Source organism: Orbicella franksi, chromosome 10, assembly GCF_964199315.1.
Source record: "Orbicella franksi chromosome 10, jaOrbFran1.1, whole genome shotgun sequence".
In the NCBI taxonomy this organism is placed as follows: Eukaryota; Metazoa; Cnidaria; class Anthozoa; order Scleractinia; family Merulinidae; genus Orbicella; species Orbicella franksi.
Window position 1 is genome coordinate 19,219,951 of NC_138154.1, and position 139,631 is coordinate 19,359,581.

Here is a 139,631-nt window from a genome sequence, read left to right on the forward strand (position 1 = left end):
AGTATGAATGGCTGACCCGGCGTCTCTTGCTCGATCGATTTCGGAGGCTGTTTCTCGCGCTATAAGTGAGACAGTTAATGCTACCCCTGCTCAAGTAGGTAACGGCGGCGGTATGTAGCCTGAAATTTACACACATGGTTAAATTCATTATTTCTAAATAATAAATTTACAGTCGGCGAAATGAAACTTCATTATTTCTAAATAATGAATTTACACACTCAATGAAGTTCATTATTTATAAATAATAAATTAACACTTGGCGAGGAGAAATTCATTATTTCTAAATAATGAATTTACACACTCAGTGAAGTTCATTATTTCTAAATAATGAATTTACACTCCCGGTGAAGTAATTTATTTATAAATAATGGCATTTACAAACTTTATGATATGTAAATAACTATTTTAGAGATGACCTGATTTATAAATAATTGAAGTTGTTTAGTTTATTATTTATATATAATAACTCTATGGTAAAAGATTATTTATAAATCAGAACGTACCTAAAATAATTATTTACATATCAACGGACAAGTTCTTGTGTCTTATTTATAAACAAATTTTGTGGCACTTCCAATTATTTATAAATAAGGGGAAAATGGCATAAATTCGGTCTAAATAATAAATTTACAAACGGCGCCCCATAGTTTTCAGCGTTCTTTGTGACGCTGCGCGTTTCTAACTCCCCCGATGGGTTGAACGCGTGAAAACAACCAAGAAGACTAACAAATACAAATATAATTTGTACTAGTTACATTACATTGCAAGAAGTCATAGTAATTGTTATCTTTAATATTCATTCATTATTTATTTAACTATTTATAAATGACTGATACCCGATCCCCGAACCTCGACTCGATTCTCCATCTTTGATCCTGAATCGAGCAGACAACATCAATTATCTTTCTCCCTGTAGCAAAGACGTTTGTGACATGAACTGATGTGCAATCATGTTAGCTGATATTTAACCAAATCGGAGAGGAACATGTAGACCGGACTCGACTGAGCGGAGTAAATCGAGCCTACCGTCCCATTAATAAAAAATATTACCCTCGACCCTCGACCATTGACCCTTGGCAAAAAGATAGACTCCTCATACCCCCCTACTTTTCCGACATATGTCTCACTTCCAGAAGGCCAGTCTGGATTTCGGTTTTGTGTAACTTAAGTCATTTCTCTCTTTTCCTTTCAGTCACTGGACGCTAGGATTATAATTGGCGAGTTCGGTTACGTTGGAGCCACAAACGTGTTCTGTGAGGTAAATAACCATTAGTTTACGAGAATACTCGAGTAGAGGCAATGGACTTTTTTACCGATGTCTAGATTTTTTCATTCAAACAAAAAATAAGCCTCACCGCCCGATTTATCACGACAGATGTGGTAAATATGGGAAGCTTCATAAGAATCCTTTCCAAACTCTTGAAAATATGATAAAATATGTGACCCAAACTTGACAATTTGACAAAAAAATGTATGCCAGGGTTGCTCCTGACATACATTTCTTTGTCAAATTTGGCAAGTTAGGGTCCCATATTTTCACGAGTTTGAAAAGGACTCTTGTGCCACTTCCTGTATCTACCAAATTCGGCTTTATAAATTGATTTCTGAGGTGATTTTTTTTGTTGATATCGCGTGGCATTGGTTAAAAGGTGCATCGCTCATGTCGAGTTGTATGTGCAGCTTAAGACGATGACTGCCAGTAGACCTTCAGTTTTTAACACTAGTAACCTTTTATGTCGTTTAATTTCTTTGAATTGTGAAAAAAACAGTGAGTGTGTGAGCAACGTAAGGAAACAATTGTTGATAACTTATCGGTGGTCTAGAGGCTTCAAGTTCGAAAGGTGTTGGAAATAACCAGATCACTAGTCTCGTCTCAAATCTTTTATTCGTCACAAAGCTCACCAAAAATCTCAACCGTCACCGAACACGTTGTTTTTCTACGTTGAATTACAGATCATTCCTTATTGTAAACGTATTCTATGTTCACGTGATCAACTTGTCGCTCAAGCTTAGTTACATTAATCTGTTTGGTTGTTGATTACTGTCACGGTCCTTGTCACGATATGAATTTCCCTTTTTGTCACGCACCTATGAGTAGCGCAGCCATGCATCGTTAACAAAGTACTGTTTCAGTGATCTTCAGGACGGTCTTCCAGTTTATCAATTTTACTTTTAAAGTCATTCCTTAGTAAAGAACCCGCCATAGATTTCCGATGAAACTTGGTATGCTGTTGTTACAGGACAAGGAGTTATTAAAAACGTAATACAAAGAGTGGATCACCGTGCTTGTTTTCATGCCACAATGCTAACAAATGTGGTTATTTTGGAGACTTTTGGTAATCTCCGTGCAAAACAAATAAGCTCGATTATTTTTCAATGCAGCGCGTTATATCACACAGAGTTTTTTTTCTTTTCTTTCTTTCATTGTTTATTCATCTACGTCCCAGAAAAAATGTCTTCAAATACCCTGCATTTTTTTATCATTTAAAGGAAACATAATTTGGACGCTGTTGGGCCCCTTATGTCTCCCTCTGTAGAATTTATTTCATTTGCCAAAAGGGTAGCCACAGATTTCTGCTAATTTTTTTCTCAGTTATTGAGGATACTGTTCTCATTGAAAATATGCAATAAAAAACATAGGTCACCATGCTCGTTAAAGAAAAAATGAGCATTTATTTCGCTGTCGAGCTTGGTTTGAGGGAAATCTCTTTCGTTGTGTAAGTGCAAGCGCTCATTTGCGCGCGCTAATGACGAAAAAATCGTCCATAGTAGGGATGCGGAATGCAATATTGAGAAATCACCTTAATGCCCTGGCCAAACGGAGCCGCAAGTAGACGCAAGTTCTGAACTTGCGTCTACTTACGACTCCGTTTGGCCAGGCCTCGCGTGCACTTGCGTTGACTTGCGAAGACTTGCGCTCACTTTGGTCGAGATCAAATTTGCACGCAAGTCGACGCAAATTTTTCACCGTTTGGCCACTCAACCCAAGTCAACGCAAGTTGAGAGGCGTCCATTAACCTATTATTAGCCAATGAAATATGGGATATGTCTGCCTTGAAATGGGTTTTATTGCGACTTGCAGATACTTGCGAGGAAACTTGCGAGTCCGTTTAGCCACCCAACGCAACTCTCTACGCAAGATTAATTTGCGGCTGCTTGCGATTACTTGCGAGTCCGTTTGGCCAGGGCTTAAGGTGGCTCCCTAGAGTATTTACGAACACCCTCCCTGTAGAGCACGACTTAGAAAAGGAAACTTAGTTAATTTCTCTTAAAGTTTTCCCCGTAGAGATTTACCAGTGTGGATATTGTTAAAATAAGGCTTATTTTATGGTTGTCAATTTTTGGTTTAAGGCCGTTACCATGGCAACATCCCATCTAATGACGGGTAGATATATTCCTCATTTCCGCCTGAACTCCTTAATATTTATTTATTTCTTCCTTCGGTGAAAGTTTTTCATACTTTGCCACATTATGGAAATGATATTGCCTGACATTTTGAATTCGTAAAAAGTAAAGGTTGTTCAGACGGTTTTTCCAATATTCTGTAATTTGTCAGTCTTCTAGATTTATCTTTTTCTCAGCTCGTGAGCGGGCGCAATTCAACAAATCCTGCAATTTGATTGGTTCCGGGAGCGGGCGGAATTTTCTCATCCGGACCGCCACAGCGGGCGGAATCCGTCGACTTGATCGATTTTCGTGAGCGAATAAGCGGTAATCGTCAATTTTTCGCCCTTTTTACACTTCCATCGACGATTAATCAACGCAATTTTATTTCTATTCACCTTTAAATGGCAAGGAAAGTCACTGTAAGTAAATTCAATTGAGTTTTTTGAAGTTGTGAGAGTTTGTTTGGCTGTTTGTAGCTCGGCGCTGTAATGGCGAGTAATCCTGTGTGTCTCTCTCTATACAATTTTAATTAAAAAAATGACTCAATTTCAGTCGAGTTTACCTCTCTGATCGTTGCTGTATTTGAGAGAATTTCTGTGGAATACACTTAACGAATTTCCTTGCTGTTTGCTACTCAATTTATGGTAGGAAACTCTGATTTCGAGTTATTCGCAACGACTGACAGAAATTGTTTCTGTAGTACGACTTCAATCTTTGCACGCAATTTCACACCGGAAAAACACTTTCCGAGAACTTAATTGGTGAACTAAATGCCACTAACATAAAGTAGTTCGAAATAAATCTGTTCTTTAATACATCTTACCTTGTCTAGTATCCGAGTTACTCGTTCGTTCGCTAGTTAGACTTTTTTAGGATTGGTTTGTGCACGGCGCGTAAGCCAATTCAATGACAAAGTTGCATAAACAAACCCACTTGTAAGCCATTTTACCGCAAGAAAAAAAGATAAAGATGTTATTGTCCGGCTTAGGGTCGGTCCGTATTGGGAAAAACTGTGACCTCGGGCTTGAAAATGCTGCCCTCGGCCTGCGGCCTCGGGCAGCATTTTCAAGACCTCGGTCACAGTTTTTCCCTATACGGACCTCCCAGCCGGCCAATAGCATATATCAGAAGCATATCACTTAGAAGCGTTTAACTCTGGTTCAATGCTGCCGATTATCCCGAACCAATCAAATTTAACTTCCTAATATGGAGCAAGGGCTCTCGCGTGGATATGTCATATACGCGCAGACTACACGCGGACAGCAATGGCGGACACATTTCGTTGCGAGTTGAGAGAAGGTTGCTGTTTCTGGACCGATTTCTGCACTCATCATGAGAATCAAACGAACCTTTTCTAGGAGCTGCCAGTGTAATACCTAGGCCAGTTATCTGCCAAGTCTCAATTGCAGGTAAGCTTTTTTTGCATCAAAACTAGTCAATGGAAATCATGCTATGCTGAAAACGTTTGTTTAGCACACGAGCTTTCGTTTGCTGGATAACAATGATCAGTATTGTTGATTATTTTCGCGTGATAGTTGAACTTTAAGAAAATCGGACTTGAAATTGTGGCTTTTCCCTTGATTTGTCATATGTTCGCGCCATGATTGTGTGATTTATACCCTTGTTTTATCACGATAAGTGAATAATTTTGTGGCTCGGCTTGTTCCCTTTATATCTTAATGAATGTTTTCTTGTTAATTTCTTGTTGTAGTACCTATGCCATCCGTTTGTTTGGCCGATGTTCAAGGGTTTTGGATCCTGCTTTGGATACTAACTGGTCTACCAAACTGAGACATCATCTCATTTACCGTGCATTTACATGTTCATTACCATGTTACTGCCTGTCTTGAATTGTTATCTCAATCAAAAATTTACTACTCTTGGATGTTATTCTTCAGCCATTTTTGATCTCCCACTTCTGTACACTTGTTTTCCTTTGAATGTTGGCCGTAATGGGAGACTATACATAAGTTTAAATCAATAAATAATAAGTGTTTTATGTGAATTTATATTACACATGACTGTCAACTCACCTGGTGCTGAGTTTAAAAAACATACTTTATAATTAAATTATTATTTTCAAGTAGATGCAAGTCAGTGTTTTTTCATCTCCCATCTGCAATTTAAGTTACAACCACTGTAAAAAGTATGAAGTCTATTATTTGTCCAAACCATTCTTTTCATGTAATTCAACCAGACCTTTCCATTGAGCCCAATTTCCCTTTACATGGCCTCACGAGGGCCCCTCCCATGTACCGAGAACCCAGGAATGGACACACCGAGCAAATACAAGTTACATACAACAACTAAACACTAGGTGAAGAGAAATCTCTAACTCTCATCACTTTTAACATTGATATTGTCAATGACAATGACTGAGGCAAACGCATTAGTAGGCCTTTTACATTGAACACATTCAAGCAAGTTGAGCAAGACCAAAATCATCTTTATCACACTTGTCTACAAACCAGATACATATTGCACATTAATCTTGGATTTGTAATGTTATTTTTTGCCATTTACATTGGTTGCCCTTAACTTAGTGATTGTTGAAGCAAACCATACCCTACTTCCACAATATTATTATCAATTTGCCATTATTTATTTATTTATTCATGTATTCATTTATTTATTTATTCCAGTTACTGCAATTTATTTTTGTTATTTTGAAAGAAACATCGCTCATTAGGGACTGTTCATTTTCTATGGCGTGGGGAGGGGGACAGCTGGTGGGATTTGATAAAAAGTACCTCTTCATCAGAAATTTTTTTTCCTACCCCCCTTGTACCCCTAAATGTCCGTGATAACTCATTGCAGTCTGAAAAGCATAGATGATTTTAAGGCAGGATAAGCAGTTTTGACACTGCACCAGTTAAGGTGGCCGAACACAGTTTTTGCGCGTGCTTTTGCTAATGCAATTCAGCGCGCGCACAAGGATAGCAAAAAACAAACATGCGGTCAATAGAGCGATCATTTTATTTACTCAACACCTGCAGTATCTGTACTATTTTTCTCTACAATTGAACACAATGTATTGATGGCTTTAGTCTTTTGTCACAAAGATATGTGAGAAAAGGTAACGATGCAAAGAACCCAGGAATTCTCAGCTTTTTCTTTGTTACCGAAAGAACCCAGTTAAATGCAGCGCATGCATAGTAAGTAAAAAAATTGCTATTGAATGAAAATTTGCACTCTCGGAAATACGCCTATTTCTCGAGAACCACTCGTTAGAATTTCACGAAATCTGGCAGGAAAATACTTTACGAAATAAGTAACTGGAGTATTGAAAATAATTGAACTTTAACAGAGGAAATTCTAGATATTCCAGTGAACCTTCAACAAGGGATAATTAAAGATCTCTCTGTTAAATTATTAGCAAAATGGTGTTAACTTGTGAGAATCGTTACAAGCTTGTTGCATGCAAATTATAAAGAAAATCTAATGACTAGATTTTCTACAAATAAACAAAACCGATTTTAAAGGCCTAACCATCAAAAAACCAAAGTTTGTGTTGTTAACTTGCTTGCTGCCATTTGTGGTGACCAAGAGATGAAGGGTGTTAGAGAAAAAGGTGAATGAAACACAGGTATCAAAAACTGTGTTCAGCCACCTTGTCATAAAAATAGACAAGGATCAGAGCCCCTAAATCATACTGAATTGCTTTGACTGTTTGATGAAAAGGAGTTGTATGGTCATTATTGAAGGTTTGAGCGTATTTACAGGGTTCAAAGAAGGGGGATCTGAGGGTATACTCCCACATGAAAAATTGAATATTCAGGACTTCAGGAATTTTATTTCAGGCATTATAGCAGGCCTTTTGCACTTGAAGATGCTGTCATCACAACACCCACATTCAAATAGAAATACACAAAGCCTGTGTAAGTTACTCAAGGGGGTTCAGCTATATTTAGCAACCAAATTCTTACAAGGAGTTTAATTCCTGCTGCAGGGTACCTAGCATAGCATGGGGGGGGGGGGGGGGGTGGTGTCTGGGAAGATTTTAAAGCTTCAGACAGGGTTCGTACCCTTTCCAGAAAAAAATTTCCAGGACTTTTCCAGGACTCAGATTGATTTTTCCAGGACTCTAAAATTCACATTATCCCTTTCACTCCCGAGATCTCAATGTTAATTCTCCTTACTGTCTGCCATACATTTCTTTTTTTTTACTTGAGTTTAACAGATTTCCAGAACTTTCCAGGACCAGTAGCCTTTTTCCAGGACTTTCCAGATTTTCCAGGACCCGTACAAACCCTGTTCAGAACCCGAGGAATGCTATTTAGGTATTCTGGCATAAACTTTGCACTATATAGATGCTATCATGAAATACCTGTAAAAAAAAAACGATCGGAACAAAATTAAATACAGTCGAACCTCCCATAAGCAACCACCCAAAATGTCAAGCCTAAGTGGTTGCTTACAGGAGGTGGTTGCTTACGAGAGCTTCGACCATATTGGGTCAAAATTTCGGATCATTAGCATATGTAACTGCAGAGACTTACCCCATGTTTTAAATGTTTTATTCATGTCATTTTAGGAAAGAATCCGGTACTTTCAAATGAGAAATTTCAGTCTCTTGTACTACACAGGCATACGATAATGATACAGCATCAGATTATCGAATTTAGGCTCTATTATTTGTGAAGTGGTCGCGGTCGCTTAAGAGGTGGTTGCTTACAAGAGGTTCCAAATATAGTGCTTTGACTTTGAAACTTTTTGTAATCTGGAGAACTGGTTGCCGAGGAGAGTAGGTCACGCCCGAAGGTTCAACTAGACCTGTATTCAAGTTAAAAGAGACAAAAGCTGACATTTCTCTGTTTTATCAAAAAGAAGTTATTTGTGTAAGTTGAGCTATATTTAGCAACCAACACTATAATCTTTCTGGTTACCACTTCTCTGGGTTCCCCTTTTTGATGTTTCTGTTCTCCACTCCCACTGTTTGAGCAAAAGCAGGATATAATTTCCATCCCCACAAGAAGGTGCATAAATTATAAAAATACTTACAAATGAATTAAAATCTCAGTCATTTCCAAAACTTGTGTTATTTTTGGAGTCACAACACAAAGTTCAAGTTGCTATTCAGATTGGCAATTATTCTCAGCACCTTGAATTCTAAGTTTTGCATTTAATTTACACAAGTCACACAATGTAAATTACGCACACACACCAAAAAAGCTTTTCATTCAGTTTGATTGGCTTATATCTTTCCTTAACACAATCGTGATCATCTCTTTGCCACACTAGTAGACACTTAACAGAATAACCATAATTTGTAAGATGGAAAAAAAAAAAAATCTGGCATTTTCCCTGAAGCATGGATCTGCTGTTGCCCTGGAGACAATAATTTGCCAACTTGAAACATAAAGGAACAACTCTGAACAAGTAAGTACATCAAGTAAACCGTACGACTATAAAGCTAGAAAATGACGTAAATGTGATAAACGAAAGGTTTTAAACTGACCTTGACGACATGAAGGCTTGTTACCAAACAAGTTGTAGCCCACTTGGTTTACCACCTAGCTCTGAAAAACTTTCGAGAATGAATCGGCGAGAAAGGGAATTAAATCTTACTTTAACACGAACAAGTTCTCTTCCTTCAAACACATTTATTTTTACTACTTATAACCAGGCATACTTTTTTTTTCTTGTCCTCCGCAACATCAACCGCTGTGATCTGCTTCGCAATCCAACAGGTGGCTGGACGTTCGACTACATATGGAGATCTAGAACTTTACGAAGCCGTTTTCGAAGACTAAGAGCCGCAGCAGACCCAAACTTTAACAAAGAAAACCTTATCCTCTGGCGTATATGGATGATACTTAACCTCCGACATTTTGCTTTGCATTTCTCTGAACTTCCATGACATACTTCAAACTGTAGCGCTTATTAAATTCCAGATAACACGAAACGATCGACCGTACAATATCACCACCTTTGCAACTGTCCTGAACAATCTTCCTAACTTCCTCACTTTTTCATACGTCCCTTACATATTCATACCACCTAACCTAAGTACCGCGTATTTGTCGCGAAAGAACTTCGCCTGTTTTCTAAATAAATCAAAAACTCTCTCACTTGATCTCTTTATTTATATTACGGACAGACTGCTACAATGTTTTACCGATCCGAACTCGCTGGCACAAGAGTCCAGTTAAACCTTGAATGTTTCTGCCAACTCACCAGAAACTCTTTCAAGTACAACCTCCTCTCTTAATGCTTTTCCCTTGACGCAAATCTTCTTTTTCATCTTGCCCGAGAACTTCTTCCCTCTAGACGCCATTTTGAACAGGTTTGTTTTGCAAGAGATTCACGCGAGGAGTTCGCGAAGAGCGCGCTATGCAGAATTTCCTTATATGGGCAAAAATTAGAAGAGTGACTTTCATTGGTCGGGAATAATCGGCAGCATAGTTTAAAACAGATAAGGGAAGTTAAACGCTTCTAGGTGATATGCTTCTGCATATATATATTAGATTAGCTCTGAGAGATTTTAACAAAAATAGGGTATTTTATAGGATTTGTAAGTGGTTACAACTGAGCCGAATTTAAAAAAAAATTCCCCGAAGGAAACGCGGGAAAATTTATTGTCAGTTTTGCTTTTTGTCCTCATGTTGACGTCATAAAGTTCGACAAACACTGATGTTTTCCTTTGAGCGCGCGCATATTACTTGAGCTTTCGTCCCATTCGCGCGTGCAATCGTAACACTACAGGGAGCCGCCTTAAGGACGTTCGCGCGAAAATTTTCCAGCATTGATTTTTTTCTGAGACTTTTACCACTGTAAGATGATGAGTTAGTTATGTCAGAAATTTTAAAAAAATGGGGGGTCACCGACTTCCTTTTGGAGAGAACATGCTCAGAAGAACACCCTAAATCTCAAAAAATCGGGCTTCGTTAGCGAATAAGGCCACAGTGTCTGAAAGCCCCAAAATATTGCAATTAGATCTTTGAAGTGAAATGTTCTCTGCCAAATATTGTTTAAGTGGACCTATTAAGTGAATTTAGTCAACTGGTGAGGTTCCTGAAAGAACAAGTTCGCATTTAGCGACCATAGTCTCACGCGCCTTGCAGCCACACGATGGCAAGATTCGATGTCCCGTGGACAGAAATCTTGAGAATTTTTTTAACTTCCCACATTGATTTTTTGTTCATTTTTGGACAATGTGGAGATGATTGTAAATAAAATCTGTTTCTGGAAAGAAAAGTAGGGGTCACGTCAAGATCGCTAAATCCAGGCAAAGCTATAGCTATGGCCATCTGCCCTATCATTGTTCATTTTATTACTTAGCGTGCGCTCTCATGCCCGACGTGGCGTGTGAATTTGCGTGTGCAGTAAGGATGCGCAGAAACAATTAGCGCGAACGTCCTTAAGGACCCGTAAACTGATCTTTTCCAGCCGTCGCTAAGAAAAATTTATTCTCATATGACCTCATCATTTTTAGTTAGTTCAGGGTTATTTCATGTGTTTTAACTTTTTCATTATCGGTAACACTAGTGATGACGTCATCAAGCCACGCGCATGGTCACGTAACTAATACTGGAATAAACGCAAAAGCTCCCAGGCAAATTACTTTATCGGGATTTTTTTCATTAATTTAATATTTTAATTTAAATCCTCATTACCCAATGCAAAGGTTTTGTTTCACTTCTAAAAGGTCAGATTTTGAGAGAATTTTAAAATACTGAAAAATTGGTAATTTTCTAAAAAAAAAAAAAAAAAAGCATGATTACGAAAAAGGAATGCATAGCTATGTTGCCAACGTTGACTGTAATTGAATTCCGTCAAAAAAGGTTGGATTTAATGAAATACCGGGTTTTCTTTAGCATTCAATGAGACCGGAAGTGCGCCCGATATATATTGGAAGTTACCCCAGAAGCGCGTGCGCAATTTACACTACCAGCACACTTCGGTAAGATCAAACAAAGCCACACGGAGTTAGTTTTTCTGTTTCTATTGCTCTTGTTTTTCTGTCTTTCTCTTATTTTGTCTTTGCTTGTACTTTTTTTACTTTGAATTTTGTGAAACACAAAGAAAAACATCTAAAATGTAAGCGAATTTTTGAAGTTATTGAGTTCTTTTTATTTTCCGCGCTCAGGCTGACGTAAGTAACCGGAAGTGAAATTTCACCTCCTTAGCAACGCGCGCGAGCGCGCGCAAAAATCGGTTAATGGGCCCTTAGGAACACCGCGGCAAAACGTATGCGCATGCGTCAAGTTCAGCATTTCCGGTTTGCCCGTGTTGTTCGGTGGTTCAGATTAATTTTGCTGTTCGCCTCGCGGTGTTTAAGCTTGTTATTGTGAATCAGCAGCCACACATGAAAGAAGAAAGGACCATAAATACAAAAAAGGTATGTAGACAATAACTTGTTGCAATTACTGGTCCTGGAAATGTTCGTTGGACCCTTTAAGAAATGCTCCGCAGTGGCCGTCATTACTGATTAGTAAGCCTTTTGTCAGTTCGTGTTGTACATACGTACATTTATTTGATAAGTAGGTTTTAAAAGTATGCAACTGTACAGCTGATGTGGAACTACTACTACTAAGTCTGGATAAGGAATACAGAAATTTACAATGCAATCGTCATAATACTAAAAATAGTGTACAATAATGGTTAAAAAGAGGGATCAAATAATTTAAAAATATCCAAAGTTAGGGTTCTTCTTCTTATTTATGCCTGTTTTTTTTTTTTTTTTTTTTTTTCAATTTGTTGCTTGGACTGCTACAAGATTATATCCGTTGAAAATTTTTTTCATGGTGACAGAGAAGGTTCGTAAGTCTATTCGTTGTTTATCTATTTTATTTAGCCTATTATACTACGAATTTCATAATGGAAGTGATCTCACGATTTCAACTTGTTGAGCTGATTATGAGAAGCTCACTTAAAACTCAAGCTACATGTGATAGTCAAGCACCTGCATGAAAATACAAATTTTCGGTTTGGAAATAAATTTCAATTTTACTTTCAGAATTTCATGATTACAACAGCAGCAAGATTGCCTTCTTTGGTGAGCCATTCTAAATAAAATGCCAGAGAACTTTGAGGTACCACTGGATTTTCATTCAGGATGGATAGGTCAAATGAGTCTTCAAGTTGTACATTGCCAGTAATAAGAGGCAGGACACCATTACAGAACTATGTAGTAACTCACTCATTTGAAACAATAAATTTATTAAAATTTAAAATCATTTCAGTGACTTATATGATTTTCTATGTTACAATAACATGTTTCCTTTATGCGCCACTGTTTTGCTAGCCTATTCATAGGTACACAAAAAGACTGTTCAACTAACCGGACAAGTTTTTAATTCACAGTATTTTAAAGTTATAGCTTTCAGATTTTAAACTACCGTACTTTAAACTCACTTGAAGTACATTTGAAATCTGAAAGTTTACAAACATTGGCTGCTCCCTGAGGAGCCTGCTTTTTGACCATCCACATCCCTTTGGCTTGTGCTGAAACCTCAAATTCTTCCAGAATTGATAACATCTCAGAATGCCCCATGTTGCTGGATAAATAATCCCTCTTCTCTTTGAAGTGTATTTGTTTTCTGAGATCTATAAAAAGAATGGCATTGTTGCAAGTTAGTTCACTGGAACTACTTTTATGTCCTTACCTTTCAAGGGGTTAAATGTGAAGCAAGGTAAAACATCTAGTAATTTTACTTCATTATATAATAGAACTGACATTTATATTGGGGTGAAGCTGTGTCTGCTGTTCTAGTTAAGAAACATGCAATAGTTAATTAAACAGACTTTTTAAACTGAGCGGCCTTATGGTCTTCCAAGGAGACCTATATTTTAAATACAAATAAGAATAAAACAGGGCAAAGTACGTGAAATATGCTATTGTGCACAACAAAACAAGAGTTCTTTTTTCCTCTAATACACGGTGCTCTTCACTCAATCTTGGATCTTCCCAGAGAATAGACTGCAAAATGACATTAAAAAGACCAGGTGCAGTTTTGTCAGCAAACTCTTTCATCTGTCCAGGAGCATACAGTGGCACAGCATCACTGCTTTCATAATGATGTTGCAATGATATTTAAAATTTTCCAATCAGCTGGTCAAATGAATTTTCTGAAATTAATAGAAAAGGTAAATATCTATTTTACTAATTTAAATTAATTATTGAAATAATTTTATTTATTGAATTTAAATATTTAATTCTCTGCTTGTGTCAATCACTGTCATGTGTTGGTCTTAACACATCCTCTCACTTATTGGATTGCACAAATGCAATACCTGGATCAGAAATGTAATCTTGAAATGGTGTCTGTTACCCTTACCGGTCACCTAAACAACATGTTATTTTGATTGTTACCTAAGTCACTAGTCAATATTCAAACAAAAATAATTATCAGTTTTCCAAATCATTGAAAGGATGAGACTTGAATAGTTTGTGGCAACTCTGACGCAGCATTTTTTTCTTGGCCAAGAGACCCTCAGATAACTCTTCCAAATCATTGCCATAATAAGTCCTCTAAATCCTTCTCATTAGTGCTTATGACTTCAACTGAATGATAAAATTTATGATATTGTCATTGACCATGTGCAATACATGTAAATAATGATAATCTGTTTGAATGAGTTTTGGTCAGATGGTGTTATTATAGTGTGCCATGGATTATCATGATGTCAAACAATTATCCTTCAACATACTTGTATCTTGTATGTCTTGTATCTTTACATTTCAGGTAAGTGATACTAACCTGATAGCTGAGTTAAGTCATGGATTTCTGTTGTCATCCTGTTACAAACTATTTTATCCATTGTAAATTCACAATAGCAATTTATTTTTACCACCCCAAATGATGTTTGTATTTCTGCCATGGACGTTTGCTGGTTTTTTGGGTACTGCAGGTCTATTCCACAAGCCTCTTCTAGAAATTTAAGTCTTTAGAACAGCAATTGGAAATGGTTCTAAACTTTTTGGAGGCCTTAACTACTGCTGTGTTGCTGCTTTAAGTTCTTGTGTAGTCCTAAAATTGGTAAATTGCAAGATCTAAATAAAAAATTAAAAAAAAAAATAAGAAATAAACATATTAGTGATGAGTTTGTTTGTATCCAGATACTGAAAATGGATGTCCAAAAAGCATATCCCCCCACTAATGAAAAATGGAGTCGGCAAATTTTAAGTGAAATTTTTCATGAAGTGGGTGCTCATAGGGTTCCTGGACACCCCTCTAACTGAATCCTCGGTGTGGAGACAACATTGCAGTACTACTGAATTTCAATAAGTATATGTGAAACTGACATTAATTTTAGACGATATTATTGGTGCAATTTTATGGGTTTGGTCTTAGGAAAAATAAGTTTGTCAAGTGGCATAAAGTTCTTGTTTTGCTGTCTTTAAAATTATTATTTTTCTTTAAATTCGTTTAGCAATTAATTTTTCAAAATAATATTTCCCAGCTTCTGTGCTACCTTTTTCTTTCCACAATATACCAATTTTAGACTGAACTGCCTGAGGTGGCTTTTTGCTACCTGCACCCCAACAATTAATTTTAGTGAAGCAATTGACAGTACTGTACTGTAGTCAAGAAGAGTAAAATAAAAATGTGGGGTACATTAATGCAAATAACACTCCAACATCAGTAGTGCGAGATAATTTTATAGGTACCTTTTGAAGTTTGTCATCTGAGGTCTGTTTATTTCCATCTTAGTGGAGAACCATACATGCGTAAGACTTGGATCATTTAACACGAAATATAATTAAATTTATAATGAATTTTTTGGTATCATGTCTATTTTGCCCCAAATTTTACAAAATTTGATACAAACAACTTGTTTATTGTTGCAACAAAAACCTTTGAAAGCGTATGCTTTCCTTTTCCTTAATTTCATTTAATTTGCTGGTAAGGAGATTCCGAAAATCCTTGCAGTAATCCAAGGCAGTGCGAACCTGCGTGTCAATTATAAATAACCGATGTCTAATTAACTGACCTGCCAGTAGTTCGTAACACCGGCGGCTTCTAGTCAGGATGCGAGGTAAACCTTGCTTCTTCGTCCACTCTAGTACAGCATTTGTAGCACCACCTTGCACCTGGCTTGTACCCATGACATGTTGCTCCTATGACATCCAGGACTGCAAAAAGTCTCGCAGGAATCCGCTGTTTCCTGACGCCTCGCGAATGGCTTTCTCTAGGAACCGAACATTTGTTGTTGCTCGTCCGTATTTCGTCCCAGTGAACACGGCAAACTGTTGAGCCCACTTGAGGTCGGCAGCTCTGGTTAAATCTTCAGACAGAAAATATTTTTTGCCGGCACATTTACGGCTGCTTTTGTTGGCTTTCCCACATTTTTCTACGAAGGAACCGCACAACCAAACCAACGCAACAAGGAGAACTACGTAAAAAAAAATGCTCTTGTCGAGCACGAACGCGCCCGAAATTCTCTCATATTTTGTTGTTGGTGCAAACACCAAACCCCTGGGTGCAAGCGCTTGAAAGTTAAATGAAAAATAAACTTTTCAACGAGACAAACCTTTCCCCTACTTTCTTTTGCTAACTCTTACTTTTTGTTTTCAAACTGCGCGGTACGAGATTTTATCTTTTTCACATTGGATTTTAATACGTAACCGGAAATGCGTAATTTACCGGAAGCTCAAATTTGTACTCATGCGCAGTGCGTTTTACCGCGGTGTTGCCCTTAGGGGACTTACTACGGTTTTTTGGAGACTAGTATCAAGCGCTATGATTGCTTGCCAGACGTCAGTATCAATTGCGCGTGCACAAATGACGCAAGCAACCCTAAGAAGAAACGAAAGCCACTTCAGCACTTGAAAGGCGTTAAATCACTTCGGCATACGTAGCAATAGTTTCAAACTCCGTTCAAACATGTGTTTAAGCCTAGGGCGAAAGCATTATGACATAAAAGTTCGATAAATAACCGGTAAAAGAGCTCTAAATTACTATTGCTTTCTCGCGCGCGATACATCCCGTCACATGAGCGCGCGCTTAAATAAAGGGCATGCGCAATTAAATTCTCGTCCAAGGTTGTAAAAGCCAGGTTTTGATCGAGGGTTGCTCGAAAACCTACCATACAACCCATGATGAAATTTCCACAGTTGATTTGTAGGAGTAAATAACATTGAGAGCCAAAATTTTTAAAAAATCTGTAAGACAGATTTTGAGCTATTTTTGATTTCACATTTTCTTAGTTTGCGAAAAATCTGTCGTACAGATTTTTATTTTACTCTGCATGAATGTTAAATCAGAGCCAATTTCTTATTCCTGAAATGTTGAGGTGGAGTCATGCGAGTAGATTTTGAGAAAAACGTGATTTAACCTACTAGTGCCCAGTCTCTCTACAAGTACTCGGTCGATTATTTTGGCCATTTGTTGACGTTTAATTGTTCAAGTTTTTTAATTGTTCAAGTTTTTTTTACCATAGAATGGTAAAAGACTTAAGTAAACAGTAAATAGAGAAAGGAAATACATCTTGGGACATTTTTCAAAAGAGTTAGAAGTTGGGCTTTATAATCCATCAAAACTGTAGTAAGCAACATTAGAGCGGCTCCCTATTTTACGATGTCATTTCCATAATGTGGCAAAGTATGAAAAAATTTCACCGAAGGAAGAAATAAGCAGATATTAAGGAATTTAGGCGGAAATGAGGAATATATCTACCTGTCATTAGATGGAATGTTGCCATGGTAACGGCCTTAAACCAAAAATTGACAGCCAAAAAATAAGCCTTATTTTAACAATATCCATACTGGGAAATCTCTACGGGGAAACTTTCAGAGAAATTAACTAAGTTTCCTTTTCTAACTCACCCTCTATAGGAAGGGTGTTCGTAAATACTCTAGGGAGCCACCTTAAGCAGTATTTGATTGATGTTGTATTGATAGGCCTTTAAAAAGAAGATGTATGGATCGCGCTATGCTTGGATAATATTTGGCGGGGTTAGGCCAGGTCAAATTTTTCCCGGAGATTCCAAGCTTAATGGTTCTGTAGAGTGTACAAGTAACGAACTGAAAGAAGCATCCGACCGTTACATATCAACGTTTAAGCTAGACATCCGTCAGGATAATCAAAAGACACTGTCTGGAATGGTAAGTTATTAATATTTATAAAATAACTGAAATACTACGCACGCTCTGATTGGTCAATGTTGTTGCTAAACCTATGTTCTAAAGTTCGTAAAATGGCCTTTTCCAACCTTTTCCATGTTCACGACAGAGGAACAGCGGACAACGGGCGGGTTGGCTTCTGACGTCATTTCGGGAATGACAGTGTTTTGCTTCTGAGAAGAATACCTGCGAAGATGCGATAGTGTGTGTCAAAATTGTTGCAGAATGCAAGGAGGATGTGTTGCTAGAGGCTGTAGCAATGCAGGAAGCTTAGGACAGAGTATTCTTCCCTGGAGGGTAGTCCCAGATAAGTTGGGTGGGGGTGTGCGGTTCACTTCCCAAAACCCGTACCCTATTTACGACCAAAACCTGCGTTTTTTCGCTACCCTATTGCCGCTTTTCATGTGACGTCATCATTTTCCAAAATAAGAAATTACCAATCCTTCTGAAGTTTTAGTTTCATCAGATGTAAGACCCTCTAATAACTTGATGTTTTGCGGCGTTTAAGCTCCACAGGGTTCCTCATTTTGAAATAAGGCACGTTTGAATTTCCAAGTTTATGCGTTGCGTGACATTAAAATGGCGGCCCGATAAGGCTTTCGAGTAGTCAAAAAGATGAGTTATTGCTCAAGTTTTTGCTAACTAAACAGTTTTTGCTCTATAAAAGTGTTAATTTCAATGTTTCGGAGATCTAGAGTAATAACTTTTCGTTTCAATGGCAAAACTCGATGATAGATGTTTCTGTTACTTTACGGTCGCAATGTTTGTGTCCCTCCGAGTGGCACAAACATGGCGACTTCAAATTCATACAAAGCTCCATAAATTTGAGTGCAACACTTCTCCGAATAACGGGAGAATGAAAAACTGCACAGACCTAAATCTTGGCAAGGTTATTTATATATCAATCATCTTTCATATCCCAGCTTCTTGACTTAATTTATTTAATAGTTATGATTTTTATTTTTGATGGGGGGACACTGCAAACCGTTGCGGCTGGCACAGTTACCCTAAACATGAGTTATGAGGGGCGTAGCCGGCCATTGTTTCCATTTAAACCCAAGTTGTACAGCGTAAGTCGTATATCAAATTTTGCACACGTCAAAAACAACAACAACAACAACAGTCAACTAAATTTTCGTGCGCAAAAAACTATTTCAAAGTTCTGCTTTGTTAATAACCTTTCAGCACTTTTTCTTGTGTATAAAATTGAAAGCATTACTTAGTTTTTCAACCAACAACCGAGCCGAATGTTATTTTCACTTGTGAAAATATCATGTTCTCGCGCGAAAGCTCACCTGGTATTTCATGGTGGTTGGAAAAGAAAATGGTTTCTTGACCTTTCTTGATTTCCAGCCCCAACAGAAGAAGAAATGTTGGCAGTCTACAAAGCGGCTGTCACTACTAGGACAAAAAGAACTTCAAAACTCGCCTAAAAGTATTTCTTGTTTTAGACGCAAGGTTATCAGTGAAAAACTGACAGAAAACTATTTATTTACAATATGCATGCAGCCAACAACAACTTCGACAAAGCAACTTAAGTGTTATTGTTTTTAGAGATAAGCCAAATTAAAACAAGAAAATTCATAAAATGTCTCACCGCGGCATGGTTTCAAATCAGGGAAACGTTACAACTCGTATTGAAGATATCTCGCCGAAGCAACTTTAAAACAAATTTTATAGAAAACGCGACGACAGTTTCTACAACAAAGAATCGCTTACCGCAATTTGGTAATTCATTTCTGTATGAATCTTCCTGGCAGAAACTTCCAGCACAAGTTGTTAAGAGTCCCTGTCCTTAAATATGATAATAACTCGGCGAGGGTCGAAAATTCGATTTCGCTCGTATTTTTATGGTAGATAGGCTAGGGCATGACAAAAGCTACTGGTAGCTTTTTTGGCAAAATAGCCTTTTACTTCAAAGAAAAATGTAAATTACCAAATTCCGTTAAAATCTTCATTTGACGTGCCATTTTATAAAACATGTTCGAGAGTGTCGTATGCAAAACCACATTAATCTTTCGTCTTTAAAACACTCAAATAGTTTTGTGCAATGCTTAAATGTGTACTGGGTTGATCTAGGGGAATGTTGCGTTGTCTTTCTGGGTGCAAAATAATTGAATTTCGAAGACATGTATTTCATTTACTTAAAAGTACTTCGTAAATATAATTAATTTTCACCATGTGCGAAACGTTCAAATGAATCAAGCTTCTGGTGGTTGAATCGTGGAAGGATGGTCTACAGATTTCTGTAAAAATTTCTTCGGGCAAATGATTGTGAGCGACGCAAGAGCTTTTCAAAATACGTTAAAAATGCAAATATTTGACCTACCGTCGTCAAATTTCAATTTACGGGTTAGACATATATTTTAGTATGCGACACATTTCTTGACCTACATTAAGCTGAAATAGACACAGACCTAATAATTTCGAAATGCTCTAACCTTGTTTGCTAAAAAAAAGGCAGGTCCAAAAGCCGATTTAACGTGTTTCTCTCACCATTCGTCGCAGTTGTTTTCTGATGTGAAGTATATATGAAATAATTCATACTTGAACTGCGGTTTTAGATGAAAGTGAAGAATGATCATCGCAGTAAATTTTCCAATTTAAGCAATTGGAAAGAAGAAGCCTGAAAAAAATCAGGGCTTCAACGAGATTCGAACCCGTGACCTCCGCGATACCGGTGCGATGCTCTACCAACTGAACTATGAAGCCACACATTGGGAGCGAGGTCAATTAATTGAGTTCATATCTTCCCGTAAGGAGTGAAATGATGTGAAGTATATATGAAATAATTCATACTTGAACTGCAGTTGTAGATGAAAGTGAAGAATGATTATCGCAGTAAATTTTCCAATTTAAGCAATTGGAAAGAAGAAGTTGGTAGAGCATCGCACCGGTATCGCGGAGGTCACGGGTTCGAATCCCGTTGAAGCCCTGATTTTTTTTTTTTTTTTTCAGGCTTCGTCTTTCCAATTGCTTAAATTGTAAAATTTACTGCGATGATCATTCTTCCCTTTTTGCAGTTGTTTTCTGTTCGGCAGGCATATTTTGCAGGTTGCAGGTTGTAGGTTACAGGTTGCAGGTTGAAATTTAATTATAACTGGAAAACCGCTGGCACTTAAAGAAACGTACAGGTGGTAGACCTACCGTGACTGTTACATGACGCTGTTTACAATCACTCAGAAAGGTGGCTTCCGCCTAAGTGCCAAACCGGCCGAAGCGATGGGAGGAGAGTATATTCCCCTGATTTTGAGCCTGCAATGAATCATTGTTTTTGAAGAAACATCTGAAATATCATCTGAAATATCTGCTGAATTTGGTTTCTTCGCTTTGAGTACCAAAATGAAAGCATACTGAGCTTGTGCTATTATATTCCGTCGGTTAAAATCTTATATTGTTTTATTTCTTTATTTATTTGCTTCATTTGTGATGGCAATCTTCTGTTGTTGAGGGAAGACCCGAGCCAAATCTGGAATCGATGGAAACATCTGTGGAGCGGCCATCCAAATGGCTTTGAAGAGATTTCACTGGTCTCGGCATGTCGATCGATAAATACTTACATGTATAGCGGATCGATCGTGTTTTCACTATGTGAAAGAGACGAACTACCTCACGTAAGAACCCCTGACGAGTATATAGGTTATTAATTCTTTTTCGTGCCAGCGGTTTTCCAGTTATAATTAAATTTCAACCCGCAAACTGTAACCTGCAACCTGCAAAATATACCTGCCGTTTTCTGTTTAAACTACGTTCGATGTACATCGCCAACTGTCAACGTATTTAATGCTCGAATACCATGGATCTGTGATCATCTTTCGGCGCATATGATTACCACTACATCCAAGTCAAAAACGGCTAAGTCAGACAGTTGCTTGCTTAGCACTGCACCAAAATATTACTTTTGATCGATTGCTGACCATTGCATGCTGCTATGAAGCGTGTCGGCGCACAATCTTTGCAGCCGTTCGATATCTTATTGTCACGCAATGCTGTCACTAGGGTACTGATTCTTACATAACACGTAATCTCCTGTCATATTTTTTTCGCTTAGCAACCTAAAAGATCTCTCCCGCTGTAGACATTTTGCCGCTGAACACCCTAAGAGGTACTAAAACCGCGTTTTTAAACCCTACGACGAGCATCCCCGTCATTTTTATATGGGAGCTAACCCTCCACCCCCGCGGGGGGTCTAGCAGCAGGTGCAAGGAGATATTTCCGCCCATGGTAAAGGCAAATGACCGTTACTAAAAGGTGAAAGAGGGTTGGGAAAGAAGGAGTCAGAAGTAATCTTACGCAAAATTGGTTCGTTCGCACAAGTTGGGTCAGGTACCATACGCGTCATCCAGCGCGCGCGCGCGCTCTCCCCTCTCTCCGACACATGTTTTCTGACATGGCAAGTCTTTAAAAAATCCTTTCTCAGCTCCCAATTGTTATCACGAAATCTCTTTAAAACGCTTCAGGTGTTAAGTTTGTTTCCGTGCGGAGATCGGGCGTCATCGGACACTACGAAAAACTGCAAACCAGGGGAGGGTTTTGTGAAGATTTGTCGTGTCAAAAAAGCATGTGTGGGAGAGGGAGGGGAGTGCAAGCGCGCTGGATGACGCGTTTGGTATTAGGTAGCCTGCAGAACAGGCGTCATTTTTTTGCGTATTTTAGGCGAACAGAGGCGAAAGCGAGGCGAGCGCGAAGCGCGAGTCACGCCCGAGGGGATGAGAGAGGAGGAGAAGAGGGGAAGAGGGGTAGAGGGGAAGAGAGGAAGAGCGCTTTTCCCCTCGCGCGCGCCTCGCTTTAGCCCCTTCCCCTAAAATACACACAAAAAAATACGCCTGTTCTGCAGGCTAGGGAGTAGGGTACGATCATGCTGAGAAAAGCGACTTCAGAAAAAAAAAATTTACAAAAGAGGCTAAAATTCTCTGACTGTGGTAAAAGTATTCGAAAACAAACTCGGCCAAGTTGTAAAAACATCTTACGACTTCGTTTTGTGTTGGTTTGGTTTCGTGGACACAGTGAAATTTTATTTTTACCGGCCATCTCTATTAAGCGGCCGCGGTCACCTTCTGGTCGTCCCGATGTGGGTTTTTTTTTTTATTGTCTTTACCCCTATTAAACGGCCGCGGCCACCCAAAATTTCAAAACTTTAGTTTGGAAAGGGCGGTTGCAGATAACAGTCCAAAATTGAAGGTGACGAGTGATAATTCAAACACATGTTTCTTGATATCATGATTGTCTTGACGTGACTCCATGTTCACTAAGAAATTAACCCGATGGTGAAAAATATTCAAGGTACACTAATCTTTATTTAGCGGCCAACTTATATTAAGCGGGCACCTCCTCTTTCCCCGAGGGTGGCCGCTTTACAGGGGTTCCACTGTATTATATGTGAACCAAAAAAGTTGCACTATTCATTCTTTTCATTCCTTTATTTAATCTCTTTCTACTCAACAAGATTGCGTGCTCGCTCCCCATGGCTCAAAGCCTTAGGATAGAAACCTGTCCTACCCCTACCCCCCAAAATGGGATGACAGCATTACGTGGCGAACAAATAAGGAAACCGCTGAAAGGATTCAAGCAGCAATCGATTAACAGCTGTATCGGAGGGTGTAATTTGCAGGTTGCAGGTTGCAAGTTGCAGGTCCAATAATAATAATAATAACAATAATAATGATAATAACAATAATAATAATAACAATAATAATAATAATAATAATAATTGCAGAAATCACAGCAAACTTGAGGGAGTATAAACACTTAAACACTTATGCACTTATGAATGTACATACAGGCTATGAATGTTCTTCACCCAAAGATAGTTCCACAGATAGTTCCGAAATAGTGCTGAGCTTATAGTTAAGCAAGCAGAGTTATCTTGTCCCATTTGATTGGTTCATGGACAATACACAATAAATTTGATTGGTCCGCATAAAGGCTTGCATATACACTGAACCGCGAAGATAAGATAAGACTTAACCATAAACGTGAACTTTAGTATCAAGGTTTATTGCATTCTAGACATTCTAATTACTTTTAAAACAAATTCTGCACTACTTTGATTACCTTAGAACTTAGACTTCTTACAAGCTTAACCTTGCAATGTTCGGCAACTGAAAATTCAAGTTCACGATAATAATTGTTGCTGTTGTAGCCCTAATGATCTCAAAAATAATTAGCATAAAGTTAATTAAATTACCCGGATACTCGTGTAAATTAAGATTACTTTGCTGATGAACGTCACAACACCAATATAAACTCCAGTGGAGAGTTGATCATTAACTACTACAAGACAGTCTTGCCAATAAAACACCTCTGGGAATTTTAAGTTTTAACATCCGGTTTTTATTTATTTATTTATTTATTTACACTCATTATTATTATCTTTATTCAACCTTGAACCTGCGACCTGCGACCTGCAAATTACACCCTCCGCAGCTGTATCAAACGTATTTGTATTTTAGTGTAGTGCAAAGTAAGCAACTATCTACAAATGACTCAGCCGCTTTTGACTTAGATGTAGTGGCGATCAAATGCGCCGAAAGATGATCACAGATTCATGGTGTTCGACCATCAAATACGTTTACAGTTGGAGATGTACACCGGACGTAGTTTAAACAGAAAACAACTTTACTGCTGGCTGACAAAGTCACTTACATCAAACATAGTCCTTTCCTCCAAAAGCGTTGTACATCTCTTGATCACTCAACTCCATATTCCCCCATATGTTTTCCGTTTCTTTCACGATCTTAACGATCAAACAAATCACCAAAGATAAAAATAATGCATTAACTGCCTTAATTCATTTGAAGTAAAGATTCTATTGTCTTTACACGTGACGAGTCCCTGAACATAACGGCACGATAAGAGCATGTTTCGTTCAGAAGATGAGGGATATGGAGTTGAGTGATCAAAAGATGTACAACGCTTTTGGAGGAAAGGACTATGTTTGATGTAAGTGATTTTGTTTGCGTCGAAAACTGCTTTTAATTCGAGCGGCTGTTTTATTTGAAGCGATTAGTCTGTAGTGTCTGTAAATGAGGTTAGACCTTTACTTCAAGCAAAAAGATACGAATCCTTCCCAGTCTCACCAAAACACTTTAAGGGATGGTAGGTACAGCCCATTCATTAATACATCAAAGCGTGCGGTATTCTGAATGACAATAGGGATAACAAAGCACACGGCAATTTGATTAAGCGCTGCGTAAAATGTTCAGATAACATTTACAGGCCTAAAACAGTTCAATAAGTAAAAAATCGATTCCTTGCCTCTTAAACTCCTACGAATCAACTAAAAACAAGAACAAAAACCATACGAATCCTTCCCAGTCTCACCGAAACACTTTAAGGGATGGTAGGTACAGCCCATTCATTAATGCATCAAAGCGCGTGGTGTTCTGAATAAGCATAGGGACAACAAAGCACATGGTAATTTGATCAAGCGCTGAGCGCCAAAGGGTGTAAATACTTCAGTATTTTTACTCCAAGTATGACAATTCAAATTGACGATAGAGTGTGACAAAGAGCTCGATGCTTTAATTTCACAAGCGCTTTTGGAAAATGAGAGAGATCCCTCTCTTCCCAACAACTCTTTAGTTGATGGTACACCAACGCCAATGGTGGATTCCGCAATGGTAATTACAATTGTGGAGAGAAGAAGAAGAAATAATGAGAATGGAATCAAAAGGAAGATAAAGAGAATGTTGAAAGAAGAGAGAATGCATAAAATAATTACAGAACTTAGCAAGGAAATGGCTGCGAGGATGAGACAATGGCTCGATTTAGCTCGCAGGAACGAACAATACAGACGAGAAGACACGGTGGTGGAGTTGACGGGAGACTATCAACGTGCTATTGAACAAACTGAGGATATGATAATGGAACTTGACAATTTTTATTTGGAGGTTCTTTTGATTGACGTTTTTCTAAAGAGTAAGATTCAGTCTGACACAAATTTAGCTTAAATTCTAAAAATTGTGAAATTCTTAATTCTGAAATTATGTGAAGACGATAGGAACCAGTCGTTTTTACTCGATCAACATTGCAACGAGGTTAATGACGTCATATCTTGTAACGTTAACACAAACGTTTTGATATTAAAGTTCGTTACATTTGACATTGTGTGAAGTTTGGTTTAACGCTCTCCTTAAGAGAGGGAGACTCGGGAAGCCCAACTCTAAGTACTTTAATTCATTCTGATTTCTTTCCTCTGGTTGGATACCGATGAGGTCATTGCCCCATGATGCTTTGAGACAGCCTCCCTATAGCTAGATATCGAGCCCACGTCACTCAGTCTACAAGATGGTGGCAGACCGGGTGGACTTATGTTGTTTTTGGGCAAGACACTGTAAGTATCTGTTTATTGATTTATTCTTGATTTGCCTTAAAAGAGGGAGACCGGGGAAGCCCAACTGTAAGTACTTTAATCCATTCTGATTTCTTTCTTCTGGTTGGATACCGATGAGGTGGTTGCCCCATGATGCTTTGGGACAGCCTCCCTATAGTCAGACTTCGAACCCAAGTCAGTCAGTCTTCAAGATGGTGGCAGACTGGGTGGACGTATGTTGTGTGTGGGCAGGACACTGTAAGTTTTGTTTATTGATTTTTTAACGATTGTGTCACCATGGAAATCCGTGAGACCGATAACAGTCCTCCGTCGAGGCTATTGAGCTGTTTCCCATCATGGCCGCCATCTTGAATTTTCAATTTGGCTCCTGATTGGTTGAAATTTGTTCTCTAAACAATAGCCTATTGTCTTTCTCGGCTCCTGATTGGTTACGGCCCATATAAGCGTGCATCACTACTTACTTTAAAGTGAATGAAATACATGTCTTCGAAATTGAATTATTTGCACCCAAAAAGACACCGCAACATTCCCCTACATCAACCAAGTACACCTTTAAGCATTGCACAAAACTATTTGAGTGTTTTAAAGACGCTCTCTAACTTATTTAATAAAATGGTACGTCAAATGACGATTTTAACGGAATTTGGTAATTTGCATTTTTCTTTGAAAAAAAAAGGATATTTTGCCAAAAAAACTACCCAGTAGCTTTTGTCATGCCCTAGGCTATCTACCGTAAAAATATCAGCGAAATCGAATTTTCGACCCTTGCAGCGAAATTATGAATTTGTCTGATTTTTACAGGCAGGCTCTCTTAATACTAAAATGAACTAATTCTCTTGATAGATCAACGAATTAACCACTTTTTCCACTGTGCTTAATGTTCTTTTAATTTCTCTAATCACACGAAACACGTTTGACTTTTCCTGTTGATCACCTGATGAATCATGAAATTTTTCTTGCACGGCTGCGCATTTTGCGTGGCAATTTACTTGGGAAGTCTTGCAGTCTTCTGACTTAATGAAGTCTGTGGCTAGTGATTGATATAATATCTACCACTAGCCAACTCCACCGCAGGGATCTAGGAAGTAATTGTTAATTGTTCACGCTAAAACGTTAATGAAGTAACGTTTGGATGGGATGCTAGTCCATCGCAGGGTTACCCCCAGCATTAAATTCACCGGTACCCATTTGTACACCTGGGTTGAGGGAGGCACTGTGAGAGTAAAGTGTCTTGCCCAGGAACACAAAGCAATGCCCCCGGCCAGGACTCGAACCCGAAACGTTCGATCCGGAGTCGAGCGCACTAACCGACGGCTTTACAGTCATGATGTGACGTAGCTTTGCCAGTCCCTTATAAAATCTAATCCAACTTCGAAGTAATACTTACATTATCATTTTGTTTTTTGAAATCCTGAAAGCTATCTTAAATCGTCCGTCTGTAATCAAAACACGGTTGAAAGCGCATTTTTCATTATGTCTTTGAGGCCATCGAAGGAAAGAAAAATTATCCAGGTATTCTTTACCAGCAAGGTTTCTATGTCTCCCTACCCAGTATATTTCTTATTTGGTGCCTCTAAACATTGTTTAAAGTTTCTTTTTTCCATTTTAAGTCAAAAAGAGGTAATTTTCTGAGTTATGAACGAAACTAAAACTTTGAAAGTTTGTAAATTCGTCCAAGTGACGAACGGACGGACGGACAGTCGCACGTACGTGTACGGACAATCACGTGACAACCATAATTTCCAGTTCGATGGGTTACCAAGTATAGAGGTGCATTTAGTTACGTTTTACAGGTTGTTGCTGTCCATTTATGCTCCTGGGTGGTGAGGGACACTGTACATGTCGGTAAAGAATGTTATCCTATTACACAATGAACCCTGGGAGTGTTCGAACCCAGTCCGCTGTTTTCAGAGTGCAGTTACAGTCATCCCGGCGTTTAGCCTCCCTTCTACCGAAATTACCAACCCTCATTGATCCCACCACTTTTCCAGCAGTATAATTTGGTGCTGGTCGAGTACAGAGTACAGAGCTACAGAGGAGTGCATGCTTGGAACTCATTGCCGGCGGCCGTAGATTTCAGGAGCTGTAGCCGAGAAAAATTTAGTTTGAACATTCTTAGTTTCTTTGTTATTTTGGTTGTGTTTGTAAATTTGTATATTTTAAATATTTTAGCCATTCTTTTAAATTTTTTACCCTTTTATTCATGTAAATCGGTGTATTCTAAATATTTTAGCCTTTTATTAATTTTTTAATCCATTTGTAAAGAGTAGTTAACGAGGGCCACCCTAATTAACTTTTTGTTTTTACCCTCTTAAATATTGCTATTACCACCTGTTATTGCTATTACCACTTGTTATCATGAACGCGGAAAGAACTAAATCTCCCCAAAGACGCAAACCCCTTGTCGAGCAGTTTCGTACACCAGCAGGCCGAATGGACATTGTCACATTTTCATTGTGTTTACTGTACGACCGTTGGACCTAACCAACCAGTCTTCGTTTTCGCTGATTTTCCAGACTGCAGAAAGCTTCTGGAGTGAGATGGTCAAATCAATTAGCAGCCCAAAACTCAGAAAGGACTCTTCATACGCCTTTGATGTGGCATGGGTAATTGCACTGGCACTGAATGCTACCATGGCCGATGGATTGACGTATGAGAGACTTAACAATCGGACATACGAGGGGGTTCTCCTGATCACAAAGTGGATAAGGAACACAAACTTTGAAGGAATCACGGTAGGCATGCAAGAGAAAAAAAGAGATAAAGCAAAGTTTCACCTTTTCCTGGGTCGATACGTCAATATCAACTCTTAATATTTTGAACAGAAGTTCTCTCCAATACACGCAGCAAGCTTCGCGCGCCACCAACAACAGGGGGGATACGGAATATTTATAGGTAAAACAGTTAACGGGATCCAGGATATTATGGGGGAAAATTAATAGGATACGGGATATTTGGATCAGATAAAATGGGATATTGAATAGAAAATCGTTGATTTTTGTCATTCGAATAACAGCGGGTAGCAGTCTGGGATCAGACCCCTAATGGGTCCTCGCTTTTGCAATAAATGTTTAAGTCCTAATTCATATTTTATCTGAAAACACACAAATAGGGTCGTAATTATCTTCTAAAAAAATACAATATGCCCTGCAAAAAAAATCGGCGATGAAAAGATTTAGACTGAGAGACGAGTAAACAAATAAATTAATTAGTGAAAGGCAGATATCGCGTCTTTATATCTTTGTCTTAACAGGGCCCTGTTCGGTTTAACAAAAATAGAGAACGCATAGGAACAACCATCATCAAACAAAATAGAAGAGGTAGGCTCGATAACTTTCTTACCAAACAACAAACAGACAGGCAAGCAAACTTTATTAATGGTTCACATCATGATTAGGAATTGGGAAGTAGGCTGGCCCTCAGGTATCACTTGTTAATCTAGCTGGGCCCGACTTAGAACGATGAATAGGCCTTATCAAGGTTAGAAGCCACCTAGACGGTTGTGCAAAACACTTGCAACTTCCAAAAACGCAAGCCATTACTCTTTAATGTTGCTTTTATATATAGACAGAATTTAAAGCTCGTTACGTTCCTAGTTTGCATAGTTTTGGTCACACAATAAAACTAATAAACAGCCCTGCAGTAAGAATTCATTTTCCATTGGTCTTTACGTTTCAGGAAATGACACCAGAATTGGTCAACATCTCACCTTCTCTAACGAACTCCGCCTGTTTGAGTCTCAGCGACAAAGTATATGGCAAGGTAATAAATACTGCCATTCTTATAGATGGTGAACAAATTGCAGCGGAAACTATAACTAAAACTTTCAGCCATAACGTACTAAAAGCGAAAGTGCATTCCGCCAAAAATTCTCATTTGCTATTATTTTTCAGACAATAAACCGCCCAGGGATCACACAGTCGAAAATCTGGAATTCATGATGATCCCGTTACCTCTTATAATAATCATGTGGTTTATGGCAGCTGTCGGAATCCTCTGTTCTTTGGGTTTCCTGCATTTTAACATCAGCAATGGAAAGAGTAGGTAAGACATTTACCGCGGAGACATTCTGATATATGCACAATAAGAGAAACTGATTTGTTCAGAAGAGATTTCCAAATATTGAAAACCAGTGACATAAAACGCCTGCTCATGGAACATTTCGAAGAAAATACGTGGCAAAATCACTATCGATATTTTCTGCTAGAAGCTAGAGACAAAGTAAACTCTCAATTCATTGTTTAGCTATTGTCTGTCCAATACATCGGAAACCAGCTAATAGCAGAACAATTTCAGTCTTCGTCCACGAAAAAATCTGTTTTTTTTTTCCTCTTTGCAGAATCATTAAGATGTCATCACCAAATCTCAATAATATTATTATTCTGGGATGTGTGCTTTGTTACACCTCAGTCGTTTTGCTTGGTTTAGATGCGAGGATGCTTTCTTCAGATGAATACGGAAGCAATTGCAATGTAAGATTTAACTTTTTGTCGTTTGTTTTAAAGAAGCTTCCAAATGACTATCGGCGAACTAAAGCCAAAAAGCACCTGGCCAATCATAGAAAACTCAACAATTTGTGTCTTAACACGTACCCGCCACTGCGTTTTGCTCAGCGAAACTTGCGTGTAAGACGAAGAAAGGCCTGATTTTGCACACGTATGAAATGCGGGACGGAGAACTCCTAAGCTATCTTACATAACGTTAACACATAATTTCGTCAACAGGCTCGAGCTGCAGTGCTTTCTATTGGATTTTCCTTATCATTTGGTGCCATGTTCAGCAAAACCTGGCGAGTGCACAAGATATTCACAGCTACCACGACCAACACAAAACTGGTGAGATTGTGAACTATAGGGACACACTCACTTGGTAAAGGCTATATAGTTTAATTTCATTAACACACACGGCAACAACTTAAGCGGGAGAGGACACCAAAACATATGCATACGCATGTTCTTGCTTGATTTCTATCCGAAATCAGCCTTATAAATAGTGTGTCGAGTTTATTAGCGTAGTTAATTAACATTCGGTGCGTGCGAATACCCTGCGTGGTGTGATTGTACATATAAATTTAAGTCGTCCGTAATTTATACGTGTGTCAGTTGCATCCGATCTTGGCTGCTATCAAGATGTCTTCGAGGAGTTCAATTAAAGTTATTTAACGTTACAAATAGCTTGGTCGCAGACAATCTGAACATGTCTGTTTACAGTTGGATTAAGCTGAAGCAGGATCATGTAGCGTACTATATAACAACTCTCTATACAGTTTGAATGAGCGACCTGAGTACACCGCGGTAGCATCTTAAACCTCTAGACAGGAGCACATGTCGCTCCTGTCAATAAGTCCTGTCTCATAAACAGTAAAGATCTGTTTGAAAAATTCCGATTTAAAATGTATGTTTGTTCTCAAGTAAATGCTTCGTATCTGGAACCGTGAACGCCGGAGATCACTGTTTTCATCTAACCTCGACCAGGTGTTAAAGAGGGATGGTGTATATTCGAAGCCAACCTTTCACTCAAGAGCATACGGTATCAAAATTTCGGCAGTAGAAGGTGTGGAAGTGTCCATGACATCTTGCCTTTTATGTTTATCTCAGGCCATCAAGGATCTTCACCTGCTTGGTATTGTGGCAGGTTTGCTAGCTGTTGATGTGGTGTTCTTGTCATACTGGATTGCCACTGATCCGCTCCAAGCCGATATACTGACATTTAAACATATGGTGAGACATTTACAATCCTCTTTACTTACTTTAATATCTGCAAAATCGCCTTTTGAATCATTGAATGTTCCAAATTAAAGAGACTCCATCAAAACAACTTCTCTTTTCTCGACACACGCGTTTTATGCTTCTCGTATTTACACGGCGCACTAAATGTTACACATATTGTGTGTCTTAAACGTAATATATATTCGTCTTAAACAAATACGAGCGGAGCCATTCTAGTTTCTATGAGGGCTAGAATATCTTACGTTTTCAAATATTTTCGCTTGCGCACGATTGGTTTAAACACGTCACATGACTTAATAGCTAAAACTGTGGAATATCCGAGAAAAATTCAACAAATTTCTAAACCGCGCGTGTTGCGAAAAAAATATTTGAAGGATAATACATACAATAGCCTCCATTTGGCACAGAAATATGCTCGGATATTTGTCCTTGGACATTATCTCTTCCTGAAAGCTCACAGTTTTCCTCGAGTGCTATCTACGCTCTCGGAAAAATGTTTGCCTCTCGGAACAGATACTGTCCGCGGACAAATATCCGAGCATATTTCCGCGCTAAAGGGAGATTATTGTTTATCTAAGTCAATGTCATAAAGGAAGAGAACGCATTAAAAACGTTTCCGATAGTTTTAGATCGCGCTTGTTACGACACTCAAAATATCTTTAAAGCCGCTCTATGCAAAATAGCTATAATCTTGGATTATCTATCTGCAGATCCGAAAGAGCGAGGACATTATTATCATCCCTGTGTTATACCAGTGCACGTGTCAATACAAAACGTACTTCCTAGCCGTTTTATTCGCCTACAAAGGCATCCTTCTGCTATTTGGTCTGTTCTTGGCTTGGGAGACACGTAATGTTAGCATTCCTGCTCTGAATGACTCCAGGTACATCGGGATGTCGGTTTATAATGTGGCCGTGTTGTCCATCATTGGTGCTATTGTAGCTTTTGCTATGGATGGCTCCGTGAATTATGAAGCTCTATATGCCATTACGTCATTGTGTCTGATCGTGTGCACCAGCGTTACTCTCTTACTCGTGTTTGTGCCAAAGGTAAGAATTTAGTTCAGTTCTGGCCCTCTCTCTTTCACGCAACGCTGAAGCATATTTTTGCGTGACAGAGAGAGAGATCCAAAACTGGACTAGCAAGGATTAAATCTGAAAGTTAGCCACAAAATAAGAACAACACCTCGGGTAAATTAAATGTTCCATCTTTTGGTACAACAGAAGAATCGCTGTTTATTTTTTTGTGATTGTCTGTGAAAAGAGCACGATTAAAAGATGAAAGATTACTTAGCTAACAAAATATAAAACTTCATTCGATGTTCTGTTTTTTTTTTCTTTTTTTTTTTTACTTTTAGATTTACCAGTTTAACAAGAGGGACGAGGCAGTGAATGCCTGTGTTAACCTCGACCTAATAGAGGGGCAGATTTCATCCTGTAAAGCAACACAAACTGATTGGGATATCCCAGAAAGTGCAGGTAAAAAAACAAAACTCTGACCAGCAATGAGATTTTGCCTTAATTTACTCTCTTCTTAGCGTAGGCTCACCGCAAACCCCCATGATACAAATATTGCCCCAAAATATCGATTACTTCTAGCAATGAGCGAGGATGAGTGGAAATTGGTGGTGGTATAAATGAAGGTTGGTGGAGATAAAGATGCCTGAGAGACTTCCGAAATTTCTAATCGAATCGAAATATTTTTGTTTCTTCGCTAGGAGCCGAGCCTATGACTTTCCAGGCAACAGTGCATTGTTCTACCACTGAGTTACAGCATATTCACGGAGAGTAGGCCTTTGAACAATAAAATAAAAAATAGTGATAGCGTAGGGGTAATGAACGTAACGTCTTATCATATAAAAAAGATCTGACTGTAAGCTTAACCGGCCATTCTATTTTACATCTGCCAACCCAACTTGGCATCCTCACCCTCCCTTTTAGGGATTCCTGGAAACCCCTTTCGTAGAAAGAATAGCAAAAATCCCATTTCCGCATGAAAAACCAGGCCATTGCATTGGAAAACCCTCGAGAACGCCAAAGTTCTAAGAAGAAAACCATCATCAGCTTCTAAATTAAGCAATACCCCCGCGGACTTGCAATAATACATTACATCACATTTCGTCATGAGGGATTTCCAGGGTGCAGTGCAGATTTAAACTGAAATGACCATAGCTTGAAGCGACTAGAGCCATATTGTTACTCCATCAGGATGCTAGTACCACATTGGCCGAGGTAAACCCGCAGTATGTCTGTCAAATATAACCATGAAAACTTGTCGGTACCCATTTCCCATTTATGCTTTTTGAGATTTTGAGGCGATTTTAGAGGTTAGAATGCCTTCTTTCCCTCTAACTTGTAGTAATTCATGAATTACTCTAGTTACCCAAGTTAGCAATTAGCCAATCAGAAGCCATGACTACTGTCCTGGTTTCCTGCGATATCCAGTCATTCAGTTGACCTAATATCAACAGGCGTCTGGCCGTATTTGGTCTGTTGAATTCATGATCGAACTTCTATGGCACGCTTTGCTAGCACATCAGGTTCCTTTGGCCTCGCCATTTTATAATTAAATCTTACCTACCCCAATTTGGAATCACTCCCCCAGACGATATCAAGTCACTGACCTGATATGATCGGATAGGTATTTACAAGTATCGCCAAATTCTAGTACGGTGAATACCTAGTCGTTTCTTTCCAGTACGCGTCGGCGGCATACATCAGTATCGATTACATTAGTATTGAATTGTATGGAGAAGCAACCATTGGGGCCTATGTCGATGACCGTTGAATAGTGGCAAGGGTTTTTCCAAAATCAGCAAGTGACACTTTCCATTTGTAATTCAATATCCCGCAATTGTTTTCGGCTGATGAGAGACTGAAAACTGGTAAATTTGGCAAATGGTGAGGAAATTTCCGCCGTTCCGTTCCGAACGGAAAAAGAGAACTACCTCTAGAGGTAGTCTATAATTTTAGAATGGATTTTCCGTAAAATTACTGTTCCATTTGACTGTCGACCAAAAATTTCAGGCTTTTTTGGCGAAATGGTAAGCACCCTGTATTTCGATAAGTGTGAGAACGAGTAATGAAAATAAATAATGTGATATCAGTTGTTGATGAGAGTCAACGCGTCAAGTGACTGAATATGGCCCAGCCAAAAACCGGAAATATCCGATCGAGTGATATTCTCCAATTTGGAAAAGATCCCACGTGTTGCGAAAAATATTTGAAGGATAATAATCACAACAGCTTCTATTTGACTTTAAATATATTCTCGGATATTTGTGCTTGAACATTATCTGTTCCTGAAAGCTCACAGTTTTCCTTGACTGAGCTTCGCTCTCGGAAACTGTTAGACTGTTCGCAGCCCTCTGTTTTCTCGTATTTTTATTCTATCGTTGATAGCGAGGCTGTGAACAGTCTGTAATGAACACCATATCGAGGCTTCTCTAATTAAGTGAGTAATCTTAACTCTTTCTAATTCGGCCTTTCAACAGTCGCTGTGAACCTGACGTTACAGTAAAACATCGTGGCTTGTTCTAAATTCGTCATCGGTATTTCGTGACAAACAATGAGCATCGCATCCGCACCTGAAGATCTGGCGTCGTTTCTTGACGAAGACACTGATGAAGACCGAGAAAATGTCGTGCCCATTGCCCAGTCAGAACTCAATGTCAAAATTTCAAAGCGAAAACAGAAGTTCTCAGAGAAGGGAAAGAGCTTTCTAAAGGAATTGAGAGCAAAAAGAAAAGAAACAGCTTTCCGAAATCTTAAAAGAAAATTAGATCACATTAAGAAACTACGTGAGGATCCCCAAACGGAATTAGAAGTATTGGAAGTCGAACGCAATGAATTAGATTCTCTAAAAGATGTCTTTAATCAAGCGTGCTACACATACGAAAGTCTGCTGGATAGTCCCGCAGAAAAGGAAGAATCCTATCAGTGGTATGACGTTAGAGATCGAGAATTTACTGAACAAAGAATGAAGCTTTGTGAACAAATCCAGCGCCTTGAAAAAGGATCGCTTTTCACCAAATCTAGCGCCTCGTCGAGCCATAGATCAAAAGTAAGATCCAAGTCATCTAAAGGGTCGACTAGGTCCTCTTCGCGTTCCGTTTCACAAGCTAGAGCGGACGCCGCAGCAAAGGCAGCTAAAGTCAAAATAGAAATGGAATTTCTGGAAAAGGAAAATGAACTCAGGCGCATTCAACTAGAAAAGGAGTATGCGCTCGCAAAGGCAGAAGAAAGTGCGTTCAAAGAAATTCTAGATGAAGAATATAAATTAAACACGCAAACAAAACAGGAAATTAAACTCGAGGACAAGGAGATAAGCCCCCAACAACCAACAGCCGTCACGACAAGAATTGCAAAACAGGAAATGAACACCAACAACCCTCCTTTTGTGCCTAACACGATTCCAGACAACTTTGGCCAGCAACCAGCAAACAATATACAGAACTTTGAACCATCATCTAGTATAAGTTTCGCCCTTAACCAACTGGTCAACCTTCAAGCCCAACAAACGCAATTAAGCTCAGCGCTAATCAATCAACAAAGGACCTTTCACCTCCCCGTTAAGGAGCCTCCGACATTTTCCGGCAACTCATTCGAATATCTGGCTTTCGTGACCGCATTTGATAGTATTATCGCCGCCAACGTCCCCGCTGATAAGGACAAATTGTTCTTCTTAGAAAAATACACGATCGGCAAGGCCAACGAGGTGGTTAAAGGTTTCCTAGCGACAAACTCTGAAACCGCATACAGCGAAGCCCGGAAACTGCTCGATCAGCGTTTTGGAAACCCTGTGGTGGTAGCCGAAGACTACAAAAAGAAACTTAGAGGTTGGCGACAGATCAGTGATGGTGATAGTAAAGGACTGGAGGAATTCTCTGACTTTTTGGTACGCTGTGAAGAGGCTATGAAGACTATGAAATCTATGTCGGAGCTGGATTCCACTCAGATCCTACAGTCGATCTCCGCCAAGTTGCCGTCGTACTCGGGCGTCAAGTGGTGTAGGTCCGCTCATGAAACTCAGGTAAAGGGAAAGAGACTCGTGGGTTTTACGGACTTTGTCAAGTTTGTCAAACAAGAAGCCGAAGTAGCAAACGACCCGATCTTTTCTCCAGACGTACTTAAGAGAGAAAGGAAAAGGAACGGCCCGGCTAGAGACAACACCCGTGGCACAAGGTCGAGGTATCAAGGTGGAATCAATCCAAGTCAATCATTGGTCACTTCTACCACTCCAGTAGGCCATTCTGAACAGACACAATCAGCAGCCACATCGGAGCGCGAACAGTCCTGCCCAGCCTGCAATGGCAAACATACAATAGTGAAGTGCAGCAATTTCACCAAGGCTACTGCAGACAAGAGGTTGGATCTCATCATCGAGAAACGCCTATGCTTCAGATGCTTCAGAGCGGGTCACGTTTCCACTGACTGCACATCCAAGCAAACCTGTGGTGAGTGCGGAAAGCATCACAACGCCTTGCTACACGGAGCGACTCTAAAGTCAAAGACACACAGCGAGCAAACTCCGCCAAGCGCTCAGTCGTCACGCAATCCACCCCAACCCTTGCAACCAGACCACGCTGCCGAGTCCGCTCACTCAAACGCTGCCAGCGTCTCCCACAGTTCTGTCGGTACATTGAACGCCATCATCATGTGTCGAATCGTGCCTGTAGTCCTGTACCATAAGGATAATCCCAGTAAAGAAATTAAAACGTACGCACTCTTGGATGACGCTAGTGACACGACGTTCGTGACAAATAAGGTAAAGAGCGAGCTTGGAGTTGGGGGAGTCGACACAAGTCTCAATTTAAGCATAATGCACAGCCGCAAAGTAATCCCTGTATCCCGTATCGACGGATTGATAGTGGAGCGCCCCGACAGACGCGCGCAGGTCGAACTCCCTAAGGCGTATGCAAGAGACATAATCCCATCCAGAAAGGAACAAATCCCAACCCCAGCAGCAGCAGACAAGTGGCAACACCTGAAGAAAATAAGGGACAAAATACCTCCGCTAGACGAAAACCTCGACGTTGGAATACTGATCGGATCCAACTGCCCGAAGGCGATTAAACCAAAGGAAGTGATAACTGGTAAAAGCGAAGATCCATACGCAGTCCGAACACTCATTGGTTGGTGCATAGTCGGACCGGCCAGTCTTTCAGAGACCCCCCTAGACGAAGACGGTGTAGCAACGTGCAACAGGATTATAGCACATGAGAACACGCCTGAAACAAGCCACGTTAGTTTCATCCTGGAAGACAAGACAAAGGAGGTTCTAAAGCCCTGCTATGTAAATCAAATGTTTGAGATGGACTTTGCGGAAAATAAGCACATGGCTCAACAAAGTCTCTCCAAGGAAGACAAGAGGTTTCTAAACATCGCAGAGACGCGCATACACAGACGTGACGACGGCCACTACGAACTTCCACTCCCGTTGAAGGAAAGCTTCAAAGGTCTCCCTAACAACAGAGATGACGCTGTCCGACGCATGTACCACCTCAAGAAACGGTTTACGTCACCGAGTAACAAAGAATACAAAGAAGAGTACATGAAGTTCATGGGAGACATGATTGAAAACGGCTACGCCGAAAGGGTTCCGAGTGATGCTGAGGCGAAGTCCGGCATGACCTTTTACATTAATCATCACGGTACAAGACATCCGAAGAAAAAGAAGTTAAGAATAGTCTTTAATTGCAGCCAAGAATACAATGGGGAATCCCTGAACAAGAATCTGTTGCAAGGTCCTCTACTGACCAACAACCTTACTGGTGTCTTGTTGAGATTCCGACAAGAGCCCGTTGCCGTGACATGTGACATTGAGGGCATGTTCCATCAAGTCCACGTCAATCCCGAGCACCGTGACCTGCTTCGCTTCCTCTGGTGGGAGGAGAATGATCTTTCTAAAGATCCTGTAGACTATCGCATGACAGTCCACCTGTTCGGCGCGACGTCATCACCAAGCTGCGCCAACTTTGCACTCAAGCAAACCGCGAATGACTTTGAGGGAGAATACGGTGAACAAGCAGCCAACTTCGTGCGAAACGATTTCTATGTGGATGACGGCTTGAAGTCAGTCGCTACAGCAGCGTCAGCAGTAGAATTGGTGAAAAATGTAAAAGCCATGTGCCACCAAGGAGGATTCAATCTTCACAAGTTCTTGTCCAACAGCAAAGAGGTAATCAAGAACATCCCCGAGCGTGACAGGGCAGAGGGAGTTAAAGAGATAGACCTAGACCTGGACGCACTTCCCTTAGAACGCACACTAGGAGTTCAATGGCGCGTCGAATCTGACAGCTTCGAATTCAGCGTCGTCCTGCAAGACAAACCATGCACGAGACGAGGTATCCTGTCGACCCCGTAGGCTCTATATATGACCCTATAGGTTTTGTAGCCCCCCTGATGCTTCAAGGAAAGTCAATACTGCAAGAGTTATGCAGTCTCCATTTGGACTGGGACGATCCAATACCAGAAGACACGAAGATGAGATGGGAGAAATGGAGAATGGAACTGATGAAACTACAGAGCGTCACGATTCCTCGGTGTTACAAGCCTAAAGATTTCGGTCAAGTCGTCAGAGCAGAGCTGCACCATTTCAGTGACGCAAGCGTCCGGGGCTATGGCCAGTGTAGCTATTTACGTCTCGTAGATGATGCAAACAAGGTCCACTGCGCTTTCGTGATGGGAAAATCGCGAGTAGCTCCTCTGAAACCTGTAACCATCCCGAGACTCGAGCTAACCGCCGCTGTTTGTTCCGTACGGATAAGTCAACAGATTCATCGTGAGCTAGAATACCGGATCGATGAGGACTTCTTCTGGACGGACAGCAAAGTTGTACTTGGGTACATAAGCAATGAAAACAGACGTTTTCATGTATTCGTCTTTAACAGAGTACAAGAGATACAAGACAGTACCCATAGAAGCCAATGGCGGTATGTTAACACTAAACAGAACCCAGCAGATGAAGCGTCACGTGGAATGAAGACCGATGAGCTCCGAGATTCGCGGTGGATTCTGGGACCAGAGATGTTATGGAAGGAAGAAGGCGAATGGCTGAACGATGACGAACAAGAACGTAACTTGAAGTACGACGACCCAGAGGTCAAGAAATCCGTCGCCATGGCATCATCCTCAGTCGACCAAAGAAAGGCCACCCTAGAAGAGAGAATCGAGCGTTTTTCTGATTGGTACCGAGCCCGGCGAGCAGTAGCACTCTGTTCGAAGGACATCCAGAAACTAAGGAAACGCGTGAACAAAGAACCAAGCGAAGCGGTCCAAGTGTCAGCTGAAGATTTGGAGGAGGCCGGAAGGTCAATCATTCACGCCGCGCAGTCTAAGGCCTTTCAAGGCGAGTTTAAGTTACCTGCAAGGGAAGCAGAAGAACAGGGATCCTTCCCGAAGCAGAAAACTGCGAAGTTACGCTGTTCAATCAACAAGTTAGATCCGTTCATCGATGAATACGGAGTCCTACGCGTTGGCGGCCGCCTCAAGCATGCAGATCTCTCAGACAAGGTGAAGCAACGAGATTCGATCCCGCGGTTTTTGGATCATTGGAGGCTCGTCCGCTGTGAGCAACGTCATTGCTTCCTGTGTGACATGTAGGAAGCTGCGAGGTGCCGTTATTGAGCAGAAGATGTCTGACCTTCCCGAGGACCGACTAGAAAGCTGCCCACCCTTCACATATTGCGGCGTAGACTACTTTGGCCCATTCACGATTAAAGAAGGGCGCAAGGAGCTAAAACGCTATGGAGTCCTATTCACTTGTATGTCGTCAAGAGCTATCCATCTGGAGACTGCAGCCTCGCTGGACACAGACTCCTTCATAAACGCGTTGAGACGCTACCTAAGTCGTAGAGGCCCAGTGAGACAGCTAAGAAGCGACAATGGAACAAATTTCGTAGGAGCTCGTCGAGAACTCAAAGAAGCTTTAGAAGAAATGAATGATAGCCGTATTAAGGAAGAACTCCTTAAGTCACAGTGTGACTGGATCAAATTCGAGATGAACGTTCCAGCCGCAAGCCACATGGGCGGAGTATGGGAGAGGCAAATAAGGACGGTGCGCTCAATCCTATCCTCACTTCTCTCTAACAATGGTACACAGCTGGATGATGAGTCCCTGAGGACGCTAATGTGCGAGGCGGAAGCGATAGTCAACAGCCGCCCCCTCACCACCAATCACCTTTCAGACCCAGATTCGCCAGAACCGCTAACCCCTAATCACTTGCTGACAATGAAATCTAAGGTTCTACTCTCACCACCCGGAAAATTCGAGCCAGCTGACATGTACACCCGCAAACGCTGGAGACGTGTGCAACACCTCGTCAACGAATTCTGGACCCGCTGGCGAAAAGAGTATTTACTAAGTCTTCAGGAACGACAGAAGTGGACGCGGCCTCGTCGAAATCTACGTGTCGGCGATGTTGTGATGGTTAAGGACACCAACCTTCCACGGAATGCATGGCAACCCGCCCGCGTCGCCACGGTCTACCCAAGCCAGGATGGTCAAGTCCGCAAAGTTCAAGTGGCTCTACCAGATGCCTGCCTGGACAAGAAAGGAAGGAGGTCAGGACCCATACGGTATCTGGAGAGACCGGTACAGAAACTGGTACTTCTTGTGCCATCCCCTGAGTAAAGACCGGAGTAGTCCCGGCCGAGGAGCCTGCTGCCAACCATGAACTGTGACATTAATTTTCATGATAAATATAGCTTATGAACATTGTAGACATTGAACATTAGTTAGTTACATAAACAGCGATTAGTGAAATATCTGGATATTTCAGGGGAGCCATGTAATGAACACCATATCGAGGCTTCTCTAATTAAGTGAGTAATCTTAACTCTTTCTAATTCGGCCTTTCAACAGTCGCTGTGAACCTGACGTTACACAGTCTATAGAAAACTGTTTGTTTCTCGAAACAGATAATGTCCACAGACGAATATCATCCGTGAATATTTTCGCGCCAAATGATCATGATGTTTTATAAATATCAGGGATGTTTCCTTTACCGTCTTTATCTACATTTCTAATTTAACTTTATACGCAAGTTAAATTGGTGATTCTTGGTAAATTTGACTGATGAAGACTTCGAGATCAGTAGTCTCACGGGCGGCTAGATTTAATTTAGAGAATAGTCTTGCCGTTCTTGATAATTAAATTTTGAATAAAGGATTAGGTGTGGTTCATCTCTGGCCCGATAGGTCAATTCTTATGAGAAAATTCTTTGTTTTATCCGTTGATGTTTTAAGTTAATTTAACTGTAACTTACTTTTAACATGACACCATAACGTCCCATACCTAAATGTTAATTAAGTAAAAGTGAGTTTCTTTAGAGCGGTTTTCGTTTGAGCGTCGAAAAGTAATTGGTTTTGCGTCAGCTACGCTGTGCAATTGGCTGTAAAAACTCGCGCCACTTTTTCATCCAATCAGATGAAATCAAAACCAATCGTGACTCGTTCGCACGCGTTTTCCCGCGCTTTGCGTCAGCTACATGTAATTACTTTGGGCTTTGATTGGTTCACTGGATTGTCTGCGTATTTTGTGATTGGCCAGAGTGATTACTTTGGTTTTGATTAACGAAAACCGCTTCGATGAAATAATATTTTCATCAAAATATCTTCTCTAGTAGGCCAGTTTACTTTTATTAAGTTGAAATTAATGTAAGTAAATGGTTGTAAGACTGTCGCGAGGTTGAAGCATACATATATGAATACCGCTTGTAACGCTGTGATTGTTTAGAAGAAAGAAACTTAATTATAAGATAGGAGGTGTGAAAGAAGGGAAGCAGATAAAAAGAGTGGAAGGGGCATTAGAGAGCTTTTCAAGTAAGTGTCCATACAGAGAAAAAACTGAACACAAAGTAAACCTGTTATAGTAGAAGTCACCTTTAGTTTTCGACTTAATTCTGACTAGAAAATAGCCTCAGTTTTTTCTAAACCAATCAGTATTAACATTGTAAAGCTAGACCAAAGCCATAACGGATTACTGTCGGCACTCAAGTGAAAACCACTCTGGCCCAGAACTAACATGCAGGAGATGTCTAAGGGCTGTAAAGTAAAAGAACGATATTAAATAAGTCTTAAAGTTCAACTGAGTTGTGTTTTGACAACTGGAAAGCCTCCACCGAGTGAGTGGAGATCCCTATCCTCCAAACGCAGTAACCCTGGCAAGCGCCTGAAACATGCATTATCGCTCAATTAACAGGCCATTACAGTTTCAGGAGCGGGGTGCATGGAGCGGGAGGGGGAATGTAGATATTTTTGGTAAAGTGTGGTAATGGTGATACATTCGGCAATTTATAAGAGCTGGAAAATAAAGTGAGAGCTCAGCAGGATGTTTTCTCTGGCTAAAAGAAAATACCAGGACATATATCCCAAGTTTATTTGCAAGATTTTTTTTTCTGGTTCATCAACTACTTGCATGGTATTTAGGGGGATCGCTTTGCTTTGCAGCGAAAATTTGGAATTATAACGAATGCACACACAATCTTTATTTGTGTAAACCATCAGAATATTACATATATTACTCTAGACGAAAGCACGACCTAAGAATTGTGCCCTATTGAACTTATGGGATTTAGAGTACATATGAGAACAAAATAAATGTAGTCAAAGGGTTGCTGATGATACAGCAGAGGTTGCCTGATAAATTCAAAGTACAAATGCGGCTTGATGGCATAGCCGCAACTGTACTAAAAAGGTCAAATGAATTCGCCCCCAAACTCACAAGCTTTCACTTCACAACTATCTAAGTTAATCTGATCGGAAAACGGCAGTTGTAGCATTTGAGAAATTCACTGCGTCGAGTCAAAAAAACATTGAATTTTTTTTCAAAAGCTCTAAAACAATGAACTGTACAAGTATGGAGACAAGGGACCTAAAGGACATGAATGAAGCAAAATAGTTTTTAGATTACGATTAAGAGCCAGAAGCGCAAAACATTGTGTCACAGACTTCTTATTATTCTTGGGTTCAACTTTTAAACGCGCTGCTTCATCTACAATAGAGGCATTACGTTTTTCTTTTTTTTTCAAAATTGACTGAAATCTAAAAAAACACCAAAGTCATGACCATTCAACACAGGTGAAATTATTATACATAATTTACAACTTCTTTGAATGTACAATCCCGTCAACCATGTTACGTGTTCATCTGCATCTGTGATAGCAGGACTGCCGCATACCATAGATAATTTACTCTGTAAGTGCACGCACTCGGAATTATATTAATTCACTAGGAACGGTACACTGAAATACACTCATAACTAGCTACATGTATATAAATTAGATTTTGCGCACAAGTTTTTGATTCCTTGTCGAATCTTAACTCTAACATAATAGCTTACTTGACATTTGAGGACGGACGCGGATCAAGATCTATTTCTTGGTAAAATCTGTCGGCTCTGATTCGATCCAATGTGACAAAACCAATTCAAGAAGGGGCATTACAATGTTTATGACTGACTTCATGTATGCATCACGCCGAGCTTTATAGCGCTTCCTTCCATTTGCTCTTTATGCGTCTACGAAACGGCGAGGCTAAGAATCAAATTCAACAAAACACAAGACAACAAAGATCTACCTAAACGTTACTATTTAACAATTAGACCCGTAGCCCTTGAGGGCTACGGGTCAATGGCCCATGAGGCGAAGCCGAATGGGCTATTGACCCGTGGCCCTTGAGGGCGAAGGGTCTAATTGTTTTAGTATCACCCAACTAGTCGGACAGAAAAGGCAATAATAAAGTTAGCAAATGCAAGTTGAAGAAACATTTATTTGGGAATAAAACGAAAGAAAGCGTCACGCTCGATTGCGCCAATTTCGCTACTCGAGGACTATTACTAATAGTCCTCTAGTAGCGTAGCCAATCAAAATGCAGGATTTGCATTAGTCCACCAGTTGGGTAATACTAAAAGTAATTATCACCCACGACGCGCGCGATTATTTTCAAACCTCCTAACCATTACTTAGCATTGTTTTATGACCAGACGTCTCTCTTTCTTTCGCCTAAATTCTTGTGCTTCTTTTTCTTCTTTTCCCTTTCCCCCGGCATGTGTAGTGATCCCAATCTAACCGGTCTTCCCATAGCGGGCATCCCGCCAATACCACCTCCGTTCCCCGGGGGAACATTGTTGTTCAACGTTCCGCTCGATCCCCCGGTAACCGGAAATCCGAGCTGTGGACGCGTTTAACCCGAGGGAGATGACTCTCGCTTGTCGCATCGTTCAAATTTGGCGTTCTCAGCTAATAACCGGTCAGCTCTTTTAGGTTTAAAATGACTTGACGCGTAATCTTCATGAGAGCTCCGCGACAAATGCTGAAGAAAACGATCCTCGCTTGGCTCCTCAGGATACCCCCCTAAGGGTCCATTGACAACTTGTCCCTGGTTATTGACCTAGGGTCTGTTAACAGGCGATTTCAAGCCCCGGGGTGGGGTGCTTCCACCCGGCATAATCCCAGGGGTAGGAAGCGTTGTATTTGTAATGACTAGCTCAGGGATGTTCCACTTGCCGGCTTCTTCATCCCACGTGCTCTCCGATCGAACCTTATCGATGTTGTAATAATTACAGTCGCTTCGTATACATGGCTGGATCTTGTCCAAAAGCTGTTGTTGAAGCTTGATAATTTGCTCCTGCTTTCGAATCGTTTCTAAGTAATCTTCGCGATCGCGTTCAAATTCAGTCTGCAGATCGTCTATCTCGGATTGTGCGGATTTCAATTTTTCTTCCATCTGGTTAATAACATAATCCTTCACTCTGATCTCATCTTGCAAATTGTCCTAAACTTTGACCATTATACCATCATCGTCCATCTTCTTCGCCGTCTTCGCCAGTTTTTCTCTTTCCGACAAAGCATAGGTCTTCCTCGCCTTTCTTTTCTTTATCAATTTCTGATCATTTTTCTTCTCACCGCCAACAAACTTTTCCTGAAGTTCCCGCAGCCTTTTTATCGACGCATCATTGGGAAGACTTTGACTTAGGAAGTGTACATCTTCCAACCCTGGTATAAAGTTTTTGACCTTTTGAACACCCTTGATAGCCTTGTCTTGTACAGTTTGCAACATGCTCTGATCTTTGCTCGAGATTTACAATTCGCCCTTAAATCCAGGCAATGTTTTGATGCCAAAAATATTTTTGTGGCGTCCATTACAACACTATCAGATAGAATTACTTTGTCCCAGTCATAACTGTCCTTTGGTATTTCACTCTTGGACCACACAACTGACTAAGTCCGCGTCACCCAAGACTGATGTATGACCTCAATGGAAATATAATTCTGGTTCAGTTAATCTACAGATGTCCTTACAATCTGGCAGACCATACATCCTCTGGCCATGAATCCTACTCTGCCTCAACGGATATCCTTGAAAACGTTTCACAAGTACTCAAGGACGAGTTTCCTGTTAAGGCATTTTATAGAACTACACGCTCTAAAGATCTGCTTGACTTCGTTGTCACACATATTGGGCGAGGACAAAACTTTTTAGAACTGGCTGCAGACATCGCTTCGATGAACTTTAAGGCATTTGTACGTAACAACAAAGGAAGGATAGATTCGAACACTTTCTATGAACGTGTAATGTATTCTTTTCTAAGCAATGAACAGCTAATGCACATGGCTCTTTCCTTTTTTTAACAATATCGAATATCGTGGTTTTCAACTCGTTTTTCATTGGGTTTCTAAACCCACCCACCTGACCAGGATAAGATGCTGTGGTTAGGTAAGAGCTGCATGAATAATTAATGAGTTTGGGAATCTAATATTAAAATCCCCTTTCCACTTTTATCACATGTTTTCAGCTGGTTTATCCGCATTTATGCTAACAAAAACTGTAAAGCTTGACGTAAACATAAACCTAGCTGCTGCTACACGCTTCGTTGACAAAAGACATCTTCTAGATCAGCTAAGGTTAGTCAAATATTGGGATTAAACGATGGTATAGGGCCTACTCTGCGACCTAAAGTCGCCGTAACTTTAAGCCACTTTGGGCAATTTAAGGCGATTTTAGGCGACTTAAGGCGATTTTAGGCGACTTAACGCGACTTTAGGCGACTTAAGACGACTTTTAAAGGCGACTTAAGGCGACTTTTAAAGGCGACTTAAGGCGACTTTAGGTGACTTTAGGCGACTTAAGGCGACTTTAGGTCCCAGAGTAGGCCTGGTATAAATTGTAGTAATCAACCGCTTTACTATCGTAGGTCTTGCCGCTAAGTTTTATGGGCGCAAAATTCCAGGACTGACTTTATCTAAAAATGTCTAATGTAAACTTGCTTTAAAATCTCCTTAAAGGAGGCGGCCGAAAAGCAACATACCATATGGAGTATTTTCTTTTTAAATATGCATTTTTGGCTTTAATGGATGTTTTGCAGTTGTAACTAGAAGAATAAATTGAGGCATGTAGAGAAGAAAGAATTGAATTTCTCCTTTGGTGGTATAGTAGACAATGCAAAACCCGAAATGAAATTTTCCTTTTTCCTTTGGTGTAGAAGTTTAGTCGAAGGCATTTCTGAGGTGAGGAAAACTTTCGCCGTTCTTACAAAACATTTTATTTGCCGAAATTTACAGATCCACACGACAGAAAACTTTAATGGATAACTACAAGCCACGACCATAATGAGGATAATAGAATTGGTTTTTCACAATCTTTTAGTGTGGAGGTTGTATGATAGTTTTGGGAAAACTAAATTACTGTTTGGAAAACAGCTCAAAAGGAGTTGTTAGGAAAAAAGCAATTTCCGACTGCTGCGTTTTTTGTCTCAAAGTTCATGAACAGCTGGTTTCAGCGGACCCTAACTTTGAAGATAAAAAGCCAAACTTGTACTTTGCTGAAATAAGTAAGCTGAAACAGCGAACCGACGTTGGCGTAGTTAACGGTCTGCATAAGTACGATACTTTGAGTCGAAGAAAGAAGATAATTTGGCAACGTTTTGTATTATTTTTGAGTAAAGAAGCATGCTACAATTTTGTTAATATTTGATCAAACACCGGTTTAATTTAGGAACAGGAATAAATTATCGAGCTCCTTTTTCTTGTTGTCAAGAAATGATGAGCCGGTCTTTATGAAAAGGAGGGACTGCAACGAGGTTTTCAATGTAGAGGCCTCGGAAATTAGGGTTTTACTTCCTTCGCTATGTCAAAAAGTAAAAATCGATAAAACGGGTGTCTCAGTTTTTTTAAGCTTGTGTTACAGCCGCCCACCCCGAAAAAAGAAATTGGAGAGAGCGGCTCCCTACTTATTTTGCTTTCGCGGTGTTTGTGCGATTAATTGGACAGCTGAAAAGTTTATAACGTCCGGTCCTTTCGCGCTACGGCGTTTTAATTTCAAACTCTTGCCTCTTGCAGTATAAATTTGTTTTCAAATGATTTAGTTTGACAAGAGTACAAACACGGAGTATTTGAGAGGTAGTCAGTTGACATAACGGTCTAATTAAACAGAAATATGGTTAGCATTTAATTGCACCAAGAAAAACGTTGTCAACGTTTTGAACACTATTTTCAGATGGATAAGGAAATTCTTTTCGGCATTTCAAATTATTTGCATAAGTTTGCTAAGTTAATCGTGTTATTGTATATCATATTTGCTGATCTAGGTCTGGTGACAATTTTTTCTGAAGACACTTCGACAGAAGTAACCTATAGTGAATGGAAATTCAAACTTACACTAAAAAGATATTCAGCAGCAACTTCGTATGTTCTATCTTTCTCATATCATCTGTTTTTAAAACATTTGACAATAAAAATAAACGGTAAAAGTTTACGACGTTTCGACCGCTCTTCGGTCATTATCAAGCAAGATGTAAGAAGTAAAATTTGCACAGATGCATATAGCTACAAAGAGGCAAGAATGTCTGAAAATTATTAATGAAGTAAAAATATGTAAAAAGTATGTAAAAGAATTTACAAAGTAGTGCTTAGAACAATAAAAAACATGTAAAACTAATTGATAATAAAAAAAAAAAGATTATTTAAAAGCTTTTGCACGAATAGAGTCAGATTGTACATTGAGACTTGGTCTCAGTTCATGAATAAAAAACATTTCAAAAATAAGACAGTCAAACTTGGTTGTACATTTCTTTAAAATCGAAAAGTTATTAGTAAGATCTTTAGGGGCCAAAGAATGTTCCTCGCGAAAATGTTTTCCAATTGATGACGATGGGTTTTTGTGCTCATCGACGCGTTGGTGCAAGTGCGGGCGCGTAAAACCAACATAACCTGCATCGCACAGGTCACATTTAAAATGGTACACAAGGGGCTGTTGGTTAACGACTGGCGGCTTGACTTCACGTGATTTCAGGTCTCGCTCAATCTTGTGGCTGATAAAAACAGGTTGGATGGTGGTGTTTGTTTTCGTGCTAAGATCTTTCAGTTGCGTGCGAAGAAAATCAGCTGAAGCTTGGCCTTTGAATGGTGGGACAATCCGAACGGGCTCTGAACTGTTGTTGTCAGTCGGTGAAGGAACAGGTTGCTCAGAAACGTTGATGGCAATAAAACGTGTTATGGTTGAATTAATTAAGTCATCTGGGTATTCAAGACGGGAGAACAACAACTTGAGACGATCGCATTCTTCGGAGAAGTAGGTCCAGTTAGAAGAAAGTCGAAACGCACGATCCAGCATAGTTTTCAGTAGGCCGTGTTTATGACGATCGTCAACATGACTCTTGTAGTGTAACAAGAGACCAGAGTTTGTGGGCTTCACATAAACCTTTGTCTCAACGTGGTTGGATTTGTCGAGCAATTGCGTTCCAAGGAAAGGAAGCATGCGGTCATTTTCTATCTCCATTGTGAACTTAATAGAGGAGTGGCAATCGTTCAGAGTCTCCAGAAAGTTGTTGGCTGATGCTTGGTTAGGCATGATGGTCAGTGTGTCGTCGACATACCTTCTGTAGTAGCTGGGCATCTTTCCTTCACGGTCCAGGGTTTCCTCAGTGCTACACATAAAGACATTGGCGAGCAGGGGTCCAAGCGGGGAGCCCATGGCGACACCGTCGGTCTGTTCATAAAGTTGACCGTTAAATAGGAAAAGTTGATCTTTTGTTGCCCCTTCTAGGAGATGGATTAGGTCCTGTTTGCTGAGATTAAGGTGGTGCGTTTGATTAAACCAGTCATTAGCACTGAGGAAACCCTGGATCGAGAAGGAAAGATGCCCAGCTACTACAGAAGGTATGTCGACGACACACTGACCATCATGCCTAACCAAGCATCAGCCAACAACTTTCTGGAGACTCTGAACGATTGCCACTCCTCTATTAAGTTCACAATGGAGATAGAAAATGACCGCATGCTTCCTTTCCTTAGAACGCAATTGCTCGACAAATCCAACCACGTTGAGACAAAGGTTTATGTGAAGCCCACAAACTCTGGTCTCTTGTTACACTACAAGAGTCATGTTGACGATCGTTATAAACGCGGCCTACTAAAAACTATGCTGGATCGTGCGTTTCGACTTTCTTCTAACTGGACCTACTTCTCCGAAGAATGCGATCGTCTCAAGTTGTTGTTCTCCCGTCTTGAATACCCAGATGACTTAATTAATTCAACCATAACACGTTTTATTGCCATCAAAGTTTCTGAGCAACCTGTTCCTTCACCGACTGACAACAACAGTTCAGAGCCCGTTCGCATTGTCCCACCATTCAAAGGCCAAGCTTCAGCTGATTTTCTTCGCACGCAACTGAAAGATCTTAGCACGAAAACAAACACCACCATCCAACCTGTTTTCATCAGCCACAAGATTGAGCGAGACCTGAAATCACGTGAAGTCAAGCCGCCAGTCGTTAACCAACAGTCCCTTGTGTACCATTTTAAATGTGACCTGTGCGATGCAGGTTATGTTGGTTTTACGCGCCCGCACTTGCACCAACGCGTCGATGAGCACAAAAACCCATCGTCATCAATTGGAAAACATTTTCGCGAGGAACATTCTTTGGCCCCTAAAGATCTTACTAATAACTTTTCGATTTTAAAGAAATGTACAACCAAGTTTGACTGTCTTATTTTTGAAATGTTTTTTATTCGTGACCTGAGAAGTCTCAATGTACAATCTGACTCTATTCGTGCAAAAGCTTTTAAATAATCTTTTTTTTTTATATTAATTAGTTTTACATGTTTTTTATTGTTCTAAGCACTACTTTGTAAATTCTTTTACATACTTTTTACATATTTTTACTTCATTAATAATTTTCACACATTCTAACCTCTTTGTAGCTATATATATCTATGCAAATTTTACTTCTTACATCTTGCTTGATAATGACCGAAGAGCGGTCGAAACGTCGTAAACTTTTACCGTTTATTTTTATTGTCAAATGTTTTAAAAAAACCCTTAGTGATAAGCATCTGTTTTTAGAGGTATATACTTTGGGGAAAATGCATTCTCGTTTAAACATTATAAATAATTAAACGAGAAAAAAAAGGCAACAGCGGACTTTTTCCGTGCTTACATAGCCCCAACTAAACACTCGAGGAGTTGTGAGAATTCGAGACAGTTATGCTTCTCGGTTTTCCTCGGCTCTACATTATTCCAACCCTAAGCCCCCACCCCCTCGTGTTCAGACGAGACTGTGTAAACAAGGAAACGGTCCTCTGTTGCTTAAGGTAAAGGTAAGGTAAAGGTAAAATCTTTATTTAGACACTGTATTTCCTTCAGGACTTAACAATATTGAATTAAATTAGTCTAACTACCTAACTAATAAATAACTAATAACTACGATAAGAGAAATGATAAAAAACCTGCCTGGGAGGCCGTGTATAAAAGCAAAATAAAACTTATATAAGACGACCATCAAAATCATAATTCTTCAACTTAGATTCAAATTCATCAAGAGACGGTGACTGACGAATATCCAAGCGTAAATTCCACAATACAGCTCCGCTGTAGGACAGACTTCTATTACAATAATTAGTGCGGGGCTGTGGAATGGCAGGCGAACAGTCACTATCTCTTAAGTTATAGGTTAAAGTATCGGAACGAAGACAAAGTGCGTACTAAGATAGTCCGGAACCATATTATTTACAGTCTTATACATCATTATTGATTTATCAACAAGGCGTTGACGGTCTAGTTTAACCCAGTTTACCATTCGCAACAATTCATCAGTACTACGATCGTAATTTCAAAAAGTTATGACACGTGCAGCACGATTTTATAATTTTTGTAGCTTTTGAGAAAGACTCTTAGAACAGGATCCCCACACCGAGCTGCAGTAATTGAGATGCGATTGGACTAATGAATTGTAGATGGAAAGTAGAGTCTTATATGGGACCGAATACCTAATACGTTTAATGGCCCTAATACCAGAAGCAATCTTTTTAGAAAGCTCGTTGATATGACACTCCCAAGTAAGATTTTCATCAATGTGTACACCTAAGGATTTTACAGTCCAGACTTGCTTTATCGGAAACTGGTTAATTGTGGCAGTGGGATTCGCTGTAGAATTTAATAACCTTTGCTTAGAACCAATCAGTAGGAATTCTGTCTTTGTCATATTTAAAGTTAGTTTGTTGGCTGCAAGCCACACACGAGTTCTCTCCAAATCAAGATTAATACAATTATTCATTTCATCAACATCACTACCAGCAAAAGTAATACTAGTATCATAGGCGTACATCCTTGGTTGGGAATGCTGGAGACAATTAGGCAGATCATTTACATATAACAGAAATAGAAGGGGCCCAAGAATCGTTCCCTGTGGAACACCACAGCGAAGGAACATCTTAGACGATTTCTTCCCTTTACTTAACACGTTTGGGTTCGGTCCTTTAAATAAGAGTACAACCATTGATTTGTGGAACTCTGAATACCATAAGCTTGTAATTTCGAAAGAAGAATAGTATGGTTCACAGTATCGAAGGCCCTCTTAAGATCTAAAAATACAACGGCATTAATGAAACCACGATCGCTGTTTAAAGACCAGTTATCAGTCGCTTTAATCAAAGCGGTGGCCTCATGGTTAGTGCGCTCGTCTCCGGATCGAGCGGTCCGGGTTCTAGCCCTGGCCGGGGACATTGTGTTGTGTTCTTGGGCACTGAGACACTTTACTCTCACAGTGCCTCTCTCCACCCAGGTGTATAAATGGGTACCGCCGAACTTAATGCTGGAGGAAACCCTGCGATGGACTAGCATCCCATCCAGGGGGAGTTGAAATACTCCTAGTCGCTTCATACTACAGAAATCGGGATAAGCTCCGGCCTGATGCGCCACTTGGCTCGTATGCAGCCTTTATCTACCTTTACCTTAATCAAAGCAGTAACTGTAGAATGAAGCGAGCGGAAACCAGATTGGTCTCTACTGAGAAGATCGTTGTCGTTTAGAAATGATACAACTGATCATGAATAATCCGCTCGAAAACCTTGGCCACAACCGGGATAATCGATATCGGTCGATAATTAGAAGGATCACTCCTACTTCCAACTGTCTTAAAAAGAAGCGTGATTCTTGCACTCCTCCATTCGTCGGGAAAAATGCCAATGTCGATCGATTGATTGAATATCAGAGCGACTGACCCAGCGATTAAATCTGGACATTCCCTTAGCAGTCTGGCTTACACAGAATCAAGACCTGTCGCCTTTCTCTTGCATAAGTTATTTAGGTGGGACAAAACGTGCAATTGAGTTACCAGTTACACGCTGGAAACTAAAACAACTGCTGGTTTGGTCAACAAAATCATCGAAGGAGGTGCCCACTTCCTCTATATCCCTGGACAGTTCGGGACCGATTTCTGCGAAAATTTTATTAAAAACCTTTGCTCCATTGAGCTCATAACAAGCTCATTAATTGCAGCTTTACCCGATTTGCGAAGTGTCACCTCATTGATAGTTTCCCATGTCTCGCAGGAATTTCCATTGTAAGTTTCAAAGGTTTTATAACAGAAGGACTTTTTTACAGTCTTGATAGCATTGTACACTTCATTACGCAACTTCTTAAAATTAATCCAATCACTTGGATCGCCTGTCCGCAAAGCCTTGATTTTAAGACGATCTCTCCGATACAACAAATTCTTAAGCCCCGCAGGGGTAATCCATGGACTTTTAGAGGCACGAACGTGTTTAGTGCTTTCATTACCTTCATGTTCCATTTCATTTTGTTTTCATTATCCATTTCTCTACGACTGTACCTATTATTTATCATTCCTGAGTTTTAACAAATCGAAATATTACGGCAATATTTCATTGCGTTTTTAAGACAATGTTCAAAGTCCCATCAAAAAACAAAAAACGTAACAAGCTAGGTAAAGACAGGTTACTTTCGAGTGTCAAAAGAGGGTCTGGATGGGGGAGGGAGTGCAAATGTCAGTTGTCTGTTAAAATTTTGTCTATTTGTCAGTTGTCAGTTGAAGTTTCGGCCATTTGTCAGTTGTCTGTTAAAGTGCACCTAACCCCAAAATTTTTTTTTTCGCTAAAACAAATCTAGACTTTATTTGAAGCATTTGGGCGAAGAAATTTTTGAATTTGGTTGAATCCTCGATTTTCTATGCCCTTTCAAAGTCGCGATTAAGTGTTTCACGACCGCGTTTTAGGGAGTCTGGGGCGGCGGTACCTGATGACGTCTACCCAGGAACCAAACACAATAGCGCCTCAGTCAACTCTCTGTATTTGCTCGAGAAAATAGAACGCAAAACTAATCGTTCCGATGTATTTTGGGACTAAAACGTCCAAGTTTTGTCTCAGAATCATTTCTTTTTCGTCACTGGAGTCAGAGTTAAGTTTCGATTCGGAAGGCTCCGAAATAAACTTCGATCGAGCACGTTCGACGACTGTGAACTCACTGCTTAGAGCTTTGAGAGCAATTTACAATATTTCAAGCGACGACGGGGAAGACGTTTTTGCGGACGAGCTGCTTGTATATTAGGAATGGAAAGCTAGATACGAAGTGGAGGAGCAGGCAAACGAAAAGCAGGAAAGAAAACTCAAGGACTGCTTTGGATGGTAATTTCGTCAACTAAACATAAGATTCCCACGCGTGTTTATAGCCCGTTTACATTTGTCCTTACCGAGAATGTATTTTGTCAAGGTTCTGTTAAATCCAGTTTGTGTTTTACTTTCAGTTGACTGCTTCATGTTTATAAGAGCGACGTACGTGTTGCAGTTTTCGAGACTTGATGACCTCCAAAACATTGGCTTCGATCGATTGAAAATCGTATTGTTTGGACCTGTATTTTTGAAGCTGCGGGAAGCAAGGCGGAAGGAAACATTTCATACAATTACCGATTTCACATTGTCACACGTTTTAAGTCGTAACTCCAAATAACCAATGTAAATTGTTCTGAAAGTTTGCAGTGAAATTCGTCGGATAAGCGAAAAGGATGTGTTCCCTAAGCGGTCCGCAGATAATGTTACGCGGTCATATTTTCGACGCTATTGCACAGAATCTTTGTCGCACTGCTGATTTCCAAACCTTCGAAAAACTCTGTGAGTCTAACAATTTTGTTATCATGTAATTCTAGAGGATTAATCTTCGACTTTCATCTAAATCGAAAGAGAAATAAGTGTTGGTTAGCGGCGTACAGTTGCGATCTATTTACATATCAGTATAACGCTTCTTGATCATGACCGGATCACACAACTTTGCCGGTTATGTTATAAATATTGCGGGATTGGAAGATATAGGTTGTAGGTAGTATTTCTACAAATTTCTGGTTAGCTTTAAGCAGAAAATTTATGAAAATAGCGTTCGAAAGTCTGCGGAACAAATTCCAGTGAGAGTTCTTCAATGGTTCTCACAGATTCAGTTCGCTTGTTTTGGTTCGACAAAATCAACCATCGTTTATGTCTTTATTGCACCATTAGCCGATCATCGTCAGTAAATTGTACAGTATATCTTTCTTTAAATCTGGAATATTGCTGCAACAGCCGATAGCACCTCTGGAAGGCGTTTCTGCGCACTTTTCGAATGTGTATTGCACCATCCTGAAGGAAATGAGAGGAAATGAGATATCCAACCTTCCTGGGTAGACGTCACAAGAGCCGCTGGACCCATTCTCCTCAAACTCGGTCGTGAAACAAAATGGCGGTGTTTTGGAGCTATTTTCGAGATTTCATCGTGGCACAGAAAATCGAGGATTTAACGGAATTCAAAAATTTTTTCGCAGAACTATTTCAAATAGTAAGTAGATTCGTTCTAGCGAAAAAAAATTTTTGGGGTTAGGTGCACTTTAAGTGGCTGCTAATAATTCACTGAAGACCTAAAACCCCTCCAACATCACTTTTTTAGACGAACGGAATTAAAATTCCATTCGTCTTAAAATTCCGAAAATTTCGAAACGGTGACAAAGGGTACGGAAATTTCTAGGGAAACTTCCAGAAAATCCGGAAATTGTCGAACTTTTGAAAAGCGGACCATTCAACTGAAAATTCCGGGAATTTAAAATAGCAGCAGACCTGTCGATTATCATGTATTAAACAGATAGTTGCAGGATCAAATTGTAAATGATTAATATTAGCAGACTTAATAGAAAACTTAAAGTAAAAAATATTTCAATGAATTTCAAACGAATATCGAGGGCAAAAACCTTTGGTCTGGTGTTAGTTAATCTGTCTACAAATGCCAGTTGTTTGTTTAACTTTCGGGTATTTGTCGGTTGTTAGTTATTTTTTTGCCATTTGTCAGTTTTCAGGCCCCCCTCAAAATCGTGCAGGCTCCTTTTTGGCAGATGTTGAGTATTCTAATAATTGGTGAATTTTAATTAAAAGTCTTTCTTTAGTTTATTTTTTGCTATTTGTCATTTGTCAGTTAACCCCGTCCAGAACCTGTCAAAATCGTGCAGGTTCCTTTGTGGCAGATGTTGAGTATTCTAATTGGTGAATTAAGTCTTCCTTTAGTCTATTAGCGACTGACACAGCTTCAGTCAAACTAGAACGAACGAAGACTAACTCAGTATCAACTTGCCCTCTGACATTGATTATAAGGTACAGTAGACTATTTCACATATATCTCAGATAACTCTTCCCTCTTCCCTTAGTATTTGTCCCGGCTTAGACGTCAACGCTTACTATGGGCTATCCCAGCGTCACTTGGCACTCACCTACATTTTTACTCCTTAACTCAGACAGACTTTCAAAGTCAGAAAATAATCTGAGCAAAATAACTGCAATTTTTCAAGTTCGCTGACGGAGAGGGACATTAGGCTTTGCGGTGTTGATCCTTTCTAATGCGATGATGCAAGGTGAATAAATTCCCAACTTGCGGTGTTGCGGTGATCTCAAACTCTTCGGTGTGCGATGTTTGTGTTTTTCACGCTACGGTGTTCGGTGAGATGAAATTATCTGCGGTGCTGCGGTTTCTTGTTTGACCTTTTTTAGACCAAAATTTAGCATGTGCTTATTTTGTGGAAAATTGTTGAGATATAAAAGCACTATGTCCTTATTTAGTAGTATCATGTTTAGTCTTAGTTCTAGTTTTACACCTTAATTGTAGTCTTCAGTTTTTAGCTTTTATTACTTCTGTATTTTAGAAATTTAATGTATATTTTAGACTTTTATTCTTTATAGGGCACTTCTAGAAACAGCCTCTAGGTGATTGGAGGCTTCCCATTTATTATTTATTTATAAGAGGGAACGTTTAAATCATGGGGCTAAAAATATATGTTGCGGTGACGGTATATCGTGAACTTTTCTTGCGGTGATGCAGTGTTCGTTAATTTCTTTTTCTGTTTTTTTTTTTTTTGTTTCTGTTTTTGTTTTTTTGTTTTTTCTTTTTTTTTTTTTTTGCGGTGTTCTGGTGTTCAGAGCATGAGTTTCGAGCATACAATTAATTAACAGGTAGATTATACGCTCGGAATTTCTATGAGGTGACAGTTGAATTCTAAGTAGCTTTCTTTTAAATTAGCGATTTCCAATTGTTGCTATATAAATTAAGTAGTATTTAACTTCACGCTGACCAAAATTGCGCGCGGATTGACTTGTTGTTGGAAACCTCGCAGCTGTTTACCTGCGCTAACAGTTAATTTTCAAAATATTAAGGTTTTTTAATCTGAGTTGCATGACGATCAATGTCCTTTTGGGGGGTTGAATTATCCAGTGATATTTCTTAATCCTCAAAACATCGGAGAAACAAGAAAGCATTGCCACGACAATGTGAAGATGTCCAGCCACAGCGCGCTAATTAACAATTAGACTACGAACCCGAGTTTTCAATAAGCGAAACGAGACGTAGCCGAGTTGACTTTCGCTCATAGAAAACGATGGTGAGTGGTCTAATTGTTTTAGTAGACACTATAAAGGGTTAAGGACGCACGTTCGAAAATTTTCCACTCGACAGATTTTTTTAAAAATTTTTATGAGTTACTTGTGTCAGAAATGCAAAGCTTGGGCGCCACCGACTTCGTTTCAGAGATAAAGCGTGTGGAAAACTACTCTGATTTTGAAAAATTTGCGCATGTAATTCAACGTGGTCCGCAGGGTTTATAATTAAAAATATCGAAGCTGACTCGACGGAGGCAAACGATCTTAGTCATATTTTGTAGAAGTGGGTCTGTTGCGTAAATAGTTCCTAACGTTGCCAACGTTACGTTTTCACAAAACTTAACCCTTCAAGAGGCATTTAAAACTACCGCGGGGGTACACGAAGAGCTGAAAAGAACGGGATTCGATGGTGCATTCTGCAAAAAATTCAGACTTCTAATCGATCGATTTTCTTTATTTTTTTCGCTAAACGTAGAAAATCGGTAGAGGAAATGATCTACCAAAAGAAAAATAGGGGTCAGCGAACGTCCACGATCGTTAAATTCGAGCAAAGCCATAGCAATGGCCATCTGCCCTATCATTATTCATTTTATTACTTAGCGCGCGTTCGATGCATGACCTTGCGTTTGAATTTGAGTGCGCAAGATGCGCATAAACAATTAGCGCGAACGTTCTTAAAGCACAAAACCTACAATTTTGAGTATTTTTGAGCCTAAGAAAAAGAATAGTTTCCAGTTTCGATCAAGAGCAGCGTGCGCTCGATCGTTAATGAATCATTAACATTCATTTTTTCTTTATTTTGAAAAACAAATAGATTCCATGTTGCCATGCGTCTGGTCATTAATAAAACAGTTTTCTGTTTTTTTTTTGTTTTGTTTTTTTTGAGACTTATAGAACTCGGTGCGATTTTTCAGGCTTAGAACTGTACTGTTTTGAACGGCTGGGCTATTTTTTTAAGGTAACTCTCCACTGTGTCTTCCATTGTGTTTAGTCATAAATGAAGGTTGCATTGTCCTGTTGCATAGCAACAAACTTGACCCACTTTTTACCATCAATTGCATCTATCTTAAAAATAGGTCCACAATGCGAACTTGTGTGGGATTTCAGTCAAATAAGAGTTGATGCGCTATGGATAAATTAGAGAAATTGTAGCTTTACAGTGAATATTTACACATTTTGTCGTTTTGTAGTGATGAACGTCGAGTAAAGGTACCGTAGAGTCCTAGTTATAAGATCCTAAGCTGCAGACGAGAAAACTGTTACATGAGAAACATGTTTGGACTTTAGTTTCCAGGAAATTCGCTCCCGTAGGGTACGGTTACACGGAGCTCTTTACCGTGGTAACTAGGGACTTTAAGATACGCTACGGTAAGGTGCTACTACGGCTACTTTGGCCGTAAGGGACTAGGCTGACAAAGGTGTTTTACCCGCCAAACTCAAATGATTTAATAGGGACTTTAAGATACGCTACGGCGAGGTACTACTACGGCTACTTTGGCCGTGAGGGACTAGGCTGACAACGGTGTTTTACTCGCCAAACTCAAATGATTAAGATTTTGCTGTACGGCAACGGTATGTGCAGTCTCTACGTGTCTTTACAAAAATGACTACTTTCAAGGAAACCAGAGATTATTCTACTTTCATACGAAATAGGCTTGATTAATGACAATGATTTCCTTCTCCTGTATCCGTCTTACATCTCCCAGAACTCAGATTTGCCTTTTCTAACTTGATAGAACCGCCTGTAATTCCAACCACAAAACAAAATATAAACTCTGATATAAAAAAAGTTCGATTTCAAGACGGACAGGTTGTTCGCACAACGATTACGTGATAAGCCCGAAAATACAAAACTTTCGATTATAGTAAGATACATTTTGCTACGTTCACTTGGACGACAGAGCGAACGACTTGCGAACAACTACATCAGTTCGATAAGTACTGTCAGACGAATACGCCAACAACTTTAGTTCAACCACCGCTGCAAAGACTAGGGTATCTTCCGGCCGGACTTAAACTTAAGTCTCCGTTGAACACACAAGAGGCCATCCAGATCGTCAAATCCACCTGTAGACGTCTGGTCAAAGCGCGGATATAAGGACTGTCACAGAAGACTCAACTACTGCAACAATAAACTACAACAACAACTTGACAAACTTAAACAACTGTTACCGACTAACTTACTTGACACTGTTATGACAATCGCCGACAGGCGAGCCGACAAAACCACAGACCGCGTTCGTACTGAACAAGAACGAAAACTGACGACACTTCAACGCAATAAAGACAGAAAACGACCGAAAACTGACGATAACTGGGTAAGGAATATTTCTTCCCGTCCCTTAGACAAAACCGAGACTCACGTACTGTCCTACGGACTAAAACACTCATTGACGCCTAAACGGATACCGACCGAGTCTATTGTATCTAGTGTTGAGGCGGTTCTGTCTCGTCAACGAGACTTATCAGAATCTGCCAAGGATAACATCAGAAGCAGAATTGCTTCCACAGTACAATCAGCCTCTATACCTGACAATAACTTGACAAAAGACGAACAACAAGCACTGAAACGACTGAAAAACGACAACAACATTGTCATACTACCAGCCGACAGAGGACGTGTCACTGTTGTTATGGACAAGACTGACTACTTTGACAAATTGGACGCACTTGTTAACGACAAACAAACTTACGAAGAACTTAAACGCGACCTGACGCCAGCACTTCAACGTAAACTTAACAGCAAAATACTTACGCTCAAAAAGACTGACGCTATTGACACTCAACGCTACTATCGACTGAGGTGCTCAGTACCTCAACCACCGAAACTTTACGGACTACCGAAACTGCACAAGCCTGGTATACTGATGCGACCTATACTGTCATTCTGTGGGTCCCCTACGTATCAACTGTCTAAGTACTTGACGACCATACTGCAACCCCTTCCTGACAAATCAAGACGCAAACTACAATCTACGCAGAACTTTATTGACGCTATTAAGACAGTACAGATACCCGACGACTACAAACTTGTGTCTTTTGATGTGAAATCACTGTTCACCAGTATTCCACTTCAATTGGCATTACAGTGTACCGAGACCGCTATACAACAATCTACTGCTAAACTACCGTTTCCAACGGAAGACATCATGGACTTACTGAACCTTTGCCTTACATCGACTTACTTTCAGTACAACGGTAAACACTACAAACAGTTGCATGGAACAGCCATGGGGTCGCCTGTTTCTGTCGTTGTCGCAGAAATTGTGATGCAACACGTGGAGGAACGCGCCCTTGCAACTTGTCGACAAACGATACCGCTTTGGTTACGCTACGTTGACGACACCTTTACCGCCGTTCACAAAGACGAAATTGACGATTTTCACGACCACCTAAACGAACAGAACGCCAACATCCAGTTTACTAAAGAGATCGAAGAAAATGGAAAACTTCCTTTTCTAGACTGTTTGGTAAGCCGCGACAAGAACGAACTACGAACGACAGTGTACAGAAAACCGACGCATACCGACAGATTACTTGACGAATCATGCTACAACCCGACTTCACACAAAGCCACGACTATAAAGACTTTGACGAGACGAGCGCAACTAGTTTGTGACACACCGGACAGCTTACGTGACGAAAACAGATACCTTGAACGTGTTTTTCACAAAAACAACTACAACGCTGACTTTATTAGACGAAACATTTACCGACCTACTGAAGCTGACGCTACGAACAGGAACCCTACGCCTGTTACTACAGTGACCATACCTTACATTAAGGGCACTTCTGAGACCATCTCACGGATCCTGCAGCCCTACAACATCCGTGTAACCCACAAACCTACAACTACGTTACGACACTTACTGACTAACGTGAAAGACAGAGACAAGCCTAACAACAGACAGGGAGCAGTTTACAAGATCAAATGCTCCGACTGCCAGGCTTCCTACATTGGTGAGACTGGCAGAAACCTTAACACGACACTGACTGAACATAAACGAGCCGCGAGAAATGGTGAAGCCAACAATCACATTGCTGTACATCATCAACTGACAAACCACAACATTGACTGGGACTCTACTCAGTGCTTAACCTACAGTACAAACTATTTTCAACGACTGACTCTGGAAAGCTGGTACACTAACCTAGAACGAACGCCTCTTAACAGATGTCAACAACTACCGGCGCCTTACAAACGACTTATCCATGACGGAAACGAAACCGACAAACGGACTTCTAACAGACCGACTTAACAATATACGGACGAAAAACCGACCTATTTGACTAACAATAGACGGATCGAAACCCACCAATGACTGATGACAAACTTTACACAAGTCTTTCAGTCAATACCATCATGGCTATACTGACCAATCACGTTCAACGGACCAGACTTATAACATCATCGACTGACAAACACTATTCACTTGACTCTGAAGATGACTTCCGTTCAGGTTGTCGAAACGTCAGTCACCAACAACAGTTCTTTTCAGAACTACACTCACCCGAACGATCACACTATACGAACTAGTAATAAACAATTATAGCTCAGATTAGAACATACGAAGCTTTCTTATCTACGACTGTTCGGCCCGATACTAATATGACTGAATTGATCATCTTGCGGTAGGTGTTGAAATCGTTCAAATTTTCTGTACAAATGACAAAGAAACAATGATCTTAGAACTGATTTTTATGATGGAGAACATTATCTTCAAACTAGGCTGTTCAAACACTGAAAAAAAGGGTTAAAATGAGAAGTAAACAGCAGGCTTATACTCACGTAGTGAAGAGTACGTGAAACCAGGCACTTTCCCGTAGTAGAAAGCAAGGCTACGGCGGGAAAGCCGTACTGGTACGCGCGTCATGACGTCACCGGAAGTGATCTTTACTATCTGCCGCCGTACTACAGGCTAGCCGTACCATATCTTAAAGTCCCTAATGACCCTTTTACCACGGGAAACTGCATTTAGTGAGTATGACCAATATTTCCGGAGGTAAATTTCCCGTGGTTAATACCCATGGATACATCAAAAAGATCACATGCAGCGCCTTTGACATTTAATGTAGTAAGTTGCATCGGTGTTTTGATGTCCAAGGTATTACGAGCAAATCACGTTTCTCTGTTTGTCATTTAACCATTGACTCCTGGAGCTTTTTGCCAAAAACGCATTTTTTGGACATTTTGGAGATTTTCAGGCTGGATATAGGGCAAATTAGCTCCAATCTACTCAAAAAGGCATTTGCAACATGGCAGCATGTCTTTCTTTCCACGAGCATCGCGTTTTACGACATTTGCGCTCAGGCATGCGCAGAAATCAAGTTCAAAATCGAGTTTTTGGGCGAGAAAGTGACCTACGGCTTTTCGATTTTTTTTTTTTTTGTTTTCACCTTTCCTTTTTCTCCTTTTGTTTTCTTTTTGCTGCAGTGATTGACCTTCTACTTAGCTTGCTTCCCGTTTAAAACATTCTGAGAAAGCATCATCGAGACAGGTAATTTTTGCCATGGAGTAGCCACGTGTAGGGGCAGGAAATTTTGCTCTGAGTTTTCCACTCAACTTTTTGAGCATTTTTGTGCATATCTAAGCCTCCATTGGGCCGATCACTCTGATCTGGGTATCATTATAAAGACCTTTTCCTCCTGCAGAAGTTGAGCATAGATGATGCCAATTTTGGTCAAGGGTGATGACGTCAGAGGTGGAAGAAAGGCCAAGAGTCGTCACGGCCGGTTATGGCCGGCACAGAAGTCAATCGGTTAATATGTAACCGAGGAAAAATGATTTTCCTCAGTGTGCCATTTTTGTTACCTTCGCAAAATCCCTTGTAACCGTTGTTTCACAACGTATACTAAAACCCAGCGAAAAAAAAAACAAGCAAACAAAAACAAAAGTTAGCAGGCATATATATATAGCCACAAGTTGTTAGGGCGGGGGGGGAGGCAAGGAAAGAGTCATTAAAGTAAACACATTTTGCAGGTTGGGCTAGTTTTTTGCAGCAGGGGCGAAAACAAATGACATCATCGAAAAGCAAGTGCACACGAGAAGGTTATGTTTTTGGTTGTGATTCTGGACCGTGCAATCAACAATAACGTGGCCTGTTTCGTCGGGATGCCAGATGACCTGTTACATAACTGGGACAATTAATGTTCACGAACAGAACTTTTGAATCGCGTTGGCTTGGGGTTGTTTACTGTGGGAACAGCTTTATTTCATGTGCTACATTTGTCCTGGGATGTTTTGATTAGTTCCAGTGGAGACAAATAATTCAGTTAGCCTCAGCTCTTACGCAGAGTAGTTTTTTTCCTGTTGTTTTTTAGATTGTGAGCAGCCGCGATCGATCGCAACATCAACACCACAATTTTCGTTTACGTTCCAGTTCAGCGGTTTAAACGGATCACGAAAGTGATGTTTTCCTTTGAAATTGCCTGAACGATGGATGTTTTCGAAATTAAAAATAACTGATAACGCAGACAGGTTACTAAAGCTTGACGAATCCTCGAGTGATCGCATGATGCCTCGCGCTGAAGTGCGCGCTAGAGCCCTGGCGACTCATGGAAATATCACTGTTTTGAGGCACCTTAATGTGCCTAATATATCACAGAAGACGTCAAAATGTGGTAAGAACTTCAGTGACACACTCGGCTATCGCCTCGTGTGCCACTTTTTGGTTTTTTCCATATTTTGTGATCCATTATTCAACAGACACAGGGCAACATGGAATCTATTCTTTAGATAGAGAACGATGAGAGAACCAGATTCACGGATTTCCAATAGAACACACTTGACTGGCTACTAAATATGGGTTATTGACGGCACGGCGGAAAAACCGCTGATTGGCTGAAAAATCCGTTGTCTTGGAGCATGCTCAAACGCTCGCCGCTGACAATTTGCAGCTGCAAACAAGTTTCGAAAATGTCTGAACATTTTGCAAGCGGGAGCATCGAACAGCGAGAAATATTGTGGATTTTTACCCAGTTAGAACCTCTACTTGTCACAGAGTATGCGGATTAAGCAAAAGTAAGTATGTTGCAAATGTTAGCCTGGTCTTGTCGCTTTCTTTGAGTGTTATTCTTTGTGTTGTGATTTCTTTTGTGCGTTGGTGTTGTGTTCATTTTGTGCCAAGCGGAAGCACGTGCTTAGTTTATTTACAATACTCTTCTGCTGCAGATATTGGTGTACAGATGACTTAACACAATGAACACAGCATAATGGAAAGCTATATTGAAAGGTAAGCCAAGTTTTCCTCCCTTTCCTTCCGTAAATGGTTGATTTTTGCTAGTGGCAACATTTCCTAGTTCGTGTGTGGCTTCGGAAACTTTTTGGCTCGATGAGTCTGCATTTTAAAAGTTGAAGATTTTGTTCGCTATCATTTGAATTACCCGTCATATCTTGACTTGCCTCTGGGAAGAGACCCGTCAGGTTTTTTGTCTGCCATGTTGATATAAATAAGTGACGAAAACCGTTGACACTGTACTGTAAATGAGCTTAATTTTGTAGATTTAAGGATATAAATCTTACATGCAATGTTTGGCTAAACTTCAGAATACCCGGCCACTTATTAGCATCTCATTGAATAAGAATAGCAACTATTGTTATATACCTCGTTCTTCAAAGCCCACCGACACATGTAAATAAAGTGTGCAAGAATCTGATATGACAGATGTACACTAAGTTTTTTTGTTTTGTTGTTATTGAATGGACTAATTGCGTGGTTTTGAAAGAGTTTTTAAAAGTTATCTGGTAAAATTATTTTTTGACCTGAAGGCAGACTTTTTTTGGGTTTAATTAGTCTGATGATGATGAGGTTAATGAAATGTTTTTATTTATTTATTTTTTATTGAGTGAAACCTCAAGAAGTAACACTCCTTTTGTTGTACTTCATGATTATGTTGTACTACATGATTTAAACTTCCCAGTTACAAAGCTAGCAAAATGACTGAGGTATTCACAATATAGGTTGAAACAAGTTGCATAGTCTTAAATGCTCTACGCAGTATTTTATAATGTATGAACAGTGCAGATACTAAGTTAATGACATTTCTTCTTGCAATGTAATAAGTATTCAAAGGATGAAGCCAAAGTATAGCTTAATTTAATTTTACATTTTTCCTCTTTTTTTACACAGTTAGACCTCAGATTTTCACACTCTCCTCTCTTTCAATTACTTGACTCTCTGGCTGGAGACAGTGTGACGTGGCCATGTACATCAACTTGAAGTTTTTTTCATGGATGAAATGAATGCCATCTTCCTTGGAGAGGATACTAAATGATATGTCCCCTTTCATAAAAAGATTAAGGAATAATAAAAGGGATAATTAAGGAACCAAATGCATGGAACATGTATTTCAGGATTCCCCAGTAATTAATAAAGAAAAATGTTTGAAGACAGAAAAATTATAGTTTGGTAAACAACTTGGTTGGGATTTGACTTCTTAAAAATTTGTAGATCATAATATTTTGGTGTGGTAGTTTATTTAACAATCGAGGTGAATAGTGGCTGTTATTCACTGAGATTGACAAGTTTTTAGTATATGTACAAAGTGATCTCAACAACAGATGAAAAGGAAACCATTAAAAGATAATTTAATTGACCTCTCAATTCATGCGTTGAAAACATGCAAGCGGTATGAAGATGTGCACAATTCTTGACAGAATCTTCTAACATGGCAAGTTTAGTTAACCTGCGATAAAATCCTCGTTGATCACAATCTAGCTAAATGGTCTTTTAACACAGTTCAAATCAGCAATCTAAATGAAAAGTCTGTTTGCAAAATAATTTCATTGCTCAATCAAAGTTTTCATTTTCACTTGAAATGAAAATTGAAAATTCAAAACTTTGAAGACTTTTTTGTATTTTCTGGTACAGTATCTTCTTGTATTCTCAGGATTTCCATTTCAGAAACACTGGCGGAACATAAGTTTTCGCCAGCCGTTTTGTTATTGTTTGGATCACGCATCATTCACTCGTTAGGGAGTGAATAATTATCAATTATTCCACGAGAGCGTGTTGGATATGAGATAATAGATAGCCAACAAGGCACGTAGCGCTGAGTTGGCTTTAATCTTCTCATATCCAACAGGCAGGAGTGGAAAACTAGACTTAAATAACAATAAAAATGCTCAAAAAACCATGCATATGCTTTCCATATTTGTAGAGCATGGTATAATGGCTCATAACCCCTGATGGCTAAAACAATGAAAACTCTCAAATTACATTATCCAATGATCCAGTTTTTTAATGATGCTCATTGCTTGTGTGTTTGTGTTGGATTTTATTTTTATTTCAGTTTAGTTTTCTATATTTGGGCGGTGTTTTTAATGAAACAATTCTAGTCGCGCTTGTTTGGTCTCTTTGTTTGGGAATGGGAGAGATTAACTTAACGGTAGTTTTTACATGTAGTTATTTTGGAGTTGCAAATCTCTAAGTTGCATTTTAATCAGATTAACATTTTGCTGAGACATCATTTGCCTGATCTGATTAATTTACCAAAAAGTGAATTGCGGTGCCAGAAGATAACCACATCCACCTCAAGGGAGGTCAATGGAAATTCTGAGGAGTTGTGGGGGGGGGGGGGGAGGGGGGGGGAAGAATTCGAAACTTAAAATTTTGAAAAGGAAAGTATGAAGGTGAACTGGCATTTTCAGTGGGATGTTTAGAGGAAGGGGTTTGCTCCAAATGCATGTGTTATGATATGAGCCCTTGTTGCTTCACTGATGTTGATAGAGATTTGAATATCTTCTGTATCTGCTGTAGTCTTATTTTCTACAGTAGTGGGTTATCAGCCCTCAGCCCAACACCCAACCTAGAAAGTCAGGTGATCACGATTTGTCTGGTCCCTATCCTTCAACCTACCAGAAGTACAAGACTCCAGCTGACATAGCTCATAGGGTCTTAGATACAAAAACCATCCCTCCACAATAAGGTGGTGACCCCTTAAGATGGTTGGAAGTTGGGGGAGAGAGTAAACAAAATTTGGTGGCAGGGTCTGCAAGGGTATAGAATTTATCTGGAACATAATTATATGAAACAGTAGAATTTTGTTGCAGTGTAGGCTACTGAACCTCCTCCTTAATAGTATCTAGGAGAGATGACATACGGTATTTGCTTGGAACAAGACTTAAACTTACTATTGGGGGAGGAGGGATGGTGCAGTTTTCATGTGTTTTCTCACAATGGTGCTTTTTGCAAAAAGGCATGCTTTCCAACGTGGTCAGTGTAAGACGCAGACTTTGGACTGCAGGTCAGGTGTTAAAATGCAGACTGAAGACTTTTTAAGTGTTACTGTGTGTTAACAGTAAACAGACCAACCTTATTCAAGCTAAAAGAAGTGAGAGTTAAGCGTAAATAGTTCTAGGGTTAGACTGAATATCACTCGGGTTAGCTGGGAAGGATCTAGGGGGCTTTGGCTGGTTCGGTTGAACCCCCTAGATTAAAAAAAAAAAAGAAATAAAGCGTAACATGCTAACTTGGCCTCAAAATAAAAGAAATCCTATTTCCAATTCAAGGACCACAATTTCAAAAATTTCCAGCATGAAAGCCACTGGTCCCCCTACAGGGGACCGCCTTTTGGCAGCTCGTATCTCGAAACCCCTGCTCTGTATCCGCCCCAGGGTTAGCCTGAATATTTTCTCCAGTTAGCCTGTTTAAGGTTAGCTCTCGATAAAACACGATTCAGTTATAATAATGTCTGCAGTATGTATTTCCCCCTCACTCTGCAGTCTCCAGTGCACAGTCTGCGTTTTACACTGACTGAATTTCGATGTAACTACAAGCCTTCACATGAACGAGTGTTCCCCCAGTATAAAGTGGAACAACCTTTTGGAACCCCTTTTGGCGGATTGCTTTTTTCGTTAACACAATGGAGATATGTTTGCAATAACGAAGCCCGCAGCTGCGGGGAAAGCTGCGTAGCCAAGGAACAAGAATCGTAGTAAGTGCGAAGTAGCATAAGCCATAATATCAAACACAGGCTAACATAAACAAAGAGCAATTTATTTTATCCTTCAAGCTGTATTACATATACAATACAACTTTCTACAATGCCATACTGAACCTCTATAAGCTTACTACAAGTTCTGAGCTCATGGCAGTACATGGCATCCACTGAAGCGGCAAAACAAAGCACGAATGAGTAGCACACAAGCGAAAAACACAACAACATTAGGCATTAGTGTGTACTACTTACGAATTCGTCCTCCTTTTCTTTCTTCAGGCAACGATACAAAAGTTCATGAACAAATAGCATTTAAAAATTTTCATCAGCACGAAAAAAAAGTCATATTCTATATGTTCCGTAAAATTAAACAAGCTACAAGAAATTGCGGTTCAAAACCTTAAAGAACTTGACACGACCTTAAGAAAAGGAAAAACGGTACCTCGGGTGAATTTGGAAAAGCTGAAAGTTTCCTTTCGGAAGAGCTGTCTTCATCGCCTGAGAAAACTGACAACACCGTTCCGATCCTCTCGATCACAGTCAAAACAGCCACACGGATCATTGCTCAAAGTAGCCGACTTGTTTGTAACTGCCTTGAGCGGGCAAGATGTTGCCAAAAGCCATGACAATGACGTGTTCGTTTTTGATTCGTCGTCCGCCATTTTGAAAATGGAAAGGCGGGAAGACGAACCGAAATCTACTGCGCATGAGCAGCGGTTTTTCCGCCGTGCCGTTATTGACCAGGTATAAATATCCAGCCATTCTGACCGAACAAGCATGGTTAATAGCGGAGCTCCGGCGGAGCCCCATACCCATATAGGGAAGAAAAGGAAACCCATGAATTGATTTTCTCATGGTTATCATGGCTAGCGGTATTGCTCGTGGGCGCGTACGCACGACGGCGACGACGACGACGAGACAGAGCTGAAAAACGACTGCGCATGCGTAGGGTTTTGGCGGGTGAGTCGACGAGTGGTGGAATTTTCGATCGTTTGATCAATGCAAAGTTTTGGCGCCATTCGATGTTAATTTTTTGGACTAATATCATCCGAGAAAAATGGAGAAGATGGAACTTTCAATGTCATTTCAGTCAAGCAGATGTTCCTGATATCCTGAACATATTTCTGGCTATATTGACGGTCTAAACACAGCAAATTCTAGCAGACATCGGTCGCAGTGCCATGGTGAGTAGTGACCGCTTTACGCTTGTTAAGTTTATTTTGGATACCACTTACAGGTTAAAAAAGTGTAAATTTCAACTACCTTGTTGTCAATACATCTATTCAAAGGTGTTTGCTCTTTACAAATAATTATATATAGATGTAACCGACCCGCAAGGATAAACCTGCCACGTAAGTTCGCATTTGAGCACATCAGCTTACATTTGTACTTGAGCACTCGTTGCATGCTTTTGGACCTCACGGGAACAAACTGTAAAGTAAATGATTCCCTTCTTCATGTTGAAATATTTATGTATTTACCCTGCCACTCAACACTCCTGGAGATATGACAGAAAAATTAATGGAACGCTGAGTATTCTTACTTGTGAAATTGAACAGAGAATTTGGAAAGGTAAAACAATATCTGCTCTCATGGGCTGACCTTGACTTTGCTGATTTAAGCTTATATTTTGCTAATAACGAGTCTATAAAGGCTTACTTTCTGGAGACAGTAGTCGGAGTTCAAATTCAGTTTGGTGTACATTTCTACAGATGCCTTTCCTTACTTATCTCCCCGTCAATTTAGTAAGAAAAAAAATGAATAAAATAAAAACGATGTAAACCACACTTTCTCTTTGATTTCTGCGTATGCCCTGGCCAAAATGTCGTAAAACGCGATGCTGGGGGAAAGAAAGGCATGCTGTCCTGTTGCAACTGCTATTTGAGTAGATTGCAGCTAATTTGGCTCATATCCAGCCTGAAAATGTCCAAAATGTCCAAAAAATGCTTTTTTGACAAAAAGCTTCAGGAGTTAATGGGTTAAAAAGTAGTTTAAATGGTGGAATTTAGGAAGCTAGGAAAATATATGCTAAAAATGCTAAAAAGCTGGGAAAAGTTTAGTGAGGTGTTAGTGAAACCTAACATTAGTGACTGTACCAAGAGTGAACTGAAAATTGTTGACTTGCTTGAACCAAGAAAGTAATTCGAAGGAGTACTGCCATTCTGCAAAAGCTACATGGGCTCCACTGTTCCCATGTAAGTGGCTGTCTAACAGGAAAACACCTTGTGTGGTTGGAATGAAGACGACAGTATTGGAATTTAAAATAAAAATAGATGTTGTTTTGCCGTGCATTAAAGCAGTTCTCCAGTGAAAAGGTAAATTAGCTGCGGGACTTGCTTCAGGGATAATGCTAACAGGCATTTCAGGTCCTACAGTGGTGCCACCAATTACATTGTTTAATACAGTGGATGACTGTAGAACTTGTAAAACACCAAATGTTTGAGGAATGTTTTGTGTCACTGAGTCATAGATGCTGTTACCCACTAAAATCCCTTGCACAATTAGCTGGTACACCCATGTCTGGCTCAGTGGACTGTTGAGCAGAGGAATTTGAACATTTTCTGAAAAGAACATTTTGCTAAACAAAAGTGCAATAAAAGTACAGGCACTGCTTCTGTTTCTCTTGTGCAAGTTGGAAAATCACAATAAATATCTGGGTGAGGTTGTTGGCCTGGCTCTACATCATCGAGATTATAACTTAGTGGAAAACATTTGGTGTCTACTGCGGTTTCAAACGTTGGGAGATGGTACTGTGGCTTCCCTTTTGGTCTTCCATTATTTGCAACTGGGCGTTCAACCTGAGTCAAATATCAAAAATGTTGAAAAATTAAATTATGTACATGTCAGTAGTACATGTACATTTATTATGAGGAAAACATGGTGTTAGTAATTTTGGTAATTTTTTTTTTTCCATTTTTTAAGTCAGAGATGTTATCAGTATTCATTAATTATGTTTGTTTATTTTAATATTCATTCTATTGTTTGGTACATTTTATATCTATGTCTGCATATCCTTATCCTACATATCTAAGAATCATATAAAGAAGCCTAAACCACGCGTTTTACTTAAACTGTCTTAACACACCTCAGGAATTTGACAATACTTTAGAAATGTGGAAAATGCTTGCTTGCAGCTTGTGTTTTTCAATTTTTCTTGCATCATCAAATTCTCGTATTGTTTTATGATGGTATAATAAATGGTTTAGACTTCTGTATTTATTAATTTTATGACTTTTTTTTTTATTTTCAGGATTGTTACCTGTTATGATTTGTGGCAGTTCTGTGAAATGCTCTTAAACAGATCAAGAAGAAATTCTGCACTTTTCCCTGCAACAAGCCACAAGTTGGATTCACTCTGCTGACCACGGTGTTACTGTGGAACAAAGGACTGGACAAATTCGCTAAGAAACCCTGATGATGCTAGTGATTTAGCAGTATCTTCAATGCTTTTTGCATCTTCAAACTTTTCAGTGTTTCTTCTTAGAACAGAATGCCAGACTTCTACCTTTTTTCAGTTATCAACTTGAGAATACTGGCCTTTTTAGACCAGTATGCTGGAAGATATTTACACTGATATGCACAGTCACTCAAAAATGACAAGGTTGATTTGTTATAATGCTTCCTTCTCCAGCAGATGAAAATAATTGCCAACTGTGCCATGACCATCTCATATAGCTTTAGATTGCCACTTCTGAAAATATTGTACTGCTAAAAGATGAGAGGCACAACATGTTCAAGTAAGTGCAAAATTGTCACAAATTCATGTTGCTTGCAGTTTGCAAACTTTTCCAGAACTTTTGCTCATACAAGTTGCCAACCCACTAATGCAGCAGTCACACATAATGACTTCTTAAAGGGTTTGGTTTAGATGCCAAAGTGCCTCCAAAGACACTTGAAAACAGTTTATCAAAAAAAAATTTGAAATTTGAAACAACTTCTTCATAGGCATTGAGGCACACATGAAATGGCCCTTGCTCTGGTATTATTCCAATGCTGGGATTCCATCCACTTGCTATTAGCTTTTTGGGATAGTACCATCCTGGCCAATCAGCTGGCAGTGGCAGAACATACTTCTTGCTGTACAGCTGAAGTTCAGGGTATTTATTAAGTACATGTTCTAGGGTTGTTTTGTAGTTGTCCATGCTTTTCAGATCTTGTTCGAACTCATCAATCAACATACATGTCTCCAGTGTCTCAAGGTCTTGCGTCGTTGGATCTGAGTACACCCTGAATAACAAATAAAAATGTTATTGTTGCTGGCATTTCTATAACTATTGTTATTCTTGAAATGCCGATTTCCAATAATTTTTGGTTTATTAAAATTGCTGAACGCTGGTGATATTCACTCTTTTGATATTTATAACAGGTCACTTTATATTCACAAACAGGCTGCTGTTTATAAACATTATAAATTATACTAGCCTTAGTTCTCGCAGTGCTGCCTGTAGTCTCCCTGGGTCAATGCTTTACATATTTTGTGGTAGCTGGTCCAAAAACTGGTTTTGCATATTCATTAAGTCATTTGTTAGTATTTCCAGGACAGATGGGACATGTATTCTGCCAAGGCAGGTCTTCTGTTGGCCATTTACACTGATCACTACTTGTCTGTGTAAGGATGATGATGGGCGGGGTACTGCACTGACTGTGGGATGCACATCTGCTATACAGGATGCCATGTGTACCACATTTGTCCTAACAAGTTGTGCTGGTGTATGAAATGAGTGAATGTTGTGGAAGTCATCAACCATTAAGACATGAAGCATGTCAGCTGATGGGAAAGACAGAGTGTAAAAACCATAATTAAGTAGTTAATAGAGTGGTTTTCAATTGAGTGACTTAGATCAGAGCCAAACGATGGTTTGACAGTGGCTGACTTCAGTAATGTAGTCTATTATTATTAGACTACATTACTGTACTCAGTTGATTTCAAACCGTAGTAAACGCGAAACCAAAACCAAATTAATATTGTCTGATTACTTTCCACACTCAATTGAAAACTGCTCTAGTAATTTTAATATATTATTCCAGACAAAGACAAGAAAGAAAATTAATTAGCCAAAATGGCTTTTTTTTCAATAATATTTTTTGGTGGTGTGCATGAAGCCATTTGTTGATTAGAATTGCTTATTTATTTGCAGACTGACCTCATTTACTCTCTGCAACTGTTGTGATAATGTAGTTGGCATGATCTTTAGCAAGGTCTGCTTTTAACTGCTGCACATTCCTAGGCGTGGTGCTGTATCCTAAAATCTGACCAGCAGATAGGCCTTGCAAGGACATGCCACAACTAGCTGCATATAAGCCACTGTCCTTTTGCAGTGCAGATGTTTTTTGTGACCTGTTATGTAGGTAAAAGTAATTTGCTTCCATTGTTACAACCTCTATGAACAATGAATGAAAAACAATTTTCTTACAGGTAGCTCACTTCATTTAAAGTTTGTTACCTAAAATAGGCCATTATGTGGAGAAGGGACACCACTCTCTGCTCTTGCATCTCTCTCCTTCTGTTGGACAAGCTTTTTCTTCCACTTAAACAGTTAAGGATGTCCTCAAAGAGTCCAGGGCTATTTTTGTCTGTAAACTGTTTCATTGCCTCTGGATTGTAAATTTTCTGGTCTGGGGTGGTTATTTGATGTCTGTACAGGGCCTTTTGAAATGCTTCCAACTTCTTTTCAATTGTTGACTCTGTAATACATGTAGAAAAATCAACCATGACAAGAATTAAAATATTTTTGTGAGAAGTATAGAGTTTTTGTTATGATGCTAAATTTTAATTCAAGCAGCTTCAAAACAGTAAAAACACCTTTTATCTCTGCGAGCTGTTGTGTTGCCACATGAAGCTCTGTTTGCAAGGTGCAGCACTTTTTTGTCTCCTTTCTGAGCAACAAATCCATTTCCTCCGGTGACTTCTAGGAGGAATGCAACGAGAGGTTTGTTATTTCAAACTGATTTTACATAGCTGGCATCAAATATGATACAAAATTATGAGAAGTACCTGTTTTGGCATGGGTGAGGTGTGATGGAATGTCACATCAGTACTTTTTCTCTGAAATCATCAAAAGGAACTTATTTGTACCGGTTTTACATTTGCATGTCACAAGAAACTCGGAAATATGTGCCACTCATTTTAAAGGGCGTTCTTATTGTAACCTCCCAGTAACCATACCTTTCGAGGAGGGCTGTAATCTTGTTCATCTTTAAACAATTGGTCTGCATTTTTCCTACAACTGGAACACCATCGCACACCAGGACGGTAACCACTCGTAGTGCGTCCGATGCGGTCAAACATTTCATAAAACCTCGCTGGTATGTTGGCTGAAATATCAGTTGAGTGCACAGGAAGTGGACATGCACAAAAACCATGTGCTTCGCGGTTTATTCTGGTCCAGTGTCGAGTACATGCCCAGCTGTTTGTAGTGCCACCGACATACCTTGCTATTGCAGCATTGAACCTCCGCATTTTCCCTTTGCATTCCTCACCTTTTCTGGTTTTTCTGTGGTACCAACAGGTCCGCTCACCGGAAGTTTCCGTGAACATCAAACTCATTAACATAATCTGCAACACGAGCCGCATTTTCGCGGCACGAACTCCGACTTCGCGGCAAAATTTCGATGAGTGTTCAAGGATGGAAGTGTGGTGTTCAGGAGATATGTTTTAGAACTAATATCGACCGGTCTTAAAGGAAAGTTTCAAGCTTAACCTTTTTACTTACACCTTAGCCCAAGCGAAAACTCTCAGCGCTCTTAAATTTTTCAAAAATGCCGCCATTTTACGTATACGTTGCTATGGTTTTATGTTGTCTTTCCCAGTTTCTCGGCGCGCGCGAATGAGCATGCGCAGTCGTTTTTCAGCTCTGTCCGACGACGACGGAGTCGCGCAAGATGGCGGCCATACTCCAGCTAATAGGTTGACAGAGACATGCACCCTCAGTTGGTAGCGGGTGAATGCCATTTTTCTTGGCGGGATTTTTAAAGAAAAACGATAGTGGAGGTTGATTTAATATTTTTAAGACAGGGTTGCGCTGAAGCAAAAGACAGAAAGCAAGAATTAACAGGCAAAGAAGTAACGAAGAAGATCGCGAAAAAGACTGAGCGGGCCAGCGCTGGGGAAGGAGGCGAAACAGTACTGAACAATGCCGTGAATTATAGCTAGTCAAGGGCTAGAGAAAGGAGGTGAAATAATACCGAACAATGCCGTGAACCAAAGCTAACGAGGGCTATAGAAAGGAGGCGAAAGTACCCGACAAATTGATTCAGAAGACTGCCGAACTCCCCATGGCCAAGTTCAAAATTCGCGCGAACGTGATGCTGTGCAGCCGTGCAAGAAAATTCAAAAGTCACCTGATTTGGTCAGGTGATGAACATTAGAGAAATCAAACGTACCCGAGTGTTTTAGAGAAATTGCAAAACAGTAAACGTAGCGGAAAGAAGTGGTTGATTCGTTGCTCTATCGAAAATATAACTTCAGTTTAGTCTTCACAACTTTTGCTGCAAGTTTCTGCCTGGAAGATTTACACTGGCCGAACTGAATTGCCAACTTGCGGTAAGTGACTTTTGTTGTTGCGTTTGGTATGAAAATTAACAAGTTCCCTCGGCAATATAAGCTTATTTTCAATTGGAATCCATTAAGAGTCTTCCTTATTTGAAGCCATGCTGTAAGAGATTTTAAAAATTGCATCGTTTTAATTTCGCTCGTCTCTAAGCAATAACACGTGGGTCGCCTTGGAGGTTGCTGTAAGTTGTAAACAAATTATGTTTTCTATCGATTTTCGTCGTCAATTTAAGCTTATAACCTCACATCTAAAAATAAGCTTAACCAAAATCGTACTTGTAAACACGGCCGGGCGAGTTTTGAAGTTTTCTCTGATTTAGTTAGCACTGCCGCTTCGTAGACTGCTAAAATTTGTTCTTCTGTTGTTGAAAACTGAACCAAGAAAGGTCTACAAACCATTTTAAGCCGAAGCGAACAGGATTTGCTAAATTTACTTTTGTTCCTATGTGAATATTTGCATATTGTGATTACAAAGTATGGAGATTTCCTCGTTTTGTTAGTTCAATTTATTCGGTTTGGCGAAATGCTTTTGTGAATTCCGAGGTTAAATTGGTTGAAGACTGGTAAAGCTACTGCCAATAAAATGACTGCATAGCTAAATTAAGCCGTCGGCAAAAATACAGACTCTCAGTAATATTCAAATTTAAGCGTGAATAATTTTTCAACTTTAACACCGCAAGCTTAAACGAATTTTCTTTATCCTCTCTTTTATTCGGTCACCGTTCATTGAAAAGGGATTTGCTGTTGATACTCGAGCTCAGATGTAGTGATATGCATCTTGTGTTTATAATGTAGATTTCCTCGTTTTATTTTGTTGTCTGTCCATTTTTTGGTTCGGTTTGGTGAAAAGCTTATATCGTCCAAAATGTCGAGTAGACGATTATGCATGGCAATCCTGTCCGCAAATAAAGCTCTGCTTTGATTTTGATTGGCTATTTCATGTTATTTGTGCCATTGCTTTTGGTTGGGGGTACATTGACCGTATTTTGTTAATAAGAGGTTATTCCCCAATGCGGTATTTACACTTATCATGGAAATGTTCCAAAAAAGTGAGATAGTACTAATTAACTCGGTAAATTGAACAGTGTAATAGAAGTTCTTGCCCTGACCATTTCTCAGTAATAAGAATAACTTTTACATACATATATACACAATTTAGTTGGAGAGAGCACTCTCCTATCTCCACTCTCTCTCTCTTTGCTCTCTTCTTCACACTAATTTTTTATTTACTAACTTATTAAATGAATGTCACTGACTGTTTTCTTTGTTGTGCATGCATACTTTTTTGCTGGTCGAAGAAAGTTTCAGTTTCTTCCTGGCTGTACAGTTTCCTTTCTCCTGTCCTGTACCAATTTGTTTGTGATATAACTTCGTGAATTCTCTATTCTCCTTAAATTTTATCTCATCAGGTTGATAGAAAGCACTCTCAGAGTGTTCCATCATTGTCTTCAGTCGCTACAATTTTCCAGAAAAAAGCAATAGTTTTCTTAATTTCCTTTTACTTTGTGTTAGGACTTTTTAGCATGCCTGTAATTGACCCATGGGCATTATGGGAGAATATTTTTCAAGTAAAGAATTACATTCGTTTTAGTGTTGAGTATTTTAAATTGTTATGAATTAGGCATTTCTTTTTATTTTTTATATTTTTTATTTTAGTCGCACAAAATGTTTTATGGTTTTACCGAGGTATACCATGTAAATGTAAATAATGCACTGGAATTGGCCAATCAGAGTGTGCATTATATCGGCTTTAAACACAAACCACATATAAATGACTCATATGTAAATGATATTTTTATTACAGAGAACTGGACAGGGCAAGAACTTCTCCTTCTTTTGTGAATTTATATATTAATTCCTCTCAGTGCTGTCAAAATGTCTCAGGAACCTTCATTTCTGATAATCTATTATTTTCCACCATACCTACAGCACAGAAGCTCACCAAATCCTAACTGATAACTAACATGTGTGTATCTCTAGCCTTTGCTGTGTGCTACATGTATATTCTGTTATCCTGCCTTAACTGCTAGGAAAAATTTTGGCAGAGCTGTTTCAACAGTTTCACTTAAATTGATTTCCAGTAACAGCGCTACATGTAGCAGTGTTATTGAGTGTGAACTTTATGGAGGATTTTAAATTTTTATTTTTTTATGATTACAGACGACAACAAAATATACATGTGTATACATAAACTGATGTTGGTGTTGGTTACAAACCGTCGTTCATAATAGTCATCCTATTACAGGTAAGGGGGAAAAGTTCAGAGAGTTTAGAACATTTCTTCCCCCAGCACACCTTCTGTCTATAGGTGCAATAATTGAGAGGTTATATATATGTACGAAGAGTAATGTAAAGTTACTGTATAAACTTAGCATTAAAATCTGACATTTGAACGCCTCCTTTGCTAACATTAGTCATGATTTAATTGTTATCACTCCCTGTGAATTCATAGAGATTCCAGAGGCAAATTATAAACTAATGTGGAAGTCCTGTCTTCAAGTGAGGGAAAATGACACAAAAGAGTTACAATGAAAGTAAAGAGAATTGTGAATGTTGATATGGTGTACATTATACATCATGTAAAGGTATTTGGTGAGTGCCAAAGGCATAACATTTCATGTATTGCTTTTTCAGGACAAATTATATAACAGTGACGTTTTAAAAGGTGTGATCAGAAAAATAATGAGTACATTGTCCAGGCAGCATCAGTTTATGGACAGCATATGCAGACAGTAAGAGGAACTGTAAGCACTACCATGTAAGTTAATTTTATGCTTATGACTTCTTGTTCTTGAATTTTGTGTCATTTCATCACAAGAATAGGTAGCGAAAGATGCAATAGTTGTTGCAATATATTTTTGAAGGAAAACTTATAAGTCTGCCTATGCTGGATAACAGCCATGTGTAAACTGAATGTGAAGCAAACAATATGTTAAATATGGGGCAACCCTAAAACCCAGAAACCGGAATCCGGAATCTGGAACCAAAAACCGGAATCCAGAAACTGGAAACTGGAATCCACAAATCAAAGAAAATAAGTTCTTCAAATATGCGAAAATTGTTTTGCTTAGCTTTTCGACTGTAAAAAGTAAGCTGCCAAGTAAAAAGGACCTCAAACTTAACCTTTTTTGAAACAAAAATTCCCCGTCTGTTGAAATTGTGCAACCGTTATTTTTAGTGAGGGCTATGATTATGAGAATCTCAGTAAAGTGCATCTTAATTTTATTCCAAGCACCTCGAGAGTGTCTAAAATAAGCTTGCTGGTAATTGCCATTTTGTTTAATAAGTGATCTTCAATTTACCGGAAGTATAAATTTATCCTTTATGTCTAGTACATACTGAACAAGATAGAAAATGTCATAGAGAACAGGATATCCATCAGTGGCAGCTCCCTGTACATTGACGGTCACGCCCCCCAATTTCGAAGTCCAAGGGCTAACCCGTCTGGTCTAAATATGAAATTTGATTTTTCCAACAGATACGAGACCAATTCCAGATTAACACAATTTCCACACTGATACTGTGACAAATCAGCATTCCATATTCTTGGCGGCCATCATATTAAAACAATTTGTAGAAATGTTGCACACTTACTTCCGTCTGTTTCTCACTTGCTGACAGATCAGACCACATGCTGTTCAAAGATGCTAAAAGACTGCCAGAAACTCACTGCAATAGCCTATAATAGCTTGTTGTTAATGTGCTGCTCACCAGTCTTCTCAGAGCAATTTGATCTAGACAAGAACTGGGCTCTCACCAGGGCCAGCTTGAACAAAAGATGGGTAACTTAGCCTATGAGCAGGCTCTCGTGTTTGGGCTGGGGGTGTGAGTAGCAAAGCCGCATGAAGGCTCTTGGTGACATGCCAATGCAGAAAAACACTAGACACCTATTTAGCCTGCTCAGACAATAGAGACAGATACTAGAGCCTGCTCGCAGGCTATGAGTAACTCTATCCACCCAAAAAATCAGTAACCCTGACTGGATAGTGATGTACCCAATGAATAGCTTTATGCAGCTTTTGAACGACGGGGCCAGATATATAGCTAAGGGTTGTTCAGAACTAGTCAATAATTTTTTAGCAATTACAGTCTGTGGCTGAAGTAAAGCCAAGAAAATAAATAACAACAAAATGATTTTTGCTCATATTTATTTATTAGACATTGCTGAAGTGAATTATTTCTATCATCATTCATAATATCTGGATTCCAGATTCTGGTTTTTGGTTCCAGATTCTGGATTCCGGATTTCGGTTTCCAAATTCAGTGTTTTTTGGGTTGCCCCAGATGATGTATGTGCATATGTTAATCTTGAATAATCTGAAATTTCAGAGAGTTTAAAAATATCATATCATATCTGTGATGGTTCTGAGGTGGAGGGCTGTTACATGTACATGTAAATGTCTCATGCACGATTTTTCACTCATTATGATTCAGGTGCAAATAGTTTCTGTATCTGTTGATGTGCAACAATCTACACCAATATTTCAACCTAATAATGTACAGTGTATATTAATTAACCAAATTATGCTGTTTGTTTTTAGTTGGCCAGTGCTACTACATAGTAATGTGATGTTGAAGTGCACAAATTTACAAACATGCCCAGTGTCAACTTGTCAAATACATGTATATGAACTGGCCAGACAGTGTAGATTACAAAATTCTCTGAAAGGTAAGATGTTTCTTAAACATTATTTTGTAATTAATGATTTCTCAGACATTGTTTTCTTCAAGAAAAGATTCATACCCCACATGGAGGTTTTTTCTCTATTAGAGCTCTTGATTCCTGATACTTTAATTTGGAATTTCTAAAGACTGGCCGTGAATGGGTGTTGGTGTGAATATCTTCTGGAACTGCACATTCATTCATTGAGTAAGCAAGAACATCAGCATTTATCCTGACAAACTCTGATTTTCTTCTGGAAGCTGAACTCATATACAGTTGTGCAGTTATATGTACAACCAAACAGCCTGGATGACCCTGTGATTGGGACTGTGCACATTGTTGTAACCATCAATGTTCCAGTTGCTTGTTTGAAGCAAATTGCATTTGCTCTCGAAAGCAAGTGGCGAAGTTCATAACAGTTATGTAAGTTTGCTTTGTATCTCAGGGCAGAGCCTGCCACAGTGAAAGTTGGAGTACCAACCCCTAGCATTTGATTCACTACTAACACTCAGTAAACAGCTAACAATGAAGTACACTGTATATCAAAGAAAGGAATTACATGCCTGTTCCTGTCAGTCAATATATGAACAGGTTACAGATGGGGAGCCTGTATTAACACATCAAAGATTTTCAAAGCAACCATGGCCTGGTGAGATATTTCTGAGGTAATATAAATTTAAGGTCCTTATGATTGCTTATAGGCATTGACTTTTATTGTAAACAATATCTTACTGAGTGTATTTTTCTTGTGTGCTAATTGTTGGAGAACACAGAGGTCACTGTTATGACAGAGATATTAATTTGTGAAAAGTTCTATAAACAAATGCATCTGGGAACAAATTAATTTATCATGGATGCAGCTTCTGAGAGATCCCCAATATTAATGGAACATACACTGTTCATACAGTACATGTAAAAGAGTTTAGTAATTCATTACTTATGATTGTAATGCTTTGTTTGGTTTCTCTGTATTTACAGACAACTTGATGGGATTATAAATTCTGCACCAAGTTCTTTGAATAAACTGACTTGGAGGTTCAGTTCTGCAACCCATCCTGTTTGTAGTAATATCATAGCTGCAACATTGTGACAGATACACTGCATTACATTATTAAGAAACACATATTAACTAATTGTTTTTACGTGTCTGTTAATTTAATCAGTTTTTCTTAGAGATAATTTACTCATGGTTTATTTAAATAATTGGCTTTTTGGCTTTAAAATGATATTTATTGAGCTTTTAAATCAATTTTGTGATAATCTGCATTGGACATGGCATAAATTGATATTTTGCCAACACGAAATGGAGAACTGGGTCTTAAGCAAAGTTGCAGGATTAGCATTTTTGTAGAAAGAAAGGGTTGAGAAATTTGTGACATTCTACAGACAGCCTTGCCATTCGCAATGTCCGATAAGGTTAATTTGTTCCCTTCTGTTGTAAAAATAGTGTTCTCTAATTTATAAATTATGTCAATCTGTTGTTTAAACGATTGCCTTATAACCCCATGTCTGGCTTTGGTGCATGTAGGATATTGATGTATTTTTTATCCATTTTGCTGTAAATTATCTTAATTGATGTGTCAATCAAAACATATCTTGGATATGCTGGGCTCTTCTGACAAATGTACCTATGCCTCATAACCTTTGAGTGCATTTGACTGTGTAGTGCAGACAAAATACATGTACATAATATAACTTCCTCTTAGCTCACTGATAATTCTTGGTATAATTTAATCATAGCAAAATTAATCAATGGAACCCAATCGCAGCTCTTGTAGTCCACAATGCCAGTCGAGAAAAAGAACAAATCACATTGAAATTGAATAATAAAATTATTATTAGAAGCCTATGCAAGTATTCATGATCAGCAAAAAAAATATATCGTAATTACCATTCATGCGAGGGTGATTTTGCTTATTGCAAACCCTTCTAGCAGGAGGAGACTCCATACAATAGTGAAGATGGCTAAATGTATCTTTGGGGACAAGTTAGAAAACAAAACTTTCCAACTTTTCACAGATGTATACTGTTTTGGTATTTTTGTGAGATTTCATTTGGTAGAGATTCAGGGACTGAGTATATTGTAACCACTACATTTCAATCAGTCCCCACAACAAAAAAATGTGTAAACTTCTTTTGTATGGGAGTCCCCATGTTAACAAAGGAAGAATATAATGATTTATAACAATGCCTTGTCTTTCTGAATAAGGTAGGAAAGAACAAGAAATGCCACCAAAAAGCACAGAAGACAGTTCTGTTATGTGATCAAGATTTTTGGTAGCTTCCCAGAAATCCTTGAAATCGTGGCTCTATATTTCATAATCACACCATCTTACACCTCGATCTGCTGATATAATACTAGTTCCGGCTGAAACTATTAAATCCTTCGCAATTTACCTCATACATGTTGGATTATTTTCATTAGCAACAACATTCCGAAAAATAACTGAGGAGCTCCGCTTTTAGGCTGGCCTAAATCTATATATTAAAGGATTTATTATATGGCTTTCGGGAAATTTATTCTGTGGAATACAGCATGTAGTCTCGAGAGGGCGGGATAGCGCCATCTTGCCTGTTCGGGTAGCCAATCACAGCGAAGGATTTAGTTCATCTTACCCGTTCATGGAGTTAGCCATGTAAAAATGGCTGGTATTACACGAGAAGCTCGACCAATCATATTGCCGCATTTGCATCTGTATACTAGTAGAATTCTACAAACACAACTAACAACAGCACTTTGACCACGTCCAGCTCGTGACCTGAACATCACGATGGGGATTGCTTACCACTAAACTTTGATAGCGAGTACTTTACATCTCCTTCCGCGCCCTCCCCGCCACCCATCCCTTTTAATTTTAGGGACCAGTACAAAAATATATGAGTAAAAACTAGGTATTGACTAAAAATTGCTCTCTCTTTGATACCCTGTAATACTGGTTCCTTTCAGTCAACCTGAGCCCAAGCATCTTTTTCTCCTTCTAATTACGCTACAGTTTCCCTGACATGTGGTATTTTTCAGGAGTTCCTTCCTGGCTATCTACAACTTAACTGTTCTCATACTTGCTTGTGATGACCACGAAGGTGCTTGGGTCGGAATAGAATTTGTTTTTCTTTCTCACTGAACAAGCACTTTTTTCCATGGGAGTTCCTCGCACTGAGTAGGGAGCGCTCTTCTCATAAAGCTAGCATCTGCATATATTTTTCTGTCGCTTCACTGCTTACTCTTTTTGCCATACACCTCAAGACAAAGGCCCCCGGGAGAGAGGTTATCATTGTATCCGGGCAAATGAACAAAAACCTCAGATGCTGTAAGCCATACAAAAAGCAAGTGGACTGGAATAACTTCTCCAACAAACTTGAAAATAGGGAGGGTCTATTATAATCTGGTGGGTACATTCACATTTATCTGGCGGTTAGCGATTAAGGAATTATCGTGCGGTTGCGGGAAATCATAAATTTAGTTTGCGGTTTTCGTTATTTATTGCGTTTTTTTGAGGGGGTCATTCAAACAACCGGAGCTCTCTGTGTTTGTGAGCAACCCAGTAGACGTCAAACTTTTTATTCGCTAATTTTCTTTCTTTAGAGACAATTTGTGATCTTCTTGTCTGTGAGGAGAATTACGATTATATTGAGTGAACATGTCGTAAAGAAGTTATTCCGTGCTGTTAACAGATCGGTTATGATAATAATCGTCCTACCAGTGGGGTGGTTTCGGTTTTTAGGAGAAAAAGAAAGCGGTCCGTGGTTTCGAATGAACAAAATATGGCGGTTTGTGTAAGACCCTCAATAGTCTCCTCAGTAACATAACAGTCAAATGTCGGGCATGCGCAGATGGGTACATTTTTTGGTAGCCGCGCGCAGATTTCCCGCGCAAAACATGGGAAACAACCGGTGTTACGCAAAATTTACGAAAAAAAATTGAAAGTTCATAGAAATCTGTAAAAGGAAAAGAAAGTAGGTAAAAGGAAAACTTAAGACTTTTCAGACACAAAGTTTATTAAGTTACCGGTGTTCTGTTGATTTACCATTTTGTTTTTAGCTTTACCAAAAAAGGTTTATAATTCTTGAAAACCCGTGTCATGCTGCGAGCCGACAGCGTAGTATATTTTTATTTGTTTTTATTTATCCGTACGGTGCGTGACGCCGGAAACGGACGAAAAACGGTGTGTAAAAGAAGGAAAAATGGGAGAAGAAAACCACAATTGCAATGATTCGGCTTCGCTCAGACGAGCTGGAAAAATTTTGGCAAGGACTGTGGGGATTCCATCCGGATCCTGGATTTGTCTCAAGCACAGCAACGAGATGAATCGAAACGACAAACTATGTTCATGTCCATCGTCATGGGGGCATAGCTGGCCAAAATACCGATCCCAAACCGCCTGTACCTCTTCTTTGACCAGGTGGGAAAATCTTTTCTGCACTACAAACCTGGGAAAAACTGGTGCACTGAATGCAAAGTCGAGGCGGACAAAAAAATTCAAGGAGCACGGAAAATACACACCGCGGAAAAGAAAGACCTGCAACAAGCAGAAGTTACAACAATTTTTAAATCTTATTTCTGTAAGCTCTCGTTGTACAGACTAAAACCTAAACAAATATATCAATAACGAGGAAAATGTAATTTATAAGATGCCGATGACCCACGAAAAGAACAATGTCATGAAAATATTTTGGCCGCCTTTTAGTTGCTCCATTGCTCGCACATGCGCAGATGTATGACCGCTGTGTTCCCCTCAGTAAGGTCCGCCAAAAAAAACGTCATTCTTATCGCGGACCAAAAGGATCACGGCGTCTGGGAACAAAAAAAGTCCCTTCCTAAAATCAGCGTAAACATAATTTTGAAGATCAGAATGTGCTTGGCAAAATCAGACACTCGCCACTGTCACTACAATAAATGTATATGAGACAACGTATTTTTGCGATCGCCGAAAGAAGAAAATTCTAATCTTAGTCTATCTGGCTTATTTTCTCAGTTACAAAAATTCAACAGCTTTCCTTTTTATTTCTTTTTTATTGTAGTTCCACATCAGTTTTTGACCTGGAAGTCGCTTCACTAACTCTTCCGTAGGTGCGATGAATAGTACAGCGGTTATTTCCGCTCTTGTCATCGTCGTGGTGATTGGATTATTAAAATGTAACGCCAACAAGACGAAGATTATTATTCCCGTACTGGAGAGAAGGCTTACAAACAAAGCGACATCTGTCGGGATAAACCTCGCAATAGAAGCCGCCAAAAACTCTTCGGATTTGAAAGTTTTCCTGGACAAATATGAGATAGTCATAGATGGCCCTTATCCCACAAAGGTACGTTTTGTAGAAGAAAACGTTTAATATCTAAAAGCTGTTGACCACCCCTAAGGTCAATATGGCTCAGTTGGATATTTGCCAAGTTCTTTTATTGCGTGTTTATATGGAACAAGACGTAGGCTTTGAAGCGAGAAAGTTATGCCCTCCAGAAACCTTCGCTATTAATCACTACAAAAGGAAGCTGCCGACATGCAACTATGAGAGATAGAAAGAAAGGTAAAATATTAGGAAGAATGGAAAATTCCAAAGATTTTATGGCAGCTTGAAAACTTGCAAAATTACAAGGATTTGTATGGAAAACCACTGCAGCCTCCTTCTAAGCTTTAACGTCCGTAAAAAGTTCCTCTTAAAGGATATAAACCTGAACTTGAAAATTTATCATATAAGCTTATTTGTGAATGTGTTTAGCATTTCTAAGTGATGGATTACCATTGACTAGATCAGTGTGTTCTTGCAAAACAAGTCACGTGACCAACTGTTACAAGTGGCCTACAGGCTTCCCTTCAAAACTAACATAACTTGGAAAACAAGGTAGAAGGGTTTTGTAAGTCGTCCAAAAACTTCATCTATAACTTGCAACAAATGTTTATTCGATGAATTGACAAGCTCATTTACTGACAAATGGGGAAAAAACTATTGTATTTTCACCAGTATGGCAGTTCAGTTTTCACGGAATGGAACGTGATTAACATCTTTGAAACTCTAAATGTCAAGGTAATTCCTATGTGCGTTTAAAATATGTCAAACGTGTTTTAACAATAAAAAAACTACATTTATGAAAGACAATGGCACCCAAAGACAACACAATAAGTTGAGTGTATTATTAAAATCTGTTCCTCAACAGGGGGTCCCAAGCAACGCTATTTTTTATTCTACCTTTGCGTTGAAAGATAATAGATGGTACAATGGATCACGCCCGTTGATTCTGCTCGGTCCTAACACACCCGATGAAGCCTCCTCGGTATTGAATGTGGTACGATTTTACGGTAAACTTATGGTAAGAAATGAAATAACCAAGATTATAGTAACGGAGTAGTGATCTCTATCTATAGAGCATAGATATTAGTCCCAAAACCTTTTCTCCATTCCGAAGGTGTTTCAGCGTTTCAAGTTCCAGCTTCAGCCACGCACATCCGAGTTGACCGAGTATCATAATAATAATATTAATAATAATAATAGTAATATTTAGTGAGGGAATCCAACTCACCAAAGGCGGTTTTCAGTGGAGCCCTCCTAAATAAAAATCATCTAAAAATGACATAAATAAGAGTTACCTAATATCTGATATCTTAATAATATCTTACCAAAAAAGATACTAATAAGATACTAATATCTTCAAATCCAAATCTTCATATCCAAAGAAGATACTAATATCTAATCAAAAAAGAGCCCAGGTTCTAGTATGGTCGTGACGTCCCTTCAAGAATGACATTTTTAAAGCAAAATGAATTTTCTGCTGAATCTACATGTTAAACGCGTACCCTGGAACCATTTAAGACCTTTGCAGACAACAGTAACTCTCCATTTAATCAGTTAACCTACAATCAGGCTTTTTGTCAGGCGAACGGGCTAAGGGCAAACAAAAACGCTAGATGCATTCATCGACATTTACTTCACGAGTCGTCTGCCGCCCCTTGGCTGCTTACCTGTCATACGATAAATATGAGCCAATCAGATTTCACCGGCAATTCATGCTTTTCCTTTGGGCGCTTCCGCTCACCGGGATTAATTGGCAACCGTACTCAACACGCCCCCTATTCAATGGCGTTACTTAACTTTGAGCGTATGTCGTATTGTATTTCAGTTTCTATTACTCTCGTAGTAGTCACATCGTTTTTCTACCTCATGCAGTTTTTCTCCCACCCATCCTCCCCTGTTTTCTGTATTTCTTAGCGATAGGGTGGGTAGCGGAGAGGTTTATTTCTCAGTTTGTAGATTCTATGATTTATCTTGTGTCTTCGGATGTGGAAATAAACTTCTCTCTTGGCCAAAAGCAAACTGTGTTGATTATGTCTTGTTGGCGGGGACAATTCGTCCTGTTGCTAGAGTGAAAGCTACAAAACGCGAGTGGTATATGGCGCTTATATGGGCCGTAACCAATCAGGCGCCGAGAAACACAATAAGCTATTGTTTGGAGAACAATGGATTCTATTGTTCTCTAAATCCAATATGGCGTCGGTTAGTTTTCAGCCAATCAGGAGACGACTTGAAAATTGAAGATGGCGGTGACCCTGAAAGTGCGGCCATGTTGGAAAACAGTCCATCAGCCTCAACGGAGGACCTGGGATCGGTCTCACGGATTTCCATGGCGACACAATCGTTAAAAAATCGATAAAATACTAACAGTATATTTTCACGGATTTCCATGGCTACACAATCATTACAAAATCGATAAAATACTTGCAGTGTCCCGCCCTAAAACGTACAGCTGCAGAAGTCCTTGCTGCTGTCCGCCATGATGAAGACTGAGAGAAATAGGTCCGAGTTCCACCTATATAGGGTACAGCCAAGCACGATGGGACTGTAACGAGAAGTGGATAGACAACAGTGTCCGCCAAACAATTTATTTAATGCACTAAGCAGCAACGACGAAAACTACAACATGGCCGACCACGTGAGCCCAATGTTACGTGATCCGCGAGGCGGGAACTGGACTTGTACTTCGTGTACGCATATTCGTTACATCTCCCTTCCTAATTCTAATAGTTCAGTAAATGCAGACAGAACGTTGATACTAATAAAAGAAAACAATAACATCATGTTCAAATCTGCCTTAGAAAACCTTGTGCATTAAACACTGTAACCAACTGAAATGCTCTGCACAAGTACATAATAAAGCCAAAGTAAAAAAGCACAAGGTAGAGTCAGTGTCTTATTTTAGCACTCGTAATCTTTTAGCCACACTGGCGGGCGGCGATCACGCACTGGACGACCTTCAGTGTGTGGCCCAGAAACTAATGGAGATGATGGTATTATTGGCTGTGGTAGTTCAGCTGGGCTTGACTCAACCAGTTCAGTAGGATCCGTCAGCTCGAGGTTTGTCTCCACTGACTCTGGTAATTCCTCGGGTGTTGCTCTGAGCCATTTGTGGTTCCGACGATAATGCTTTCCATTCACCTCAACCAAGTAGGAACGGGCCCCCTCCTCTCCAATGACGCGCCCCAGTGACCATTCCTCGCGTGGTAATCGCATTCTAATGGCATCACCGTCGTGCAATTTTGGCAGTTCATGCAAGTGGCGATCATAGTAGTGTTTCTGTTTCAGCTTCCTGATCTTGATCTTTTCGGGGACATCAGTTATCACCTCTGGAGTTAACAATTTCTTGGCTACTGGGAGACGGGTGCGTGTTCGCCTACCATATAGTAACTGAACAGGAGAAGCATTCATACCCTCAGTTGGTGTGTTGCGCCACTCAAGTAACGCCAGCAGAGGATCACGCTTATCAGCTCGGGCTTTGGTCAGCAATGATTTGCAGGTCTTAACTGCATTTTCAACACGACCATTACTTTGTGCGTGATAAGCGCTTGATGTGACGTGGTGAAAGTCCCATTCCTCACTGCAGGTCTTGAAGTCTTCGCTGTTGAAGGGAGGCCCATTGTCACTGATGACGGTCACAGGAATACCATGCCTGGAAAACCACGCCTTTAGAACGGTGATCTCACGGGTGCTGGTGGTGCTACTCATATCTTGCACCTCAAAATAACCAGAGTAGTAATCAACGGCTATCAAAAATGACTGCCCGTCCAGCACAAATAGATGAACTCCAACTTTCTCCCAAGGCAAATTAGGCACATCATGAGGCTTTAACGGCTCTTTGCATTGTTGGGGCTGATAACGGTTACAGATTCCACAGCTTGACAGGAGATCTTTGAGCTGGGCTGTGATCCCAGGCTAGTAAACAGTGTCGCGGGCACGACGCAATGTTCCTTCTATTCCAATATGTGATTCATGCAGGCTCTTTACAACGCCGGGACGCTCTTTAAATGGTATCACAAGGCGATGACCCTTGTATACCATTCCATCTTCTGTGGTCAGCTCATCACGGCTGTTCCAATACAGCTCAATTACTTGCCTCCAACGCCTGTCATATTTGTGAGCTTCTGCTAGGGTCTCTGACCAACCTTCATGGATAACATCAGATAGAATCTCTAATTCTTCGTCCTTGGCAGTCTCCTCACGCAGCTTTTCCAGACGAGTAGGGGAGAAACTTAGATCTTCATCATGTTTAATCTGTTCTAACTCAAAAGAAAACGGTTGTTCTCTGCTAGAACGGACGTCACTGTCCTGGGTCTGACACTCATTTTCCAAGTATGCACGACTTAATGTGTCAGCCAAGAACATGGTCTCTCCTTTCTTGTATTCTACTTGGATGTCATATTTCTGCAGGCGGAGGCGCATGCGTTGGAGGCGTTTTGGCGAATTGTGGATGGGCTTCCTAAATATCGTTTCCAGCGGCTTGTGGTCTGACTGCACAATTACATTGCTCCTTCCAAAGATGTACTGATCAAATTTTTCACACGCATAAACTATGGCGAGTAGCTCTTTTTCAATCTGAGCATAGTTTTGTTCAGTTTGAATCATCACACGAGAGCTGTAAGCCACTGGGCGCTCCTCTTGTAACAGAGCTGCGCCAAGTCCGCTTTGGGAAGCGTCGCATTGAATGACCACTGGCTTATTCATGTCATAGTAGGCAAGTACAGGTGCAGATACAATCATTTCCTTGACACGGGCCACAGAATCTGCATGACTTTTCAGCTAACACCACTCAGCATCCTTTTCAGTGAGTCTTCTCAGGACCTCTGTTTCTTCGGATAGACGTGGGAGGAACTTTGCCAAGTAGTTCACCATGCCAAGAAACCTACGTAAGGACTGAACATCACTGGGGTTTGGTATTCCCACAATGGCCTCTACCTTGAGTGGATCTGGTTTCAGTCCCTCGGGGGTTAGAACGTGTCCGATGAAAGGAACTTCTTGCTATTTCAGTCGAGCTTTCTTCTTGTTCAACTTCAGGTTTCTCTCACGGCAGCGCTCCAGGAAGGCACACACATTCCGGTCATGATCTGCCTGCCACTCAGCAGGTGTGTTGCCAAATCCAACGATCACAAAATCATCTGCAATGACCTCTATTCCTTTACGCCCCTCAATGTGCTCTCGCATTTTGCGCTGCCAAACTTCCGGTGCACTATTGATGCCAAATGGCATTCGCTTCCAACGGTAACGCCCGAACGGGGTGTTAAATGTTGTTAAAGTGCTAGATTCATCATCAAGTTCTACTTGCCAGAAACCATTACTGGCATCAAAAACACTCAAGAGTTTCGCTCCATTCAGCCTAGTTGCAATTTCTTCAATTGTGGGCATCGGGAAATGTTCACGCTTTATGACAAGATTCAGATCTCTGGGATCTAAACAGATTCGTAACTTGGTTTCCCCCTCAGCTTCAGTGGATGGCTTGCTCACTACTAGCATACTTGACACCCAGTTAGTAGGTTGGTCGACTTGTTCGATTATGTTGGCAGCTGCCATTTCTTCGAGTTTCCTCTGAACCTCGCTCAGTCATCGCAACAAGTAGACGCCGCGGAGGATGTACTACAGGTCTGATGGACTCGTCTGTTACGATGTGGTATTGTCCGTCCAACTTTCCAAGGCCTTCAAATACATCGTCATACTCTTCCAGCAATGGTTCTGTGTCTGTCTTCAGTACATTGACGCGTGGATCTCGGTCGCTGTCAAGAATCTTTATCAACTTCATTTCCAACATTGTCTGCTTGGACAGTGTGGGCTCATACCCATGGCCCCTGACTACATTGACTTCTATTTTGTGTGCGTTTCCTTTGCGGGAGACATACACTGTGGCTTTGCCCTCGATGGGTTGCTCATCTCCATTAGCTAAAACCATGACTGACTTTCCGCGTGCATTGAGGAATTTCAAGTGTAAATCGCCTGTCGCCCTCTTGTAGACATCCAAGGGCGAAAGATTGCATTCAGCCCCAGTGTCCATCAAGAAAGTCACATCATGCCCTGAAAGGGCCTTAAACTCCTTTGATACAGTGAGGGTCACCATCTCACGACCTCCGTTACCAACGCCTGCAGCACTTAAATAGAATCGCTCTTGGACAGTAGACACCTTGCTTTTTGCTGGGCACTTGACAACAAAATGATTCTTCTTTTTACAATATGCGCATATCTGACCAAAGGCAGGACAGCTGCGTCTTTCGTGGTTCCGACTACAGAATATGCAGTCCTTGATCCAACCAACGCTGACAGATGGGAGATTTTCTGACTGCTCTTTCTCTTTCTCTTTCTCTTTCTCTTTCTCTTTCTCTTTCTCTTTCTCTTTCACAGCACTCAATCCGGACTCAGCAGACATAACTTTCATTTGCACGGCCGTACTCTCGGCAGCAAGAGCGATATCTATAGCAATTTCTTCTCTTTGAGCAAATTTTCACGTACCTTGGCAGTTTTGGTACCTGGCACCAGTCGATCCCGGAGAAGCTGATCGGGTGTGATTGACTCGAAATCACAATTTGCTGCAATTTGGCGAACCTCCGTCAAATATTGGTCAACAGTTTCAGATTCCCGCTGATCCCGCGTAAAGAAAATAAAACCTTCGTAAATAGTGTTTTCCCTGGGAATGCAATACTCTTCAAACTTGCTTACAACCGAAGCGATTTTCTTTGCCTCGTCTGGCGAGGCCCATGTAAAAGTACGAAACGCCTTGTTCGCTTCTTTTCCAATTACTGCCAAAAGGGTCGCTACTTGGCGCGCTTCTTCCTCTTTATCTAGCTTCGTAGCCAACCTGTAATTATTCCAAGCAGAGACCCAAGTTCGCCAATTGGACGCTGTGGAACCATCGTTTAGCTCGAGTATGTCAGGAGGAGGTATTTGGAAATTCGCCATTGTTGTCAAACTTAAAATCGGACTTGTCGAAAGAAGCTGTTCGCTATCTTCACCGCTGCGTTCGCTCATAAATTCGGCGACTTCTGCCACAAATCATTCAGTTTTCTTGTAGTGTGGATTCGCGAAACTTCTGACACCATGTAACGACAAGTGGATAGACAACAGCGTCCGCAAAACAACTTATTTAATGCACTAAGCAGCAACGACGAAAACTACAACATGGCCGACCACGTGAGCCCACTGTCACGTGATCCGCGAGGCGGGAACTGCACTTGTGCTTCGTGTACGCATACTCGCTACAGGGACGATGACGTCATCGGGAACCAATCGGAGAAGATGGCGATGTCAACATACATAATGAGATACTTACCGGCTTCCCATTACCCCTCTCTTAAGGAGAGTATTAAACCTTGAGATCTCTGTGTGATGTCATAACGTTAGGGATTACCCCTTACATAAAACAAAATAAACAGAATTAATAATAAAAGACTTACCAATTTCTGAAAGTCTTCCATGTGATTGGTCGTTGATTTACTCCATCAATAATCGAAAGCGAGATGACAACACTGTTTTCTGTGCTTTTTTTCTCATTTATAGAAGCCTTGAGGGTTCAGCCACGTTGTCCTCCAAATCCAAGATGGCGTCGGTTAGTTTTCCCCCAATCAGAAACTGATCAAAATTCTTGTTTTTCGGCCATTTCAATTTCAGGAGAAAAAGAAAACAAACAACGGTTACAAACATAACAAACGGGTTTCGCATGGTATATTAAACTTGAAGTTTCGTATGCTACAACATATATCTTCAAAAGTGACGCTTACAAAATATGACAAGATTTAAAAAGACTAAAACTAAAGCGAGGTATTGGTAACTAGCCAGACGACAATGAACAAAAGAAATTACATCCGGTGTGAAATAATAAAGAAAGAGTTTTTCCTACCGACGTTTTCATTTAGGGCGGGTTTTAAGTCCCGTATTAACAATGTTTCCTTGATTTTACACTGTAAATCACATTGACCACTTGCTACTGAGAATCTCAAAATGGTCCCATTTGATGTTGTGACTGGTAGAAGTTGAATGATCAGTAACAGCGGAGGCGTGACCAACTTGAGTGAGAACTTTGAAGTGCTCCGTCTTTCTGTCATGCAATCTTCTTTTGGTTTTACCCATGTAGAAAACATTACAATCCCAGCAACTGGCTTTTCAGACAATCTTCCATTTCTGCGAGCGGTTGAAACGATCTTTGTAAGGAAAGAAAGACTTAATTCTGCGAGCGTTCTGAAAAATAACCTACGGTTAACAATTAAAATTTTCACCAAAAGGGATTAGTTTTTAAAGTAATTAAAGTGTTAAAAGGCTGCACAAAAATACATCAAAAAAGAAGCAAAACAAGGATGGCTAGGAATGAGGAATCTAGCTTAAAATAGTCATAGTTGTGTCTTGGATTAACCATGTAGTTGCTAACAATCAACAAGCGTTAATTAATTAACTTTAAACTAACCATCGTCTATTTCTTTTCAACAGGTGACATACCTAACAACTACTTCTGAAGTGAGCGAACTCGAAAATAGTTTCGGATTTACCTTTGCGCCAACAGCGTTCACATTCAATGTTGCAAACTTTCGACTGATGGACTACTTCAAGTGGAAGAGAGCCGCGATCGTGTATGATTTCCTGGAAACAGGAGGACTTTATGTGAAGGTGTGGCCTAAAATACATTAAGCATCAGTTAATAAACCTAACAATAATAGTTCGTTTATTACGAATTATATAATTTCAAAGTATTAATAGGTGAAATAGATAATAACTAAACAATTTGGTGGTAGAGGTAGATTGATATATTATGATTTTTTCTTAAATAGTGATCATGACTCTTTTTAATCTTAAGCCTAATATTCTTTACAGTTCCGCTTGTTCTGTTTCAGCACGGTCTTACCAGGCATTTTTGATATTCACTCCTTGAATGTCATTCATCGAGTGAATAAAGTGTTTTCCATCGTTCACTTCGGATACTAGATTTCATTTACATGTAATACTCGACGCCATCCTCCCCCTTCACTCGCTACTCTTGTGCTAAAGCTTTGAAACTAACCTTCTGATTTTGATTGTGTAGATTGCTGTATTTGGGTCAGTGTTAAATTAGCCCACTGTGTCATTTTAAAGTATAATTACAGTATAATTACCTAACTCGGTTCGATAGGTATACGGAGCAACAATGGCCGAGCGGGATGAACAGCAATTCATACAAAGCAGGAGCTATATGTCATAGAAATAACACGATGGAATAACAACTTTCTCTATTTCATGGTCTGACTAAGCTTCACTCAGAATAGTAATTGCGAATTGTTCTTGGTATCAACTTTCAGGTAGTGGGTGATCTTATACACCATCCGGATTTAGATATCATCGGATATGAAGCAATTGATACAGGTTTGCTGAGACACCAAAATATAAAAGAGGACATCAAAATAAAGCTTAACAAACTGAAGGTAATAATTCACCCTCAAGACTAATCCCGCACACAGGCCTAAGGTAGTCCATCTTGGGTATTAGATCACTCCCGGTTTCGGAAATCCTAGGAGAGACTAGAAATAGCCAGTCCTGTAACGCAGATTTTGTTCTCGTGGACCGCCGAAGCACCTCTGTGGTACCATTATACGCGAAAGAACTGGGTACCATTGCTAAAATTAATTTGAGAGGGATTACCTTGAAAATAAAGCCTATTTTATTATATTTTTTAATCCTCTCTTACCTCGCTTGAAATCCCTTAACTAAACGGAAGTAAATCAACTTTGTTTAACAAGGATAGCACACGAAAGTCTAGCGACTGACAAACCTGGACTGCTCTTGCACTGGACTCAAGACCAAGCGGGTCAGGCTAGAGCCCTTGCCAGGTCATTGCTTTGTGTTTTGGGCAAGATATTCTTATCTTACAGTACCTCTTGAGGGGCATGAATGGTTACCGACCAATGTAATGCTAGGGCCAGCCCCAGCCCTGCGATGGACTAGCATCCCATCCAGGGAAGAAGAGAGTAGAAATACCCCTGGTTGCTTACCGAAATCCGGGACAAGCCTCAGCGATATGGACCACTTGGCCCATCATACTTTACCTTTACCAGTGAATCAATCAATCAATCAATCAATTTATTTATGTCAAAACCCTTGACAATAAGTAAGAGTGTACGAAAAAGCGTAACATAAAGTTATCTACTTTCACTATTTTTCGTGAAATAAACTGAAAAAATAGTAATGAATTTTAATATGGAATTTTAATCAGGAATTGGACGCTAAAATATTTCTGGGCGAATTCAATAAGAGGGGAGCTAGTCTCGTGTTTTGTGAGGTGAGTTTTTTAACAGTGTAACTTTAACTTGTCTAGTTATTACCGTCCAACCCTATAAAGTAAATTAAATGTCAATGCTTTTTTTCAGTAACCATGGAGTGATTCGAGAACCGTGGAAACAAAATATAAAAATCAAGTCCAGAGCAAATTGTTTTTGGCTGAAAGTTATCAGAAATAGAATTATAGTATCTCTCACTCAGCTACATTTTGGGAGTCTGGGCATTATCATGTATTTTTGCATTTGTGATTAGCTTAACAACGATGTTGAAACAGGCGTCGAAACTTTTCAATTACAGGTGTTCAAGATGGACTTGTATGGACCGGAGTTTGTTTGGATCTTGCATCCGGATGCCGGAACCATAGAAGACTGGTATAGGCTTGTTGAAAACGAGAGAAAAACGAATAGCAAGACCGAAACTTGTACCAAAGAGCAGTACCAAAAAGCTGCTGATGGAGCCTTTATATTCGAGAAGAATATCCTATATCGATCTGATGAAAATACAACTACTGCTTCCGGTCTGGTAAGAAGCATGTGTGGACACTTTGTGAGGGATAAACAACAATATCATTCATGCTAGGTTTAAGTAGATAATAATTCTTAGACCCCGTCCACACGTTTCCGGATATTTTTGAACTCGCAACTTTTTCTTTCCGTATTTAAAAATTTCCCCGTCCTCACGTAGCGTATTCAAATCGAAGTCGCCTGGACACATGCATCCGATCGTATCCGGACTCACTCCTGAGAGAAACTAGGCCTACACGTTGTGCCGCCATATTGGTTTATGGTTCGGTAAGAGACTGGACACGATTTTGCTACGTCATCGGATTTTCACCGTCCACACGTTATCGGATTCGATGCGGATTTATGTTTTTCCACCCTCGGCCGGATTGTTCGAAAGCCGGTTAACGCTAACCCAGGATTAAAAGTTAACCGAAGTATAAATTTTTCTTGGGTAAAAATGTTTACTGCTTACGTTTCGTGTAGTTTGAGCTTAGTCAAGCTCAAAACTGAAGGACAAACAGTATAAACAGGAACATCACCGAAAAGTTACAAAACTCAAATCAAAATTCTCGCTAAACCTGGGTTAGCGTAATCGGGCTTTGTTCAACCCGGCGGCCCTGGAGAGCGGATTCAAAAATATCCGGATTCGCTGCCCAATTCGGCGGATGCGAGTGGACGGAAGCCGGATCCGAAAAGAAAAAGTTACCGATTAAAAAAAGTCCGGATACGTGTGGACGGAGCCCTGGTACGAAAAGTGCCCGCATTATTCAAAGACGGCTCTGTGATTAGGCGGAGAATACCGCTTCAGATTGCAAACTAAGAATTAAAAGCATTTAGTTTAGGGAAGACATAGCTCTTAGCTTAGGCACGGAAAACCGTGCAGCAAACTTTGGATCAATAGCGATTTAAAAAAAAATATTTCAATTTTCAAGCTATACTCAATGATTTGTTAATTAACAGAGCATGTATGCGGAACACTATTACGCGCAATGCGTAAACACGTTGCAGGTAACTGCTAATTTCTTGGTTATTTTTAATACAAACCAGACACTAATGTTTGGTTGTAGTGCCAGACATTCAGAAATATTTTTCACCTAATAATATACATGAAAAATTACTCGTCTCTGATTGGCTTAGAGCAGTGCAGTTCAAGTGTAACACCAGTGGAAATAACACATCGAAATTCTGGATTATGATTGGCTGAAAGACAATATATTTTCCCATAAAGACCTCACTCTCGGTTAATAAGTAGTTAATTATGTATGACCGAGAAAATTCCGAATGTCCACTCGTTAATTTGCACTGCAATACAAATCGATCATTCGCGTTATATTGTTTTGCTCTCAGGCAATCACAATGAAGTAATCTTCTTGGTCATATTGTGCAATTTTGTTTTTTTCAGACATTGAGGGAAGTCTTCAGTAAACCAGAAGTGAAAAACCTCAAGGACAACTCAGACAAGATCGAAATGGCAACAGCATTTGATACGATGTGGGCCATCATACTAGCCTTGAAAGAAGCTAGCACCGCATTGCAAACAGCCGATAAGCCACTGAAGTATAATGTGGAAAATTTAGTTGGTAGTTACGCGGTAACTTCGACAATACAATCTAAGCTCCAAAATGTGAACTTTGAAGGTCTTACGGTAATTGCTTAATTATTTGCTTTTCTAATCCTTAGCGGAGCGGCGGGGGGGAAGTGTTAGGTGATGACTCAAACAATGACCGTGAAAAAGACCAGCATTTTAAAGCGAGTTAGGTGTGTAGGCCCGGGGGGACTCCCATATAAAAAGGAGGGGGTTGCTCGTCGGAAATTTTGAAAACAACCCCTAAAAGGTACCATAATCCTGCTTTTTGGGGGTGGCTTGAAATGTTTTTCATCCCCAAGAGGTACCAATTGTGAAACAACACATTACCTCCTGTTAATTTTTTTTCGGTTCAGTGCCCTAAATGGTACCGCAAAAGCTCCCGCTGTTGACTTTTTGATGCTGGACACTCTAGAGAAGTACCAAAACCGCCTTTTTTACTCCCGAAAGGTACTACGAGCAGCCCCGTGATTTTTATTTGAGAGCTACCCCAGACCACCGCGCGGTGTATAGGACGATACTCGCCAAATTCCAGCATGCAACGGTCACACCTACCACTTCACATTTACCCTGAGGGCACTCCCTTATATGGGCTATATAGGTATATGCGGCCCCAAAGGGTAGGGTTTTTAAGCCGTTTTGATCATAAATAGGGTGTCGATTTTGGCCATTTTGGTCATAAATAGGGTGTGGCTCTTGCACTCTAATCTTAATCATTTTGTTCTCAAATTAACTATGTTTTTTAGAGGAAGCTACTTTTTCATCATTATCGATAAGACCATCAACAAAAGCCTTCATAAATTATGTTTGGGGCAACTGTGCCAGCCGCAAACGGTCATAAATAGGATATTGGATTTTTGGTCAGGTCATAAGTGGGGCAGGAAAAATAGCAGATTTTGGTCATGAGTAGGGTAAGGAAGAGTTTTGGGAAGCGGGCCGCAGACCCTACACATTATTTGTGGGAGTAGCTCCCCAGGACACCGTAACCCCATAGATAACGGTTTCTTTTTGTGTGTTTTTAGGGTCCGATATCGTTTACTGCCAATGAGCAGAGGGAAGGAATAATAGTAGTGAAACAGTTCCAAGGTACATAGCTTTCTTGATGGAATGTTTTTATCGCAGAATGGATCCAATTCGGTTTCTAGCTCATTCATTAGACTGGCTTTGAGTTGACTGTGGAAGGCGCGGTAGCCTGGCGGTCAGTGCGCTCAGTGGACTCCTGATCGAGCTGTCTGGGTTCGAGCCCTAACCAGGGTCATTGTGATGTTTCTTAGACAAAACACGACTCTCACACAACCTCATTCCCAGGCTCTCCATCCTCTGCCTCCCTTAGCCGTTGGAAGAAGAGAGAGCCTGGGAACGGGGTTGACGCTTACAGTGCCCTGCGTCACCAGTTGGAGTACAATGAAATTAATGCTGAAGGTAACCCTACGATGGACTAGAATCCCAGCCAGGGGAGTAGAAATACTTCTAGTCGCTCAATGCTACAGAAACCGGGATAAGCCCTAATGGCCTGGGCTCCTTTACCTTTTTACATTGACTGAAAGTAATGTATTAATTTGGTTTTCATTTACTGTGAAAAATGTGTTGCTAATCTATGTGCGATATGTGCATATTGTCTCGTGTAAATTAGCAATAAATTCCTTTGCTTGTCCTTTGCATTTCTGGAGTTTTAGTTGGTCAGCAAAACTCCAGCTACACGCTATAACCAGTCATATCCAGGAGTCCATCACCAGAGCGTGCAACTACCCCATATTCCTGTCACAGACCGATGTATCTTTAGTTTAAATTTACTGCGAATTCAGACCCCCGCAGGAACCTCAGTGACCAATTACAAGCACGGACTTAAAAATAGAGAGGGAATTAGCGTATTTTATTGTTCCATTTATTTTGTCGACATGTCCACCTAAGGCCGCCATTTTCTTCCTTACCGATGCGTGCTCATGTAGACCGGAACTGACCTATTTCGCGGGAAAAGAATTAGCCTAAAAATAGACCGGTCTGTAAAAATGTCGTGACATAGGCTTAGTATGGGACTTGCACGCTCCTATGATGGGCTCCTGTCATATCTCATTGACCAGTGGTAGCGTATCTGGATGATTTTTTTTCGCCTTGTCCCTTGTCCCAGATGGTGGAACGAAGCTAGTCCCAATTGGCCAGCATTTTACCAAACAAGACAAGTTTGAGCTGTTTGAGGCCACGAAGAACTCTTTATGGAAAGGTACAGAAAAGGTGTTGCTATTCAATGGAACTTTGTTCGGCCTATGAATACCTCACCTAAATCAGCTTAAAACAGAAAAATGACAAGTCTTGCGCTTATTCTGCGGTGGCAGTAGGTATCTTCGTTTTTGTGTCGTCGTTTGCAAAAAATGAACTTGGAATCGACCAAATTCTCGTTTTCATGTAGAACTTGGACTAAGCTAGGTGACACATTTTGATCAGCTTCTCTCAAACTCAATAATAGTTCCATAGTAGTTTTTCCAGTAGTGTTATGGCTGCATTCGCATCTATCATCATGTCAATAATAATTCATCAAGTTTAAACGACAGAAATCATAACTGTGACGGTGTTTGGATATCGATCTGATCTATCTCTTTAGCACATATTCTTACCTTTTTGTTTCTCCGTTATTTCGTTTGAGTTGGCTTCGATTGTGAAGAAATATCATACACTCGATTCAGTGTTTTACCACATTTCCAAGCACCTAATAGTTCGTCAAGAATCTGACTCCACTCCGCGTCACAGTGTTTGAAAATGTGGTAAGACAAGATCTCTCGTGTTTGATCTATGACTGTAAAGTTGTCCTTACACAGTCAGCTGTATAGCAAGGGACATACTGAGTTGATCCAGAATAGAATTGTTCTAGATATTCTTGGAATTGTTAAGCAAAATGTAGCGTCCTCCGAGTTCTTCAACCACGATCGAATGAGTTTATGAGCGTGAGCAGACTCATTCACCCTGGTTTGTTTCATGTCTTAGGTATGAGAGGTCTTATGAATTTACCCTTGTTTCTTGAAAATTGTGTTTGTATATTTACGAGTGCGTGAATACCTAATCAGCTCAGAAATAACTAAGGCAACACAATTATCTACAGAACACTTCACATGACAAAAATGAGTGTATGACTTGAGCTAGGATGGGAGGTTGCCAAACGACATGATGCGATATTATCCAGTGATATTTCAGATGTTTATAAAATTAAACCCCTTCTCATGTTTTCTACCTCACTTGTTTTAAGAAACTCTAGTAAAAATGTTTCAGATAAATTAGGCGGATAATACGACATAACTTAAATTTGTATACATTTTTCAAGTTTCTCTCTTTTAGATTAGTAAACTAGACATGAAATTTATTACCTTGCATTTGCCATGCATACTTTCAGGGAACAAGCCACCCAAAGATCACTCAGTTCAATATCAGGAATTCATGATAATCCCGTTACCTCTTATAATAGTCATGTGGCTTATGGCAGCTGCTGGAATTCTCTGTTCTTTGGGTTTCCTGCATTTTAACATAAGCAAAGGAAAGAGTAGGTAAGAAATTTACCGCGGAGACATTCTGATATACACAACAACAGAAACTGATTTGTTTACAAGAGATTTCCAAAATATCGAAAACCAGAGACATAAAAAGCCTGCTGATCGAACATTTCGCAGGAAATACATGACAAAATCACAATCGAGATTTTTTGCTAAGTAAATTCTCAACTCATTGTTTAGCTATTGTCTATTCAATACATCGGAAACCAGCTAATAACAGAAGAATTTCAGTCTTTGCCGGCGAATAAATTTCTCTTTTTTTTTCCTCTGCAGAATCATCAAGATGTCATCACCAAATCTTAATAATCTTATTATTCTGGGATGTATGCTTTGTTACACCTCAGTCATTTTGCTTGGTTTGGATGCGAGGATCCTCTCCACAGAAGAGTACGGAAGCAACTGTAATGTAAGATATAACTTTTTGACTATCGGCCAACTAAAGCCATGAAAAAAGCAGCTGACCAATCATAGAAAACGCAACAATTTGTGTCCTTACACATAGTAGCCACTGCGTTTTGCTCAGCAAAACTTGGGTGTAAGGCGAGGAAAGGCCTGGCTTTGCACACAATGCGGGACGGAACACCTCCTAAACGTTAACACTTAATTTGGTCATCAGGCTCGAGCTGCAGCGCTTTCTATTGGATTTTCCTTATCATTTGGTGCCATGTTCAGCAAAACCTGGCGAGTGCACAAGATATTCACAGCTGCCACGACTAACAAAAAAATGGTGAGATGTAACGAAACTACAGATTGTGAACTATAGGGACACACTCACTTGGTAAATACTATATAGTTTAATTTCATTAACACACACGGTAACAACATACGCGGGCGAGGACACCAAAACATATGCATAAGATTATTACTGCTTGATTTCTCACCAAAATCAGCCTTATAAATAGCTTGGTCGTAGACAAACTGAACATGTCTGTTAACGGTTGGATTAAGCTGAAGCAGGATCATGTAGCGTACTATATAACAACTCTCTATATAGTTTGAATGAGCGACCTGAGCACACCGCGGTAGCATCTTAAACCTTTCGACAGGAGCACATGTCGCTCCTGTCAATATGTCCTGTCTCATTAACAGTAAAGATCTGTTTGAAAAATTCCGATTTAAAAGGTATCTTTGATCTCAAATAAAGGCGTCGTATCTAGAAGCGTATAAACGCCGGAGATCAATGTTTTCATCTAACTTTGACCAGGGGCCGGTTCTCGAAAACCCCGGAAACTTTTCGGGCCCGGAAAACCATAGCAAAATCTCGAACCTTACGATTACAGAGCTGTTTTATTCACATATTCTTAAAATGAACATAGGTTCCCTTCATACAAGAAGTTTCATGCGTACACATTTCTCCGTTTTTAGATACAGATAAACTAAAAATGGCTTTACGGGCCCGAAAAGTTTCCGGGGCTTTCGAGAAACGGGCTCCAGGTGTTTAAGAGGGATAGCGTTTATTCGAACCCAACCTTTTATTCAAGAACATACGGTATCAAAATTTCGGCGATGGAAGGAATGGAAGTGTCGATGACATCTTGCCTTTTTTGTTTTATCTCAGGCCATCAAGGATATTCACCTGCTTAGTATTGTGGCAGGCTTGCTAGCTGTTGATGTGGTGTTCTTGTCCTGCTGGATTGCAATTGATCCGCTCCAAGCCGAAATACTGAAATTTAAACATATGGTGAGATATTTATAGTCCTCTTTACTAACTTTAATATTTGCAAGATCGCCTTTTGAATCATAGAATGTTCTAAATTAAAGAGACTATTAGAACAACTTCTCTTTTCTCGACACACACGTTTTATGCTTCTCGTATTTACCAAGACGCACTAAATGTTACACATATTGTGCGTTTTAAACGTAATATATATTCGTCTTAAACAAATACGAGGGGAGCCATTCTAGTTAGGATATCTTAAGTTTTCAAATATTTTCGCTTGCCCAGATTCGTTTAAACACGTCACGTGACTGAATAGCTTAAACTGAGGAATATCCGAGTAAAAGTCAACAAATTTCTGAACCACGCGTTGCGAAAAAAATATTTGAAGGATAATACACACAATAGCCTCCATTTGGCACAGAAATATGCTCGGATATTTGTCCTTGGACATTATCTGTTCCTGAAGGCTCACAGTTTTCCTCGAGTGCTATCTACGCTCTCGGAAAACTGTTTACTTCTCGGAACAGCTAATGTCCGCGGACAAGTATCGGAGCATATTTCCGCGCTAAAGGGAGATTATTGTTTATCTAAGTCAATGTCATAAAGGAAGAGAAGGCATTAAAAACGTTTCAGATAGTTTTAGATAGCGCTTATTACGACACTCAAATTATCTTTTAAAGCCGCTCTATGTAAAATAGCTATAATCTTGGATTATCTATCTGCAGATCCGAAAGAGCGAGGACATTATTATCACCCCTGTGTTATACCAGTGCACGTGTCAATACAAAACGTATTTCCTGGGCGTTTTATTTGCCTACAAAGGGATCCTTCTGTTATTTGGTCTGTTCTTGGCTTGGGGGACACGTAATGTTAGCATTCCTGCTCTAAATGACTCCAGGTACATCGGGATGTCGGTTTATAATGTGGCCGTGTTGTCCATCATTGGTGCTATTGTGGCTTTTGCTATGGATGGCTCGGTGAATTATGAAGCTCTATATGCCATTACGTCATTGTGTCTGATCGTGTGCACCAGCGTTACTCTCTTACTCGTGTTTGTGCCAAAGGTAAGAATTTAGTTCAGTTCTGGCCCTCTCTCTTTCACGCAACGCTGAAGCATACTTTTGCGTGACAGAGATAGAGATCCAAAACTGGACTAGCAAGGATTAAATCTGAAAGCTAGCCACAAAATACGAACAACACCCCGGGTATATTAAATGTTCCATCTTTTGGTACAACAGAAGAATCGCTGCTTATTTCTTTGTGATTGTTTGTGAAAAGTGTACGATCAAAAGATGAAAGATTACTTAGTTAACAAAATATTCGATGTTCTGGGGTTTTTTTTTTGCTTTTTTTTTTTACTTTTAGATTTACCAATTTAACAAGAGGGACGAGGCAGTCCATGCCTGTGTTAACCTCGACCTAATAGAGGGGAAGATTTCATCCTGTAAAGCAACACAAACTGATTGGGATGTCCCAGAAAGCGCAGGTAAGAAAGTCGACTCTCACCAGAAATGAGATTTTTCCTTAATTTACTCTATTCTAAGTACAGGCTCACCGCAAATCGCCATGATACAAAATTTGCCCAAAAATATCGATTACTTTTGGCAATGAGCGCGGATGAGTGAAAACTGATGGTGGTATAAATGAAGGTTGGTGGAGATAAAGATATCTGAGAGAGCTTCCGCAATTTCTAACCGAAATATTTTTGTGTTTTCGCTAGGAGCCCAATCTGTGACTTTCCAGGCGACAGTGCATTGTTCTACCACTGAGTTACAGCATATTAATGGAGAGTAGGCCTTTGAACAATAAAATAAAAATAGCGATAACATAGGGGTAATGAACGTAACTTCTTATCATATAAAAAAGATCTGACTGTAAGCTTAGCCAGCCATTCTATTGTACATCTGCCAAGCCAACTTGGCATCCTCACCCTCCCTTTTAGGGATTCCTGGAAACCCCTTTGGTAGAACGAATAGCAAAAATCCCATTTCCGCATGGAAAACCAGGCAATTGCATTGGAAACCCCCCGAGAACGGCAAAAGTCCAAGAAGACCCCCCCCCCCCCCTGATCAGCTTCTAAATTAAACAATACCCCCGCGGACTTGCAATAATACATTACACCACATTTCGTCATGAGGGATCTTCAGGGAACGGTGAAGATTTAAACTGGAGTGACCATAGCTTGAAGCGACTACAGCCATATTGTTACTCCATCCCTAAGCTATGATGCTAGTACCACATTGGCCGGGGTAAACCCAATGTATTTCTGTCAAATGTAACCCTGAAAACTTGCCCCCATTTCCCATTTATGCTTTTTGAGATTTTGAAGCAATTTTAGAGGTTAGAATGCCCAGCTTCTTTCCCTCTAACTTGTAGTAATTCATAAATTACGTTAGTCCCCCAAGTTAGCAATTAGTCAATCAGAAGCAATGACTACTGTCCTGGTTTCCTGCGATATTCAGTCATTCAGGTGACCTGTTACTAACCACACCTCGACCAAACTGGACTAACTGGCCTGCCATGCCGTCGACGCGAACCAAAAAGTTACCATTAGGTACAAAGAGCAATTGAAAGTATGGTCTACATTAGATGTATTGTATGGAGACGCAACCATTGGGGCCTATGTCGATGGCCGTTGAATAGTGGCTAGGGTTTTTCCAAAATCAGCAAGTGGCGTTTTCCATTTGTAATCCAGTATCCCGTAATTATTGTCGGCTGATAAGAGACTGAAAACTGGTAAATTTGGCAAATGGTGAGGAAATTTCCGCCGTTCCGTTCCGACCGGAAAAAGAGAACTACCTCTAGAGGTAGTCTATAATTTTCGAATGGATTTTCCGTAAAATTACTGTTCCATTTGACTGTCGACCAAAAATTACAGGCTTTTTTGGCTAAATGGTAAGCACCCTGTATTTCGATAAATGTGAGAACGGGTAATTAAGATAAATAATGTGATATCAGTTGTTGATGAGAATTATATATTCCATTGGAAGGCAAAAGTAATCACACACGATTGGTCTAAACGCGTCAAGTGACTGAATATCGCCCAGCCAAAAATGAAATCGGAAATATGCGATCGAGTGTTATTCCCCAGTTTTGAAAATATCCCACGTGTTGCGAAAAATATTTGAAGGATAATAATCACAACAGCTTCTATTTGACTTTAAATATATGCTCGGATATTTGTGCTTGAACATTATCTGTTCCCGAAAGCTCCCAGTTTTCCTTTACTGAGCTTCGCTCTCGGAAAACTGTTAGACTGTTCACAGCCCTCTGTTTTCTCGTATTTTTATTCGATCGTTGACAGCGAGGCTGTGAACAGTCTATAGAAAACTGTTTGCTTCTCGAAACAGATAATGTCCACAGACGAATATCATCCGTGAATATTTTCGCGCCAAATGATCATGATGTTTTATACTGATCGGGATGTTTCCTTTACTGTCTGTATCTGCATTTCTAATTTAACTTTATACGCAAGTTAAATTGGTGATTCTTGGTAAATTTGACTGATGAAGACTTCGAGATCAGTAGTCTCACAGGCGGCTAGATTTAATTTAGAGAATAGTCTTGCCGTTCTTGATAATTAAATTTTGAATAAAGGATTAGGTGTGGTTCATCTCTGGCCCGATAGGTCAATTCGTATGAGAAAATTCTTTGTTTTATCCGTTGATGTTTTAAGTTAATTTAACTGTAACTTACTTTTAACATGACATCATAACGTCCCATACCTAAATGTTAATTAAGTAAAAGTGAGTTTCTTTAGGGCGGTTTTCGTTTGAGCGTCGAAAAGTAATTGGTTTTGCGTCAGCTACGCTGTGCAATTGGCTGTAAAAACTCGCGCCACTTTTTCATCCAATCAGATGAAATCAAAACCAATCGTGACTCGTTCACACGCGTTTTCCCGCGCTTTGCGTCAGCTACATGTAATTACTTTGGGCTTTGATTGGTTCACTGGATTGTCTGCGTATTTTGTGATTGGCCAGAGTGATTACTTTGGTTTTGATTAACGAAAACCGCTTCGATGAAATAATATTTTCATCAAAATAACTTCTCTCGTAGGCCAGTTTACTTTTATTAAGTTGAAATTAATGTAAGGAAATGGTTGTAAGACTGTCGCGAGGTTGAAGCATACATATATGAATACCGCTTGTAACGCTGTGATTGTTTAGAAGAAAGAAACTTAATTATAAGATAGGAGGTGTGAAAGAAGGGAAGCAGATAAAAAGAGTGGAAGGGGCATTAGAGAGGTTTTCAAATAAGTGTCCATACACAGAAAAAACTGAACACAAAGTAAACCTGTTATAGTAGAAGTCACCTTTAGTTTTCGTCTTAATTCTGACTAGAAAATAGCCTCAGGTTTTTCTAAACCAATCAGTATTAACATTGTAAAGCTAGACCAAAGCCATAACGGATTACTGTCGGCACTCAAGTGAAAACCACTCTGGCCCAGAACTAACATGCAGGAGATGTCTAAGGGCTGTAAAGTAAAAGAACGATATTAAATAAGTCTGAAAGTTCAACTGAGTTGTGTTTTGACAACTGGAAAGCCTCCACCGAGTGAGTGGAGATCCCTATCCTCCAAACGCAGTAACCCTGGCAAGCGCCTGAAACATGCATTATCGCTCAATTAACAGGCCATTACAATTTAAGGAGCGGGGTGCATGGAGCGGGAGGGGGGATGTAGATATTTTTGGTAAAGTGTGGTAATGGTGATACATTCGGCAATTTATAAGAGCTGGAAAATAAAGTGAGAGCTCAGCAGGATGTTTTCTCTGGCTAAAAGAAAATACCAGGACATATATCCCAAGTTTATTTGCAAGATTTTTTTTTCTGGTTCATCAACTACTTGCATGGTATTTAGGGGGATCGCTTTGCTTTGCAGCGAAAATTTGGAATTATAACGAATGCACACACAATCTTTATTTGTGTAAACCATCAGAATATTACATATATTACTCTAGACGAAAGCACGACCTAAGAATTGTGCCCTATTGAACTTATGGGATTTAGAGTACATATGAGAACAAAATAAATGTAGTCAAAGGGTTGCTGATGATACAGCAGAGGTTGCCTGATAAATTCAAAGTACAAATGCGGCTTGATGGCATAGCCGCAACTGTACTAAAAAGGTCAAATGAATTCGCCCCCAAACTCACAAGCTTTCACTTCACAACTATCTAAGTTAATCTGATCGGAAAACGGCAGTTGTAGCATTTGAGAAATTCACTGCGTCGAGTCAAAAAAACATTGAATTTTTTTTCAAAAGCTCTAAAACAATGAACTGTACAAGTATGGAGACAAGGGACCTAAAGGACATGAATGAAGCAAAATAGTTTTTAGATTACGATTAAGAGCCAGAAGCGCAAAACATTGTGTCACAGACTTCTTATTATTCTTGGGTTCAACTTTTAAACGCGCTGCTTCATCTACAATAGAGGCATTACGTTTTTCTTTTTTTTTTTCAAAATTGACTGAAATCTAAAACAACCCCAAAGTCATGACCATTCAACACAGGTGAAATTATTATACATAATTTACAACTTCTTTGAATGTACAATCCCGTCAACCATGTTACGTGTTCATCTGCATCTGTGATAGCAGGACTGCCGGCATACCATAGATAATTTACACTGTAAGTGCACGCACTCGGAATTATATTAATTCACTAGGAACGGTACACTGAAATACACTCATAACTAGCTACATGTATATAAATTAGATTTTGCGCACAAGTTTTTGATTCCTTGTCGAATCTTAACTCTAACATAATAGCTTACTTGACATTTGAGGACGGACGCGGATCAAGATCTATTTCTTGGTAAAATCTGTCGGCTCTGATTCGATCGAATGTGACAAAACCAATTCAAGAAGGGGCATTACAATGTTTATGACTGACTTCATGTATGCATCACGCCGAGCTTTATAGCGCTTCCTTCCATTTGTTCTTTATGCGTCTACGAAACGGCGAGGCTAAGAATCAAATTCAACAAAACACAAGACAACAAAGATCTACCTAAACGTTACTATTTAACAATTAGACCCGTAGCCCTTGAGGGCTACGGGTCAATAGCCCATGAGGCGAAGCCCAATGGGCTATTGACCCGTGGCCCTTGAGGGCGAAGGGTCTAATTGTTTTAGTATCACCCAACTAGTCGGACAGAAAAGGCAATAATAAAGTTAGTAAATGCAAGTTGAAGAAACATTTATTTGGGAATAAAACGAAAGAAAGCGTCACGCTCGATTGCGCCAATTTCGCTACTCGAGGACTATTACTAATAGTCCTCTAGTAGCGTAGCCAATCAAAATGCAGGATTTGCATTAGTCCACCAGTTGGGTAATACTAAAAGTAATTATCACCCACGACGCGCGCGATTATTTTCAAACCTCCTAACCATTACTTAGCATTGTTTTATGACCAGACGTCTCTCTTTCTTTCGCCTAAATTCTTGTGCTTCTTTTTCTTCTTTTCCCTTTCCCCCGGCATGTGTAGTGATCCCAATCTAACCGGTCTTCCCATAGCGGGCATCCCGCCAATACCACCTCCGTTCCCCGGGGGAACATTGTTGTTCAACGTTCCGCTCGATCCCCCGGTAACCGGAAATCCGAGCTGTGGACGCGTTTAACCCGAGGGAGATGACTCTCGCTTGTCGCATCGTTCAAATTTGGCGTTCTCAGCTAATAACCGGTCAGCTCTTTTAGGTTTAAAATGACTTGACGCGTAATCTTCATGAGAGCTCCGCGACAAATGCTGAAGAAAACGATCCTCGCTTGGCTCCTCAGGATACCCCCCTAAGGGTCCATTGACAACTTGTCCCTGGTTATTGACCTAGGGTCTGTTAACGGGCGATTTCAGGCCCCGGGGTGGGGTGCTTGCACCCGGCATAATCCCAGGGGTAGGAAGCGTTGTATTTGTAATGACTAGCTCAGGGATGTTCCACTTGCCGGCTTCTTCATCCCACGTGCTCTCCGATCGAACCTTATCGATGTTGTAATAATTACAGTCGCTTCGTATACATGGCTGGATCTTGTCCAAAAGCTGTTGTTGAAGCTTGATAATTTGCTCCTGCTTTCGAATCGTTTCTAAGTAATCTTCGCGATCGCGTTCAAATTCAGTCTGCAGATCGTCTATCTCGGATTGTGCGGATTTCAATTTTTCTTCCATCTGGTTAATAACATAATCCTTCACTCTGATCTGATCTTCCAAATTGTCCTAAACTTTGACCATTATACCATCATCGTCCATCTTCTTCGCCGTCTTCGCCAGTTTTTCTCTTTCCGACAAAGCATAGGTCTTCCTCGCCTTTCTTTTCTTTATCAATTTCTGATCATTTTTCTTCTCACCGCCAACAAACTTTTCCTGAAGTTCCCGCAGCATTTTTATCGACGCATCATTGGGAAGACTTTGACTTAGGAAGTGTACATCTTCCAACCCTGGTATAAAGTTTTTGACCTTTTGAACACCCTTGATAGCCTTGTCTTGTATAGTTTGCAACATGCTCTGATCTTTGCTCGAGATTTACAATTCGCCCTTAAATCCAGGCAATGTTTTGATGCCAAAAATATTTTTGTGGCGTCCGGCTATCAGATAGAATTACTTTGTCCCAGTCATAAGTGTCCTTTGGTATTTCACTCTTGGACCACACAACTGACTAAGTCCGCGTCACCCAAGACTGATGTATGACCTCAATGGAAATATAATTCTGGTTCAGTTTATCTACAGATGTCCTTACAATCTGGCAGACCATACATCCTCTGGCCATGAATTCTACTCTGCCTCAACGGATATCCTTGAAAACGTTTCACAAGTACTCAAGGACGAGTTTCCTGTTAAGGCATTTTATAGAACTACACGCTCTAAAGATCTGCTTGACTTCGTTGTCACACATATTGGGCGAGGACAAAACTTTTTAGAACTGGCTGCAGACATCGCTTCGATGAACTTTAAGGCATTTGTACGTAACAACAAAGGAAGGATAGATTCGAACACTTTCTATGAACGGGTTATGTATTCTTTTCTAAGCAATGAACAGCTAATGCACATGGCTCTTTCCTTTTTTTAACAATATCGAATATCGTGGTTTTCAACTCGTTTTTCATTGGGTTTCTAAACCCACCCACCTGACCAGGATAAGATGCTGTGGTTAGGTAAGAGCTGCATGAATAATTAATGAGTTTGGGAATCTAATATTAAAATCCCCTTTCCACTTTTATCACATGTTTTCAGCTGGTTTATCCGCATTTATGCTAACAAAAACTGTAAAGCTTGACGTAAACATAAACCTAGCTGCTGCTACACGCTTCGTTGACAAAAGACATCTTCTAGATCAGCTAAGGTTAGTCAAATATTGGGATTAAACGATGGTATAGGGCCTACTCTGCGACCTAAAGTCGCCGTAACTTTAAGCCACTTTGGGCAATTTAAGGCGATTTTAGGCGACTTAAGGCGATTTTAGGCGACTTAACGCGACTTTAGGCGACTTAAGACGACTTTTAAAGGCGACTTAAGGCGACTTTTAAAGGCGACTTAAGGCGACTTTAGGTGACTTTAGGCGACTTAAGGCGACTTTAGGTCCCAGAGTAGGCCTGGTATAAATTGTAGTAATCAACCGCTTTACTATCGTAGGTCTTGCCGCTAAGTTTTATGGGCGCAAAATTCCAGGACTGACTTTATCTAAAAATGTCTAATGTAAACTTGCTTTAAAATCTCCTTAAAGGAGGCGGCCGAAAAGCAACATACCATATGGAGTATTTTCTTTTTAAATATGCATTTTTGGCTTTAATGGATGTTTTGCAGTTGTAACTAGAAGAATAAATTGAGGCATGTAGAGAAGAAAGAATTGAATTTCTCCTTTGGTGGTATATTAGACAATGCAAAACCCGAAATGAAATTTTCCTTTTTCCTTTGGTGTAGAAGTTTAGTCGAAGGCATTTCTGAGGTGAGGAAAACTTTCGCCGTTCTTACAAAACATTTTATTTGCCGAAATTTAGAGATCCACACGACAGAAAACTTTAATGGATAACTACAAGCCACGACCATAATGAGGATAATAGAATTGGTTTTTCACAATCTTTTAGTGTGGAGGTTGTATGATAGTTTTGGGAAAACTAAATTACTGTTTGGAAAACAGCTCAAAAGGAGTTGTTAGGAAAAAAGCAATTTCCGACTGCTGCGTTTTTTGTCTCAAAGTTCATGAACAGCTGGTTTCAGCGGACCCTAACTTTGAAGATAAAAAAGCCAAACTTGTACTTTGCTGAAATAAGTAAGCTGAAACAGCGAACCGACGTTGGCGTAGTTAACGGTCTGCATAAGTACGATACTTTGAGTCGAAGAAAGAAGATAATTTGGCAACGTTTTGTATTATTTTTGAGTAAAGAAGCATGCTACAATTTTGTTAATATTTGATCAAACACCGGTTTAATTTAGGAACAGGAATAAATTATCGAGCTCCTTTTTCTTGTTGTCAAGAAATGATGAGCAGGTCTTTATGAAAAGGAGGGACTGCAACGAGGTTTTCAATGTAGAGGCCTCGGAAATTAGGGTTTTACTTCCTTCGCTATGTCAAAAAGTAAAAATCGATAAAACGGGTGTCTCAGTTTTTTTTAAGCTTGTGTTACAGCCGCCCACCCCGAAAAAAGAAATTGGAGAGAGTGGCTCCCTACTTATTTTGCTTTCGCGGTGTTTGTGCGATTAATTGGACAGCTGAAAAGTTTATAACGTCCGGTCCTTTCGCGCTACGGCGTTTTAATTTCAAACTCTTGCCTCTTGCAGTATAAATTTGTTTTCAAATGATTTAGTTTGACAAGAGTACAAACACGGAGTATTTGAGAGGTAGTCAGTTGACATAACGGTCTAATTAAACAGAAATATGGTTAGCATTTAATTGCACCAAGAAAAACGTTGTCAACGTTTTGAACACTATTTTCAGATGGATAAGGAAATTCTTTTCGGCATTTCAAATTATTTGCATAAGTTTGCTAAGTTAATCGTGTTATTGTATATCATATTTGCTGATCTAGGTCTGGTGACAATTTTTTCTGAAGACACTTCCACAAAAGTAACCTATAGTGAATGGAAATTCAAACTTACACTAAAAAGATATTCAGCAGCAACTTCGTATGTTCTATCTTTCTCATATCATCTGTTTTTAAAACATTTGACAATAAAAATAAACGGTAAAAGTTTACGACGTTTCGACCGCTCTTCGGTCATTATCAAGCAAGATGTAAGAAGTAAAATTTGCACAGATGTATATAGCTACAAAGAGGTAAGAATGTCTGAAAATTATTAATGAAGTAAAAATATGTAAAAAGTATGTAAAAGAATTTACAAAGTAGTGCTTAGAACAATAAAAAACATGTAAAACTAATTAATAATAATAAAAAAAAGATTATTTAAAAACTTTTGCACGAATAGAGTCAGATTGTACATTGAGACTTGGTCTCAGTTCATGAATAAAAAACATTTCAAAAATAAGACAGTCAAACTTGGTTGTACATTTCTTTAAAATCGAAAAGTTATTAGTAAGATCTTTAGGGGCCAAAGAATGTTCCTGGCGAAAATGTTTTCCAATTGATGACGATGGGTTTTTGTGCTCATCGACGCGTTGGTGCAAGTGCGGGCGCGTAAAACCAACATAACCTGCATCGCACAGGTCACATTTAAAATGGTACACAAGGGACTGTTGGTTAACGACTGGCGGCTTGACTTCACGTGATTTCAGGTCTCGCTCAATCTTGTGGCTGATGAAAACAGGTTGGATGGTGGTGTTTGTTTTCGTGCTAAGATCTTTCAGTTGCGTGCGAAGAAAATCAGCTGAAGCTTGGTCTTTGAATGGTGCGACAATCCGAACGGGCTCTGAGCTGTTGTTGTCAGTCGGTGAAGGAACAGGTTGCTCAGAAACTTTGATGGCAATAAAACGTGTTATGGTTGAATTAATTAAGTCATCTGGGTATTCAAGACGGGAGAACAACAACTTGAGACGATCGCATTCTTCGGAGAAGTAGGTCCAGTTAGAAGAAAGTCGAAACGCACGATCCAGCATAGTTTTCAGTAGGCCGTGTTTATAACGATCGTCAACATGACTCTTGTAGTGTAACAAGAGACCAGAGTTTGTGGGCTTCACATAAACCTTTGTCTCAACGTGGTTGGATTTGTCGAGCAATTGCGTTCCAAGGAAAGGAAGCATGCGGTCATTTTCTATCTCCATTGTGAACTTAATAGAGGAGTGGCAATCGTTCAGAGTCTCCAGAAAGTTGTTGGCTGATGCTTGGTTAGGCATGATGGTCAGTGTGTCGTCGACATACCTTCTGTAGTAGCTGGGCGTCTTTCCTTCACGATCCAGGGTTTCCTCAGTGCTACACATAAAGACATTGGCGAGCAGGGGTCCAAGCGGGGAGCCCATGGCGACACCGTCGGTCTGTTCATAAAGTTGACCGTTAAATAGGAAAAGTTGATCTTTTGTTGCCCCTTCTAGGAGATGGATTAGGTCCTGTTTGCTGAGATTAAGGTGGTGCGTTTGATTAAACCAGTCATTAGCACTGAGGAAACCCTGGATCGAGAAGGAAAGATGCCCAGCTACTACAGAAGGTATGTCGACGACACACTGACCATCATGCCTAACCAAGCATCAGCCAACAACTTTCTGGAGACTCTGAACGATTGCCACTCCTCTATTAAGTTCACAATAGAGATAGAAAATGACCGCATGCTTCCTTTCCTTGGAACGCAATTGCTCGACAAATCCAACCACGTTGAGACAAAGGTTTATGTGAAGCCCACAAACTCTGGTTTCTTGTTACACTACAAGAGTCATGTTGACGATCGTTATAAACGCGGCCCACTAAAAACTATGCTGGATCGTGCGTTTCGACTTTCTTCTAACTGGACCTACTTCTCCGAAGAATGCGATCGTCTCAAGTTGTTGTTCTCCCGTCTTGAATACCCAGATGACTTAATTAATTCAACCATAACACGTTTTATTGCCATCAAAGTTTCTGAGCAACCTGTTCCTTCACCGACTGACAACAACAGTTCAGAGCCCGTTCGCATTGTCCCACCATTCAAAGACCAAGCTTCAGCTGATTTTCTTCGCACGCAACTGAAAGATCTTAGCACGAAAACAAACACCACCATCCAACCTGTTTTCATCAGCCACAAGATTGAGCGAGACCTGAAATCACGTGAAGTCAAGCCGCCAGTCGTTAACCAACAGTCCCTTGTGTACCATTTTAAATGTGACCTGTGCGATGCAGGTTATGTTGGTTTTACGCGCCCGCACTTGCACCAACGCGTCGATGAGCACAAAAACCCATCGTCATCAATTGGAAAACATTTTCGCGAGGAACATTCTTTGGCCCCTAAAGATCTTACTAATAACTTTTCGATTTTAAAGAAATGTACAACCAAGTTTGACTGTCTTATTTTTGAAATGTTTTTTATTCATGAACTGAGACCAAGTCTCAATGTACAATCTGACTCTATTCGTGCAAAAGTTTTTAAATAATCTTTTTTTTTTATTAATTAGTTTTACATGTTTTTTATTGTTCTAAGCACTACTTTGCAAATTCTTTTACATACTTTTTACATATTTTTACTTCATTAATAATTTTCACACATTCTTACCTCTTTGTAGCTATATATATGTATGCAAATTTTACTTCTTACATCTTGCTTGATAATGACCGAAGAGCGGTCGAAACGTCGTAAACTTTTACCGTTTATTTTTATTGTCAAATGTTTTAAAAAAACCCTTACTGATAAGCATCTGTTTTTAGAGGTATATACTTTGGGGAAAATGCATTCTCGTTTAAACATTATAAATAATTAAACGAGAAAAAAAAGGCAACAGCGGACTTTTTCCGTGCTTACATAGCCCCAACTAAACACTCGAGGAGTTGTGAGAATTCGAGACAGTTATGCTTCTCGGTTTTCCTCGGCTCTACATTATTCCAACCCTAAGCCCCCACCACCTCGTGTTCAGACGAGACTGTGTAAACAAGGAAACGGTCCTCTGTTGCTTAAGGTAAAGGTAAGGTAAAGGTAAAATCTTTATTTAGACACTGTATTTCCTTCAGGACTTAACAATATTGAATTAAATTAGTCTAACTACCTAACTAATAAATCACTAATAACTACGATAAGAGAAATGATAAAAAACCTGCCTGGGAGGCCGTGTATAAAAGCAAAATAAAACTTATATAAGACGACCATCAAAATCATAATTCTTCAACTTAGATTCAAATTCATCAAGAGACGGTGACTGACGAATATCCAAGCGTAAATTCCACAATACAGCTCCGCTGTAGGACAGACTTCTATTACAATAATTAGTGCGGGGCTGTGGAATGGCAGGCGAACAGTCACTATCTCTTAAGTTATAGGTTAAGGTATCCGAACGAAGACAAAGTGCGTACTAAGATAGTCCGGAACCATATTATTTACAGTCTTATACATCATTATTGATTTATCAACAAGGCGTTGACGGTCTAGTTTAACCCAGTTTACCATTCGCAACAATTCATCAGTACTACGATCGTAATTTCAAAAAGTTATGACACGTGCAGCACGATTTTATAATTTTTGTAGCTTTTGAGAAAGACTCTTAGAACAGGATCCCCACACCGAGCTGCAGTAATTGAGATGCGATTGGACTAATGAATTGTAGATGGAAAGTAGAGTCTTATATGGGACCGAATACCTAATACGTTTAATGGCCCTAATACCAGAAGCAATCTTTTTAGAAAGCTCGTTGATATGACACTCCCAAGTAAGATTTTCATCAATGTGTACACCTAAGGATTTTACAGTCCAGACTTGCTTTATCGGAAACTGGTTAATTGTGGCAGTGGGATTCGCTGTAGAATTTAATAACCTTTGCTTAGAACCAATCAGTAGGAATTCTGTCTTTGTCATATTTAAAGTTAGTTTGTTGGCTGCAAGCCACACACGAGTTCTCTCCAAATCAAGATTAATACAATTATTCATTTCATCAACATCACTACCAGCAAAAGTAATACTAGTATCATCGGCGTACATCCTTGGTTGGGAATGCTAGAGACAATTAGGCAGATCATTTACATATAATAGAAATAGAAGGGGTCCAAGAATCGTTCCCTGTGGAACACCACAGCGAAGGAACATCTTAGACGATTTCTTCCCTTTACTTAACACGTTTGGGTTCGGTCCTTTAAATAAGAGTACAACCATTGATTTGTGGAACTCTGAATACCATAAGCTTGTAATTTCGAAAGAAGAATAGTATGGTTCACAGTATCGAAGGCCCTCTTAAGATCTAAAAATACAACGGCATTAATGAAACCACGATCGCTGTTTAAAGACCAGTTATCAGTCGCTTTAATCAAAGCGGTGGCCTCATGGTTAGGGCGCTCGTCTCCGGATCGAGCGGTCCGGGTTCTAGCCCTGGCCGGGGACATTGTGTTGTGTTCTTGGGCACTGAGACTCTTTAATCTCACAGTGCCTCTCTCCACCCAGGTGTATAAATGGGTACCGGCGAACTTAATGCTGGAGGAAACCCTGCGATGGACTAGCATCCCATCCAGGGGGAGTTGAAATACTCCTAGTCGCTTCATGCTACAGAAACCGGGATAAGCTCCGGCCTGATGCGCCACTTGGCTCGTATGCAGCCTTTATCTACCTTTACCTTAATCAAAGCAGTAACTGTAGAATGAAGCGAGCGGAAACCAGATTGGTCTCTACTGAGAAGATCGTTGTCGTTTAGAAATGATACAACTGATCATGAATAATCCGCTCGAAAACCTTGGCCACAACCGGGATAATCGATATCGGTCGATAATTAGAAGGATCACTCCTACTTCCAACTGTCTTAAAAAGAAGCGTGATTCTTGCACTCCTCCATTCGTCGGGAAAAATGCCAGTGTCGATCGATTGATTGAATATCAGAGCGACTGACCCAGCGATTAAATCTGGATATTTCCTTAGCAGTCTGGCTTACACAGAATCAAGACCTGTCGCCTTTCTCTTGCATAAGTTATTTAGGTGGGACAAAACGTGCAATTGAGTTACCAGTTACACGCTGGAAACTAAAACAACTGCTGGTTTGGTCAACAAAATCATCGAAGGAGGTGCCCACTTCTTCTATATCCCTGGACAGTTCGGGACCGATTTCTGCGAAAAATTTATTAAAAACCTTTGCGATCTCGGTTGAATTAGTTATTCTCCCTCCATTGAGCTCATAACAAGCTCATTAATTGCAGCTTTACCCGATTTGCGAAGTGTCACCTCATTGATAGTTTCCCATGTCTCGCAGGAATTTCCATTGTAAGTTTCAAAGGTTTTATAACAGTAGGACTTTTTTACAGTCTTGATAGCATTGTATACTTCATTACGCAACTTCTTAAAATTAATCCAATCACTTGGATCGCCTGTCCGCAAAGCCTTGATTTTAAGACGATCTCTCCGATACAACAAATTCTTAAGCCCCGCAGGGGTAATCCATGGACTTTTAGAGGCACGAACGTGTTTAGTGCTTTCATTACCTTCATGTTCCATTTCATTTTGTTTTCATTATCCATTTCTCTACGACTGTACCTATTATTTATCATTCCTGAGTTTTAACAAATCGAAATATTACGGCAATATTTCATTCCGTTTTTAAGACAATGTTCAAAGTCCCATCAAAAAACAAAAAACGTAACAAGCTAGGTAAAGACAGGTTACTTTCGAGTGTCAAAAGAGGGTCTGGATGGGGGAGGGAGTGCAAATGTCAGTTGACAGTTAAAATTTTGTCTATTTGTCAGTTGTCAGTTCAAGTTTCGGCCATTTGTCAGTTGTCTGTTAAGTGGCTGCTAATAATTCACTGAAGACCTAAAACCCCTCCAACATCACTTTTTTAGACGAACGGAATTAAAATTCCATTCGTCTTAAAATTCCGAAAATTTCGAAACGGTGACAAAGGGTACGGAAATTTCTAGGGAAATTTCCAGAAAATCCGGAAATTGTCGAACTTTTGAAAAGCGGACCATTCAACTGAAAATTCCGGGAATTTAAAATAGCAGCAGACCTGTCGATTATCATGTATTAAACAGATAGTTGGAGGATCAAATTGTAAATGATTAATATTAGCAGACTTAATAGAAAACTTAAAGTAAAAAATATTTCAATGAATTTCAAACGAATATCGAGGGCAAAAACCTTTGGTCTGGTGTTAGTTAATCTGTCTACAAATGCCAGTTGTTTGTTTAACTTTCGGGTATTTGTCGGTTGTTAGTTATTTTTTGCCATTTGTCAGTTTTCAGGCCCCCCTCAAAATCGTGCAGGCTCCTTTTTGGCAGATGTTGAGTATTCTAATAATTGGTGAATTTTAATTAAAAGTCTTTCTTTAGTTTATTTTTTGCTATTTGTCATTTGTCAGTTAACCCCGTCCAGAACCTGTCAAAATCGTGCAGGTTCCTTTGTGGCAGATGTTGAGTATTCTAATTGGTGAATTAAGTCTTCCTTTAGTCTATTAGCGACTGACACAGCTTCAGTCAAACTAGAACGAACGAAGACTAACTCAGTATCAACTTGCCCTCTGACATTGATTATAAGGTACAGTAGACTATTTCACATATATCTCAGATAACTCTTCCCTCTTCCCTTAGTATTTGTCCCGGCTTAGACGTCAACGCTTACTATGGGCTATCCCAGCGTCACTTGGCACTCACCTACATTTTTACTCCTTAACTCAGACAGACTTTCAAAGTCAGAAAATAATCTGAGCAAAATAACTGCAATTTTTCAAGTTCGCTGACGGAGAGGGACATTAGGCTTTGCGGTGTTGATCCTTTCTAATGCGATGATGCAAGGTGAATAAATTCCCAACTTGCGGTGTTGCGGTGATCTCAAACTCTTCGGTGTGCGATGTTTGTGTTTTTCACGCTACGGTGTTCGGTGAGATGAAATTATTTGCGGTGCTGCGGTTTCTTGTTTGACCTTTTTAGACCAAAATTTAGCATGTGCTTATTTTGTGGAAAATTGTTGAGATATAAAAGCACTATGTCCTTATTTAGTAGTATCATGTTTAGTCTTAGTTCTAGTTTTACACCTTAATTGTAGTCTTCAGTTTTTAGCTTTTATTACTTCTGTATTTTAGAAATTTAATGTATATTTTAGACTTTTATTCTTTATAGGGCACTTCTAGAAACAGCCTCTAGGTGATTGGAGGCTTCCCATTTATTATTTATTTATAAGAGGGAACGTTTAAATCATGGGGCTAAAAATATATGTTGCGGTGACGGTATATCGTGAACTTTTCTTGCGGTGATTCAGTGTTCGTTAATTTCTTTTTCTGTTTTTTTTTTTTTTGTTTCTGTTTTTGTTTTTGTTTTTTTTCTTTTTTTTTTTTTTTGCGGTGTTCTGGTGTTCAGAGCATGAGTTTCGAGCATACAATTAATTAACAGGTAGATTATACGCTCGGAATTTCTATGAGGTGACAGTTGAATTCTAAGTAACTTTCTTTTAAATTAGCGATTTCCAATTGTTGCTATATAAATTAAGTAGTATTTAACTTCACGCTGACCAAAATTGCGCGCGGATTGACTTGTTGTTGGAAAAGTCGCAGCTGTTTACCTGCGCTAACAGTTAATTTTCAAAATATTAAGGTTTTTTAATCTGAGTTGCATGACGATCAATGTCCTTTTGGGGGGTTGAATTATCCAGTGATATTTCTTAATCCTCAAAACATCGGAGAAACAAAAAAGTATTGCCACGACAATGTGAAGATGTCCAGCCACAGCGCGCTAATTAACAATTAGACTACGAACCCGAGTTTTCAATAAGTGAAACGAGACGTAGCCGAGTTGACTTTCGCTCATAGAAAACGATGGTGAGTGGTCTAATTGTTTTAGTAGACACTATAAAGGGTTAAGGACGTACGTTCGAAAATTTTCCACTCGACAGATTTTTTTAAAAATTTTTATGAGTTACTTGTGTCAGAAATGCAAAACTTGGGCGCCACCGACTTCGTTTCAGAGATAAAGCGTGTAGAAAACTACTCTGATTTTGAAAAATTTGCGCATGTAATTCAACGTGGTCCGCAGGGTTTATAATTAAAAATATCGAAGCTGACTCGACGGAGGCAAACGATCTTAGTCATATTTTGTAGAAGTGGATCTGTTGCGTAAATAGTTCCTAACGTTGCCAACGTTACGTTTTCACAAAACTTAACCCTTCAAGAGGCATTTAAAACTACTGCGCGGGTACACGAAGAGCTGAAAAGAACGGGATTCGATGGTGCATTCTGCAAAAAATTCAGACTTCTAATCGATCGATTTGCTTTATTTTTTTCGCTAAACGTAGAAAATCGGTAGAGGAAATGATCCACCAAAAGAAAAATAGGGGTCAGCGAACGTCCACGATCGTTAAATTCGAGCAAAGCCATAGCAATGGCCATCTGCCCTATCATTATTCATTTTATTACTTAGCGCGCGTTCGATGCATGACCTTGCGTTTGAATTTGAGTGCGCAAGATGCGCATAAACAATTAGCGCGAACGTTCTTAAAGCACAAAACCTACAATTTTGAGTATTTTTGAGCCTAAGAAAAAGAATAGTTTCCAGTTTCGATCAAGAGCAGCGTGCGCTCGATCGTTAATGAATCATTAACATTCATTTTTTCTTTATTTTGAAAAACAAATAGATTCCATGTTGCCATGCGTCTGGTCATTAATAAAACAGTTTTCTGTTTTTTTTTTGTTTTGTTTTTTTTGAGACTTATAGAACTCGGTGCGATTCACTGGAAAAGTTGAAAATTTACATGGACATGTCAATTTTAATTTACAGCATGTAAATATTGATTTACATTCTTTGTAAATTACAATTTACATGTTAGGGTTTTGTAAAATAAATTTACAGGAAATTTACAGCTTTTAGTACAGCATGTAAATGTTCTGTAAATAGTGATTTACATTGTTTTTGTCGACAATGATCATTTGAAGAACATGTAAAAACCTGTAAAATATTTTACGCACTTTTACAGTATCTGCCTTTGTAAAAAACATGTAAATTGCTTTGCTAAACCATGTAAGAAACGTGTAAATAATTCAAGCGAATGCTGTAAAAAGTCTGGAAATGTTATGTTTGTAACCCTGTAAAAACCATGTAAATGAAGAAAGGGGGCCTGTAAGAAACATGTAAAAACCATGTAAATGAAAAAAAGGGGCCTGTAAGAAACATGTAAAAACCATGTAAATGAAAAAAGGGGGCCTGTAAGAAACATTTAAAAACCATGTAAATGAAAAAAGGGGGCCTGTAAGAAACATGTAAAAACCATGTAAATGAAAAAAGGGGGCCTGTAAGAAACATGTAAAAACCATGTCAATGAAAAAAGGGGGCCTGTAAGAAACATATAAAAACCATGTCAATGAAAAAAAGGGGGCCTGTAAGAAACATGTAAAAACCATGTAAATGGAAAACCTAGAAGTTGCACGGGTGCAGTGGGGGGCTGTAAATAGCCTGCTAAAAACATGTAAATTAAAAAGGGGGACCTTACAAAGGCTGTGAAAACAATCTGAATGAGATAAAGGGGGCTTTTCGAAAAACTGTTAAGACCACGTTAATGTAAAATGGAGACTCTTAGAACAAAAAGATCTAAATTTAAGAGAAGGCCTGCCTAAACCCTGAAAAACCATGTAACGGAAAAGTGGGCTTATTTAATATAACTCTGGTGTAACGGTTCAACCAACGGAGACCGTTGAAATGATGTAAATTCCAAGTTACCGACAGGTTCGCTATCCTCTTGGAAACGGTTGGTTGGATTTTGCAAAGAAATAAATGAAAAGTTACCCCGGCCAGGTTAAACTTGGGGGGACGGGGGGGGGGGGGGGGGAGGAAGAGTTGTCTCGGGTAACCGAGAACATATAAATGGGACCTTTTAAAGGCGCGTAAAGTTAAAATGTAACACCGCCCTAAAGCTCCGTAAACCTACCGTGAAGCCTCCATTAAGGTGCCTTTTACGTTGAAGCATTTGAACTTCTCTAAAATCCAAGTGTGTGCTATAGTTTGCTTTAAATTGAAGTTGGGTTAGAAGGTATGCACCAAACTAAATCGCTGCATTGATCGACACCGCACTAAGCTGTCTTCTTGTGAACTTTCCGCGCATCCACAACGACAAAATAAAACTAGAATTGTTACTGCACATGCAGGCGTCCCAAGCTTACGTCTCTAGAAAAGAGAAAAATTAATTCTCGGACACGTACGTATTCATTCATGAAGGACCATGAAAGCGTCACGTGTTGTGTGAGCTCAAGACGGAAAGAGCCCCGGTGACCGAGTTTGAACTGACGCGAGTTAGGTTAGGCAGGGAACCATAAGGGACACCGCCGGCCCAACGACCGTTTTCTCTCGAATGCTTTGAAACGCTGTTTTAGGCTATCTGGTGTACTTTCAAAGCTCTGTAGGTTAATTTTAGGTTGCGCAAAAAAAAAATTTATCTGTTCCACTGGAAAAGTTGAAAATTTACATGGACATGTCAATTTTAATTTACAGCATGTAAATATTGATTTACATTCTTTGTAAATTACAATTTACATGTTAGGGTTTTGTAAAATAAATTTACAGGAAATTTACAGCTTTTAGTACAGCATGTAAATGTTCTGTAAATAGTGATTTACATTGTTTTTGTCGACAATGATCATTTGAAGAACATGTAAAAACCTGTAAAATATTTTACGCACTTTTACAGTATCTGCCTTTGTAAAAAACATGTAAATTGCTTTGCTAAACCATGTAAGAAACGTGTAAATAATTCAAGCGAATGCTGTAAAAAGTCTGGAAATGTTATGTTTGTAACCCTGTAAAAACCATGTAAATGAAAAAAGGGGGCCTGTAAGAAACATGTAAAAACCATGTAAATGAAAAAAAGGGGCCTGTAAGAAACATGTAAAAACCATGTAAATGAAAAAAGGGGGCCTGTAAGAAACATTTAAAAACCATGTAAATGAAAAAAAGGGGCCTGTAAGAAACATGTAAAAACCATGTAAATGAAAAAAAGGGGCTTGTAAGAAACATATAAAAACCATGTCAATGAAAAAAAGGGGGCCTGTAAGAAACATGTAAAAACCATGTAAATGGAAAACCTAGAAGTTGCACGGGTGCAGTGGGGGGCTGTAAATAGCCTGCTAAAAACATGTAAATTAAAAAGGGGGACCTTACAAAGGCTGTGAAAACAATCTGAATGAGATAAAGGGGGCTTTTCGAAAAACGGTTGAGACCACGTTAATTTAAAATGGAGACTCTTAGAACAAAAAGATCTAAATTTAAGAGAAGGCCTGCCTAAACCCTGCAAAAACCATGTAACGGAAAAGTGGGCTTATTTAATATAACTCTGGTGTAACGGTTCAACCAACGGAGACCGTTGAAATGATGTAAATTCCAAGTTACCGACAGGTTCGCTATCCTCTTGGAAACGGTTGGTTGGATTTTGCAAAGAAATAAATGAAAAGTTACCCCGGCCAGGTTAAACTTGGGGGGACGGGGGGGGGGGGGGGAGGAAGAGTTGTCTCGGGTAACCGAGAACATATAAATGGGACCTTTTAAAGGCGCGTAAAGTTAAAATGTAACACCGCCCTAAAGCTCCGTAAACCTACCGTGAAGCCTCCATTAAGGTGCCTTTTACGTTGAAGCATTTGAACTTCTCTAAAATCCAAGTGTGTGCTATAGTTTGCTTTAAATTGAAGTTGGGTTAGAAGGTATGCACCAAACTAAATCGCTGCATTGATCGACACCGCACTAGGCTGTCTTCTTGTGAACTTTCCGCGCATCCACAACGACAAAATAAAACTAGAATTAATACTGCACATGCAGGCGTCCCAAGCTTACGTCTCTAGAAAAGAGAAAAATTAATTCTCGGACACGTACGTATTCATTCATGAAGGACCATGAAAGCGTCACGTGTTGTGTGAGCTCAAGACGGAAAGAGCCCCGGTGACCGAGTTTGAACTGACGCGAGTTAGGTTAGGCAGGGAACCATAAGGGACACCGCCGGCCCAACGACCGTTTTCTCTCGAATGCTTTGAAACGCTGTTTTAGGCTATCTGGTGTACTTTCAAAGCTCTGTAGGTTAATTTTAGGTTGCGCAAAAAAAAATTTTATCTGTTCGGTTATTCTAAAGGAGCTTGTGTATCTCGTACTTATTAGGGCTTTTTTGTCCATTTCCCGAAAACGTTAGGACTTATCGCCTTTACGAAAATGATAGCTGACTTTTTTTCGGTACCCAAAATGACATATTGGGGTTTTTGTTTTGTTTTGTGTGTTTTTTTTTTGTTTTTTTTTTGGTGATTTCTACCGTTCTGTGCTTTCATTGCCGTCACTGTTATCCCAGTCCCTTTGTAAGAGCATACCAGCCTTGTGAGTGCCCGATCTCCAACAAACAGGAATCAGCGGTCTTCATGTTAGGTACCAGGTCCTCTCGGCTCTCCCGCCATGTTTGGCAGTTCGTTGGAACCTGCATCGAACTCGAGCTCTGTTTTAGGGGCCAAAATCCACTTTACCTTCGCTTCGTCATCGTGCACGGTTTCAAGGCAAAGTTTTCCCTTACCCAGAAGCTGAAGATAGCGATCACAGGCAACAACAACAGGTAAGCAAGTTTTGCATAAATTGAACGAGTATAGTAAAGTAACGTCAAGATACGTATACATTTCGTTTTGCCTTTGGTTGTGAATGTGTCATTATCAAGGAGAAGTTACATTGCTTGTGGAATCGACTTTGTTGATGTTTACCTGCTGTGCATAAAGGGCTTTATTATCTGTTATTATCTGTTCTCGATAACCGAGTATGAGCATGCGACATTTGTTATTGGCTTATTGGCTGATGCATTCTCTTGTAAGGTTATGTTGCCCTCTGATGTGAATGCTAGTAAGCTAAAATGTAATGTGCCATCTTCAGCAGAGAAATTTTTCTTATGCTAGTGTAAGTATTCTGAAGTTACTCAAGTATCTACAGTTGTACCTACATGCAAGTTACAATATGCTACACAACTGTACATGGACATTGCACCCACTGGTGCTGATAGTAAGCAAAATGTTGTGAATTTTTCTTTCACAAAAAAATAAAGAGGTATACATGTACCTCAAACTGTCATGAAAACTACACAGGACTTGAAAAAAAAAAAGGAAGAGTAACTTGCCCAGGCAGGAAAATCTACTTGTCTTGGACGACACAGTATAGTCAATCGATTATTTCATAACAATCAATAGGAATTAGTCAATGATATCAGAAATCAATAAAAGAATTCGTCATGAGTAATCGATTGTGATCAAATTTTCAATAAGCATTATCAATTTTGCTGATACTAGCTTATCTTTTAAGCAACATTTAATAAGGAAGAAATGAACAAAAGATATAAAGTGAAATATGAAATCATCAATACAATTGCATAAAAACATAACATTGTATCTTGTAAACAGAATATTTTGCTGGCATACATGTATCGGGGACTATGTTTTGGGGATCTTTGGTAGTGCCTTTGAAATCTACATAAAAAAGTTACAATCAAACATTTTGTTGAGGGACACAATTTTTCTACAGTTTATGTGAACTAACAAAGAGAGGCCAACTTTCAATTGATTCTCTAATGACTGATAAATTTGGTAAAATCAAATTGATAACTTGAAACTTCTCTAGCATGTGAGTATGAATTTCTTTCCATTGATTGATAGCACTGATAACACTTACATTAATTTCAATTTATTGATTTATATCAATTTATGGATCAATTTCAATCAATTGCCTTACCCTGGGATGACCAGACAGCATTTTAGAGACCTGTTACAGCTGTACATTTTACTTGTACGAAATTGGGCTCTTACCAGATACATGCAGGTTTCATGTGTCATGCATCTGTTCATTCATCTGTAGCAGGGCAGGAAAAAAAATTGTAAGTCACTTGCCCACTGGGCCAGTCAATTTCAGTTTTCACTTGCCCCCATTTAAATATTGGTTGCCAGTGTGATGGCCAGTAAGGAAATCAGAGGACAAATGCGAATGAAGTATGCTCGGATTCCTAACTAATTCTTGCTTTCAACCTAATAATTAAGTAATCTTTAGGTCTTAAGTTTTGAAATGGAATGACTGGAAATTATCATTTATCAAGCTGGCATTTTTAGTCAGACTCACAAGACTACTGAGGCTACATTGTAATTTCACTTGCCCAGCGGGCCACTGAACTTCTATTTTCACTTGCCCAAGAGCAAAATTTACTTGGCTGAGGAAATCAGACCTGGTTTTTTCCTGCCCTGAGTAGATCACAGATAACACCAAAATGTGGTAAAAACAAAAAATATTCACATAAGCCATTACCAGAGTGTGTCACAGAATCTGTGAATTTTTCAGGCGTGTGTTACTGATGTTCTTACCACATTTTGATGTCTTCAGTGATCTATTACTGAACAGATGCGCGACAACGTAGAATCTATCTGCTTCGTAATACATAACAAAGAAACAAAAACAAACATTTATGACATCAGCTGTACCTTTGTCCACCAATAGAGCATAAGTGTGTGTAAGAAACAATCAAATTGTGCCTGCAAATAACTTGACTTATTATTTAAACATTGTTTGATAGGAGTTTGATTTATTGTGCATGAATATTACGATGTAGAAGATAGTGAACATTGAATATTTACTGCCACACATTTTGAGTTTAGTTCTTCTACATCCTCTGACATTCAGTGCCTTCCAATCAGAGATACAAAGTTTTTGTCACACAGTAGCTACAGATGTAGATGTAAGATCTGTTTGATTGATGAATATTCAGGGCTCAAAATAATGGCCGGTCAACGGGCAATGTCTGGCCAGAATGGTGACTTGAATGGCCAAAAACTTCACTCACCGGTCATGTTGACCAATCATGTCATGTTGAGACGGTCACGTTGTTCATTCTTGAATAAACAATCAAATCCCCAACTGTAAATCTGAGAGTTTTAAATCTCTTTTTTATTATGACCTCTAATGAAAACATACACCAATGCATACATGTATCTGTTCAAACGGCTAAAGACCATTCGCTTGCTGTTTGTCATGCGTTCAAGATCAATAGGAATGCCATTCAAGTGACTGGGGTTAAATCCGTTCAGAAAAATATTAAGCCAATTTTTAAATGGTCTAGCAGTGACTGGAACAAACAAACTCTATTTGTGGGTTTAATTTGGCTCACATTACATGTACTTGATTTTTGCATAAATATCCTGACCGGTCAGAAACGAGACGTGACAGAGCTAAAATTACTTTGGCCAGTCAACATGACCGGCTACAGTCCAATTTCAAAGGTCACAGTATAAATTGGAATGATAACAAACAAAATAATAACTCCAATGTAAAATTCACTGATTGATATCATACACAGAATTTGCTGATTCATACTCAGACATAACTTATCTTATTTAACGAAATGTTTTATGTTACTTGTCGGATGAAGTAAAATTGAGAGTGGTCAATACTTGCATACTCCTTGGCATCGATGCTTGATCAGGAAAAAATCAGCCACTGAGAAGTCTACAGTACTTATGACTCTATAAGGGGTCCAAGGCCCATTTCTTGAAGGTCCTGGAAACTTTTCGGGCCCACAAAGCCATCTTTAATTGATCTGTGTCTAAAAACTAAGAGCTGTATATGCCTGAAACTTCTTGTGTGAAGGAAACCTCTGTTCATATTGAGAATAAGCGATTAAAACAGCTCTGTAAGCATAAGATTTCAGATTTTGGTATGGCTTTCTGGGTGCGAAAACTTTTTGGAACCTTCGAGAAATGGGCGCCTGGTACATTACAGTCTAACGTGGTGACCTTCAACACTTTGATATGCTCTGGCAGCTTTCTGGCATTAATTCAACCACTTTAAACATTATTTTTAATGCTTTGAAGTATCACTTACCTGTGTTAATGAATTAGCATTAAATTTAAATATCTTAGATTGCTAGGTTGATTCTTACTGTTCAATACAGCAGCTATAAGATTTCATCATAAAAAGCAAAGGCTATGTTTACATACATGTAGTACCAGAACAGTAATTTATTAACTTATGTTGTATTACGGGAACTATGGTACTAGATAGGCCTTTCAATTTCAACAGGCCCTTATGAATTGTTGTTGTTGTTGTTGTTGTTTTTTTTTGTTTACAGTACAGTCTTTTATCACAAAAAAAGGAAGATTTTGGATCTTCACCAGTCTGAATATTGTTTACAGTGAATGTTTTGTCAGGGGTCCAAAATGTTTGTACTGTATGGATTCTGTACAGTTTTGGAAAAATAAGGAAACTGTGACTTTGTAAACATAGCCTAAAAGATGTCAGAAGCCTTGTTTTATGTTATGCAATGTAGTATTCCTTTGGCATGAATGTTTTTATGATGAATTTAAAATGTCAACCTCTATCTTGTGGTAAATGTTTTTTCTCCCTGTTTTCTGTTATTTCAAAGGGACAATTCACTCTATGAAAAAAGTTGATCAATACTTCACACTTACATTGCAGTAATTTTCATAATAAGGTAAAGGTAAAGTCTGGATACGAGCCACGTGGCCCAACAGGCTGGAGCTTATCCTGCTTTCTGTAGCAGGAAGCGACTAGGACTATTTCTGCTCCCCCTAGATGAGATGCCAGTCCATTGCAGGGTTACCCCACCATTAAATTCGCTGCTACCCACTTATACACCTGGGTGGAGAGGCACTGAGAGTAAAGTGTGCTGCTCAACAACACAACAGAACATACCTGCCTAGAGCTTGAACCCGGATCGCTCGATCAGGAGTTGAGCGCACTACATGTAACTACGAGGCCATGATGCCTCCCCCATTTCTCATTATTAAGGCCAATTTAATCCTACATTAATTACTTAGTAAGAAAAAACAGTTTATTCATTCATTTTATGACAAAGGTATTATCATTATGTTGCATTTGACTTTGTGGATTTAGTATATATTTAAGACAGGTATCCATTCGCAAACAATTTTAATTTAGTAATACACATAAATTGCAAAATTTTCACTAGTTGTAGCTGACAACAGTATAGTTCTTAATCATTTTATTATTTATGAATTAAATAGGGCTCAATATGACATGGTTTCGCACAATCTTGAAAAGGTCTTGAATTTTAGTAGTCTTCTTGAAAAGTGCTTGAATTCGGTTAAAGGAGCTCAGTCATGGTATTTTAAAATATTTTGGCCATGCACAAAATTACATTTAAGTCGTCTTGTTATGGATAGATAGAAAAGAAAACATGTTTTATTTGTTGCAATGTATACATTGTAAACCTTATTCATGGCATATAAAAACTATTTGAATTTTACTGAGTTTTCTGATTGCAATAAATTTCTGATTCTGTATAAATTTGCATATTTTCTACTATTATAATTAAGGTCAACAGATTTGATTACAATAAAACAGTACATTCCATGCATTTTTCTTCAAGTTATTATTTGCAAGTCATTTATCGTACAGGGTTTCTGCCTCCCTTTTTCGATTTCCATGTTATTTACAGGCTCCCTTTTTTCAATTTACAGGTTATTTACAGGCTCCCCTTTTCAATTTACATGTTATTTACAGGTTCCCTTTTTCGATTTCCATGTTATTTACAGGCTCCCTTTTTCCATTTACATGCTATTTACAGGCTCCCTTTTTCGATTTCCATGTTATTTACAGGCTCCCTTTTTCCATTTACATGTTATTTACAGGCTCCCTTTTTCCATTTACGTGTTATTTACAGGCTCCCTTTTTCCATTTACATGTTATTTACAGGCTCCCTTTTTCCATTTACATGTTATTTACAGGCTCCCATCTTCGATTTACATGTTATTTACAGGCTCCCATCTTCGATTTACATGTTATTTACAGGCTCCCTTTTTTGATTTACATGTTCTTTATGGGCTCCTTTTTTGATTTCCATGTTATTTACAGGCTCCCTTTTTCGATTTACACGTTATTTACAGGCTTCCTTTTTCGATTTAGATGTTATTTACAGGCTCCCTTCTTCGATTTACATGTTATTTACAGGCTCCTGTTTTCATTTTCCATGTTATTTACAGCCTCCCTTTTTTTATTTACATGTTGTTTACAGCCTCCCCTTTTTTATTTACATGTTTTTTACAGTGTTATGGCACCCTCCCTGTATTAAATTTACATGTTATTTACGGGTTTCCAGGTTGAATCACAAGAAATTTACAGGCTATTTACAGTATTTGCAGGAACAGTTTACATGTTATTTACATGATCTTAGCCCTTTGCTTTGAAACATTTACAGTGTTTTCTTCATCATTTACATGTTTCACTTAAAATATTTACATGTTATTTACATGAAACCTCCAAAACATGTAAAAGGGGAAAAATCATGTAAATTATTCTTTACAGTCTTTTTTTGGTTATTTACATGTTAATTACATGTTATTTACATACTCTGTAAATTTTCAACTTTTCCAGTGTTCGGTTATTCTAGAGGAGCTTGTGTATCTCGTACTTATTAGGGCTTTTTTGTCCATTTCCCGAAAACGTTAGGACTTATCGCCTTTACGAAAATGATAGCTGACTTTTTTTCGGTACCCAAAATGACATTTTGTTTTTTTGTTTTGTTTTGTGTTTTGTGTTTTTTTTTTTTTTGGTGATTTCTACCGTTCTGTGCTTTCATTGCCGTCACTGTTATCCCAGTCCCTTTGTAAGAGCATACCAGCCTTGTGAGTGCCCGATCTCCAACAAACAGGAATCAGCGGTCTTCATGTTAGGTACCAGGTCCTCTCGGCTCTCCCGCCATGTTTGGCAGTTCGTTGGAACCTGCATCGAACTCGAGCTCTGTTTTAGGGGCCAAAATCCACTTTACCTTCGCTTCGTCATCGTGCACGGTTTCAAGGCAAAGTTTTCCCTTACCCAGAAGCTGAAGATAGCGATCACAGGCAACAACAACAGGTAAGCAAGTTTTGCATAAATTGAACGAGTATAGTAAAGTAACGTCAAGATACGTATACATTTCGTTTTGCCTTTGGTTGTGAATGTGTCATTATCAAGGAGAAGTTACATTGCTTGTGGAATCGACTTTGTTGATGTTTACCTGCTGTGCATAAAGGGCTTTATTATCTGTTATTATCTGTTCTCGATAACCGAGTATGAGCATGCGACATTTGTTATTGGCTTATTGGCTGATGCATTCTCTTGTAAGGTTATGTTGCCCTCTGATGTGAATGCTAGTAAGCTAAAATGTAATGTGCCATCTTCAGCAGAGAAATTTTTCTTATGCTAGTGTAAGTATTCTGAAGTTACTCAAGTATCTACAGTTGTACCTACATGCAAGTTACAATATGCTACACAACTGTACATGGACATTGCACCCACTGGTGCTGATAGTAAGCAAAATGTTGTGAATTTTTCTTTCACAAAAAAAAAAAAACACCACGATACTTTATAAAGAGGTATACATGTACCTCAAACTGTCATGAAAACTACACAGGACTTGAAAAAAAAAAGGAAGAGTAACTTGCCCAGGCAGGAAAATCTACTTGTCTTGGACGACACAGTATAGTCAATCGATTATTTCATAACAATCAATAGGAATTAGTCAATGATATCAGAAATCAATAAAAGAATTCGTCATGAGTAATCGATTGTGATCAAATTTTCAATAAGCATTATCAATTTTGCTGATACTAGCTTATCTTTTAAGCAACATTTAATAAGGAAGAAATGAACAAAAGATATAAAGTGAAATATGAAATCATCAATACAATTGCATAAAAACATAACATTGTATCTTGTAAACAGAATATTTTGCTGGCATACATGTATCGGGGACTATGTTTTGGGGATCTTTGGTAGCGCCTTTGAAATCTACATAAAAAAGTTACAATCAAACATTTTGTTGAGGGACACAATTTTTCTACAGTTTATGTGAACTAACAAAGAGAGGCCAACTTTCAATTGATTTTCTAATGACTGATAAATTTGGTAAAATCAAATTGATAACTTGAAACTTCTCTAGCATGTGAGTATGAATTTCTTTCCATTGATTGATAGCACTGATAACACTTACATTAATTTCAATTTATTGATTTATATCAATTTATGGATCAATTTCAATCAATTGCCTTACCCTGGGATGACCAGACAGCATTTTAGAGACCTGTTACAGCTGTACATTTTACTTGTACGAAATTGGGCTCTTACCAAATACATGCAGGTTTCATGTGTCATGCATCTGTTCATTCATCTGTAGCAGGGCAGGAAAAAAAATTGTAAGTCACTTGCCCACTGGGCCAGTCAATTTCAGTTTTCACTTGCCCCCATTTAAATATTGGTTGCCAGTGTGATGGCCAGTAAGGAAATCAGAGGACAAATGCGAATGAAGTACGCTCGGATTCCTAACTAATTCTTGCTTTCAACCTAATAATTAAGTAATCTTTAGGTCTTAAGTTTTGAAATGGAATGACTGGAAATTATCATTTATCAAGCTGGCATTTTTAGTCAGACTCACAAGACTACTGAGGCTACATGGTAATTTCACTTGCCCAGCGGGCCACTGAACTTCTATTTTCACTTGCCCAAGAGCAAAATTTACTTGGCTGAGGAAATCAGACCTGGTTTTTTCCTGCCCTGAGTAGATCACAGATAACACCAAAATGTGGTAAAAACAAAAAATATTCACATAAGCCATTACCAGAGTGTGTCACAGAATCTGTGAATTTTTCAGGCGTGTGTTACTGATGTTCTTACCACATTTTGATGTCTTCAGTGATCTATTACTGAACAGATGCACGACAATGTAGAATCTATCTGCTTTGTAATACATAACAAAGAAACAAAAACAAACATTTATGACATCAGCTGTACCTTTGTCCACCAATAGAGCATAAGTGTGTGTAAGAAACAATCAAATTGTGCCTGCAAATAACTTGACTTATTATTTAAACATTGTTTGATAGGAGTTTGATTTATTGTGCATGAATATTACGATGTAGAAGATAGTGAACATTGAATATTTACTGCCACACATTTTGAGTTTAGTTCTTCTACATCCTCTGACATTCAGTGCCTTCCAGTCAGAGATGCAAAGTTTTTGTCACACAGTAGCTACAGATGTAGATGTAAGATCTGTTTGATTGATGAATATTCAGGGCTCAAAATAATGGCCGGTCAACGGGCAATGTCTGGCCAGAATGGTGACTTGAATGGCCAAAAACTTCACTCACCGGTCATGTTGACCAGTCATGTCATGTTGAGACGGTCACGTTGTTCATTCTTGAATAAACAATCAAATCCCCAACTGTAAATCTGAGAGTTTTAAATCTCTTTTTTATTATGACCTCTAATGAAAACATACACCAATGCATACATGTATCTGTTTGAACGGCTAAAGACCATTCACTTGCTGTTTGTCATGCGTTCAAGATCAATAGGAATGCCATTCAAGTGACTGGGGTTAAATCCGTTCAGAAAAATATTAAGCCAATTTTTAAATGGTCTAGCAGTGACTGGAACAAACAAACTCTATTTGTGGGTTTAATTTGGCTCACATTACATGTACTTGATTTTTGCATAAATATCCTGACCGGTCAGAAACGAGACGTGACAGAGCTAAAATTACTTTGGCCAGTCAACATGACCGGCTACAGTCCAATTTCAAAGGTCACAGTATAAATTGGAATGATAACAAACAAAATAATAACTCCAATGTAAAATTCACTGATTGATATCATACACAGAATTTGCTGATTCGTACTCAGACATAACTTATCTTATTTAACGAAATGTTTTATGTTACTTGTAGGATGAAGTAAAATTGAGAGTGGTCAATACTTGCATACTCCTTGGCATTGATGCTTGATCAGGAAAAAATCAGCCACTGAGAAGTCTACAGTACTTATGACTCTATAAGGGGTCCAAGGCCCATTTCTTGAAGGTCCTGGAAACTTTTCGGGCCCACAAAGCCATCTTTAATTGATCTGTGTCTAAAAGCGAAGAGCTGTATATGCCTGAAACTTCTTGTGTGAAGGAAACCTCTGTTCATATTGAGAATAAGCGATTAAAACAGCTCTGTAAGCATAAGATTTCAGATTTTGGTATGGCTTTCTGGGTGCGAAAACTTTTTGGAACCTTTGAGAAATGGGCGCCTGGTGCATTACAGTCTAACGTGGTGACCTTCAACACTTTGATATGCTCTGGCAGCTTTCTGGCATTAATTCAACCACTTTAAACATTATTTTTAATGCTTTGAAGTATCACTTACCTGTGTTAATGAATTAGCATTAAATTTAAATATCTTAGATTGCTAGGTTGATTCTTACTGTTCAATACAGCAGCTATAAGATTTCATCATAAAAAGCAAAGGCTATGTTTACATACATGTAGTACCAGAACAGTAATTTATTAACTTATGTTGTATTACGGGAACTATGGTACTAGATAGGCCTTTCAATTTCAACAGGCCCTTATGAATTGTTGTTGTTGTTGTTCTTTTTTTTTTGTTTACAGTACAGTTTTTTATCACAAAAAAGGGAAAATTTTGGATCTTCATCAGTCTGAATATTGTTTACAGTGAATGTTTTGTCAGGGGTCCAAAATGTTTGTACTGTATGGATTCTGTACAGTTTTGGAAAAATAAGGAAACTGTGACTTTGTAAACATAGCCTAAAAGATGTCAGAAGCCTTGTTTTATGTTATGCAATGTAGTATTCCTTTGGCATGAATGTTTTTATGATGAATTTAAAATGTCAACCTCTATCTTGTGGTAAATGTTTTTTCTCCCTATTTTCTGTTATTTCAAAGGGACAATTCACTGTATGAAAAAAGTTGATCAATACTTCACACTTACATTGCAGTAATTTTCATAATAAGGTAAAGGTAAAGTCTGCATACGAGCCACGTGGCCCAACAGGCTGGAGCTTATCCTGCTTTCTGTAGCAGGAAGCGACTAGGACTATTTCTGCTCCCCCTAGATGAGATGCCAGTCCATTGCAGGGTTACCCCACCATTAAATTCGCTGCTACCCACTTATACACCTGGGTGGAGAGGCACTGAGAGTAAAGTGTGCTGCTCAACAACACAACAGAACATACCTGCCTAGAGCTTGAACCCGGATCGCTCGATCAGGAGTTGAGCGCACTACATGTAACTACGAGGCCATGATGCCTCCTCCATTTCTCATTATTAAGGCCAATTTAATCCTACATTAATTACTTAGTAAGAAAAAACAGTTTATTCATTCATTTTATGACAAAGGTATTATCATTATGTTGCATTTGACTTTGTGGATTTAGTATATATTTAAGACAGGTATCCATTCGCAAACAATTTTAATTTAGTAATACACCTAAATTGCAAAATTTTCACTAGTTGTAGCTGACAACAGTATAGTTCTTAATCATTTTATTATTTATGAATTAAATAGGGCTCAATATGACATGGTTTCGCACAATCTTGAAAAGGTCTTGAATTTTAGTAGTCTTCTTGAAAAGTGCTTGAATTCGGTTCCCTTTTTCGATTTCCATGTTATTTACAGGCTCCCTTTTTCCATTTACATGCTATTTACAGGCTCCCTTTTTCGATTTCCATGTTATTTACAGGCTCCCTTTTCCATTTACATGTTATTTACAGGCTCCCTTTTTCCATTTACGTGTTATTTACAGGCTCCCTTTTTCCATTTACATGTTATTTACAGGCTCCCTTTTTCCATTTACATGTCATTTACAGGCTCCCATCTTCATTTACATGTTATTTACAGGCTCCCTTTTTCCATTTACATGTTATTTACAGGCTCCTTTTTTTGATTTACATGTTATTTACAGACTCCCTTTTTCGATTTACACGTTATTTACAGGCTCCCTTTTTCGATTTACATGTTATTTACAGGCTCCCTTCTTCGATTTACATGTTATTTACAGGTTCCTGTTTTCATTTTCCATGTTATTTACAGCCTCCCTTTTTTATTTACATGTTGTTTACAGCCTCCCCTTTTTTATTTACATGTTTTTTACAGTATTATGGCACCCTCCCTGTATTAAATTTACATGTTATTTACCGGTTTCCAGGTTGAATTACAAGAAATTTACAGGCTATTTACAGTATTTGCAGGAACAGTTTACATGTTATTTACATGATCTTAGCCCTTTACTTTGAAACATTTACAGTGTTTTCTTCATCATTTACATGTTTCACTTAAAATATTTACATGTTATTTACATGAAACCTCCAAAACATGTAAAAGGGGAAAAATCATGTAAATTATTCTTTAGTCTTTTTTTGGTTATTTACATGTTAATTACATGTTATTTACATACTCTGTAAATTTTCAACTTTTCCAGTGATTTTTCAGGCTTAGAACTGTACTGTTTTGAACGGCTGGGCTATTTTTTTAAGTTAACTCTCCACTGTGTCTTCCATTGTGTTTAGTCATAAATGAAGGTTGCATTGTCCTGTTGCATAGCAACAAACTTGACCCACTTTTTACCATCAATTGCATCTATCTTAAAAATAGGTCCACAATGCGAACTTGTGTGGGATTTCAGTCAAATAAGAGTTGATGCGCTATGGATAAATTAGAGAAATTGTAGCTTTACAGTGAATATTTACACATTTTGTCGTTTTGTAGTGATGAACGTCGAGTAAAGGTACCGTAGAGTCCTAGTTATAAGATCCTAAGCTGCAGACGAGAAAACGGTTACATGAGAAACATGTTTGGACTTTAGTTTCCAGGAAATTCGCTCCCTTAGGGTACGGTTACACGGAACTCTTTACCGTGGTAACTAGGGACTTTAAGATACGCTACGGTAAGGTGCTACTACGGCTACTTTGGCCGTGAGGGACTAGGCTGACAAAGGTGTTTTACCCGCCAAACTCAAATGATTTAATAGGGACTTTAAGATACGCTACGGCGAGGTACTACTACGGCTACTTTGGCCGTGAGGGACTAGGCTGACAACGGTGTTTTACCCGCCAAACTCAAATGATTAAGATTTTGCTGTACGGCAACGGTATGTGCAGTCTCTACGTGTCTTTACAAAAATGACTACTTTCAAGGAAACCAGAGATTATTCTACTTTCATACGAAATAGGCTTGATTAATGACAATGATTTCCTTCTCCTGTATCCGTCTTACATCTCCCAGAACTCAGATTTGCCTTTTCTAAGTTGATAGAACCGCCTGTAATTCCAACCACAAAACAAAATATAAACTCTGATATAAAAAAAGTTTGATTTCAAGACGGACAGGTTGTTCGCACAACGATTACGTGATAAGCCCGAAAATACAAAACTTTCGATTATAATAAGATACATTTTGCTACGTTCACTTGGACGACAGAGTGAACGACTTGCGAACAACTACATCAGTTCGCTAAGTAATGCCAGACGAATACGCCAACAACTTTAGTTCAACCACCGCTGCAAAGACCAGGGTATCTTCCGGCCGGACTTAAACTTAAGTGTCCGTTGAACACACAAGAGGCCATCCAGATCGTCAAATCCACCTGTAGACGTCTGGTCAAAGCGCGGATAAACGACTGTCACAGAAGACTCAACTACTGCAACAATAAACTACAACTACAACTTGACAAACTTAAACAACTGTTACCGACTAACTTACTTGACACTGTTATGACAATCGCCGACAGGCGAGCCGACAAAACCACAGACCGCGTTCGTACGGAAAGAGAACGGAAACTGACGACACTTCAACGCAATAAAGACAGAAAACGACCGAAAACTGACGATAACTGGGTAAGGAATATTTCTTCCCGTCCCTTAGACAAAACCGAGACTCACGCACTGTCCTATGGACTAAAACACTCAGTGAAGCCTAAACGGATACCGACCGAGTCTATTGTATCTAGTGTTGAGGCGGTTCTGTCTCGTCAACGAGACTTATCAGAATCTGCCAAGGATAACATCAGAAGCAGAATTGCTTCCACAGTACAATCAGCCTCTATACCTGACAATAACTTGACAAAAGACGAACAACAAGCACTGAAACGACTGGAAAACG

General features: G+C 39.4%; 9 protein-coding genes, 2 long non-coding RNA genes and 2 pseudogenes across 13 annotated transcripts; 8 read left to right on the forward strand and 5 right to left on the reverse strand.

Moving 5' to 3' along the window:
- Window positions 1–17,194: 17,194 nt before the first annotated feature.
- Window positions 17,195–29,687, forward strand: LOC145500820 (gamma-aminobutyric acid type B receptor subunit 1-like). The gene is made up of 3 exons (XM_081480357.1): window positions 17,195–17,437; window positions 28,307–28,525; window positions 29,044–29,687. The coding sequence occupies exons 1-3, from the start codon at window positions 17,249–17,251 to the stop codon at window positions 29,185–29,187; spliced, it is 552 nt and encodes a 183-aa protein (XP_081336483.1). The 5' UTR covers window positions 17,195–17,248; the 3' UTR covers window positions 29,188–29,687.
- Window positions 29,688–30,081: 394 nt separating this feature from the next.
- On the forward strand, window positions 30,082–30,933 carry LOC145500832 (gamma-aminobutyric acid type B receptor subunit 2-like). Its single transcript, XM_081480370.1, has 2 exons — window positions 30,082–30,262; window positions 30,515–30,933. The coding sequence occupies exons 1-2, from the start codon at window positions 30,140–30,142 to the stop codon at window positions 30,635–30,637; spliced, it is 246 nt and encodes an 81-aa protein (XP_081336496.1). The 5' UTR covers window positions 30,082–30,139; the 3' UTR covers window positions 30,638–30,933.
- A 53-nt stretch (window positions 30,934–30,986) lies between these two features.
- Window positions 30,987–34,577, forward strand: LOC145500126 (gamma-aminobutyric acid type B receptor subunit 2-like). The gene is made up of 5 exons (XM_081479611.1): window positions 30,987–31,055; window positions 31,388–31,510; window positions 32,212–32,568; window positions 32,877–32,997; window positions 33,237–34,577. The coding sequence occupies exons 1-5, from the start codon at window positions 30,987–30,989 to the stop codon at window positions 33,308–33,310; spliced, it is 744 nt and encodes a 247-aa protein (XP_081335737.1). The 3' UTR covers window positions 33,311–34,577.
- A 9,474-nt stretch (window positions 34,578–44,051) lies between these two features.
- Window positions 44,052–45,687, reverse strand: LOC145500788 (kinesin-like protein KIF17; annotated as a pseudogene).
- A 2,790-nt stretch (window positions 45,688–48,477) lies between these two features.
- On the reverse strand, window positions 48,478–49,503 carry LOC145500797 (uncharacterized). Its single transcript, XM_081480334.1, has one exon. It carries the CDS (start codon window positions 49,489–49,491, stop codon window positions 48,478–48,480), a length of 1,014 nt encoding a protein of 337 aa, XP_081336460.1. The 5' UTR covers window positions 49,492–49,503.
- Window positions 49,504–49,656: 153 nt separating this feature from the next.
- LOC145500803 (uncharacterized) lies at window positions 49,657–50,589 on the forward strand. Its single transcript, XM_081480342.1, has one exon. It carries the CDS (start codon window positions 49,657–49,659, stop codon window positions 50,587–50,589), a length of 933 nt encoding a protein of 310 aa, XP_081336468.1.
- A 13,931-nt stretch (window positions 50,590–64,520) lies between these two features.
- LOC145500849 (uncharacterized) lies at window positions 64,521–66,895 on the forward strand. Its single transcript, XR_014051157.1, has 3 exons — window positions 64,521–64,716; window positions 64,867–64,927; window positions 65,825–66,895. It is a non-coding gene; the product is annotated as an uncharacterized LOC145500849 (long non-coding RNA).
- A 6,874-nt stretch (window positions 66,896–73,769) lies between these two features.
- Window positions 73,770–75,417, reverse strand: LOC145500819 (uncharacterized). Its single transcript, XM_081480356.1, has 4 exons — window positions 74,629–75,417; window positions 74,437–74,542; window positions 74,078–74,318; window positions 73,770–73,971 (listed from the first exon to the last, which is right to left on the reverse strand). Exons 1-4 carry the CDS (start codon window positions 74,638–74,640, stop codon window positions 73,779–73,781), a joined length of 552 nt encoding a protein of 183 aa, XP_081336482.1. The 5' UTR covers window positions 74,641–75,417; the 3' UTR covers window positions 73,770–73,778.
- A 2,343-nt stretch (window positions 75,418–77,760) lies between these two features.
- LOC145500846 (uncharacterized) lies at window positions 77,761–82,271 on the forward strand. Of its 3 annotated transcripts, none has more exons than XR_014051154.1 (4): window positions 77,761–78,430; window positions 78,820–78,943; window positions 80,727–80,854; window positions 81,294–82,271. It is a non-coding gene; the product is annotated as an uncharacterized LOC145500846 (long non-coding RNA). The 3 variants fall into 3 exon arrangements; XR_014051153.1 differs by lacking the exon at window positions 77,761–78,430 and having other exon boundaries at window positions 78,667–78,943; window positions 81,294–81,513; window positions 81,827–82,271; XR_014051152.1 differs by lacking the exon at window positions 77,761–78,430 and having other exon boundaries at window positions 78,667–78,943.
- Window positions 82,272–85,495: 3,224 nt separating this feature from the next.
- LOC145500840 (gamma-aminobutyric acid type B receptor subunit 2-like) lies at window positions 85,496–104,780 on the forward strand. The gene is made up of 14 exons (XM_081480376.1): window positions 85,496–86,152; window positions 87,000–87,152; window positions 94,574–94,750; window positions 95,416–95,538; window positions 96,327–96,392; window positions 96,689–96,913; window positions 98,297–98,539; window positions 99,502–99,565; window positions 100,608–100,700; window positions 101,862–102,012; window positions 102,292–102,424; window positions 102,635–102,745; window positions 103,577–103,699; window positions 104,404–104,780. Exons 1-14 carry the CDS (start codon window positions 85,922–85,924, stop codon window positions 104,752–104,754), a joined length of 2,244 nt encoding a protein of 747 aa, XP_081336502.1. The 5' UTR covers window positions 85,496–85,921; the 3' UTR covers window positions 104,755–104,780.
- A 5,048-nt stretch (window positions 104,781–109,828) lies between these two features.
- On the reverse strand, window positions 109,829–111,170 carry LOC145501721 (kinesin-like protein KIF17; annotated as a pseudogene).
- Window positions 111,171–114,063: 2,893 nt separating this feature from the next.
- On the reverse strand, window positions 114,064–115,089 carry LOC145500796 (uncharacterized). Its single transcript, XM_081480333.1, has one exon. It carries the CDS (start codon window positions 115,075–115,077, stop codon window positions 114,064–114,066), a length of 1,014 nt encoding a protein of 337 aa, XP_081336459.1. The 5' UTR covers window positions 115,078–115,089.
- Window positions 115,090–115,242: 153 nt separating this feature from the next.
- On the forward strand, window positions 115,243–117,764 carry LOC145500802 (uncharacterized). Its single transcript, XM_081480340.1, has one exon. It carries the CDS (start codon window positions 115,243–115,245, stop codon window positions 116,176–116,178), a length of 936 nt encoding a protein of 311 aa, XP_081336466.1. The 3' UTR covers window positions 116,179–117,764.
- The last annotated feature ends 21,867 nt before the right edge of the window (window positions 117,765–139,631 follow it).

Bases quoted from the DNA above. Each gene is read 5' to 3' on its own strand.
- LOC145500832 (XM_081480370.1), top strand. From the start codon at position 30,140: ATGTCATCACCAAATCTCAATAATATTATTATTCTGGGATGTGTGCTT. The intron at 30,263-30,514 runs GTAAGATTTAAC...TTTCGTCAACAG, and splicing joins AATACGGAAGCAATTGCAAT to GCTCGAGCTGCAGTGCTTTC.
- LOC145500802 (XM_081480340.1), top strand. From the start codon at position 115,243: ATGCCCAGCTACTACAGAAGGTATGTCGACGACACACTGACCATCATG.
- LOC145500126 (XM_081479611.1), top strand. From the start codon at position 30,987: ATGTCTGTTTACAGTTGGATTAAGCTGAAGCAGGATCATGTAGCGTAC. The intron at 31,511-32,211 runs GTGAGACATTTA...TAGCTATAATCT, and splicing joins TACTGACATTTAAACATATG to TGGATTATCTATCTGCAGAT. The intron at 32,569-32,876 runs GTAAGAATTTAG...TTTTACTTTTAG, and splicing joins TACTCGTGTTTGTGCCAAAG to ATTTACCAGTTTAACAAGAG.
- LOC145500819 (XM_081480356.1), bottom strand. The intron at 74,319-74,436 runs GTGTTTTTACTG...CATGTATTACAG, and splicing joins ACAGCTCGCAGAGATAAAAG to AGTCAACAATTGAAAAGAAG. The intron at 73,972-74,077 runs GTAACAAACTTT...CCTACATAACAG, and splicing joins CACATAATGGCCTATTTTAG to GTCACAAAAAACATCTGCAC.
- LOC145500840 (XM_081480376.1), top strand. From the start codon at position 85,922: ATGAATAGTACAGCGGTTATTTCCGCTCTTGTCATCGTCGTGGTGATT. The intron at 96,393-96,688 runs GTGAGTTTTTTA...TTTCAATTACAG, and splicing joins CTAGTCTCGTGTTTTGTGAG to GTGTTCAAGATGGACTTGTA. The intron at 96,914-98,296 runs GTAAGAAGCATG...TGTTTTTTTCAG, and splicing joins CAACTACTGCTTCCGGTCTG to ACATTGAGGGAAGTCTTCAG.
- LOC145500820 (XM_081480357.1), top strand. From the start codon at position 17,249: ATGTATGGATCGCGCTATGCTTGGATAATATTTGGCGGGGTTAGGCCA. The intron at 17,438-28,306 runs GTAAGTTATTAA...CTGATTTTCCAG, and splicing joins AAAAGACACTGTCTGGAATG to ACTGCAGAAAGCTTCTGGAG. The intron at 28,526-29,043 runs GTAGGCATGCAA...TTGTCTTAACAG, and splicing joins CAAACTTTGAAGGAATCACG to GGCCCTGTTCGGTTTAACAA.
- LOC145500796 (XM_081480333.1), bottom strand. From the start codon at position 115,077: ATGGGCTCCCCGCTTGGACCCCTGCTCGCCAATGTCTTTATGTGTAGC.
- LOC145500797 (XM_081480334.1), bottom strand. From the start codon at position 49,491: ATGGGCTCCCCGCTTGGACCCCTGCTCGCCAATGTCTTTATGTGTAGC.
- LOC145500803 (XM_081480342.1), top strand. From the start codon at position 49,657: ATGCCCAGCTACTACAGAAGGTATGTCGACGACACACTGACCATCATG.